This window comes from Mixophyes fleayi, chromosome 2 (assembly GCF_038048845.1).
Source record: "Mixophyes fleayi isolate aMixFle1 chromosome 2, aMixFle1.hap1, whole genome shotgun sequence".
Classification (NCBI taxonomy): domain Eukaryota; kingdom Metazoa; phylum Chordata; class Amphibia; order Anura; family Limnodynastidae; genus Mixophyes; species Mixophyes fleayi.
Window position 1 is genome coordinate 260176954 of NC_134403.1, and position 144179 is coordinate 260321132.

At 41.8% G+C, this 144179-nt stretch overlaps 2 protein-coding genes across 2 annotated transcripts; both read left to right on the forward strand.

The window, feature by feature from the left end:
• The first annotated feature begins 36553 nt into the window (after window positions 1-36553).
• Window positions 36554-92463, forward strand: LOC142138918 (acidic mammalian chitinase-like). The gene is made up of 15 exons (XM_075196032.1): window positions 36554-36960; window positions 70721-70754; window positions 70916-70999; window positions 74641-74827; window positions 80701-80763; window positions 80961-80990; window positions 82016-82217; window positions 82698-82754; window positions 82971-83136; window positions 84553-84677; window positions 85470-85593; window positions 86402-86566; window positions 89718-89834; window positions 90986-91115; window positions 92121-92463. The coding sequence occupies exons 5-15, from the start codon at window positions 80739-80741 to the stop codon at window positions 92384-92386; spliced, it is 1407 nt and encodes a 468-aa protein (XP_075052133.1). The 5' UTR covers window positions 36554-36960; window positions 70721-70754; window positions 70916-70999; window positions 74641-74827; window positions 80701-80738; the 3' UTR covers window positions 92387-92463.
• Window positions 92464-121666: 29203 nt separating this feature from the next.
• On the forward strand, window positions 121667-142841 carry LOC142138919 (acidic mammalian chitinase-like). The gene is made up of 4 exons (XM_075196033.1): window positions 121667-121926; window positions 127975-128091; window positions 131700-131829; window positions 142464-142841. The coding sequence occupies exons 1-4, from the start codon at window positions 121750-121752 to the stop codon at window positions 142748-142750; spliced, it is 711 nt and encodes a 236-aa protein (XP_075052134.1). The 5' UTR covers window positions 121667-121749; the 3' UTR covers window positions 142751-142841.
• The last annotated feature ends 1338 nt before the right edge of the window (window positions 142842-144179 follow it).

Sequence of the window (144179 nt, forward strand, 5' to 3'; positions counted from 1 at the left end):
GATAATGATGGCCACCAGGCAACACGGGAGATGATTTCGATGGTCTTTGCAACACCGGGATGTCCAGAAGTCTTGTTGTCATGACACTCTGAGAGGACCGACTTCCTGAGATGCACAGGCACTAAGAGTTTGTCCGCTGGAGTTTCAGGAGGTGCCTGTGGTTGAAATTGTTGAAGGGTTATACCTAGTTCCTGCGTGAAGGCAATCAAAATAGAAGAAGCGGGAACAGTGGAACAGGGTTCAGATACTGGAGTTTGAGAAGAGATAAAACTGTGAGACAAGGCATCAGCTCTGAGGTTCTTTGAGCCAGGCCGGTAGGTGATGATGAAGCGAAAACGGGAGAAGAAGAGGGACCACCGTGCTTGCCTAGAATTTAACCTTTTAGCTGACTCTATGTAGGACAAGTTTTTGTGGTCGGTGTATACTGTGATTACATGTTTTGCACCTTCAAGCCAGTGGTGCCATTCTTCCAATGTCCACTTGACGGCCAACAATTTCCAATTGCCAATATCGTAATGTCCCTTGGCAGAAGAAAATCTTTGAGATAAGTAGGCACAGGGGTGAAGGTGATGGTCTTCCAAGTCTTTTTGGGATAGCACTGCTCCCACACCTAGATCAGAGGCATCCACTTCAATGATGAATGGAAGGTCTGGATTTGGATGTCTCAGAACAGGTGCTGACACAAAGGCACGTTTCAATGCTTCGAAGGCAGAGATAGCGATTGGAGACCAGATTTTCGTGTCAGCTCCCTTGTGGGTCAAGGCTGTGATAGGAGCAACGAGAGTAGAAAAGGAACTGAGACATTTTCTATAATAATTAGCGAATTCCAGGAACCTTTGCATAGCTTTGATATTCAAGGGTCGCACCCAGTCGAGAATGGACTGTACTTTCTCGGGGTCCATGGCGAACCCTTCCGGGGAAATGACATACCCCAAAAATGTGACTGTGGAAACTTCGAACTCGCATTTTTCTAACTTAGCGTAGCGGTGGTGATGGCAGAGTTTCAAAAGGCCTTGTTGTACATGTTCACGGTGTTGTTTAAGTGAGTTGGAGTAGATCAGGATGTCATCTAAGTAGACGACTCCTAAGGAGCCTAGGAATTCACGAAGGACATCATTAATTAGGTCTTGAAAGATGGCTGTGTCACTCACCGGACTGTGAGTGCTTCTTCCCGTACATTTAGGAACCGTGGCCGTCCTCCATCCTGAGGGTCTGCGCATGCGCAGCCCTTTCAAACCCTTCAGTACCTGTCCCTTTAACTTAATTGGCAGATCAGGCAACACTCCCTATATTAAGCACCTGTGGTCAATACCACGTTGCCTGATCTTGGAGTCTCATTCCCCATGAGCCTCTGAAGGTGTTCCTGTGTTTCCTCGTGTATTCAGCGCTGCTGATTCCTGTGGTTTCCAAACCACTTCTACCCCTGTGGTTTCCAGACCACTTCTACTCCTGTGGTTTCCTAACCACTTCAACCCTCCTGTGTATCATCGTGACTGTTAGCTGATTCCTATCCGCTGCCTCCGTGCACTACAGTCTTCAAGCCACTTCAACTCTGCTATGTATCATCGTGACTGTTAGCTGATTCCTATCCGCTGCCTCCGGGCACTACAGTCTTCAAGCCACTTCAACTCTGCTATGTATCATCGTGACTGTTAGCTGATTCCTATCCGCTGCCTCCGTGCACTACAGTCTTCAATCTACTGCAACTCACCTGTGTGCCATCATGACTGTTAGCTGATTCCTATCCGCTGCCTCCGTGCACTACAGTCTTCAATCCACTTCAACTCGCCTGTGTTTCATCGTGACTGTTTGGCTGATTCCTATCCGCTGCCTCCGTGCGCTTCAGTCTTCAGCTCATCTCATCTCTCCCGTGTTTCCTCGAGACTGCTACAACTGATTCCTATCCGCTACTCTCCGTGCTCAACAGTTCCAGCTCAGCTCTGCTCTCCCGTGTTTCATCGTTGCTGCACCTGCTGGTTGCTATCCGCTATCTCCGTGTATCTGCAGAGTCCTGCTGCTGCTACTTCTCAGTTCTACTCGTCCTACAACAGCTGACCCGCTCTCCGTGCTTCTCCGTGTTCCCGCTGGTCTCTACTCGCCAGTCTGCATCGGATCTGCGCCTCACTGTTTTCATCTCATCTAGATCATCGCTACTCTTCAGGATCCTCCAGGAGTCCAGTTCTACATACTACTGCTTCCTGAGTATTTGTTCCCCTGCTGGTCTACCTACCTGTGCGCTGCACCTCCTTGATTACCGCTTCACCCCTCCAGGGACTTCGCATCCTGCCGGCCTCCAGTCGTTCAGGTATCTCTGCACTCCTGTCTGACAGCCTGCTTCTGAACCACGGTATGCATACTTCTCATTGACTGTGCTGGTGTATTGCATATCTTGCTGGACTGAGTTTGTTCTCCTCTGGAGTTTACCATCCGCTGAGACTATTGCCATCATTGACTGTGTTATCTTGTGCCGGATTACCTCAAGTGACTTTCTATTATTGCAGTGCTGTTCAGTCATTAATATATTGTGCATGTTATTGTGGATCAAGTTTAAGGTGCCCGTGTATCCCCTGTATTGCAGTCTCTCCCCGTGCTCCTCCTCACATATATATTCAGTGGTACAACTTGCTAGAGGCAGACCACTGATCCCTGTTTCCTGTGTCACCTGTTCCAGTATCCTCTCACATAGCAGTGGTACAACATGCTAACGCAGACCACTGACTCCCCGGATACCTCCACTTGGATTCCATTCCTTCACTCAGACAGCGGTACAACTTGCTATCCGCAGACCGCTGACTCTCATCACCTCCTCGTTTCTGTTGGACATTCCTCCTCACTATAGCAGTGGTACAACTTGCTACCGCAGACCACTGACTACCCTCACGTGTCCTTTGTCCATACAGTTCCTCGTGTATTTCTACATCCATATTACCAGTGCTGCTACTCATAGACTTTCCTGAGCATCTCCATCATCTGCTATTTCCTGTTCCGTGATCACCCTGCTACCAGAGTACCATATTACCATCTATACTGCTCTGGTAAGCCCATCACCTGGTGATCCCTGGGTAAAGACTCCTAGTGCCCGTGACAGTAAGATCAGGCCATGACAGACCCAGATACGGGACCTACAGCCAAAGAGATGCTGCAGCATCTGGTCACCCGTGTGGAGCAACAGGATGCTCGCCAACAGCTGTTACTTCAATGCTACCAGTCGTTAGCCTCCCAAGGACTATCTGGACAGCCTGTTACAGCTAATGTTGAAGCTCCTGTGCTTTCCTCCGTTTCCCCAGTGCCATCCCAGGTGTCTACAGCTCCCACGCTTCACCTGCTTACTCCGTCCAAGTACGATGGAGACCCCAAAACTTGTAGGGGTTTTCTCAACCAATGCTCAGTTCATTTTGAGCTCCAACCCCAAAATTTTTCTACCCACCGTTCCAGAGTGGCCTATCTTATCTCATTGTTTTCTGGACAAGCTCTGGCTTGGGCCTCCCCTCTGTGGGAAAGGAACGATCCTGTATTACAAGATAGTGCCAAATTCATTTCTATGTTCCGAAGTGTGTTCGATGAACCAGGTCGTGTGACTTCCGCTGCTTCCAGCATTCTTCGTTTACGTCAAGGTTCTCATACAGTAGGCCAGTACGTCATTCAATTTAGGATCTTAGCCTCTGAACTTCAGTGGAACACTGAAGCATTAATTGCCGCCTCCGATAAAATTAAAGATGCACTGACTACCCAAGAGCTTCCTTCGTCACTAGAAGATTTGATCTCTCTTTGCCATCGTGTAGACATGAGGTTTCGTGAAAGAGAATCTGAGAAAACAACTCCTGTTAAAGCACCTCTTCGCTCAACCCCTCAGTTTCGTCCAGCTTCACCTTCCGTGATTCCCATGGAGATAGGACGTTCCAAATTATCTTTAGAAGAGAGCAAACGAAGAGTAAAGAATAGACTTTGTATCTATTGTGCTGATTCCACACATATGCTCAGTTCTTGCCCTAAGAAATCGGGAAATGCCAGGCCCTAACTAGTTCTGGAGAGGTGAAGTTAGGGTCCCTGGAGTCCTCTCCATCTTCTATGAAATTAAAAGTCTGCGCTTTTGATGTTACGATTTCCTTTGCTACCAAATCCTTTGAGTCACAGGCATTGATTGATTCTGGAGCAGCAGGAAATTTCATTTCTAAATCCCTAGTGAATCAATGGTCCCTACCAGTGATTACTTTGAAAACACCGATTACTGTGACTGCTATAGATGGATCACGTCTCATCAATGGTCTCATCACTCAGAGTACGTCTCCAGTAACACTTCAGATTGGTGTGCTACACCATGAAGAAATTTCGTTTTTAATTCTTCCAGTTACGACAAGTCCGATTGTCTTAGGCCTTCCATGGCTTTAACGTCACTCTCCCCAGATTGACTGGCGCACTCCTCAAGTTACGTCTTGGGGAGCTGAATGTCATCATCGTTGTCTTTCTCAAGTCATTCCTCTTAAAGTACAGCAATCTTCCATCTCATCTTCCTCACCGGGACTCCCTCCTCAGTATGCTTCATTTGCCGATGTTTTTGATAAAGCTCAGTCTGAACGTCTTCCTCCTCATCGTTCTTGGGATTGTCCGATCGATCTTCTACCTGGCAAGACTCCTCCCAGGGGTCGGGTCTATCCACTTTCGTTACCTGAAACTCAAGCCACATCTGAGTACATCCAGGAGAATCTCCAGCGAGGGTTTATTCGACCTTCCACCTCTCCCGCTGGAGCCGGGTTCTTCTTCATAAAAAAGAAGGATGGATCACTACGCCCCTGCATAGATTTTCGTGGACTCAACGCCATTACTATTAAGAATCGGTATCCCATTCCGTTGATCACTGAGTTATTTGATCGCATCAAGGGAGCTCGGATCTTTGCCAAGTTGGATCTTCGTGGTGCCTATAATTTAATTAGAATCCGTCCCGGTGACGAATGGAAGACAGCGTTCAACACCAGAGATGGGCATTATGAATATCTAGTAATGCCTTTCGGGTTGTGCAATGCCCCCGCTGTTTTCCAAGGCTTCGTTAATGAGATCTTTCGGGACTTATTATATGTATGTGTCGTTGTCTACCTGGACGACATATTGATCTTTTCACAGGACCTGCCTTCTCATCACCAACATGTGGCAGAGGTCCTCTCCAGACTCCGGAAAAATTCATTATTCTGCAAACTAGAAAAATGTTCATTCGAATTGCCCCAGATTCCATTCTTGGGGTATATTGTTTCCGGAGTTGGCCTGAAGATGGATCCAGACAAGGTGAATGCTGTATTATATTGGCCCCAGCCAACTACTCTTCGTGCTATCCAGCGTTTTTTAGGTTTCGCCAATTACTATAGACGCTTCATTCAAGACTTCTCGTCCATTGCATCTCCTATTGTGGCCCTGACTCGTAAAGGGGCTAATACTAAGCAATGGTCATCCGAGGCTCTCCAAGCCTTTCAAATTCTTAAAGAGTCCTTCTCCTCTGCTCCCATTCTTCGACAGCCTGATGTGACACTTCCCTTCTTCCTAGAAGTTGATGCCTCTAATGTTGGCTTAGTAGCCATTCTCTCCCAACGCTCGGAGCAACAAAAATTCCATCCTTGTGCCTTTTACTCTCGGGGTCTCCTGCCTGCAGAGAAAAATTATACGATCGGGGACAAGGAGTTGCTGGCTATCAAAGTTGCATTAGAAGAGTGTAGATACTTATTGGAAGGAGCTCGTCATCCGGTGACGATTTTCACACATCATAAGAACCTGTCATATCTACAGTCTGCTCAATGCTTGAATCCTCGTCAAGCAAGATGGTCTCTTTTCTTTTCCCGTTTCGAATTAATTATAACCTTCAAACCAGCTGCCAAGAACAAGAAAGCTGACGCTCTATCTCGAGCTTTTGTGACGTCCTCTGACGTTGAAGAGTTTTCCAACCATTCTATACTAGACCCCAAATGTATCTCACTGGCTGCTTCTTCCACCAAAATGCTACCATTTGGGAAGACCCTCGTGCCTCCTACTCTGAGGAGGAAAATCCTTTCGTGGTTCCATTCTTCTCATTTTTCTGGACACGCTGGTGAACGCAAGACCTTTGAGATTCTCTCTCGAAGTTACTGGTGGCCCTCGATGAGGAGAGACGTCAAAGAGTTTATTGCTTCCTGTGAGTTGTGTTCTCAGTTTAAATCTTCCCGCAGAACTCCAGCAGGGTTGCTGCAACCACTACCCATTCTGTCCAAGCCCTGGACCCATATTAGTATGGACTTTGTTACTGATCTGCCACCTAGTAAAAATTATAATACTATTTGGGTAGTGGTAGACAGATTTTCGAAGATGGCTCATTTTGTCCCTTTGTCTGGTTTGCCTTCCTCGTCTACTCTGGCTGAACATTTCGTTAAAGAAATCTTTCGTATCCATGGATGTCCGTCTGAGATTGTGTCAGATAGAGGAGTACAATTCGTTTCCAGATTCTGGCGGGCCCTTTGTAAAACCTTGGGCATACGATTAGCACTCTCATCTTCTTACCATCCGCAATCAAACGGATAAACTGAACGGGTCAATCAAGATCTCGAGACCTTTATAAGGATGTTCTCATCAGCCAATCAAGACAACTGGGTAGAATTGCTTCCTTGGGCTGAATTCGCCCATAACAACATGTACCATGAGTCATCGTCCAAAACTCCATTCTTTGTGGTTTACGGTCACCATCCGTCTTTTCCGGAATTTCCTGCCCTCCCTCCCACCCAAGTCCCTGCTGTAGAGACTGTTTGTCAGACCTTCAAAAATATCTGGTCTCAGGTCAAAACCTGTTTAAAGAAGACATCTACCAAATATAAGTCTTTCGCAGATAAGAAGAGGCGGGCTATTCCACCACTAAAAATTGGAGATCGTGTCTGGTTATCTACCAAAAATAATCGTTTGAAGGTCCCATCTATGAAATTCGCTCCTCGTTTTATTGGTCCATATAGGATCATTCAAGTAATAAATCCAGTTTGTGTTAAACTTCTACTTCCTAAGAATCTTCTTATTTCCAATGCCTTCCATGTGTATTTGCTCAAACCTCTCATCATCAACCGTTTCTTGACTCCTCCTTCAGCACCTCAGCCAGTTCAAGTTCATCAGGAGGAAGATTTCGAGATTACTCAGGTATTGGACGCAAAAATTTCGCGAGGAGTTCTTCGTTTCCTCGTTCATTGGAAGGGCTTTGGTCCTGAGGAGCGTTCATGGATCAAAGCTGAAGATCTCAACGCCCCAGCTCTTCTTAAGAAGTTTTATTCCCAAAATCCGGACAAGCCCGGTTCCAGGCGTTCTGTGCCCACCTTTAAAAGGGGGGGTACTGTCACTCACCGGACTGTGAGTGCTTCTTCCCGTACATTTAGGAACCGTGGCCGTCCTCCATCCTGAGGGTCTGCGCATGCGCAGCCCTTTCAAACCCTTCAGTACCTGTCCCTTTAACTTAATTGGCAGATCAGGCAACACTCCCTATATTAAGCACCTGTGGTCAATACCACGTTGCCTGATCTTGGAGTCTCATTCCCCATGAGCCTCTGAAGGTGTTCCTGTGTTTCCTCGTGTATTCAGCGCTGCTGATTCCTGTGGTTTCCAAACCACTTCTACCCCTGTGGTTTCCAGACCACTTCTACTCCTGTGGTTTCCTAACCACTTCAACCCTCCTGTGTATCATCGTGACTGTTAGCTGATTCCTATCCGCTGCCTCCGTGCACTACAGTCTTCAAGCCACTTCAACTCTGCTATGTATCATCGTGACTGTTAGCTGATTCCTATCCGCTGCCTCCGGGCACTACAGTCTTCAAGCCACTTCAACTCTGCTATGTATCATCGTGACTGTTAGCTGATTCCTATCCGCTGCCTCCGTGCACTACAGTCTTCAATCTACTGCAAATCACCTGTGTGCCATCATGACTGTTAGCTGATTCCTATCCGCTGCCTCCGTGCACTACAGTCTTCAATCCACTTCAACTCGCCTGTGTTTCATCGTGACTGTTTGGCTGATTCCTATCCGCTGCCTCCGTGCGCTTCAGTCTTCAGCTCATCTCATCTCTCCCGTGTTTCCTCGAGACTGCTACAACTGATTCCTATCCGCTACTCTCCGTGCTCAACAGTTCCAGCTCAGCTCTGCTCTCCCGTGTTTCATCGTTGCTGCACCTGCTGGTTGCTATCCGCTACCTCCGTGTATCTGCAGAGTCCTGCTGCTGCTACTTCTCAGTTCTACTCGTCCTACAACAGCTGACCCGCTCTCCGTGCTTCTCCGTGTTCCCGCTGGTCTCTACTCGCCAGTCTGCATCGGATCTGCGCCTCAATGTTTTCATCTCATCTAGATCATCGCTACTCTTCAGGATCCTCCAGGAGTCCAGTTCTACATACTACTGCTTCCTGAGTATTTGTTCCCCTGCTGGTCTACCTACCTGTGCGCTGCACCTCCTTGATTACCGCTTCACCCCTCCAGGGACTTCGCATCCTGCCGGCCTCCAGCCGTTCAGGTATCTCTGCACTCCTGTCTGACAGCCTGCTTCTGAACCACGGTATGCATACTTCTCATTGACTGTGCTGGTGTATTGCATATCTTGCTGGACTGAGTTTGTTCTCCTCTGGAGTTTACCATCCGCTGAGACTATTGCCATCATTGACTGTGTTATCTTGTGCCGGATTACCTCAAGTGACTTTCTATTATTGCAGTGCTGTTCAGTCATTAATATATTGTGCATGTTATTGTGGATCAAGTTTAAGGTGCCCGTGTATCCCCTGTATTGCAGTCTCTCCCCGTGCTCCTCCTCACATATATATTCAGTGATACAACTTGCTAGAGGCAGACCACTGATCCCTGTTTCCTGTGTCACCTGTTCCAGTATCCTCTCACATAGCAGTGGTACAACTTGCTAACGCAGACCACTGACTCCCCGGATACCTCCACTTGGATTCCATTCCTTCACTCAGACAGCGGTACAACTTGCTATCCGCAGACCGCTGACTCTCATCACCTCCTCGTTTCTGTTGGACATTCCTCCTCACTATAGCAGTGGTACAACTTGCTACCGCAGACCACTGACTACCCTCACGTGTCCTTTGTCCATACAGTTCCTCGTGTATTTCTACATCCATATTACCAGTGCTGCTAGTCATAGACTTTCCTGAGCATCTCCATCATCTGCTATTTCCTGTTCCGTGATCACCCTGCTACCAGAGTACCATATTACCATCTATACTGCTCTGGTAAGCCTATCACCTGGTGATCCCTGGGTAAAGACTCCTAGTGCCCGTGACAGGCTGGAGCATTACTGAGGCCGAAAGGCATGACAAGGTATTCGTAGTGGCCTGTTTGGGTATTGAAGGCTGTTTTCCATTTGTCACCTTTACGGATACGAATCAAGTTGTATGCTCCTCAAAGATCAATCTTAGAGTAGATCCTAGCTCCCTCAAGCTGGTCAAAGATGACCGAAATAAGTGGCAAAGGGTATGTATTTTTTATAGTTATCTTATTCAATCCTTGGTAGTCAATACAGGGCCTCAGGCTGCCATCTTTCTTGGCCACAAAGAAGAAGCCTGCTCCTGCAGGTGACTTGAAAGGCCTAATAAAGCCATTCTGCAGATCCTCCTCTACATATGATTCCATGGCTAGCATTTTCGGAATACACAGGGCGTATAGTCTTGCCTTTGGTAATTTGGAACCTGGGACAAGATCGATAGCACAATCGTACTCCGGGTGAGGAGGGAGAATATCTGCTTCCTTCTTGGAAAAAATGTCATGAAATTCCCGATAAGGAAAGGGTACCTGCTCTGGGCAGGTAGGAGTAACATTGAGCGGCATGGATAAACAAGAGGAGGAGCACAGACAGCTCCACTTGGTTATCTCACCTTTAGTCCAATCGATACTGGGATTATGGAGGGCCAGCCAAGTATAACCCAGGATAAGAGGCACCGAAGGACAATGAATTAAGTACAGAGAGATAGTCTCGGAGTGAAGGGCACCCATCTTCAGCTGTAGAGGAGTTGAGCGATGATGGATCTCACCTCTGTTCAGGCGATTCCCATCTAGCCCATGCATAGCGATAACAGTTTCGAGAGGAACAGCAGGGACCGGGCAAGAGTCAAGTCTGAAAAGTTTCCAGTGGCTCCACTATCCAAAAATGTAGGAACAGAAATTACTTGTCCACCATATATGAGTTGGGCAGGTATTAGTAGGGAATCCTTCGGAGAGATTACCTGTAGGCCTAAGTGTACTCTCTCCATGTTCACTTGGCCTGGTCTTTTCCCGGTTTGACGTGGCAGGTATGGAGCAAATGGCCTTTCTCTCCACAGTATAAGCAGAGGCCCAGATTGCGTCTCCAGGTGCGTTCTTCCGAAGACACCCGATATACTCCCAGTTGCATTGGTTCAACTTGATCGATGGGAGAGGTTTGAGAAGGCACAGGAGATTAGGACGAAGGATTTTCCTTCTCAGCTTTCCTTTCTCTATATCGTCTGTCAATTCGAATAGCTAACTGCATGAGTTCCTCAAGAGATCCAGGATACTGGACAAGTGAGTCCTTAATTTGTTCAGAGGGGCCCAACTGGAACTGACTACGAAGAGCTAGGTCATTCCATTCGCAGTCTGAGGACCAACGCCTGAAGTTGGAGCAATAATCTTCAGCAGAACGTTGTCTTGGCATTAAGGATCGCAGCTGTGCTTCTGCAGAAGCCACTCGATCCAGGTCGTCATAGATCAAGCCAAGAGCTTTAAAGAATGCGTCCACAGATTGCAGCTGAGGATTGTTAGAATTCAGGCTGAATGCCCAAGATTAAGGATCCTCTTGTAGAAGGGAGATAATTATTCCCACTCTTTGCTGAGGTGATCCAGACGAAAGTGGCCTCAATTTGAAATAAAGCTTGCAGCTTTCACGGAAGTTGCGGAAGAGTCTGCGGTCTCCCGAAAAGCGATCTGGTAGGTTCATCTTGGGATCTACCACAGAAGGCTGAGCAGCTTGCGAGGTTCTTGACGCCTGTTCTTGGGCGGCCTGCCGCTGAGACAACTCTTGGACCATTTGGGACAAGGTCTGGATTTGTCCTGCCAACACTTGAGCCGGACTAGGTTCCATAGGACCGAATGGACAGTTCACTCACTCCTAGTGTATATTTGGTCCGGTCAGGGCCGCCGAGAGGGGGGGAGAGCAGGTACTAATTACCCGGGCCCGGGCATGTCAGGGGGCCCGATCCGGGCCCTTGCGCCAATGATTTATTTTTTATTTTTTTTCAAAACTTTTTTTTTTCTTTTTCGGTGGCGGGGGGGAAAAGGGGGTGGCTCGGTTGTTGGTGGGGGGAGCAGGGTAGTTAAAAAAAAACAAAACCATACTCACGTGATTGCGGCGCCGGCGTCCCTCCTCTATGCTGCTCTGTGCTCCATTGCTCCAGACTGACTGAATGCCGGGTGTGACATCATCATGTCATGCCCAGCATTCAGTCAGTCTAGAGCAATGGAGCACAGAGCAGCAGAGAAGACAAGAAGGAAGAGAGAAGTAAAGGTAAGTGAAAGGAGGAAAACGGGGAGGGGGGGGTTTAAAAAATGGGGGGGCAGCATGACACAGAGGGGTTAAAGAAAGGAGGGACAATAGCAGCATGACACAGAGGGGTTGAAAAAAGAGGGACAATAGCAGCATGACACAGAGGGGTTAAAAAAAAAGGACAATAGCAGCATGACACAGAGGGGTTAAAAAAAGAGGGACAATAGCAGCATGACACAGAGGGGTTAAAGAAGGGAGGGACAATAGCAGCATGACACAGAGGGGTTAAACAAAGAGGGACAATAGCAGCATGACACAGAGGGGTTAAAAAAAGAGGGACAAGCAGCATGACACAGAGGAGTTAAATAAAGGAGGGACAATAGCAGCATGACACAGAGGGGTTAAAAAAAGAGGGACAATAGAAGCATGACACAGAGGGGTTAAAAAAAGAGGGACAATAGCAGCATGACACAGAGGAGTTAAAGAAAGAAGGGACAATAGCAGCATGACACAGAGGGGTTAAAAAAAGAGGGACAAGCAGCATGACACAAAGGGGTTAAAGAAAGGAGGTACAATAGCAGCATGGCACAGAGGGGTTAAAATAAGAGGGACAATAGCAGCATGACACAGAGGGGTTAAAAAAAGAGGGACAAGCAGCTTGACATATAGGGGTTAAAGAAAGGAGGGACAATAGCAGCATGACACAGAGGGGTTAAAAAAAGAGGGACAAGCAGCATGACACAAAGGGGTTAAAGAAAGGAGGTACAATAGCAGCATGGCACAGAGGGGTTAAAATAAGAGGGACAATAGCAGCATGACACAGAGGGGTTAAAAAAAGAGGGACAAGCAGCTTGACACAAAGGGGTTAAAGAAAGGAGGTACAATAGCAGCATGGCACAGAGGGGTTAAAATAAGAGGGACAATAGCAGCATGACACAGAGGGGTTAAAAAAAGAGGGACAAGCAGCTTGACATAGAGGGGTTAAAGAAAGGAGGGACAATAGCAGCATGACACAGAGGGGTTAAAAAAAGAGGGACAAGCAGCATGACACAGAGGGGTTAAAGAAAGGAATGACAATAGCAGCATGACATAGAGGGGTTAAAAAAAGAGGGACAAGCAGCATGACAGAGGGGTTAAAAAAAGAGGGACAAGCAGCATGACACAGAGGGGTTTAAGAAAAGAGGGACAATAGCAGTATGGCCCAGAGGGGTTAAAGAAAGGAGGGACAATAGCAGCATGACACAGAGGGGTTAAAAAAAGAGGGACAAGCAGCATGCCACGGGGTTAAAGAAAGGAAGGAGAAACTCAGAGAGGCACAGGGGGTTAAAGAAAAGAGGGACAAGCAGCATTGCACAGGGGTTAAAAATAAGAGGGACAAGCAGCATGGCACTGGGGTTAAAGAAAAGAGGGACAAAAGCAGCATGGCACAGGGGGTTAAAGAAAGGGGCAAAGGCAGCATGGAGGGCGCAGTGTGATCATAAGGGGGCATAGCCTGGTAATGATAAAGGGGCACAGTAATGTGTGTGTGATGGCACGGAGCTTTTGGCAATGTAGTGTGTGTGAGGTAGATGGTGGCTAATTAATGGCTGCAATTTTGTTTGCGGGGTAATGGGAATACTATTTTAATGTTGGGGCTGGAGGAAGGCCTAATTATTAATCATGGATGTTATTGATTTAACGGTGGGGCTGGCTGTAATTTTCTAAATGTAGCCATTTTTTTTCCAAATAGGTCCTCCAACATTCCATGATCCAGACAAGCCGCAACTTAAGAAACCAGCAGCCACATGTGGTAAAAGTGAGAAGAACAGGTAGGACAGAGCAGCATAGTGTGTGAAATGTTGTGATTCTCGTAGGGACAATGTCAATGTTTGGTTAGCCCAGTGGGCGCAGGCCAAGACTGAACTATTTCTGTACACACTGCATTCTTCCTATACTACACAAGGGTGCTAGATGTCCTGAAAGTCAGGAGTGCTTGTACAAATGTCACTCTCCGCGGAATTCAGCACCTAGTGATTTTATTGTGCTAGCCACGCCCAATGGCGCATTGCCACGCCCCCAATTGTGTGAACATACTAATGAAAAATGTTGCGCCGCCGTATAGGGGGGGAGGGGGGCCCATGAATTTATTGTACCGGGGCCCTGAATTCCTCTTGGCAGCCCTGGGTCCGGTTATAATGTTACGGCTCACGCCCCCAGACATCAACTCCTAGAACCGCTTCAGAGGTCTTCACCTATAGGAACTGCTTTTCCCGTAGAGCTAGATGCGCTCACAGGTACTCTGATGCCCCCTTGTACTCTAGTAGTAGGAGCTGATACCTGAGAATGTAGCGCAGGTGTTTACACAGAGGTGGATTGAAGATCCCGGCAAGGGATATTAGTTAGCCGGCAACAGCAGCGTCCAGGTCCAGGCCAAAGGTCACAGGCAGTACAGAAGTATCCAAGACCAGGCAAAGGGTTCAGGGTCACAAGAAAATCAGCAGCGTCCAATACAAGCAGGGGGTCGAGGTCACAGGCAACAATCAGAGTCAGAATCCAGGCAAAGGTCGGCAACAGAAGAGAGGGTAAATCACATAGCAACACAGCAGCACAGCAGGAAGTATGCAACAAGCAGGAACTATAACCGGCAGTGGAGGATTTCTCCTCCCTGCCTTATAACTGTGCACTGGCCAATGAGAAGGAGAGGAGGGCAGGTCAGTAATTTAACCACCTGGCTAGATTTTAACTAGCGAGCGTGCCCGGCTACCCTGACTGCCGGGACACGGCGCTGCACCACAATAGTGTCCCGACTGTTGCCTTGGCAACGGCCCGGGACAGAGCGGAAGTGACGACGGCCGGGACGCGGTGACCAAGGAGGAAGCGAGTTGTGGCGGTTCCCAGAGCCGCCGCGGCCTGTGACAGTCACTTATTACCCAGCCTCCTCACTGTAGTCTAAGAGTTCATTGACAGCACTGTTATCTTAGCTGCTTTAAGCCCATTGGTGGCTTGTTTTGTGGGTCCCAAACAAACCAAGCACTTCAGCCTCAAAAGTGGCACTCCTTGTTGCTGAAGTGCTTGGTTTGTTAAACTGTACATTTCCCTTTTAATATTCAACATAAGTTTGGGTGGGAGGGCTCAATGACAATTCCATCGTATACCACTTTTCTTTTCTGCCACTGCTATGTGGCAATGTTTCATACATGTGCTATAAACTGCTGCATGTTTGTGCCATTGCTCTGTCGCTTAGTAACCAGATAGCTTCCTGCAGTCTTTGGTCTAAACTAGATGAAAATGATATTGTGACCTGTGAGGTAGTCTGGAAATTCATGTTATTCATGTTATTGAGGTTAATAATAATGTAGTAACAAAAAAGAGCCAGGTTATGTGATTTTAGCATTTTGCATCATTTTTTGCAACAAAAAAAAAGACCCAAAACACATGAGGGCAGTTTTGCCAAAGCCAAGACCAAGGGGGAAAGCCTTAGAGATTTTGATAGTGTGATATTAGTTTTAGATGCTTTTAACATGTATAGTATAGTATATTGTAAAATATATTAAATGATGCAAGGGTATTTGCTCTATGTCCCACACCTCTACTTTATCCAATTACCTCTCCCCTCTATCCCTTTACCTTATCCTCGTGTCCTCTGTGTACTTCAACTTTTCTTAATGTCCCTCATGTATCCCTCCACATCTCCCTATTGTCCCAGGCGCTCCTACATCCTAGAGCATGAAGGGCAGAGCATGGGAATGCAATTATAGGGGCCCACCAGAGATGGGGTGTGGATAGCCCTTAGAGAGAAGGTGTGGCTGGTCCATTGAGGACAAGGCTAGCGCCATAGTGTAGCATATAAAAAAAAAATTATTAAATGTAGAAGATTGTGCTTACCTATTGTCTTCAGGTTCAATTATGTGGCTTTGGACACAGTTGCACCTATTTTCATCCACACTGTTTCTGATCAGCAGCCATCAGGATATTATCATAAACTTCTGTAGAAGAAGAGGAAGATGGTAAGACAGAAAAAAAGGATGAGAAATAAAATATACATACCTACAATATGGAGACAGAGACATGTAAACAGAAAAGGGTTGAGAAAGAGATAGATGGGGAGACAGAGGTGCCCATACAAAATTAGAGACAGACACACAAAGATGGGGACAGGGGAAAAGATGAGGAAGTAGAGAGAGATAGACTGGCACACACTGGTAAAGGGGAGACAAATGGGGCACAAGCAGTAGAAGAAAAGACACTGGCACATACAGAGGAAGGACATAAAGACTGGCACACATGGTAAAGATCAGAGAAGCTGGCAAAGATGGGAAGGGATGAGAGGATGGTGCAGAGAGGGGTAGGGCAGAGGGGCTGGCATAGAAAAAGGAGGGGCAGACACAGATGGGGAAGGGCAGAGAAGTTGGTATAGATGGGAAGTGATGAGGTGCTGGCAGAAACAGGTAGGGCAGAGGGGCTGGCACATTTGGGGGAAGGACAGAGAAGCTGGCGCAGATGGGAAGGGCAGAGGGCCTGGTGCAGACAGATAGTGCAGATAGGCTGTCACAGACAGAGGTAGAGCAGAGTGGCTAGTACAGGCAGGGGAAGAGCAGGCAGGATGGCACAGACAGTTGAAGGGAAGAGAGACTGGCACAGACACTTGGAGGGCAGAGGAGCTGGGGCAGACAGGGGGCAGCAGAGGGGCTGGCGCAAACAGGAATAGGGAAAAGAGGCTAGCAGAGATAATGTAAAGGCAGAAAGAATGGCACAGGCAGAAGAGAAGGTAAGAAAGACTGAACATACAGAAATCCATAATACTGCATAGAAAAGACTTAAAGAAAACAAGTGTTTATCAAGACATACTTGCTTTCAGTCCAAGGCTGCCAGCAGCATGTGCAGGGGCAAGGAGGAGAAGTGCTCAGTGCCACAGTCCAATAGAGGAGAGTACAGGTGGAGTTCAGGTCAGTGTCCCCAGCAGTGCTTAAAGTGGGGGGTATATACAAGGGGTTGGGGAGCACTAGGAGAGTCTCCACCACCATCAATGCCAGTAAAAAATAAAATAAAAGATTATTATATAGGCACCGGCACAGCTATTCCAAGATCCGCGTCAGGGTAATTTTCTCGGTGCACTTCATCTGGAGGGGGGTCAGGGGCCAGCCAGTGAGTGCCACATCGTTTTTTGGGAACCAGTGGTCGAGGTGGGAATTTAGAAGTCCTGATATGGAAATTTGAAGTGAATGATGGGAGGCTTGGGAACTGCCTTGAGGCCCAAAAGCTTGGTGGATTTTGATCATGTGATTTTATATATCAGGATATCAGCTTTTAATTCCCTTTCATATGACTGTATTAATAATTAATTAATAATTAATAACTAGGCCACCAAACACTAGAGGCAGCACAAATCGTTTAAATACAAATGTTTCAATCCCTATGTTTCTAACCCTGGAGCAACTGACATATTGATAACTGAGGGACAGTGGGACAGTGTGACAGTGTGCGCGACTTCTTCAAAATGGCTTCACAAATGTGGATACTTGTATAAAGAATAGTTTCTCCATAGTGTTTAGTTTTCTTTTTTTAGAAAGAGACCCACTGTCGATACTGATCACAATGATTAGTATATTCTTGGTGCATGCTCAAGTAGCTGCTGTTTTTTATTGAACCGTTTAATGCCCTATTACACAAAACTTTTTTACCTGTTACACACAAAATGAACAGCGGCTCCCCCTTCCTGCAACCAACACCTCCGGCACCCCCTCACATACTCATAAAGAATAGTATCAAACAACTAAGCACTTTCCCCCTCACACGCGGTCAGCACCCCGGCCGACATCACCTCCCTCCCCTCCCACACAAAACAAACATTGGCAGGACTCCAGATTGGGAGATTGCGGGAAAACTTTGCTCTTGCAGATAGGTAAAGTGCTAATTTAGAAGTGCTGGCTCATACCGGCACAATTAGAATACTGTTATACTGTTATCACATACACTCATAATGATACAACATTTGTATGGAACATACAAAAAAGTAATTAAAATTAAACTGATGAAGATAAAATGAAGAGGGCATTTGCTGGATTCAATTCTTCAATTCTGAAAAAGTGTATTTAATAATAGAATACACATTACGGGCCTGATTCATCAAATAACGGATCTGCCGCTTTATGCGGATAATACAATATTCGTCTCTGCGCATGCCCAAAAAAGGGAGACAAGAAGTGAAATCCATTATAATCCGTTGCGTAAGCTAAGATATTTCTTAAAGTTAAGTGAAACTCCATCGTAACTGCACTTGCAAAACTTTCTGACCACAATAAAAAAGGGTTGGGAATGGGAAGGGAATGGTCGTGGAATGGGCGGAGATCTTAAATAAGTTGCGGAGAGTAGGCGTTATTTGTACTGACTTAATTAAAGTAGGCGTTACCTCCGCATCCATCGGATAGTTAAAAAGAGTTTTATATTAACTCCTTGCTGAAATTTCGCTTGTTTAAAACACTCACAACTAGAGATGCTCACTGACCCCCGTGAAGTGGTTTTGGTTTTGGATATGGATTAGCTTCGTGTTTTGGTTTTGGTTTTGCAAAACCACCTTTGTGTGTTTTGGTTGGGGATCTGTATTTTTTTTTAGAAAAATTGCTAAGAAAAAAAAAAATGCTTTAAGAAACATGAGTCTGCTTGCTTCTGCCTCAGAGACATTACTTTCACAGGTGTTCCTGGCTACTGTGATCTGGACCTCCTCCTAAACCCAGGGGCGGTGCAAGGGTTCTCGGCGCCCTAGGCAAGCCGCCCCCGCCCGCGCCCCCCGAACACACTAAATAAAAAAAAAATTAGATTTCACTTACCTTATCTTCCTCTAGCTGCTCCTCGTGATGCATGCTGAGAGGGGAGAGGAGGGGGGAATAACTTTATTCACACTGTCTGTCAGTGACAGACAGTGTGATACCTCAGAGGCGCCGGACAGACTATCACATGATCACTGACTGACGTCAGTGATCATGCGGACATTAAAAAACAGCGGCGGCCGCCCCGCCGCCGCTGCTGTGCATCTCTCTCGTGCCGCTGAACCGCTGACTAGATTAGAAAATCTAGTCAGCGGCGCCCTGCAGGTCCCGGCGCCCTAGGCAACTGCCTAAGGTTGCCTAATGGGAGCGCCGGGCCTGCCTAAACCTCATTGGTCCTGGAGCACTATATTAACCTCCCATGGTTATGGGCTCATTGCCTGTTCTTCGTGTTACTCTGGTTGCATTTGGATCTGGCTGTATACCTCTCCTTCCGTGTGTCCGTTACCTGCTCGCTGGACTGAACTCCTTACTGCTGTTCACCTGCAAACTCCTCCCCGCTGTTCACCTGCAAGCTGCAAACTCCTCACTGCTGTTCACTTGCGAGCTGCAAACTCCTCACTGCTGTTCACCTGCAAGCTGCAAACTCCTCACTGCTGTTCACCTGCAAGCTGGAACTCCTCTCCGCTATTCATCTGCACGCTGAAAGAGTATCGTGAGTTGTTGCTAAACTTGTGCCTTATCTATTGGTTCACCTTTAGGTCTGGCTGGCTAAGATCGCTGCATCTCGCTGTAAGAGCTACTATCAAGTTACTTGTCACCTGTAGTTCCACGTCTGACACGGGTTATCCTTACTCTGCTGTTACCTGTTTACTGGACTGTTATTGTGAACTACTTGTTGTGCCGGTGGCTAGTACTTGGGCTCAAGTTACGTGTCTCTGTTCATTTGCTTCATACTACAGCGAACTTACCATTACAGTTACAACGAATCCTGCTACCTGTAGTTCCACGCATGGTTCAGATACTACTCACGTCTCTGCTACTTCTAGGCAACATTCTACTGCACGTGTCAGTGTTCATCCAAGTCCTTTGGTGATGTTTAACGCTTGCTGTTCTACGTAATAGGAATCACAGTGTTTCCAGTACCACCTGCTATGTTGAGTTATCTCTACTCTCTGATCAGCTAAGTTCTATTTACTACTCTTTTTGGACTGTAAGTGTACCAGTGATTCACATTCCTCTGCTGTGTGGTTCTCTATTGGATCCTAGTGTTCATGTTTATCATAACTACGTTGAACTGTATATCATCTCATCTCATGCTGTTGCCAAGGGTTACCGACTATGAAGTAGCATATGTGATTAATGTATGCATTACAACGAATTGCCGTGTATTCATCTTTGCCAATATATATATCTGATTCCTTCCATTCCTGTTTTACCAACATTCAATATAATACGTTGCAGCACTACTACTTTCTCCTGTGTTATTATTGATGCTTGTAAGCCGTGAACTTATCTTAAGAATATATTTGTGCTCTGCCTCCACCATCCTCTATAGTAGAGGCAAGGGATCTGCAAAACACCCTCAGAGCTGTGACACAATGGTCTTAAGCCACCTAAGGTAACAGCGCTGTTAATTAACTCTACTGTGGCAGGATGTTGTTGTCATCATCCTCAGCCACATCCTCACCCTCATCAGTCTGTACATCATCCTCACACATTATTAATTCATCACCGCTGGAATCCACCATTACAGAAGTCTCAGTATTTTGATGTAATTGGTGGGAAAGGCCTTCCTCGTGGAACTTCAAGTTCATTTTTATGAACATCATCTTTTCCACATTTTGAGGAAGTCGCCTCCTACGCTGATCGCTGACAAGGTTCTCGGCTGTGCTAAAAACTCTTTTTGAGTACACACTGGAGGTTGGGCAGCTTAGGCAGTGCAAAGCAAGTTGGTGCATTTGTCTCCAAATTCCCTTTTTTTTCCTCCCAGTATGTAAAGAGACTGTCTAATGTGTCTATTTCTATAATCCTACACCATCCTTTGGATGCTGATAGTAGGATCAGGTGGAGTTACGGCAGAGGTGTCACGTTTTTTGGTCAATTCTTTTAGACCAGACCAGGGGGTAAATGTATTAATGTCCAGATTCTTCAACTCCGGCGTGTTCAGCGTCTTCGGCGATTAAATTTAAATTTAAATTAAATTTAATTTAAATTAAATTTAAATTTGCTGATTCCTGTGGTTTCCAGACCACTTCAACTCTCCTGTGTTTCATCGTGACTGTTTAGCTGATTCCTATCCGCTGCCTCCGTGCACTACAGTCTTCAGCTCCCTTCAACTCTCCTGTGTTTCATTGTGACTGTTTAGCTGATTCCTATTAAATTCGATTTAAATTTAAAGGGAAGTTTCCCTTTACAATGCAGCGTCGCTTTAAATTTAATCGCCAAAGACGCTGAACATGCCGGAGTTGAAGAATCCGGACATTAATACATTCACTCCCATATGTCAAAATTTGGGGCAGAGTCATCTACATTATGCCTGGGTCTCTTGGGGAAGCAAAGTTTTTTCCTAGCAGCAGTTGAGTAAGAAACTGAAGGAGGAGACGCCATCCTGGTGTCACTCACCAGACTGTGAGTGCTTCTTCCCGTGTTTTTAGGAACCGTGGCCGTCCACCATCCTGAAGGTCTGCGCATGCGCAGCCCTTTCAAACCTTCAGTACCTGTCCCTTTAGTTAATTGGCTGATCAGGCAACACTCCCTATTTAAAGCACCTGAGTTCCATACCTCGTTGCCTGATCTTGGAGTCTCATTCCCCATGAGCCTCTGAAGGTCTTCCTGTGTTTCCTCGTGTATTCAGCGCTGCTGATTCCTGTGGTTTCCAGACCACTTCAACTCTCCTGTGTTTCATCGTGACTGTTTAGCTGATTCCTATCCGCTGCCTCCATGCACTACAGTCTTCAGCTCACTTCAACTCTCCTGTGTTTCATCGTGACTGTTTAGCTGATTCCTATCCGCTGCCTCCGTGCACTACAGTCTTCAGACCACTTCAACTCTCCTGTGTTTCATCGTGACTGTATTAGCTGATTCCTATCCGCTGCCTCCGTGCACTACAGTCTTCAGCTCACCTCAACTCTCCTGTGTTTCATCGAGACTGCACCAGCTGATTCCTATCTGCTGCTCTCCGTGCTCAACAGTTCCAGCTCAGCTCTACTCTCCCGTGTTTCATCGTGACTGCACCTGCTGATTTCTATCCGCTACCTCCGTGTACCTGCAGAGTCCTGCTGGCTGCTACTCCTCAGTTCTACTCGTGTCCGCAGCAGCTGATCCGCTCTCCGTGCTTCTCAGTGTTCCTGCCGGTGTCTACTCGCCAGTCTGCATCGGATCTACGCCTCGCTGCTTTCATCTCGTCTAGACCATCGCTACTCTTCAGGGTTCTCCAGGAGTCCAGTTCTACATACTACTGCTTCCTGAGTATTTGTTGCTATCCCTGCTGGTCTACCTACCTGTGCACTGCACCTACTTGATTACCGCTTCACCCTCCAGGGACTTCGCATCCTGCCGGCCTCCAGCCGTTCAGGTATCTCTGCACTCCTGTCTGACAGCCTGCTCCTGAACCACGGTATGCATACGTCTCATTGACTGTGCTGGTGTATTGCATATCTTGCTGGACTGAGTTGTTCTCCTCTGGAGCTTACTAACCGCTGAGACTATTGCCATCATTGACTGTGTTATCTTTTGCCCGGATAGTTCCTGTGACTTTGTATTATTGTGCAGTGCTGTTCAGTCATTACTATATTGTGCATGTCATCGTGGATCAAGTTCAGGGTGCCCGTGTATCCTCTGTATTGCAGTCTCTCCCCGTGCTCCTCCTCACATATATATTCAGTGGTACAACTTGCTAGAGGCAGACCACTGATCCCTGTTTCCTGTGTCACCTGTTCCAGTGTCCTCTCACATAGCAGTGGTACAACTTGCTAACGCAGACCACTGACTCCCCGGATACCTCCACCTGGATTCCATTCCTTCACCTAGACAGCGGTACAACTTGCTAAACGCAGACCGCTGACTCTAATCACCATCTCGTTGCTGTTGGACATTCCTCCTCACTATAGCAGTGGTACAACTTGCTACCGCAGACCACTGACTACCCTCACGTTTCCTTTGTCCATTCAGTTCCTCGTGTACTACTACATATATATTACCAGTGATGCTAGTCATAGACTTTCATGAGCATCTCTATCATCTGCTGTCTCCTGTTCCGTGATCACCCCGCTACCAGAGTACCATATTACCATCTATACTGCTCTGGTAAGCCCATCACCTGGTGATCCCTGGGTAAAGACTCCTAGTGCCCGTGACAGTAAGATCAGGCCATGACAGACCCAGATACGGAACCTACAGCCAAAGAGATGCTGCAGCATCTGGTCACCCGTGTGGAGCAACAGGATGCTCGCCAACAGCTGTTACTTCAATGTTACCAGTCCCAAGGAACATCTGGACAGACCGTTACAGCTAATGTTGAAGCTCCTGTGCTTTCCTCCTTTTCCCCAGTGCCATCCCAGGTGTCTACGGCTTCCACGCTTCACCTGCCTAATCCGTCAAAATATGATGGAGACCCTAAAAGTTGTAGGGGTTTTCTCAACCAATGCTCAGTTCATTTTGAGCTCCAACCTCAAAATTTTTCTACCCATCGTTCCAGAGAGGCCTATCTTATTTCATTGTTTTCTGGACAAGTTCTTGGGCTTCCCCTCTGTGGGAGAGAAACGATCCTGTATTACAAGATAGTGCCAAATTCATTTCTATGTTTCGAAGTGTATTCAATGAACCAGGTCGTGTGACCTCCGCTGCTTCCAGCATTCTCCGTTTACGTCAGGGTTCTCGTACAGTAGGCCAGTACGTCATTCAATTTAGGATATTAGCCTCTGAACTTCAGTGGAACACTGAAGCATTAATTGCCGCCTTCTGGCAGGGGCTCTCCGATAAAATTAAAGATGCACTGACTACCCAAGAGCTTCCTACGTCATTAGAAGATTTGATCTCTCTTTGCCATCGTGTAGACATGAGGTTTCGTGAAAGAGAATCTGAGAAAACAACTCCTGTTAAAGCACCTCTTCGCTCAACCCCTCAATTTCGTCCAGCTTCATCTCCTGTGATTCCCATGGAGATAGGACGTTCCAAATTAACTTCAGAGGAGAGGAACCGAAGAGCAAAGAATAGACTTTGTATCTATTGTGCTGATTCCACACATATGCTCAGTTCTTGCCCTAAGAAATCGGGAAATGCCAGGCCCTAACTAGTTCTGGAGAGGTGAAGTTAGGGTCCCTGGAGTCCTCTCCATCTTCTACGAAATTAAAAGTCTGCGCTTTTGATGTTACGATTTCCTTTGCTACCAAATCCTTTGAGTCTCAAGCACTGATTGATTCTGGAGCAGCAGGAAATTTCATTTCTAAATCCCTAGTGAATCAATGGTCCCTACCAGTGATTACTTTGAAAACACCGATTACTGTGACTGCTATATGTGTGATCACGTCTCATCAATGGTCTCATCACCCAGAGTACGTCTCCAGTAACGCTTCAGATTGGTGTGCTACACCATGAAGAGATTTCGTTTTTAATTCTTCCTGTTACGACAAGTCCGATTGTCTTAGGCCTTCCATGGCTTCAATGTCATTCTCCCCAGATTGACTGGTGCACTCCTCAAGTTACATCTTGGGGAGCTGAATGTCATCATCGTTGTCTTTCTCAAGTCATTCCTCTTAAAATACAGCAATCTTCCATCTCATCTTCCTCACCGGGACTTCCTCCTCAGTATGCTTCATTTGCCAATGTTTTTGATAAAGCTCAGTCTGAACGTCTTCCTCCTCATCGTTCATGGGATTGTCCGATCGATCTTCTACCTGGCAAGACTCCTCCTAGGGGTCGGGTGTATCCACTTTCGTTACCTGAGACTCAAGCTACTTCTGATTACATCCAAGAGAATCTCCAGCGAGGGTTTATTCGACCTTCCACCTCTCCCGCTGGAGCCGGATTCTTCTTCGTAAAAAAGAAGGATGGATCACTACGCCCCTGTATAGATTTTCGTGGACTCAATGCCATTACTATTAAGAATCGGTATCCCATTCCATTGATCACTGAGTTATTTGATCGCATCAAGGGAGCTCGGATCTTTACCAAGTTGGATCTTCGTGGTGCCTATAATTTAATTAGAATCCGGTCCGGTGATGAATGGAAGACAGCGTTCAACACCAGAGATGGGCATTATGAGTATCTAGTAATGCCTTTCGGGTTGTGTAATGCCCCCGCTGTTTTCCAGGGCTTCATTAATGAGATCTTTCGGGACTTATATATGTATGTGTCGTTGTCTACCTGGAAGACATATTGATCTTTTCACAGGACCTGCCTTCTCATCACCAACATGTGGCAGAGGTCCTTTCCAGACTCCGCAAAAATTCATTATTCTGCAAACTAGAAAAATGTTCATTCGAGTTGCCCCAGATTCCATTTTTGGGGTATATTGTTTCCGGAGTTGGCCTACAAATGGATCCAGAAAAGGTGAATGCTGTATTACATTGGCCCCAGCCAACTACTCTTCGTGCTATCCAGCGTTTTTTAGGTTTTGCCAATTACTATAGACGCTTCATTCAAGACTTCTCGTCCATTTCATCTCCTATTGTGGCCCTGACTCGTAAAGGGGCCAATACTAAGCAATGGTCATCCGAGGCTCTCCAAGCCTTTCAATTTCTTAAAGAGTCCTTCTCCTCTGCTCCCATTCTTCGACAGCCTGATGTGACACTTCCCTTCTTCCTAGAAGTAGATGCCTCTAATGTTGGCTTAGGAGCCATTCTCTCCCAACGATCGGAGCAACAAAAATTCCATCCTTGTGCCTTTTACTCTCGGGGTCTCCTGCCTGCGGAGAAAAATTACACTATCGGGGACAAGGAGTTGCTGGCTATCAAAGTAGCATTAGAGGAGTGGAGATACTTGTTGGAAGGAGCTCGTCACCCTGATTTTCACGGATCATAAGTACTTGTCATACCTACAGTCTGCCCAATGCTTGAATCCTCGTCAAGCAAGATGGTCTCTTTTCTTTTCTCGTTTCGAACTAATCATAACCTTCAAACCAGCTGCCAAGAACAAGAAAGCTGACGCTCTATCCCGAGCTTTTGTGACGTCCTCTGACATTGAAGAGGTTCCCAACCATTCTATACTAGACCCCAAATGTATCTCGCTGGCTGCTTCTTCCACTAAAGTGCTACCATTTGGGAAGACCCTCGTGCCTCCTACTCTTAGGAGGAAAATCCTTTCGTGGTTCCATTCTTCTCGTTTTTCTGGACATGCTGGTGAACACAAGACCTTTGAGATTCTCTCTCGAAGTTACTGGTGGCCCTCGATGAGGAGAGACGTCAAAGAGTTTGTAGCTGCTTGTGAATTGTGTTCTCAGTTTAAATCCTCCCGCAGAACTCCAGCGAGGTTGCTTCAACCACTACCCATTCCGTCCAAGCCCTGGACCCATATTAGTATGGACTTTGTTACTGATCTTCCGCCTAGTAAAAATTGTAATACTATTTGGGTAGTGGTAGACAGATTTTCGAAGATGGCTCATTTTGTCCCTTTGTCTGGTTTGCCTTCCTCGTCTACTCTGGCTGAACATTTCGTCAAGGAAATCTTTCGTATTCATGGATGTCCGTCTGAGATTGTGTCAGATAGAGGAGTACAATTCGTTTCCAGATTCTGGCGGGCCCTTTGTAAAACCTTGGGCATACGATTAGCACTCTCATCTTCCTACCATCCTCAATCAAACGGACAAACTGAACGGGTCAATCAAGATCTCGAGACCTTTATAAGGATGTTCTCATCAGCCAATCAAGACAACTGGGTAGAATTGCTTCCTTGGGCTGAATTCGCTCATAACAACATGTACCATGAGTCATCTTCCAAAACTCCATTCTTTGTGGTTTACGGTCACCATCCGTCTTTTCCGGAATTTCCTGTCCTCCCTCCCACCCAAGTTCCTGCTGTAGAGACTGTTTGTCAGACCTTCAAAAATATTTGGTCTCAGGTCAAAACCTGTTTAAAGAAGACATCTGCCAAATATAAGTCTTTCGCAGATAAGAAGAGGCGGGCTATTCCACCACTGAAAATTGGAGATCGTGTCTGGTTATCTACCAAAAATATTCGTTTGAAGGTCCCATCTATGAAATTCGCTCCCCGTTTTATTGGTCCATATAGGATCATTCAATTGATAAATCCAGTTTGTTTCAAACTTCTACTTCCTAAGAACCTTCGTATTTCCAACGCCTTCCATGTGTCCTTGCTCAAACCTCTCATCATCAACCATTTCTCGGCTCCTCCTTCAGCACCTCAGCCAGTTCAAGTTCATCAGGAGGAAGATTTCGAGATTACTCCTGTATTGGACGCAAAAATTTTTCGAGGAGTTCTTCGTTTCCTCGTTCATTGAAAGGGCTTTGGTCCTGAGCAGCGTTCATGGATCAAAGCTGAAGATCTCAACGCTCCAGCTCTTCTTAAGAAGTTTTATTCCAAAAATCCGGACAAGCCCGGTTCCAGGTGTTCTGTGCCCACCTTTAAAAGGGGGGGTACTGTCACTCACCAGACTGTGAGTGCTTCTTCCCGTGTTTTTAGGAACCGTGGCCGTCCACCATCCTGAGGGTCTGCGCATGCGCAGCCCTTTCAAACCTTCAGTACCTGTCCCTTTAGTTAATTGGCTGATCAGGCAACACTCCCTATTTAAAGCACCTGAGTTCCATACCTCGTTGCCTGATCTTGGAGTCTCATTCCCCATGAGCCTCTGAAGGTCTTCCTGTGTTTCCTCGTGTATTCAGCGCTGCTGATTCCTGTGGTTTCCAGACCACTTCAACTCTCCTGTGTTTCATCGTGACTGTTTAGCTGATTCCTATCCGCTGCCTCCGTGCACTACAGTCTTCAGCTCACTTCAACTCTCCTGTGTTTCATCGTGACTGTTTAGCTGATTCCTATCCGCTGCCTCCGTGCACTACAGTCTTCAGACCACTTCAACTCTCCTGTGTTTCATCGTGACTGTATTAGCTGATTCCTATCCGCTGCCTCTGTGCACTACAGTCTTCAGCTCACCTCAACTCTCCTGTGTTTCATCGAGACTGCACCAGCTAATTCCTATCTGCTGCTCTCCGTGCTCAACAGTTCCAGCTCAGCTCTACTCTCCCGTGTTTCATCGTGACTGCACCTGCTGATTTCTATCCGCTACCTCCGTGTACCTGCAGAGTCCTGCTGGCTGCTACTCCTCAGTTCTACTCGTGTCCGCAGCAGCTGATCCGCTCTCCGTGCTTCTCAGTGTTCCTGCCGGTGTCTACTCGCCAGTCTGCATCGGATCTACGCCTCGCTGCTTTCATCTTGTCTAGACCATCGCTACTCTTCAGGGTTCTCCAGGAGTCCAGTTCTACATACTACTGCTTCCTGAGTATTTGTTGCTATCCCTGCTGGTCTACCTTACTATCCGCTGAGACTATTGCCATCATTGACTGTGTTATCTTTTGCCCGGATAGTTCCTGTGACTTTGTATTATTGTGCAGTGCTGTTCGGTCATTACTATATTGTGCATGTCATCGTGGATCAAGTTCAGGGTGCCCGTGTATCCTCTGTATTGCAGTCTCTCCCCGTGCTCCTCCTCACATATATATTCAGTGGTACAACTTGCTAGAGGCAGACCACTGATCCCTGTTTCCTGTGTCACCTGTTCCAGTGTCCTCTCACATAGCAGTGGTACAACTTGCTAACGCAGACCACTGACTCCCCGGATACCTCCACCTGGATTCCATTCCTTCACCTAGACAGCGGTACAACTTGCTAAACGCAGACGCTGACTCTCATCACCTCCTCGTTGCTGTTGGACATTCCTCCTCACTATAGCAGTGGTACAACTTGCTACCGCAGACCACTGACTACCCTCACGTTTCCTTTGTCCATTCAGTTCCTCGTGTACTACTACATATATATTACCAGTGCTGCTAGTCATAGACTTTCATGAGCATCTCTATCATCTGCTGTCTCCTGTTCCGTGATCACCCCGCTACCAGAGTACCATATTACCATCTATACTGCTCTGGTAAGCCCATCACCTGGTGATCCCTGGGTAAAGACTCCTAGTGCCCGTGACACCTGGCACGTGACACTTGAGCTGTCATCTTGCACACCAGGAGCTCCTTGCATCTCTTCAGATCGTGTTCAGTTGGAAACAAAGAGAAGACATAGCTCTTAAACTGAGGATCAAGCACAGTCTCCCAAAAGTAGTGATCCGATTTCAAGATTTTGATAACTCTTGGATCCTGGCGAAACGAATAAAGTACTTGATCTACAAGTCCGACATACTTAGCAGAATTGCGTTGTTTAATCTCCTCCTTCAGTTTCTTAAACTGCTATTCCAAAAGTTAAATTAAGGGAATCACTTAACTCAAGCTAGCAGTGTCTGATCTCACTTCACAGGTGACTACTTAGAATGGTTTCAGCACCTTGCACAACATGGAAAGTATTCTCCACTGTGCTTGACTAAAACACACCCCCCCTCCTTTCCCAATGTCATGGCTTGTGGAGTAAGCGTGGATGGCTTTTCGCTGTTCCTCCATCTGCAGAAGCATATACAGGGTGGAATTCCACCTTGTCACCACCTCTTGCTTCAGTTTGTGGCAGGGCAAACTAAATTGTTCTTGCAGCTGCTGCAATCTCCTACACGCTGTTGCCGAATGCCGGAAATGTCCAGATACTCTACGGGCCACAGACAGCATCTCCTGCACGTCCCTGTCATTTTTTCAAAAGCTCTGCACCACCAAGTTTATTGTGTGAGCAACAGGGAATGTGATGGAATTCACCCAGCTGTAATGCTGTCACAATATTGGTGGCATTATCAGAAATGACATATACTGAGGAGAGTCCAAGTGGGATAAGTCATATTGCAATGACATCCCTTAGTTTTTGTAACAGATTGTCAGCTGTATGTCTCTTAGTGAAGCCGGTGATACACAGAATAACCTGCTTCTGACAAATGTGACGTACTTGGGTACATGCTGCTGCTGTTCCTGGTGGTGAAGGCGTATCACCAACCCAGTGGGCTGTCAAAGTCATATAATCTTTAGTTTGCCCACTTCCGCTTGTCTACATATCTGTGGTTAAGTGTACAGTGGGTAAAATGGCATTTTGAAGCTCAATAATAACATTTTACGAACCTTCTGGTAGAGGTGAGGAATAGCTTTTCTACTGAAATGGTGTTGTGATGGAATTTGGTAACGGGGACACAAGACCTCAAGTAACTGTCTAAAACCAGCTCCATTAATAGTGGATATTGGACGCAAATCAAATAATAGCATAGTCGCCATGGCGTCTGTGATCTGCTCTACGATTGGGTGACAGCTTTCATACTTGCTTCCTCTTGCAAAGGATTGTTTAAAAGTCAATTGTTGTAAGCTACTAGCAGTCTTCTTCTTGGTCTGCTTCTGGGATGAAGATTCACCCCCAGCAGCAGCAATAGCAGCAGTGGCACTAATGCTGTGAAGAACGATTTATCAATCTAAAATAATTGTTAATGAAACATAATTGGAACATCCTACACAATGTAATGAAGATGGAATCTACTGGTCAATACCTCAGTATCTCTGAAATATTTTCTAATGATAACTGTATTTCACATGCTTTTAAACTTCATGCCATTATTGCAACACCTGGAATGACATATTGGTTGGCAAACTGTGTCATAATGTCAAGTACAGAATCTATGACCGACACAATGGGCCACCCAGGTTCAGAAACTTTTCTTTTTTTTTTTTTTGAAACAAAGTTTTTTATTTTTTATTTAAACAGGATTTTACATATATAATATCAGCCAAGAGTTGTATGAATGGAGAAGAACATAAATACATGAGGATAACATGTTGACAACATTTGCAGGCATATAACAAATGAAGTGGTGTAAAATCTAGATGTAAATTTGGTGTATTGAATACAGAGAGAAATAGTTTGTAGGTGAGGGTAGACATACAGGGGGTTTGGGGGGAAGAGGAGGGAGGTATCTGATGAGGGAGAGAAAAAATAAATAAATAATAAAAAAAAAAAAAAAAAAAAAAAGATTTGAGGATGAGAGAGTTTGTCTATGGTAGCTAGAGCAAGAGAATGGCGTATTTAGTCAGTCGTCTCCAATCAAAATTAAGCAAATAGATAATAAGTTAAAATTAGTGAATGAATGTCAAACGGTAGATAGGGGCGGTTCTGCTTCATAAAAGGATGTCCAGGGGTTCCACACAGCTTTGAATTGAATAGGGGTGTCGTTGAGGGTGGCGGTTATACTTTCCAATCTGTATGTTGACCAGATAAAATTTATGGTCATAGTAAGTGAGGGAGGGATCGGGCTCTTCCAGTGCGAAGCGATCAGGCAGTTAGCTGCATTAAGAATATGTCTAATTAGTTTTTGGGTTGGGCGGGATATATTAGGAAGGGGTCTAGGGAGCAAAGAAAAGAGCGGTGAGTCAGGAATTTGAATATGAGTAATGGAGAATATTAACTTGTGGACTTGCTGCCAGAATGAGATTATCTTGGGGCATGACCACCAAACGTGCAGCAGGGAGCCTCTACAACCACACCCTCTCCAACATCTGTCCGAAGAGGCTGGGAATATCGTATGAAGACGCGATGGGACCAAGTACCATCTACTATATATTTTGAATGAATTTTCTTTGATTCGAACAGAGATAGAGGTTTTAGCCAGATTGGTTCTGATCTTGGTCCACTCTTTAGGATCTATAGCCTCTCCTGTGTCTTTTTCCCAAGCGACTTCATGTGGTTCTTTAGTTGGAAGGCCGTAGTTATTTAAAAGTTGGTATAATGTGGATATGAGGCCTCTCGTTGAGTTTGGGTGCTTGCAAAATGATTCTAGGGGGGAGCACTGGGCTGCGAGGGCTGGTTTAGGTAGGGAGTTGTAGAAGTGTCTAATTTGTAGGTACTGATAAAATATTGAATTGGGAAAATTGTATCTTTTTTTAAGCTCCGCAAATGTAGGGAAGATGTTCATTGGGGCAATGTCCCATGGAAATAGAAGATGGTGGCGAGTCCAGTAATGGAAGGCTTTATGATTTATCCCTGGAGGGAAATCAGGAGAGTTCCATAATGGGACGAGCAGCGGGTATTGGGAACGAAGTTCATAGATACGTGTCACTCGGTCCCAAATAGATAATGAGAATTTAGCTGTGGGGATATGGTTTAAGAGTTTGGTTCTGTGCTGGGGCTTGGTCCAAAGCAGTGAGGAGGGTGAGTATATGTTGAGTAAATCAGCTTCTATATGTGTCCAGACCCGCCGATTTGGGGGAGAGTGCCAAAGTACGCATTGCACTAAGTGAGTGGCTTGATAATATTTTATTAAATTTGGTAAGCCCAGGCCTCCTATACTTTGGTGTTTGAATGAAAGCTGGAGTCGAATTCTTGGTTTACGACCGGCCCATATGAATTTTGACAGGGATTGCTGTAAGTTTTTAAGAACATGTGTGGGAACATGTATGGGAAGGGTCTGCCATAAATAGAGGAGGCGGGGTAATATATTCATTTTTATAGTGGCTATACGACCAAACCATGAGACCGTAAGTTTAGACCACTGTGTGAGGTCAGTTTTTATTGTATTAATGAGTTTTGGAAAGTTAGCAGCGTAAAGTTGGGAGTAAGATTTAGTTAGGTATACGCCCAGATATTTGAGTTGTTTAGATTGCCACCTAAATTTGAAGTTAGTTTTGAGTGTCTGAGTTTCCCCGGGTGCAATATTTAAACTCAAAATCTCGGATTTGTCAGCGTTAATCTTATAGTTGGAAAGGGAGCTGTATGTGTCAATTTCTTTTATAAGATTCGGGAGCGTAATATGAGGATTAGTCAGTGATAAAATGACATCATCAGCGTATAAAGCTATTTTATGGTCCCTAGTGGAGGTTGGTATACCCGTGATATCGGGGTTGTTTCGTATGCGTGCTGCAAGGGGCTCCATAATGAGGGCAAATATAAGGGGGGAAAGTGGGCATCCCTGTCTGGTGCCATTGTGTATAGAAAAGGGAGTAGAGGTGAAGCCATTGGCTAATACTGAGGCTGTTGGGTTATGGTATAATGCTGAGATACCACGACAGAAGTCTCCCTGAATTCCCATAGAAACTAATGTTTGTTGCATGAAGGGCCAAGCGACTCTATCAAAGGCCTTTTCGGCATCTAAGGCGACCACCAGAGCCGGGAGAGCGTCCGTATTAGCTATGTGAATCAGATTAATCAGTCTTCTGGTGTTGTCCGAAGGTTGTCTACCCGGGATGAAGCCCACCTGGTCTGGGTGAACTATTGAGGGTAGTACTGGGCTCAATCTATTGGCAAGAACCTTAGCAAAGATTTTTAGATCAACATTTAAAAGTGAGATGGGGCGGTAACTGCCTGCTTCTGTAGGATCTCTCCCAGGTTTAGGAATGACTACGATCCCTGCTCCAGTGGTCGCCCCGTCGAACTTGCACCCTGATAGTATAGAGTTAAATAAACCAGATAGCATGGGTGCCAGGGGTTTGATGAATTTCTTATAATAAAGTGATGTGAATCCATCTGGTCCGGGCGCAGATTGCCGTTTCAAAGATTTAATAACATCAATGATTTCTTCAGTCGTGATCTCAGCGTTGAGGGTGGCAAGCTGCGCAGGGGTTATTTTAGGGAGATGGCACGATTGGAGGTATTTTTTTATGCTGGATTTTAGAAGGAGGGGGTCTGCAATGTCTGGGGCGATATTATATAAGGATTCGTAATATTCTCGTAATCTATGAGCTATATGTTTTGGGTTATATATTAATGAGCCTGTAGAAGATTTTATAGAAGAGATTCTATTTTTCGTTCGCTTAGCTTTTAATTTGCGCGCTAGGATAGAATCTGCCTTATCACCCTTCTCATAATATTTCTGTTTTAACCATAGCAGGGTTTTGGCCGCTTTTTTTGAAAGAATTTGATTCAATTGGCCTTTAAGTGCTAACAATTTTAGATAAATACGTCTTTTAGGGTGTTGCTGATGGAGAAGTGTGGTACGGTGAATTTCTAATTCTAAGGATTTTATACGATCAATTTCCTCTTTTTTTTGCTTTGATGACATGCTAATTATAGTACCACGTATTGTGGCCTTATGTGCCTCCCATAGAATAGCTTGAGATATATCTGGAGAAGAATTAAGGGAAACATATTCTGTAATTGCTTGTGTTATTTCTAAGATATGGTCTTGTTTAAGGAGTAGGGTTTCATTGAGTCTCCATTTAGGGCGAGTGTCATTTTGTTGAGGTAAACGAAGTGTCAATTCTACCGCGTCGTGGTCAGACCAGGAAACAGGGAGTACTTGGACCGCATCTATTTTCTGTGTAGTCAGATGGTCAACAAAAAAGTAGTCAATTCTTGTGTACAAGTCATGAGGAGGTGAGTAGTGTGTATATGATCTAGATGAGGGATATGTCAGACGCCACGCGTCGTACAGATTATGTAAATGAAGTTGTGTTTTCAATCTTGTCGAATCTTTGGATTGTGTGGAATGAATTTGTTTGGGTCGAGAACGGTCTAGTGAATTGTCGAGGATGGTATTAAAGTCTCCCCCAACAATGGAAATCGTACTCATAGCTGATGAGAGCTGCTGAAAGAAACTGGAATAAAAGGCTCCCTGCCGCACGTTCGGGGCATAAACTGAGGCTATTGTTATAGTAGTTTGATTGAGCAAGCCTTTCAAGATAAGAAATCTACCATGTGGGTCTGAGATCGTGGATTCTATGGTTAGGGGTACTCTATGATGTATTAAAATGGCAGTACCACGGCGCTTCGCACTGGAAGAGGAGTAGAAAGCATGTGGGTAGAGTTTAGATGCAAGGGAAGGGTGTGGATCTTTAAAATGGGTCTCTTGAAGAAAGACTATATCTGGGTTTTGCCTCTTAATAAATTGGTGAGCTATTGTCCTTTTTGTGGGGGAATTGAGCCCGTTGACATTCAGTGTGAGAAGTCTAAACTTCACGGTGGTCTAAAAGGTGTAGGTCGCTGAGAAGATAATTGGAGACGAGTGACTTGTGGCACCAGATACCGCAGGACAGATGGGTTAAGGGGCGAACATAGAGGGGTGAAAGTAAAAGGGATTAAGGTTCTAAACTCAACTCGAGTTTTGGGAACCGGGGTGGAAAGAGGCGGAGAAGAGAAAGACTCCGTCTCTGTGTTTGGGGGGTGTATGAGGCAAATTTTGAGTAGCTGTAAATGCATAAACATTACAATTCTATTATTTTCGAACATGGAAGGACAATTGCATAAGAGGGTAGTGGTATCGGGGAGGAGGACTATGGTGTGCTAAGCAGTGAGTGTGTGTCTATTGTAGAAGACATACTGTTATAGTGCCACTTTTAGAGATAAAAGAAAATATCATAAGAGAGGCAATAAACTGCAGAGGGAACATACATTTTGTAAATAGTTGAATATATAACATAGAATTGTCGTCAGGGGGGGGGGGGGGACGAGAGCGAGAAGGGGCATCAGATTTCATGAAAACTCCATGACTTATCTCGGTATCAGATTAAGGACCAAAATGTAAACTCTCATAGGAGTTCAGCGAGATTAAGAAGAACATAGTTTAAGAAAACGCTCTTCCCCATCCCCCCATCAAACAGGTCAATTATAACATTAAGTAACAGCAATTAAATCAATAATGTTGTAGGATATAATAAGCAAGTATGCCTAATTAAAAACAGGTAACATGAAATATAACTATGGTATTTGAATTGGTGTAAGCAGTAAAACAGAACTGACAAGACTACAGGCAATGGTCTCCAGAAGGGATCCAGTGATCAATATTTATAAACGTGATGATAAGATGAGTGGTTGAACAATGGATTTAGCAATCCAGGGGAGGGACCAACAATGAAATAGGTATTTAGAACCTGTGAGAGGCTATCGTGTGAATAGTGTAACAGTACATGGAGTCATAGTGAGGCAAAGTACATGAGTGGAACCTGAACCTGGTGGAAGTGTTGTAGACGAGATCTGGAGACCATTATTCGGAAAATTCTACGACCGTTGCCAGACTGGTGTCGGGGCAGGCGATCTCTGTGTGGTTGGTGAAGGTGTTGCCATCGGTTCAGCATCTTGAAGAATACCGAAGCGCTTGAGCAGGTCGATGCCTTGGTCGGGCGTTTTTACTGAGTGGGTGCGACCATCCTTTGAGACTATCAATTGAAAGGGGAAACCCCATTTATATCTAATGGAATGGTTGCGTAGTGCTTTTGTAACGTTGATCAAGTCCCTTCTTTTCTTGAGAGTAGAGGGGGCTAGATCTTGGTACAGTTGAAGGTTTGACTCCACATAGGAGATCGATTGAACATTTCTTACGGAAGACATTATTCTTTCTTTGGTTTTAAAGTAATGAAATCTGATAATTACATCCCGGGGAGGTTGATCTGAAGAAGGTTTAGCCCGGAGGGCCCTGTGGGCTCTATCTAGGTGAAGCATATCTGAAGACAGTTCGGGAATCAGTTGTAAGAAAAGTCCATTGAGGTAGTCAGGGAGGGCGTCCGTGGTAACGGATTCAGGAACATTTTTAATGCGGATGTTGTTCCGTCTATTGCGATTTTCCAGATCCTCAAGGTGATCTTTGTAGGTGTTAAATTCAGCCTTGAGGTCGACGATTTCTTTGTCAGTTGATTGTTGATGTTGCGTAACTGCATCCAGTTGTTGTTCAATCTGATCTGTGCGGGTACCCAGTTCAGCGATTTCTGAACGAATCTCAGCAACTATAGAACGCATTTCAGATTGGATGGTTTTTGTGACAATATTTATTATCTCCTGTGGAGATAGGGGTAAATCTGCAACGGATGTGTCATCGGAGTCTGAATCCGGGTCCGTTTGGTGAGTATTTGTTTTAGGACGACCGTTGGCTTTTTCCAGCGCTTTCATAATGGTATTTTTTGGAGTATTAATTGCTTTTTTTTGTTTGTGAGACATGTTTGAGGATGTAGTAAAGCGTATGACAAATCACCACCAAGGGAAACACCAGTAAATATATACAGAGATAAGAAAGTCAGCCACTGGTGCAGAATGTAAATCAGAATATTTACTGTATTTATAGCAGGGTCACTGCTTAGCAGGTAGTGAATACTCGCTCATGTGAATACTTCCTCCCCCACCATCAGTTTTATTAGTAGGATATCATTTTTTGGATTAAAGATGAGCTCAGAATGAAATTAGTGAGGGTTTGCTGTGTTGTTCCAGAGCAATACCAAAAGCCGTCACTAGATGGCAGACTTTGCTTATTGTTGCTTAATCCAGTGAGTCACGTCAATAGAATGTAGTGGAAACTAAGTGACAGAGATCAGATTACAGTCATACGGAGATTTATGAGCAGAGGCAGAAAGGAGTAATTTAGCTAATCTCCCTTGATCTCGGGTACAGAAGATTGCAGCCGTACAGTGTGTAAAGCCTGAGACAGAGGTGCTGGGACCAGATGAGAATGAGTTAATAGAGGAATGTTTCTCCTTACCAACGGCTGGACTCCTCCCTCTCCTGACTCACTGAAGGAATCCCAGCAGACACTGCCAAGCTCAGCTCACCGGAAAAGAAGGAGATAATGGTGCCTGAGGACTTCAGAACTTTCGGTTTCACTTCTCTAAGTCCCCTCAAGTCACAGAGAGCAGTAGAGGGACTCAAATAGGTGGATTAGACCCTGGTTGATCTAGGAGGTAAGTGAGACACTCACTACAGGAACTTCTGATCGTGGGATACAGCGTGTCTCAAGCGTGGTATTTCTTAGTTTCTCCTGGCGATTGTGAAGATCTGCTGTGCAGGGAGGGTAGGGGATAGATAGCCCGTTTCTTGCTTGCCTGAAAAACCACGGGGGTCCTCAGTAACCACCGGTAGTCTCCTGCTAGAAGCCCACAGTGTTTAACACAGATGCCTGTTATAGTCAGTGGGACACTGAGCAGGTGGGCAATCTCTTCCAGGGAGAGTATAGTGCTTTTCTGTGTGGTAGAATCGATCCTATGTTGTCAATAGATGGTATAAATTGGCTTTTTTAGACAGAGCTCAGGATATGTGCAGCTATCTCGAATGGCTGCCAGGCCACGCCCCCAGAAACTTTTCTTTATGTATATTTTGAACCATATAAAAATGTGATATTCTTGGAAAATTCATATTTAAATATTTACTTGCTTCTCAGGGCCTGATCAACCAAAAGACTGGTCAAACTGCACCATTAGGCGCTGGATCCCGAGGAGGCACCACCTGATTTTCCCACTCTTTTTTCCCTCCCCTTCTATTTTTTTCCCAGTCCCTGCAGTGAAGGCTGCTTGAACTCATCAGGTCCAGCCCTGATCTAAAAGGGGTGACCCAGAAGTCATCTTTACATTACAGGCAGCCTGGCAGCAAATCCAATTGCTGTTAGCTGTTTGTCAGTGTGGGCCTATGTTCTTAGTCTTTATTTCCCCACCCTCTATTTCCTATCAACTCTCCCTGCTTTTTACTCTTAAAATAATTGTTTTTATTGTCTGTTTTATTGTGATTTGTTTTTCTAGCATTATATTGGTCAGTTTATTGAACTCACTTTTCTATTATTATAATATTAAACAGCATACTTGTGATGCCTCTTTTTCATTGCATTAAAACTATTTTCACATGTTAAGACTTATTGCTGTACAAACTGTGTATGACCAACACTAACAATTGGATATAATCCTTTACGATTGGCTGGTGCTAAATCTGGCGTCAGAGTGACTACACACCTTTTGGACTCACAATGATGTGCCGCAAAGCAGGTCTAAGGGTCCCACACACAACAGGATCAAGAGCCACGTTACTTTGAAAGGAGCAGTGACCTGTAGTCAATCAGCAGAAGTACTGTATGACTTAGTCACTGACTGACTGCAAATGCCTTTCTGCCAAAGCCGGAGTCCTTTAACAGACAAACAGCCCACCACCAAGTAACCGAACTATTATTATTATCAGTTATTTATATAGCGCCACTAATTCCGAAGAGCTGTACAGAAAACGCATTCACATCAGTCCCTGCCCCATTGGAGCTTACAGTCAAAAATCCCTAACAAACACATAAGCACACACAGACAGACAGACAGAGATAGAGAGAGAGTTTACAGTCTAAATTCCCTAACATACACAAACACACAGTCAGACAGACAGACACACAGAATAGGGTAAATTTTTATAGCAGTCAATTAACCTATCAGTATGTTTTTGGAGTGTGGGAGGAAACTGGAGCACCCGGAGGAAACCCATGCAAATACAGGGAGAACATACAAACTCCAACTACAACCCCTGACCTCCCATATATCTCAATAAAAATCCACAAAACCCTTATCTGAAACAGGAACACTATCCTTTTTAAATGGGTGACCCTGATTTGTCATAATCAAAGGTTAATTAATAACTAGAGATGGGTGGGCTCGGTACCCTGAGAACCGAACCCGCCCGAACTTGAGGTATCCGAGTCCCGAGCCGAATCGGCTCGGTACTCTCCCGTCGATTCGGAATTCAAAATGAGGCAAAACGTCATAGTGACGTCATCGAATCTCGGAGCTCGGTTCTCGCGATGTTTCAAATGCATAACTATCCGCCTCCACAGTGATCCAGCACCATGTGACAGAGGGAGAGAGAAAGGTTAGGTCGCTGGATTAGAGCAGAAGGAGAACAGGTATTAGAGCAGTTATTAGAGCAGTTATTAGAGCAGGAAGAGAGGAGTATAGAAGAGGCATTTTTCCAAACATTACATACTCTTACGTGTGAAAGCCGAGCTGCAAGAAAACAGTAAGGCATTAGAGGAAAATGTATGCTCAAAATCACAAATGACACCAATCCCTGAGGAGAGTCCATCCACAAGTGGTATGTGTAATCGTGACCATTCTGAAAGTGTAACCATAAAGAAGGGCCCTTTCGGCATTTCTGCTGATGTGTGCCTGAACAGCCCAATTGTAGCTGGTGATACACCAATTGAGGATGACACTTTGAAATTAGAAGAGGATGAGGGGGAGATTTGTGTAGACGACGAGGGCGCTAATGAGGATGTTGATGAGGATGAGGTTGTTTGTGTAAGTCCTGCACCAGTGCCAGCAGTGTGGCACCAGTGAGAGCAGTTTTGGCACGTGAGGTTCTGGCATGAAATTGCACTTTCCAAACAGAAGCAGGGATGACGCAGGCGGCAGACCACAACAGTTTGACATCTGAGCTGGTTTGACAGATTTTACCAAAAAATGTTTGACCTTGCCCATAACTCCAACCAATCCTACTATTAACATGCAAAGGATGGTGGAGGATTATTTTCAAGAGTTAATTGATATGGAAATGTCAGACAGCCCCTTTCCATACTGGGGCATTTCTATTTTACGTGCAGTCTTTGCAGGCTGCTGTTTTGTCAATTTCACTATAAGTGTAGGGTGTAATCTAGACCCAAACAGAAATCTGCTTTGGGCATTTCTATTTATGGTACAGTCTTTGCAGGCTGCTTCTTTCTCTATTTAACTATAAATTTAGGGTTTAAAATACAGACAGACACCCAACTGCCTTTTTTGCTATGAATGTCAATAGCTCTTTGTAGAAAGTTGCCTGTTACACTGGATTGGTGTGTGTAGCTGTAGAATTAAGGAGGGCCTAGCAGGGATTAAACAGTATTTTTCATTATTTGCACTAATAAGGTTTGGGAATAATATAGACCCAAACAGAACATCTGCTTTGGGCATTTCTATTTTATTGTACAGTCTTTGCAGGCTGATTTTTTTTCTATTTCAATTTTAATGTCTGGGAATAATGTAGACCTAAACATAACATCTGCTTTGGGCATTTATATTTTATTGTACAGTCTTTGCAAGCTGCTTCTTTTTCTATTTTAATTTTAATGTCTGGGAATAATCTAGACCCAAACAGAAAAGCTGCTTTGGGCATTTCTATCTTATTGTACAGTCTTTTCAGGCTGCTTCTTTTTCTATTTCAATGCTTGGGGTGTGACATATTCCCCTGTTCCAAAAAATCTATTTTCTGGTGTTTAAATTATTATATACCGGCACTATATATTTCTGAATTTGCACTACAAGTGTTTTGGGTCTCATTAAAATGGAAACAGAAAAGCTGCTTTGGGCATTTCTATTTTATTGTACAGTCTTTGCAGGCTGCTTCTTTTTCTATTTCAATTTTAATGTCTGGTAATAATCTAGACCCAAACAGAACATATGCTTTGGGAATTTTTATTTTATTGTACAGTCTTTGCAGGCTGATTTTCTTTCTATTTAACTATAAGTGTAGGGTGTAATATACAGTTAGACACCCAATCTGCCTTTTTTTCTATGGATTTCAATAGCTTTTTTTAATGCGTTGTCTGGCACCCTGGATTGGTGTGTGTCTAATAAAAGCACACATCCCGGGGAGGTCAGCGCTCATTGACATTTATTAGTGGTATAATTAGCTCACTTATCCAAGAAACAGGTGGAGCACTAAATTATGTTATTTTAGCACCAAAAAAATTTTTTTTTTTAACAAATTGCAAAACAAAACCAAACAAAGCCAAAACCAGAACCAGAACACGCAAAGGGCGGTTTTGCCAAAACTAAAACCAAAACATGAAGGTAATCCAGGTCCAAAACCAAAACCAAAACACGGGAGTCAGTGAGCATCTCTATTAATAACCAACCCACCAAGTGACCAGCTACATTTCCCGTGGACCTATTGTCACGATAGCCAGATAATGGGAATGGTCTAGATTGCTGCTAAAGTTACAGCTTACCCCCAGAGAGGTGGGGAGTCTAATGGAGAAGAGGTGTTCACCAGGGATTCCTGCAAGGGAATATGGCCTTAGCTGCTCTCAACTGCAGGTTGCAGTCCTCTAGAGGGTGCAGAGCAAATAATGCGCAGAACCACCAAATAGCTGTTAGGAAGAACAGCAGTAGTAGTGAAGAGATGCACTGCAGAGAGGTGGAGCACTGAGTTCCACAGAGGTGTATAACTCTGGAACAGGACCAATCATGACGATGCTCTGCAGTGGAGCCACAAGTCTTGACTGTGAGATAAGCTGATCGGATAAGGTGGTGAAGCGATGAACTAGAGAGAGCAATAGCACTGAGATCCACACAGGTGTTATAACGCTAGAACAGGGCCAATGATGAGCGATGCTCTGCGGCGATAATGCTAGGAAGCAATGAGCTGCACAGGTAAATGCTGATAAGCGATGAGCTACACAGGTAATATTGGGAAGCGATGAGCTACACAGGTAATGCTGAGTAGCAATGAGCTGCACAGGTAATTGCTGAGAAGCGATGATCTGCACAGGTAATGCTGAGTAGCAATGAGCTGCACAGGTAATTGCTGAGAATCAGTGAGCAGCATAGCTATTGCTGAGAAGTGGTGAGCTGCACAGGTAATTACTGAGAAGCCGTGAGCAGCACAGGAATTCTGAGTAGCGATAAGCTGCACCATCCACAATGTCAGGAACAACATGAGTCAGAGGGAATGCTTCATATCAGGTAGAGAGACCTGATGATGTGACACCCATTAAAGGGTGGAGGGTCCTTATAAAGTGAACTGGCTGAAGATGAACCAATCACTGCGAAGCAGAGGTTTTGAAGGTTCCCAGGGTAACGCATGCGCAGACCACTAGGCAAGATGGCGTCTGATGATAGAGGAACGCCAGTCTGAACAGCAGATAGCGGTAACCAAGGGAAACCAAAGCCCACAATGAACCACATGGAGAGAAACTGGCGAGCTGCATGATACTTATTAACTTTCTTATCAAGACTCCTCATAATGGGGCAAGAATATTAACCATCCAGGAGAGCCTGGGGATGACTTCTGACCAAAACAGAGTTACCACCGGCCATGTTACCAACAAAGGAATGAAGGATGACCATCCCGACCCCCTTCTACCCAACCATCTCACAGCCACAGGGTTGGAAAAGATGGCTCAGTCCTGAACCAATTGGTGTCTGCATACCCAGTACACATACAAATGGCCAACTACCCATATCCTGATCTTCTTATTGTACATACCTAGAAACCAAAACAAAGCAATTCCACATCAAACCTTGGCTATAGCCATCCACCAATAGCCACCACCAGGGTGGACTAGGAAAACAAATGGGGGGGAGGGGTGAAGGGGCACTTTATGAAGGTAAAAAGCCATAAAACCTCTGAGGCACATAGCTAATCAGGCTTTGATCTGGGGAAAAAATAGGAAAAATCCTTTCATGTCCTTACTAAAAGCAACAAGCAGCAAAGCCCTGGGTTAACAGAGGAGGGTAGAAAATACTGTGCGTGCACCCAATATTTCTAAAGCCTTATGTAAATTTGTAGGCTGCAGACTTCCATCTATCCAGGGATTTAATGACTGTAATGGACGAGCCCATCTCGGTTGCAGCAGTACCTGCCTCAATCCAAAAGGTTGCCGTAGAGAGCCGGGTCTAGATCTTCGTATTTCAAGGAAAGCACGAATAGCGCATAGAACTAAAATTTAGGGGGGCCAATTAGCATGAATCAACCAGAGTTGTATGTGATTCGATGGAAGCCCAACACCAGTTGCCAAAATGTTTTTTCAAAGACCTCTGACCTGTAGTCAGACAGCAAGTAATGCCGCACTAGATCTATCTATGAATCCAATAGTTGCAGTCGACTCCCAGATTAAAAATTTACATAACAGTAATAGTATCTTTTCTGTTAATTTTAACTGTGTGTATAATCACGGTGAGGTGCTACCACCTAGAACAGAATAGCTTCACAAAACTAGAAGAGCAAACAAGTGTTACAATGTTTTGCAGAACCTAAATGCTGTCATGTAATTGTACCATGAGGTAAATTCAGAGGTAGTACTCACCAGTAACCTGAACCTATAGTAACAATAAATATAGCGGTCTAACGAAGTTATTTAAATGTGTAAAGTGAAGTGGGTAAAATTAGACCTTCTCATTGTTATAATATTCATCCAGAATATATGTCATAATAGATCCCAAAATGGAAATCAGTGTAGGGTAAGCTGGGAACGTTCCTATTGTTATAGTATGTGTCTATAAAGTATGTCATAATATATCTTCAAAAATGAAAATCAGTGTAGGGTAAAAAAATTAGATAAGCATTTCCCCAAATTAGAAATCAGTGTAAGTTAAATAACTGAGATAAGCTCCTTAGCAAACACGGGTTAACGATCTGTTTACACTCTACAATCGCAAAATCATTGCTTATAGATTGATTGGTAATTCAGAGTCTGCTAATAATAACACACATAATATTCTCTGAGCCATAGAGTAGTTATTTCTCATACTTAGCAATTCACTGAGTGGTGGTTAGCCATGGGAAACCAGCTATCCATGCCAGTGCGCAGCACCTTAAACTAAATAAAAACTGTGTAATTTGTGAAGATATCCACAGTCTATGATAGATATACTGAAATGTACAATGAAATGAGCTGTCTGACATTGGGACCGGTTCCCCTAGATGCAAGAGTAGATCTAAGCTTGTGCCAACCAATCAACAGCAACTTAAGAATCACACACAGGCTATAGGGGTACCTGCTGTTATGAGCGTCTAGTTGCTATCCAATAACGATTGTCCACTTCCAGTGATGTGGTTCCAAAGCACAATTTGATTTATTAGCCAAAAGTAGCAGAGTAACAAGTGAGAATAAAATAAGTACAGCCATTACTTATCGCAGGTGATCTGGATCCAGTGTACAGTCATTCAGGTCTGAAGGCTGTGGTCAAGTAGACTGAACACTGGTCCCAGAGCCCCCACTTATATACTGTCAGTGATACAGTGAAAACAATCCAGATGATGTGGCTTGCTTCCATAGGTTCAGGCTTCAGGAGGGTCCAGTGTAATGCAGGTCATTGGCCAGTTCAAACGAAAATATTCAAGGGTGGGGGTCAGCTCTCCTGGAGATGCTTTGCAATTTTCCCGCCAAGAACCAGTTTAAACTAGTCTATTTACATTACAAAGACAATATCATTCTAATCATTTATTCCCTACAATCTATAACTACCATACGCAAGGTGAGATCCGTTTGGCGATTGAACCGGACGTCTGCAAATAAATTGGGGATTAGAATGATACCAGACATGATATGTTTCCTGTAACCTGAACCTTAGATTTCACTAACATGTATATAACCTTATAATATCAACCATAAACTCTGCTACATTTATACACAAATATCTATGTGTTGCAACTACATTTAATATGAGTTAATTATAAGTGTAATGTCTGCATGTAAATGCATGTATAAATGTTTGCCACATGTTGCGGTTAGTTACGCTTCTCCACGCCATAGCGTGCTATTCGCATAACTTCAAACAAAGACAATCAAGTTGTTATATATTAATTGAAATTGACTATATCCAATTATCTGACTTCGACATGCCTATTGTATTAACTATTACCTATAGATTCCCTTCATGTAATCAAACAATGATAAATACACATACAACCTTGTCTGGATATAGCCATATAAGATAGTTGTCATTTATGAAACATGTATAAGAAAATAGCATATTAATACGCCATAAATTAGATAATAAAAATAGAAATGCCTGTATATGAGATAATCAATTACAAATCAAACAATTTAGTGTTGATGGCATGGAGGTAAGAGTTTTAGATATATGTATTAAAGGCAAAACACACATTTAGGGCTAGATTTATTAAGCTGCGGGTTTGAAAAAGTGGGGATGTTGCTTATAGCAACCAATCTAAATAAATGAAAGCTAGAATCTGATTGGTTGCTTTTTCAAACCCGCAGCTTATTAAATCTAGCCCTTAGACTGGAGAGGCGCGCCAACCCTCCCCTTTGTTGGAAACGTTGTCCCAATGCCAGTAGGCCCTGCGACTCCATCCAATTACATTAAGGCCAACCAGATTGCCACATCCAGTGCTAAGTTAGGTTGGACACTGAGCTCAACTATAAAATGGTCGCCATACAGACACCATACTAACTCCTCCTCATAAATAAAATGTCATTTCTCAGATGGAGATAACGAAACATGTTCTAGCTTGATAGATGGGCATGTAATAGCCTCAACAGACTAAGCAGGTCCTGGTCAGTGTTTGAAGAGTCAGGACTATATTATCATGAGCTGTTGTGTTGTGTAGAGAAATGTAGTGTCTGCGTCATACTCTCCGGATATACGTCAGCTGTCTCGTGTGCATGGGGTCCCTTTGCTCCCGTATGTCATGCTCAATGGTGTCATTCATTAGCTACTGTTCCATATGATCCGTTCTGAAGATCCAATGCACACCCTGAAAATGTTCTTTACCCCGCAGCATCTGTGGTACTAAAATGGGAAACGTGTTAGAACCTGACAGTGTGTGCTCCTGTAATCTGTGGGAGCCTAATAAATGAGGTTGGGCAACCCATAGCACACAGGGATAATGTGTGCAGGCACCAAAACCAGAGGGGCAGGGGTGGAGGAGCTCCTATTTATGATGAGAGAGGGGTGGAAGGTGAAGGGGGCACTTGGGGAGGCTGAGGAGCAGGGGGTGCAAGGGCATAAACAGGTATATGTGTGGCAGTACTAAGGTCAGAGATGCATGGAAAAGGGAGAGGCTGCAAGGTGGGGGGAGGGCAGGGAAGGAGTGGTGCAGTTTTATGTTTTGTATGATTATTTTTTATTAATCAATATATTTTTATTTGCAGATAACTATATTTTTATTTGTTAATTTTTTGGCTTTTTAAACATCTGTCGCTCGCTAGTATGTATGGAGAGTGAGAGGTGGGGGATTACCCCCAATACCGCCTGTGACAAACCTTCACACAGCCCAGAGAGCTGAGCACCATGCTGCTCACTTGTCAGGATCTGCCTTCAGCTTTTCTGCAGCATTGCATCTGCATGCTGCTTTGCATTGGCAGGTCCTGCCTCTGGGACTATATTGGACTTGTTACATTGAATGTATTATCTGGCAGTACCTCTTTTCCCCTGGAAATCCGCTATTGGGCCTTGCTTCTTCTTACTACTAAGGGTTAACCTGCTGCACTAATTAATGAACCTGGTGGTTCCTTATTTACCTCTGCCTCTTAAACTTACCTGTGCTGGTCATTGTTGTTATGTTGCTGTTCTTTATCTATGTGTTTATGTGTGTTCGACTTATGTCCTCTTTAGTAATTGTTTTCATCTGTCCATACAAAATAAACAATCATGAAAATAAATAAATAAAATACAGCTTGAGGTAATGGGGAGCATGATCACTGTATTGTGTGACGGATATAAGAATGCACTATGGTCTATGGGGCTGGTAGATGTTAATATCTGATTATAGCTCTTTGACACCAATTGTGGTTTTATTTTAATTAATTTGCTTAATATTGTTCTTAAGCAATTGATTATAAAATAAATCATTAAGCTGTGATGAGACCAGTTTCTCAAGAGCTTGTATTTCATCAATTTAAACAAACAATACTATACAAAAATATATGTAATATGGCTATCATTTTAGACAAATACATGGGCAATACTGTGTGCAATACTGTTAGGTGCATGCAGTTCTCCCTTCATGAGCAGAGTAGCATGAAGAGTAACCTCCCAACTGTCCTTACGGGACAACTAAGCGGGACTGTCACCCAAATTCAGTACTGTCCAATAGCTTCAGGACAGTTGGTAGACTGTCCTGGTCTCTCCTGTCTGTATGTGCAGCTTTCACTATCTGTGTGTGCTGGTGTCTTAAGTTCAGTTGCTCCTTGTGTAGATACTGGAATGCTGATGACCTATTTGGAAAAAAGACAGGTATTTAAAATTTAGAAAGCTTCAACCAGCTCCGGCGTTAAATCCCTAGAACCCATGTTTAATAATTATGGATCACTCCCTTCAACCAGCCCCAACTATTAAATTAAATAGAATGAATTGTGTTAACATTTAATAAATAGATATATTTCCCTCTAACTAGCCCTAACATTAAAATAATAGCATACACAAATAATAAATATAACTATTTCCCACAAACATCCCCAACATTAAATAATTTATATTCACATAATAAAAAGTCCTCCTTCTCCCCAAGTTCAGCCCCACATTCAATTAATAGACCCCAAACCACCCTAAAATAAAATAAAGTCCTATGTATGCTAGATGAAAAGTATTTTCTTTGCACACAGAATAATAAACTAATTTGCACCCCTTGCATTATAACTAGAAATGCTCAGGCTCGATTCCTCGAGAACCGAACATACCCGAACTTAGGGGATCCGAGTACCGAGCCGAGTCGGCTTTGTACTTTCATGCTTTTTCGGAATCGAAATCGAGGCAAAATTTCATTGTTACGTCGTCGGAACTCGGATCATGGGAGTTTTGAAATCCATAAATACCGCCCTCCATGGCGATCTAGCGCCATTTGAGAGAGGTACACAGAAGGGGTAGCCCATACTGTAGAGCAGTTGGTCAGGCAAATAGATTAGAATTGAAAGAGGAGGGTGGTAGCATTGTTCAACAAAGTATACAGTGACATTCAGGAGAGCTCCACTGCTCAATTGCTAAATCTCATTGCAGAAAAATACAAATAACAGTGCTTACAGGGTTAATGTATTCTGCAGTCAAATTCTACTGTGTTATATACTGTGTACATATTTGCCACAGTTCCCCTGTAAGGGAACTGTTAAAAACACAACTAGTCTACAGCAGCAGGCTGCAGACAGGTCTAAAGGTTCCATGGGATCCTCTTTTAGCACACACACACACACACACAGGTGTTCCACATGGGTGTGATTGGTTTGCTGTGATTTGTTGCAGTACTTGGGGTGGAGGATAAAGACACCGTCTGTATGTGTGGGTGGGACCACCGATGCCAGTAAGTGGCCAGCCTTGCAGACAGGGAAGTTATGTCTAGCCAAATGTAGATGGTGGGGATTTTGTGCACTATTTCTGGAAATAATTGCTGAACCAGTGTTGGAACTGTTTTACCATCCTGAAAACTGCTAATATACAGTTAAATGGTTCAGCATACCTGTGTCCGATTCCTGTGAATGCTGCACTTCTCACAATACATAACACACAAAGAGGAGAGCTGCAGTGTTAAATCTCATTGCAGAAAAATACAAATAACAGTGCTTCCAGGGTTGATGTAATTTTGCATTCAAATTCTACTGTTATATACATAGCACACAAAGAGAAGAGCTCCAATGCTAATTGCCATTGCTGAAATACAAACCATAGGCCCTGCAGGCTTTTCTCGTGAATTTAATACAAAAAAGGTTCCTCCCTTAATTAGCGCTTCTCTTAAAATGCAGCCACAGTAACACACTTAAAGTGCAGCCTCACTTAATATAACCAAAAAAATGTGTCAACCACAGGTGCAATGACAGTAACAAAATAGAAATAATTAATTCACATAAGGTGTAAAATTCCTTATAAAATATCTATTTCCAATAAAAGGAAATACAGTCTATTATCTTGTCATAGTTGGTAGTCCATGAATGTATTTGTCCTTTTTTTTTTTTTTTTCTCTCTTTCTCTCCAATGACATGTGAAACAACTCCAATGTTGACGAATTGGAAGGAACTATCTTTATAGTAGTAGCCATTGCGGGCCGTGTTGCTGTTAAGAAATGATGATCAGTTGCCTAGCGACAGCATCTGGACTCTTCTCCCTGTCAGGAGGCAATGGGCGGCTCCCTGATCTCAGCTGGATTCTTTAGTATTCTAACATGATGTTCGTATTGAATTCATCTGAAATCAGCTGGTAGTTCATTGGTTCTAGTTGGTTGCCATGCTAATGCTAACCAGCGTCCTTTCATTTGTTTGCTTACTCTCGGACAGTTGCTAGGCTGCCCCAGCTGTCTAATTGACCCCAAAATAGATGCTACACTTATGCAACTGATTACATTTGCACTCTTATTGGTTCATCTTCCTGTAAACTAATGATGATGATAGTTCCTGCTTAATCTAGTGTGCCTTATATCCTGATCTGATTCTGTCTCTTAGTGTTTGACTTGTTTAAGTGGAATTACCGTCTTATCCTGCTCCTGACATAGGTTTGTTGTGTTACTTTTCATTAACCCTTGTTAGTCCGACTCTCAGCTTGTTTGGACTGTTCTGCTACCTTCAAGGTTGCTCACTACCTCCTTCAGTGTTCTGTCAACTTCATTGGTAATAGTGTGATCAACAGCTACTACTACTCAAAGGGGGGGGGCAACTGAGTACTGTGGAACATATCTAGTTCCTTGGCAAAGGGGCTGGTAGTTGAGGTTCACATGACATTTTGCCATTAACAGTGGCCTTTTTCTGACTGCATACAACAAACAGCACTTAGGCGCAGGTAATGCCTCTTTGTGCTCACAGTGCTGGCATCATCATCGCCGCCGGGCACGCCTCAGGTACTATATTAACACTGATCGTTGATTTGCAGATTGTGTGCCTGACACAGGTGTCTACCATTATTACTTGTTCTCGATGCTGTTCTGTGTACCAGAACTTTGGATTGATCCTGACGAAAAGTCCCAGATCTTCCCAATACCTATTTTTTACTACACCAATGCCATGAACCCTATGGGTGCCAAATAGAAAAAACTTATTTCCAGCAGTCTATAATACTCGAACTTGTGAAGATACCAGAGTAACTGTCTCTTTCTTTAATTCCTGGTTGATCAGATCCTTGGCTTCAGACCTGACAACAAATACAGTCTGCTGCCAGGCATTACATTTTTGCACTACTTTGAGTACCATACATTTTACTGAGGGACATTATCCCAATTTGGTGCTGTTTCCCTAACACTGACATCATTGTGGACAGCTACAATTCACAGCTACCAAGCTTCAGTTACATATGTTTTTGAGTCCTTTGTGTATTGGTGCTCTACCACTGTCTTTACTTTTAACCTCTGCAGTTCCACCAGTCAATGGGGTCTATGACCTAGAGCAATAGCTGCACAGTTCATCTGCAGAGTACAATATTCTCACCTTTTCCTATACTTGGATGAATCTAATTTAGGTAAGGATTAGCAACCACAGACAGTTCAATGCATCAGGTCTAGACTACTGAAAAAAAATCCAGGTTTATACCTTTTAAAGTGTGGTAATGGTTTTAAGTACTTGATTGACAAACATGACTTGTTGCCATGTTTTTAATATGTGACCAGCTTACTTGGATTTTATTTAGGTTCCTGGGTACTCAATTAATTACTTGGAATTTACTATGGAATAATTGACATACCAGCATTTATTTATTTTCAGCAAATTTAACAGTGGTCATACCCATGTATGATAACAATGCTGGTATTGTATTGAGCAGTGACAGCCAGTAATTTAAAACTTCTATTATAATAAGGATAAATATAGCCAAGTTATGATAATGTACTTACTAATGAATGTATTTGGTCATTTTTAAGTTTTTCTAATCTTGTTAATTATGTCTGCCAACAACACTCACTTGAGCTTGCGTGGCAGTTTTGCGACAGAGGGTTTATCACTACACAACCAGCTGCTCTGTCTAAAATTATTTAAAGATCCTAAAAATTATAATTCATGCTGTCTATTAATCCAAAACTGACACCACCCAGATTTTGTGATCACACATTGAGGAAGATTGGAGGAAGATTTAGGATGGGTTAATCCCCTTAATTTACCTTCACAATTTATATCTCACTACAATTAAACTTTAAATGAAGCAGAGTTATCCTAGGCCAAATAATACTCTGTATTTCAGTTAGGTAGCATTTATAATAGCTGCCTGTCTGTGAGTCTGGTAAGAACACAAATACAGAACCTTATTAAATGAGGTTTACTGTGAGAAAATGCATTGCTTAATGTAAAACAATTAAGAAAAAAATGACACACAGTACTATAAAATTTCTTCCAAAATAAAAAGGAGAAATAGAAAAAAAGCTTTCAAAATGTCATATCTGTCACTTGATGATACAGAAACATGAACCTATTCCCCAACAGGAATATGATAATTTTTTTATAGCATATATTAAAATGTCAATGAAAGAATATGGAAGTAAACTTTCCTGAATGTGATATAAATGGATTTCATTCCGATTGCTACATAAGGTGGGCTAGATAGCGAGGAACACTTCCGCCTGTTACAGAATATGTATTGATAAACTAATCATGTTATTTATACCTCTAACCTATACTCTGCTCAAATACAAAGACATCATTGAGTTCCTATTAATAATTTTGAGCACTAGTGGCACTGCAAATGGCCCAAAAAAAGGCTAATTGCAATCGTTACAACAGCCAATTCTTCATATCCACACCCCCATTTCTTGAGTGGCCCTATTGAGTTTAAAAATCCCACTCTGACAATGAACGGGTTTGCCATGAAAAAACAAACTACAGTGAAATGCACATTGGCATTTGCCTCTCCTCCTTTAATTTAAATATAAAATTCTATTTATGTGAGCAATTTGGACATCAACAGAAATCTGGTTAGAATACCATCCAGTCTCTATAACCAGCCCAATCCTGAGTATTAGTTTGAACTAGGTAGTGAGCAAATCATCCCCTCACCTAATGATATACAGGGAACCACATAAATCAAAGTGGCTCTAATCCCTGTAAATAAAAGTGAATGGGATTGGGAACGCAATATTTATCTAAATAATTTTATTTAGTATATTCTAATGACTCCTAAAGATTGGAATCATTATATGAGTGATAATTCAAGGAACTCTTGAAAGGGAAGATAGAACTCTATATACCTATCATAAAGCTAATTAAGAGTGAAGCATTATATAGAAGGGAGATAGGAGAATACACACAAGTTTAACTCACAATTCACCTCTATATTTTGCTGTTTTTACAAGACTATTTTAGTTTTATGTAATAAAGGTTAAGTTTTATTAATAGATGAGGTATACATGACATATTATGTTCAACAATTCAATAAGACTGTAGTGCACCAATTATAGTCAGTTTCTTTCTTCTTTTCTTTTTGTGTTTTGTTTCTTACTGACTGGTGGCACCTCAATACCATTTTAGATGAAGAATTAGCAACACTTAGCAAGTAAAAATATAAGGTTAGATTCCATATGATTTGTAGAAACCGTCTTTTTTATACAAAAATCAATAAACAAATACCAGTGCGACAATAACTTCTCAGTAGTTCAATATTAAATATATAATTTTAGGGACAATATGTTATTACCATGCCTCCACTAAGACATTAGTATTTACTTTCGATATATGTTAGGAGGCTATCTTCACTGATTACACATACTTACAGAAATTGATGCCAGTACGATTTATGTACTTTATATCTTTGATGTATCTCCTTTCCTGGATTATTATATAAGACAGCTAGTACCCCATTTGGGATTTCAAAAGGACTTTGCATCTCCTGACCTGTTGATTTTTCAAAAAGGTAAGCATGTAAACTGAAAGTGCCTATTGAAAATTTAAAATATTATATATTTCTGATGTATCTTGTTGATAATGACATTAAGGTAAATATCTCTCAGATCTATTAAGGTAAGGGTGCATTCTGCTTTCACGTCTTCTAAGTTTGAATAAAGTGATACCCTCTTGATTTTCTTTGCACATATGTGTTTGGTGAGTCATCTTAAATCCAAGATGGGAAAAATCCTTCGCTGTTGTTTTCTACTACGAAGATTCGTGAGTAAAACCCTCTTTGCTTTTTTGCTTTTGGTACCTTGCATATGACATTGGTATGTGTTTTTCTGTTGTATCATTTGCATCAGCTGCAGGTGAGGTGTAAGTGGCAAGTGCTAGTGATGACGGTCGCATATGCATGCTAGAACAGGTTTCTGCAATCAGCAGCAACTGTAAAAATGTATTTTATGTACAGTAAACCTCCTAATAAGTATATTTTATGTAGATTATTTAAAAATATTATATTATTAAGAGGTGGCATTAATTGAATACTTTTCTTTCTGTGCATTCTGCTTGAACTTTAAATTGTACATAGAGTATGTTTTGTAGGTATCCTGCAGAGTGTATTAAACAAGAGAAGTTTCTTCAGATCCGCTCCTTCTGGAATACGGATGTGCGAATGACCGGATAAGGTGCATTTTAAAAAAAATAAATGCACAATACATTGGTTTTTTGCGTGTCTTAATGAATCGGGCCCTATGTGTCTGCCATACCTGAACATAACCATAACGCTCTCCTCACTGCTATAGTTGAGGTCATACACTTTGCAGAAAATCAAATTGCATCCATAGACGTTTCACATATAAAATCAGTAGCTATCATTATATGCTGAAATATTTGAATTAGTTTGCTTCTCTTGATCCCATCTTGAATACATTTTTCTAATTCATTGCCGCAAACCAGCTACTGCTGGTCTTAACACTGTCCTGCCACCATATGCACTCTTCTTGCTTTAAGCTCTATTCACCTATCCAGACCAACCCTGAATGTATTTATATCTTCTAAATGTATGGTTGTCTTTTTTGACATTCTGACTACTGACACATTTGTCTTAGGAAAACAAATTTTCTACTCTATTTGAAAAGGCTACATTCTGCTCAATTTAGTGTTATTTAACATTATTTTGTCAAGATGTGTCAATACCTCCATAATTACTCCATTTACTATTTTGTTTAGTGGAAACACTATGGCTTTCCTTCTTGATTCTTGAAAAACTAAATCTTGAGGGTGTTCTCTCCTCTTTCACATGCTCAATATCCATGACCTTATAAATAGACTGTAAGTACCTTACAGATAGATTTTAATAAATAATCTACCGAGTCTGAATTAAAATTACACTCATCAGTCACAGACTCTGCCTCCTGATCAGAAGCTTCTGAAACTTTTGCTTGTAGTACATAATTTTCTCCTCATTCAGAACTTCACTAAATATGGATCTTGTTCTAATTTCTAATTTGTTTTTAATCTTCTTTTGTGACAAATGTGTCAGCTACAACATCTCTCGTCCATTTTAATAGCTCTGCCATATGAGCAGGAGGCTGTTGTTGCTCACTCTCAGTACAATTAGAGCATCATTTAGCAGTGTATCCCTCTACATTGCTTTATCACATATAGGGCCATTTAGAACTTTCTGCTTCTTAGCGGGGTTCAGGGGCAAACACAGGATTGTCAGGGGGGTTTCCCCCCGCCTAACCGTTTCGGCAGTGCTGTCCTATACAGCAGCCGCGGCGCTGTCAAAGAAGCACCGCGGCTGCTGTATAGGGCAGTGCCACTATGGTGGCCAAATAGTTAGCGCAGGGGGGGTTTCTGGAGACTCAGAAACCCCCCCCCCCCCCCTGCGTGTGCCTCTGGGGTTATGAGCAGATGCTGTGGTAGATTTGCCTTTGATGTCTGTAGACTGAAGAGAATAAGTATTTAGTAATATGTACAAGTAATAAAATTAATCTGACTAAATAGTAATAAAATATAATAATAATAAGCCCCAGGATTTACACCGCTTTCCTGAGATCGATTTTTCTTAATTTCTGTGGCTATCAGTACACTTTATGCAAAATAGTAGTCTCTGTAATGATGACCATTTCTTTACCTCAGAGAATTTTTTCCAGGTAAAGAGCGCTTGTTAATCTTCGTGTGACATCACGTGCGTGTGCTCTCACAATCTGCATAATACAATGTAGTACTGTAATGGCCAAAAGAGCGCGCAATATCATTAGTGCTGATCCTTTGCTGAGGTTGGTCTCTACAACTCTCCCTGACTTGTACTCCCTAACAGGGGAAGATTAGAAACTTAAAGTAGCTCTGGAAAAAATGAATGAAGTGGCCTCATGTGGGAGGGACCAAAACAACTATAGGTGGGGCAACTCAAATGTAGGCGGGATTTAGAACTACTAGAATTTGATTGTAGTAACATTTAGGAAAACCTAGATGTGATGACTTAAGACACAATGGGTCATTTCTAAAGCAATGCAGTGAAAAAGCTACCAGTCCTGTGTTAGACAAATACATAAATGTTTTTGTATTGACTGTGACTGGCTAATGCCTCTGTGCTCCAACTTGTTTAGTTGCCTACTAACAAATCCTTCCAAAAATCCCTTCATAGAAACATATCTGACTTTGGTTAATAAGTTTAACTATTATGAAACATGTTGGCTCAATTGTATTTGATCAGTCTCCTAGAGCAGCATATGAGCACGTCACCGCACTGTTGCATCTTCCACTCTCTATAATATCTACTATATAAATGCCTAGTGGCGTGTGTGGGGAAAAAAAACAAGCTGCAGCGCCACCTGCTGGGCAGAGTTATACACTGACCTATATATTTTTTGAAGGAGAAGTGACAGTTGGGAGTGGTTGCCGGGGGTGACAGTGGGGAGTTTTTAACACCTTAAGTAGCTTGATGAAGGATGTGGCGATGAAGATGAAGGATGAGGTGATGGAGAAAAATGATTAGGTGGTGACATGTGGACAAAACCACATTAAAAAAGGGCGCTTGCATCGGACGTAACGCACTTCCCCTGAGGAGGCCAGGGCTAGGCCCAAATGCATGACAAGAACCTTTTTAACACCTTAAGTAGCTTAATTTGACTAGAATGCATGAGTATCATGCACGGGTTAACTTGTATTATATATATGTGTTCCATTTATCACAACTCTCTGTTCCCTATTCTCCAACCAGTTTTTGATCCAAGTACAAATGTTGTTTCCTAGACCCAGTTCCCTTATTTTGTAAACCAACCTCTTGTGTGGCTCTGTATCAAAGACCTTTGCAAAATCTAAGTAGACCACATCTACTGTGCTGGCCAAGTCTTAGTTCCCACTAACTTCCTCGTAGAAACTAATTAGATTAGTTTGACATGATCTATCCCTCAAAAATCCATGCTGATTCCCACTAATAATCTTATTGCGCACCAAGTAATCCTGAAAACTATCCCTTAATATACCTTCCCACTATTGATGTTAGGCTTACAGGTCTATAATTCCCTGGATGTGATCTTGTCCCCTTTTTAAACAACGGAATCACATCTGCTATTCGCCAATCTCTTGGTACTGAGCCTGATGAGATTGAATGAAAATTAATAATAGCGGTCTAGCTATTTCTGAGTTTAGCTCCATAAGAACCCTTGGGTGTATGCCATCTGGACCTGGAGCTTTATTTATTTTAATATTCTTCAGTCACCTTTGGACTTCTTTCTCTGTCAACCAAGTATTAAGTAATGGCACGGTTTCATTTATATTTTTATGTATTATTCCTACCATTTGTTCCTCTCTAATAAATACTGAAGAAAAGAAAGTGTTTAATACCTCTGCTTTTTCCTTAGTATCATTTATCAATTCACCCATCTCACTTCTTAGCGGTCCTATATTATCTTTTTTAATCCTTTTGCCATTTATATACTTAAAAAGCTTTTTGGGGTTTGTCTTATTTTCTTTTGCAACTTGATTTTCATTTTCAAATTTAGCCAGTCCAATTTCCTTTTTGCATGTTTTATTACATTCCTTGTTCCTATGGTAGGACTCCTCAGACCCCTCAGACTTAAACAATTTAAATGTACGCTTCTTCCTTTGCATTTCTTCCCTTACTATTTATTTAGCCATATTGGTTTAGACTTAATTCTTTTACATTTATTTCCCATAGGAATGAATTTATACGTGTTTGTTTCCAACAACATTTTAAGGACATCCCACTTTTCTTCCATATTTTTTCCTTAAAAAACTTAGTCCCAGTCTATACACTTTATAAACTCCTTTAGCATATTAAAAATTGTCTTTCTAAAGTTTAAAGTCCTAGTTGATCCCTTATACTGTTGCTTCTGGAAACTAATTTCAAATGAGACCATATTATGATCACTATTTCCCAAGTGTTCCCTTACTTGAATATTTGATATTACGTCAGTTCTTCTATTAATTGGGACATATAATGGTCTTTTAGCATGCACAGAAACCTATTTCTCCTAACTGTACCACAGGTCTCAGTACTCCAATGAATGTCCGGATAATTAAAATTCCCCATAATCAAAACTTGACCTAGTTGTGTAGCCTTTTCAATTTGCTGTAGAAGTTGGTCTTCCTCACTCATACTAAAATCTGGCGGGTTATATCATATCCCTATCAGCAACTTCCCCAAACTTTTTCCTCTGCTGGATATTTCCACCCACAATGCCTCTATATTATCACCAATCCACAATATGCCGAGCTCGAGGACCCGGGAGACAACACACTGTTTGGCATGCACGGTCCTGGTAACAGATTGCCCTATCCTAATAATTAAATCCCCTATCACCACAATCTGCCTGGGTCCCTGAGTAACTTTGGTCCCTTCTATGCTGGAGAGACCATTCCCCAGGTTGCTAGAGGAAGCAGTGTTACCCAACTCTACCAATTCTGAACTGCCTTCCACAGTATCTTCATCCAATCTGGCAAATCTGCTGGGATTGCATAGCTCAGAACTGGCCTGCTTCTTCCCCCCTCTGCTACTCCTAGTAACTGTTACCCAGCTGCCTGCCTGTGCATCCTCCTCTTTCTCTGCTCCACCCTGCTCAGCTAACGCATCAACGGTGAGCTGTAAACTCTTCTCCAGGTTGGCAATCTCTCTCAATGTTGCAATGGTCTGCTTTAGATCAGTTACCTGGGCTTCTTAAGAGACCAATTGCTCACTGTAGTATAAACCTTGGAACAATTGCTCCAAGTGTGCATACATATGACAAGATATGCATTGAGTGAGATCATCAAGCCTGCTACCACTCATCTTATTATGGCTAACCTAACTTCTTATAGCCTACAGTGAATTCGAGAGTACTAACCTTCGCTAGCCACTTAAAAGATTAAACCCCTTCCTGGATTCAACTCCTTACTGGATCTAACTCCACACTTTAAACAAACAGTACTTGAAATCAAAAAGCAGTGGAAATCACAAGCTCAATGAAATTGCTTACCACCACCTGTTAAATAGAGCTTGCACTAACCAGCTGTATCAAGTAATGCAATTAGACCACACCCACTAGCTCTAACAGAAAAAAAAAGACACTTAATAAACACACAGAAAAACAAATCTCCTTCAATAAACACTCAGAATAATTCCCCAAGGTATATCACTCTCTCAACACAACACAGCAATCCTTACTGGATCTAACTCCACACTTTAAACAAACTGCACTTGAAATCAAACAACAGTGGAAATCACAAGCTCAATGAAATCACTTACCACCACCTGTTGTAATATGTGAAAAACAGCTTAAGCCAATTATGAGCGTTGCCCCCAAAAATGCTGTGCAACTATATTTCAAATATACCACATTTGCCACTGTTATATTGTAAGTGTCTGGTACTTCATGTCAGCATGTTGCATTAATGGTTAGCAATTCAGTCTCCTAGCACTGGGACCAGGAGTTTGAATCCCAAACAGGCCTCATTAGTGTGGAGTTGGGCCTTAATCATTAATGAAAGTAAATGTTCCACCATTAAAATAGGATACAAGGGCCTAAGTATGTGGCATTGGAGGGGGAGTTACATTTATAATCAGGAGGCAGATTTATCATTGGGGTTGGCCATGTGTTTGTTAAACTTTGAAAGGTTTTCTAAAAGTAAAGCAAGTATGTGTATTACAGTATTGTATGCGAATAATAGAGAACTCACATGTTACATCTCCTAAGCTCCTGCAAGAGCTGGGGCTGGCGCCACCGCAGATCACTCCACCTTAGCTGCAACTGAACCACAGAGCACCGGCGTTGAAAATGATGCCACGGATACCTGCGGACCCTTTGGTAGGTCTGCAGTTTCATCTCATTTGAGATGTAGCGTCCCGAGGGCATTCCACACTCTCAACTCTCTTCTTGCAAAGCTAGCGGAACTCATCTTGGACACCAAAATTGACACTCCAATACTCTGCTCTGTGATTGGTTCTCTGAGCACGTGTGGGCAAACTCACGGCACTTGCAGATCAAGTTACACCTGTGAGCAAAATGTCTGTCATTCAACCATAGTATCCTTGCAGCGGGATTGAGTTAACATTTAGTGTTGAGACATGTACGCTGCGCTTAGCAATTAGGATAAGACATGTACACCTAGACTTGCAATTTAATGGGTCTTAGAAGCAGCTGTGCTCTTCCTTCAGTCCTGCTCTTTTTCCATGATTCTAGGCAGACACATTTGTCTGTGGGACACTTGGAAGACATTATTGCAGTGAGTACTCTTTGATATGTTTTAAGAGATATTACATAGCTGTTTACAAGAGGGTAATTCACTGTTTATACATCAAGCACTTTTAGTGTAATTTGTCATTTTACATGAACCATGTATTTTATTTTCTGGTGAAAAATGACACATTTTGAGATACACTCTGCTACTGGGTTTTCCACACTAAACCAAGGAGTAAGTACACTATAGCATTGGTGGCATGAATCATTGTAATGTATTTAAGTAATATCTTTAACGTGGCCCAATAAAAAAAAACGTAAAAAAAACTCTATCAATAGGCCTTATGTTTTGCTTTTGCACTCTCCTTAGATTCTCTGATGTTGTTTCTGAAATATTCTACTTTTTGTTTGGTGCTCCGATCCTGGATTTGGATTTTGGTGAGTAGTCTGTCCCGTAAACTAGGCTGATGAAGTAGCTAGAGGAATGGAATCTATCCACTTTACTTTATTTATTCAGGCCCTCAGAAGGGGACTATTGGCCGTTACTGTTGGTTGAGAAGTGACTAGCACGATTTGCAATTACATACACCTTGTATGGTTAATATTTTGAATCTTTGAACTGTTGAAGTTTGTTCTGATGCTGACTTATATGTATTATCAGGTTATTCACTCATTTCCAATTTGGGGATGTTGCTTTTGCCAATATCTATGTTGTGTTTTTTATAACTGCCTTTTGGTGTCTTACAATGGTGTATTTTTTACATTTTATGTTGCCCTATTAACAAGGTGTGGTTCTGACTTTTGGCCGTCCACTTGTGTACACGCTACGCATCTTCAATTCAAATGCACAACCAAGAGGAAGAGATTACGCAACAAGTTAATATAATAGCTCCTTGTCGGTAGGCGATTAATGATGTGAAAAAATAGTAAAAATAATAGGTTGAAACTATCCTTTAATTTTTTGCTAGTAAAAGAGTGTCAAGTATTATCTTGACACTTGTTTTACCAGTGTAAGCCATGTGGTTTTGAAGGCCACATTTGTCCCTAGATAATGTGCACTGTAGTGTCAGAGTAATTGGCCAAATGTACATGTCACTTTCAGACAATTATCCACCCAGGACAATGAACACACATTTAGCTATGTGTGTGTGTGTGTGTCTGTCTGTTTTTGAGTGTCTAAATTGTAACATTCTAATGTTATGTTCCATGGTTTAGTTCCATCAGAACTTCGCTCCATCAGAACTTCCCCCAACCTGTCTAGCTTCAAACGGGCCTTAAAAACCCACCTCTTCCTTAAAGCCCTCCAGTCCCCTACCTAATTGACCTCCTCCCAGTCTCCCCCTACCCCCCTCCCACTCCTGCCCTCCCTCCTTACCAGCTCTTATCTCCCTCCTTTTCATTCTCCTCTTTCCCCCTCTCCATCTCTGCCTCTGTTCTCCCTATTCCCTCTTCCTACCATTGCGTCTCTGTCCGTCCTACCCTCCCCTTAGATTGTACGCTCCTTCGAGCAGGGCCTCCTCTCCTTCTGTTCTCCACCACCTTAACTCTGCTCTTCAGCTCCTTGTCTCTTCCACGAGGTCCTCCTGCTCTTCTAACCCTCTCTCTACCCCGCTTGGGGCTCTCACCTCTCATCTAGCTGTACATTGAGCTTCGGAGTTACTGTGCTTTTTGTTAACTGTACCGTGCTGTCTCACCCTGTATCGTGTTTCTGTCTGTCGCTGTACGGCGCTACGGATAGCTAGTGGCACCCTATAAATAAAAAAAAATAATAATAATAACACCTTCCACTAAATGTCACTCCTTCACCTACTCCAGCCACACAGCTCACTATTCCAAATTATTCTCCATTATCCATTTCTCTGCCTCCTTCCCCTTCTCAGCCTCCTGCCCATTCACACTCCTCAGCACACCCCTCGGCACACCCCTCTGCTTACCCCCTTGGCCAGCTCTCTGCTTACCTTACTGCCCAGCTCTCTGCTTACCCCCTTGCCCAGCCCTCTGCTTACCCCCCTGCCCAGCACTCTGGCTACCCCCTTGTCCATCCCTCTGGTTACCCCCTTGTCCATCCCTCTGGCTACCCCCTTGTCCATCCCTCTGGCTACCCCCTTGTCCATCCCTCTGGCTACCCCCTTGTCCATCCCTCTGGCTACCCCCTTGTCCATCCCTCTGGCTACCCCCTGGCCAGCCCTCTGCTTATTCCTCTGCCCAGCCCCATGTCCATTCATTACAGTCGGTCACTCCCTGCTGACCCAGAGAGTTCAGATGCTTCCTCCGAGCCCTCAACATCACGGGTCACTCAAAGGCAAAAACTTGTTACAGCCTCCAAGCGGGGAAATAAGAAGAAGAAAAATGAAATTTAATTTTTTGATGTGTTTTATTTTGTTTGTTTACTTTACCATCAATGTCATAAAATTAAAAAAAAAAATTTTAACAAATTTTGGACTATCTTCTGTAGTTTAAAAATGCAGATATGGGAAGAGCTAACATCTTGTTGATTGTGAGTGCAATGACAAAATAATACACTGACTCCACATAACTCAAAATACTAATAGCCAAACCACAACATTACTGTTTACTATAGAAATGGAGAAGTACAGAAGTGGAAGCTACTCAAATCAATTTATAGGCCATAACAGGTGCCATTTCTACTGTAGATAAAAATGCAAAAGTCTTTGTTGCACACATTTGCAAATGTATGTTTAAGCCATCCGCCACGCCAAGGCGCTTTTGCTAGTAGGATGGTCCTACTCTAAACAATGAGAGTCCCATATATTTGGGCCATACATATGTGTTTTTAAATTGAGAGCCAACTTACCAAAGAGGTACCCCAGAAGCCTCCAAACAGCAATTCAGTGCCAGTACCCCCTCTCAGCTACTGACACCAACATGCCTTCTCAGACAAATACAGAAGTGGAAGCTGCTCAAATCAATTTATAGGCCATAACAGGTGCTTGAAAGGGTGGGGTTATCCTGCAAGGAACATACACACAACATTTTTTCCCCAGCACACTGCTATAGCCAGCAACAAACAGATCTACTATACAAATGGCCCAGCAATGTGTTTCCAAAATGGCATTCAAATGTTGTTTGTGTACAAGTTGTTGGTGATTGGAAACAAACACATACACAAGCATCTTTCCACCCCCCCCTGGTATTTTAAACTCATCATAAACCAAGGTACATTGAAAAATAAAAATACTAGTTTTGTTGGCTAACATTGTTTGAGGCACAGGGACAAGTGTGTAACGTCCGTGTACACTTGATTTGTGTAAAGTGTTAAGCATGGATGTTTAATTGTGGCTTTTCTTACAATTAAAGTTAAATTTTGAGCTGTCTGTTCCTTATTCTGTTAAATATGTGTGTACCTCTTAATCTAGAACAAGCAAAGGTTTTATTGTCCTGTTTTGTGTGTTGTTTGAACAGACTTGTCTATGTGTCCTTATTTCACAAATTAAGGGAAGAAATGCTTGATTATATATGCAGTTTAGCCCAAACATGTTGCATTATAGTGCACTTTAAAATGAATATGTGATTTGCAAATGCTTTCAACATCACATGAATTTAATATAAAACACATTCTGTAAACGAATGACCAAAGAGAGTACTCATTAGCCCCACTTGCAAGGTAACATGGTTTTATTAGTGCATTTACTTGTAGTAGTTTAGTGTGTCAGTTATAAAGTAAGCTAATCCTGGGAAGATTTTGAGTAGGGTTAGGGCTGTTCCAAGTATAACTCAACCTATCATATTGATTTTTTGTTTGGTGCCCTGGGTTTTTTAAACATTTTTGCCAATTAAATATAAACGCTAAAACATTACTGTAATCACCCTTACTTTGTGACATGGATGTGCAAAGTTGTCCATTACCAGCTTTGTACTGCTTTCCTTTCCTTTACAACTCATTACATCTAGGTCACAGCATGGCCCTGCAGGCATGGTATATTCCTCACATAGTAGTACTAGTATTACTTAGGTACCCAAAACAATACTTAGTCAAGGGAGATATTTCTAGATGCACATGTTTGGAAACCCCTATGTTTGAGTGGGTTGGGGGGGGGTAAATCTCCCTAGGGAATGTGTGGCAGTGGTCAGTAATAGCTGCTTGATTACTGGCTCTTACACTCCAGTATGCCATAATTCACTGCAGCTCACCCCTCCTCTGCGGGGACGATTTCTCCTTTGGGCTCTGACACTTCACTCTTCTACCATGCCTCTTCTAGCAACCCTCACTCCAGGGTGTCTTCCATGCAAAATGTCCCCCTCTTTATTGGGGTTCTCTTTAGTTACATGGGGTTCTCCCCCTCTCTGGGGTTAGGGACTCCTCCCCTCTGTATATGCAGCCACACTACTGGTTTTATACAGTAGATACCAGGTTCTCCTGGTCACAGTAGTTCCACAGCTACTCACAGTTCAGCCAGAATCACAGTGTAGCTCATCTCCAACACATATGCAGCTCCTACATGCAGCCACTTGCAGCAATCCCCTACTTCTCTCTGGGGTCTCTGCTCTGGGGACTCTCCCCCTAATCAGGCACACTTGCCCTTGCGCAGTCACCATGCTCAGACTCCCAGGCAAAGCCTGGGAGGAAGCTCCCAGGTCCCCAGCTACATCTCTCCTTGTGTGTCTTCTTGGGTGTCTCTCTCTTATTCCCCTTCTCGGACAGCACCATAGCAACCAGTGTTTGTCACTTTCACAAACACCTAGCTTTCCCTCTAGATGACCCCTCCCGTATTCACTGGGGTGCAGGGTTTATTAAAATGCCACTAGGGGGCATTACATACATTAGGAAGCAAGTTTAATAGGAAAAGGACATAAAGTGTGATTGTGTGACTGCTGGTCTCAACTGGAATTGTTGGAAATGTTGCTGAGGTTTGTTTTTTTATTTAATTTTAAAATTGAAGGGTGAGGTGTGTGCTCCAAATCACCCAGTGCAGTCTGTGACTGTGCTGGAGGTTTGGGGCTTTGAACCCAGGCCAAAGCGAAAGGGCCCTGTTTCCTCCCTATCCTTCAGGAGTCTAAAGGCCCCAGAGAGGGTAGAAAGTTTTTCAGGCCCTCCTTTGCCGAGGCTAGGGAGAGCCCCTTTATATCCCCCACCTCCGGAGACAATAGTCTTCAAAACCACCTCCGCCGCCAGGCTCCATTGGGCCCCTTTACCCCACGGTTGGCGAAGTTTCCTCCCCCAGGGCACTGGTTCTTCAGCTCTTCTTGTAGGAAGGGAGCCTCAGATGACTTAGGGAGAGAGGGTCGTCCATAAGGGTCTATACCCAAACCTCTTCAAACGTGCTCCACAGTAATCCTATTTTATTTAAAAAAAATGCTTTGTGATAAGTGCTCTGTGTCCAACAAATAAATACGTCCCTGCATGCACCAGCCTAATGGTCGGTGTGTTTCAGAATTTTTCGACTCAAGCCAAAAGCACAGGACCAAGAAATAAATAGTGATGACTGGATGTTACAAGTGCTTATTGCTCGTGCTCAGTGAGCATACTCTGTTCACAGTGAGGATTTAAACAGATGCTGAAGATGCGTATGACACCAAGCCATTGGACTTGATTGTGGCAACTTTGTGGTTTGCCTTTGTCTGTGGGCAAGAATAGTAGCAAAATGGGGATTGTGACAGGAATCCAAATGTTGCAATGTGATTGTAATATATAGTGGCCTAGAAAGCGTTGCTGCAAACTATTGAAACATTTCAGGACCCTACTTTGCACACATTAACTGAGGTAATGCTAAAATGGTATGATTAAGGTAAGTTAAAATGCCATGTTGAATTTGCAATCTAATAAAGCTTAACAGGTGCCACACTAAAAGAATGCTTATATACTAGCTACACAAATATAACTACTACTAGCTAGTTTAAACACAGAAAATATATTGTTAGTTACGGGTAAGGGCTGTATGCAGGCTCGGACTGGCCTGCAGGGCAGCAGGACTATCCACCGGTAGGCCCCGCCACATTATAGCCACGCCACCTCCGTTGTTAGGGAGGAGCTAAGAAAACAGCTGACTCCCGACTTGCATACAATTCATCTTTTGGACATACGCGAGAACAGGAAGGGACAGATGCGTTTCACGCAAGCACCTTCCTCTCCAACAGTAACAAGCACGGACAACGAGAAACATCCTCTGATTTCAGCACACTAGGTACCCGGCCACCATCTCTATATACATCCAAACTGCAAGTAAACAAAGCTAAATTTGAAAGCATTGCAGCAATAACCATGTGATATATGTGGACAGTGATCTGAATATTTATATTGCACTAGCAGAGACTTAAAGAAATAACAATTCCCATCTTCTGGACTTGTATGCTATGAACATTATTTTATTGAGATATCAGTGACTGTGTTATATCTGGATCAATGCAGCATTTATACCCACTGCCATTTGCCTCCCAGTAGCTAGACTAGTCCAGGTCTATATACCTAGGTTTGTCTGATTTTTTATGTATGTTCAATTGATGCCATACCATATGTATGTATATAGAAATCAATGCCTCATAATATAAATACTGTGGTTTAATTGGAGTATTTTATTTGTCTATATTAATGTATTTTTATGTATTTTAACCAGGATTCAATAAATTGTGATAAAACTAACATTAAATGTTATCCCACTAATTGAACCGAGCCTCTTGCTCACAGCCTAATACAAGATATAGAAAAATCCGAATTGTATTCAAGATAAAAGAATGCAAAATTTATTATTAGCATTACACTTGGAATAATACATAAGTCAATGAGCGCTTAACTTTCAGTATATTATTAGTTCGTAGAGAGGGATAACCTGTGTTAATGCTGCTCTTGCAACAGTAGGGGTAGAGCGCAACTCCCCCCCCCCCCCCCCCCGTTTTTGCCAAACACTCCCGTTAAACACACTACCACACAGGTGCAGAGAGTCGCGTCTGGGCTCTCTGAACCTGCGCGGTAGTGTGTTTTTCACTTTGAGCAGGGCAGATGAGAGTAGGAGTTCCGGATATCCAACCGCCTAGAGGAGCATGAGCAGGTTAGTAACTAAGTGCGCAGTCAGCCTGTCATTTTAAAAGAGAAGGATGAGCACACTACATTCTTTATATACTACACTATGGTGCTAGCTGTCCTTCGTGGGCTGACCACTCTCCCTTTAGTGTCTGGTCTCGCCTCTATGATGGCTGGCCACACCCCCTCTGGTGGGGCCCTAGCGTTGCAGTCTCCCAATGGGCCCTTCATGCCCCAGTCCGATACTGGCTGTATGTGGCAGTAAATTAATCAAGGATGGAAATTATATATATTTTAAGTATCCATGGACCTAAATGGGCCCCAAAGGAAAATGAAGCCAATGGTGTGTATGAGAAGAGGGTGAACAGCAGTATAGTAAGCAGAAGACACTTCATTGGTAGTGATTGCTGACACTATTGCAGGTTACTATTTATTTTTATGAGACATTAACACATAATTCCACCACAATACATACACACTATAAGACACTGGCAGTTGACTTAAAGTTAATTGGGTTTTGACCAAACAATCAGGCCAAACTAAAGATTCACATAGGCAGGGTTGTTGAATTTTAAATAATCTTTAATGTGTCATAAGACAGGAAATGCAGGTTCCCTAAATGCATCACATCTTTTCCTGTGGATGAATAAAATTACTACCAAAATATTAGCTCTGAAATAACTGTAATGTGTGCACTTTCTTTATGTCTTTCTGCAGGTGAAGGTGGCCAGTGTAACATAACATGCAAGGGATCTTGTTAGCCTTAACACAGTTCTCTACAGAATAGTGCATTGTGGCTTAATGCTATATATTGGTTGGGGACTCTGGTTTTTTTAGGATTGGGAGAGCTTAACATCATGTCTTAAACCTGGGTATTTGATTATGTTGTCGAGCCACACACACAAATCAGCTTGTAACTGCATAAGCTGGAATACCCATAAATTCTATGCTGCACCCACACTTTAAAATACAAGTACAGGTAATTTTACAATACACTATAGTTACTTACAATCTTCACCTGGGTGCAACTTCATGGTAGCGCATGTGGGTCCAACAATCTGTGGTTGAAAAGGTCACACATTACTTCATTTACCAATGTTACATGTTTAGGGTAATAACCAAAGAGTTTTAAGATTTATTTGCTAAACCTTTGTAAACACTGTAGTCCCACTGTTTTTGGATCAATGTTAGGGACTAATAATTGAAAGCTCCTTGCCATTGCCTGACAAACCCATTGTGCCATTTAATTAATGTTATTTTTAAAACTGCATATGGGTCATGTTAGAAGATGTGAAAGCCAAGTCTGAGTTTCTAATCTTTAGGATGTTGATGTTTGGACATTAGGCATTACTGAGTTGCTCTCAATTTTTTCAAACATTATTGAAACATTTTGTTTCAAAACAAATGCTTGACATATATAATGTCACTCACCGGACCGTGAGTGCCTCTTCCCGGACATTTAGGAACCGTGGCCGTCCTCCATCCTGAGGGTCTGCACATGCGCAGCCCTTTCCTATACTTCAGTGTATGTCCCTTTAACTCAATTGGCAGATCAGGCAACACTCCCTATATTAAGCACCTGTGGTCAACACCACGTTGCCTGATCTTGGAGTCTCATTCCCCATGAGTCTCTGAAGGTGTTCCTATGTTTCCTCGTGTATTCAGCGCTGCTGATTCCTGTGGTTTCCAAACCACTTCTACCTCTGTGGTTTCTAAACCACTTCTACTATTGTGGTTTCCATACCACTTCTACCATCAACTGTATTATCGTGACTGTTGGCTGATTCCTATCCGCTGCCTCCGTGCACTACAGTCTTCTATACCACTTCAACGCTATCATATTCCATTGTGACTGTTTGCTGATTCCTATCCGCTGCCTCCGTGCACTACAGTCTTCTATACCACTTCAACGCTATCATATTCCATTGTTTGCTGATTCCTACCCGCTGCCTCCGTGCACTACAGCCTTCTCTCCACATCCACTCACCTGTTCATCATCAAGTCTGTGAGCTGATTCCTATCCGCTGCCTCCGTGCACTACAGGCTCCAGCTTGTAACTCGTCTGTGTTCATCATCGTGACTGTTAGCTGATTCCTATCCGCTGCCTCCGTGCACTACAGCCTCCAGCTTGCAACTCGCCTGTGTTCACCATCGTGACTGTTAGCTGATTCCTATCCGCTGCCTCCGTGCACTACAGTCTCCAGCTTGCAACTCGCCTGTGTTCACCATCGTGACTGTTAGCTGATTCCTATCCGCTGCTCCTGTGCACCTCAGCCTCATCTCATCTCTCCCGTGTTTCCCCGAGACTGCTGCTATTATTACCATCTGCTTCTCTTCGTGATCAACAGCTCCTGGTCTACTCTGCTCTCCCGTGTTCCATCGCTATTGGTACCTGTTGGTTGCTACTGGTTACCTCCGTGTGTCCGCAGAGCCCTGCTGCTGCTGTCAGCGCTATCGTCCACCCGCTGCTGATCCGCTCTCCACGCCTTCCTGTGTCCTGCTGGTCTCTACCCTCCTGTCAGCATTGGATTCGTATCTCATCAGCTACTCCTCTGCTAGATCATCTCCATTCTCCTGGGTCCTCCATGAGTCCAGTTCCACGTTCTACTGATTCCTGTGGATTCGTGTCCCTGTTGGTCTACTTACCTGTGCGCTGCACCTACTAGACTCTTCCTCCAGGGACTTCTCATCCTGCCGGCCTCCGGCCGCTCAGGTATCGCTGCACTCCTATCTGACTGCCTACTTCTGAACCACGGTATGCATACTTCTCATTGACTGTGCTGGTGTATTGCATACCTTGCTGGACTGTGTTGGTTCTCCTCTGGAGTCTGCTATCCGCTGAGTCTATTGCCATCATTGACTGTGTTATCTTGTGCTGGATTACTTCAAGAGACTTTCTATATTTGCAGACCTGTTCAGTCATTTATATATATTGTGCATATTATTGTGGATCGTGTTTAAGGTGTCCGTGTACATCCTGTGTTGCAGCCTCTCCCCGTACACCTCCTCACATATATATTCAGTGGTACAACTTGCTGAAGGCAGACCACTGATCCCTGTTTCCTGTATCACCTGTTCCAGTATCCTCTCACATAGCAGTGGTACAACTTGCTATCGCAGACCACTGACTACCCGGATACCTCCACTTGGATTCCATTCCTTCGCTCAGACAGCGGTACAACTTGCTCTCCGCAGACCGCTGACTCTCATCACCTCCTCGTTGCTGTTGGACATTCCTCCTCACTATAGCAGTGGTACAACTTGCTATCGCAGACCACTGACTACCTTCACGTGTCCTTGTCCATACAGTTCCTCGTGTATTAATACCTCCATATTACCAGTGCTGCTAGTCATAGACTTTCCTGAGCATCTCATCATCTACCATTGCCTGTTCCGTGATCACCCTGCTACCAGAGTACTCTATTACCATCTACATTGCTCTGGTAAGCCTACCACCTGGTGATCCCTGGGTAAAGACTCCTAGTGCCCGTGACATATAATGACCACAAGATTAGGAGAGATGCAAACGCATTTCCAAGTATAATTAAAGGTTGCTATACAAGTTGACAAGCATTTGTAAAGGATGTGGTTTTTGGGAAACAATTACACAACCATTTATTCGTGGCCAATGTAGATTCACATATCAGCTTCAACTTTTTTACACTAGATAGCACTGTTGTATTTGACATTTGAGCTTTACAGGAAAAAGTAATGATAACTTAAATTTACCTTAAAAGTAGTTATCAATGACATACTGCCTGAAACTGACACCCTTCATGAGAATCCCGCTGTCTATCTGCAGGCTCCCCCACCTCGTCCATCTCAACAACCTCGTCCTCCACCGCAGGAGCCTCACTCTGGATGGCAATATTGTGAAACACCACACACATGATATCACATACTTTACCCGGCCCATACATTAGTGCACCACCAGACCGGTCAAGGCATCTGAAACGGGCCTTTAAAAGGCCAAAGGACCGCTCAATGACCGATCTGGTGGCTGTATGAGCCGAGTTATGTGCAACCTCACGCTCTGTGTGTGGGCTCAACATCGAAATGAGGAGCCAAGGGGGTAAGGGATAAGCATTGTCTCCTATGTAGGTTGAGAAGAAAGACAGAAGAACCACACATTAATAAACTCTTAGACAAATAAATGACCACCCTTCAAATGCAAAAAAACGAAAATGTTATAAGTACATTCTGGCAAAGGCAAAATGTACGCTAAGCGTGGATTTGGAACTTGAATTTTTTATTTTTTTTAAAAAAAAGGAAACTAAACGCATTTGCCGATTACACATACCACTCGTGGATGGACTCTCCTCAGGGTTGGTGTTATTTCTGAATCTGGACAAAGTAGATAAATAATACTTAAATTCAATGGTATTCAGATTCTTCTTTGGCGAAGTCACTCCTCATGTGAATAATCATATAACATAGAACAAATAAAAAATCATAGCGTGATACTGTATACATGAATTGTGAAAAAATATATATAATGAATAAGAATAAACATATAAATATTCATATATTTCCAGGACACGGATGCACCTTCTTTTGGGAAACCAGCTGGTGAGTTGTTTGCAATTTTTACTATAACTGTTTGGCAAGTACACATGCATTTTTTATCATTTTTTAAATGTATTTGAAAAGCACATTATCAAAGTACACTGTATACATATTTAAATGATTGTCACTGCTAATACAGTGTCTGCTTTTTCTAACATATCCAGAATCGCCTGTAAGAGACTTCAATCCGAGTCCAAGGTCTACTCCTTCACCTTTTGACAGGGATTCTGCACCTGAAGAACAAGCAGGTAAGTGTAGCCTGTTTGGGGGAGAAAAAATGTTGTTCATATTTTTTGTAATCAAAATGTTGGTGTAAATGTTATATTGGTTGCTTTATAGCTCAAACAGCATGCTGTTTGAGCAATCTCGCCGCTCACAAGAAGCTCTTTTAGTTTTGTCGTTTGAATGGCGCTTTTTCGGCAGTTTGACAAACCTCTCCATAGTAAATCCAGCTGTTCGTATGTTCAAAATTGTTCAAATCGTGATGGCAGTTTGTAAAGTAGTGGTTTATGAAAAATTCATTTCTGGCCATTTGGACGGCGTTTTTGCCTTTAGTAAATCCGGCGATGGCTAAACCGCCGGCAAACTAGCCGAAAATCAGCGGTTTTAGCAACACGCCTGTTAGTAAATCTAGCCCCTTGTCTTTGGTTGTATATAACACCCTACACTTTTTGGTGCAAATTCAGAAAATAAGCCTGGATGGACTTGTATATTTATATTTCAGCAATTACAAATTCAGCAATGGAGTTCTTGTCTTTGGGTGTTTAGAACACCCTACACTTATTGCTGCAAATTCAGAAAATAAGCCTGCAAGGACTTGTATTTGTATTTCAGCAATGACAAATTCAGCCATGGAGCTCTGCATTTTGTCACTCTATCCTACCCCTTCTGTACACCTTTCTCAAATGGCGCTAGATCGCGATGAAGGGCAGTATTTAATGATTCCAAAACTCTCAAAATCTGAGATCCGACAACGTCACAATGACGTTTTGCCTTGTTTTGGAATACGAATGTGTGCGAAAGTACCGAGCCGCCTCGACTCGGTACTCGGATCCCTGAAGTTCGGGTGGGTTCGGTTTTCAAGAAACCAAGCCCACCCATATCTACTATATAGTGTATGTAAATTTCAATCTGGATGTTACCAAAGTGGTTCGGCATTCAACCTGCCAACATTAGGATACTGAGTTCAAATCCAGAGTTGTGACTGTATCTGTGCAGACTTTATATATCCCCATGTTTCACTGAGTTTACTTGAATGTGTCACTTAGAGAAGAGTACGCTAGTATATGTTTTGGGGCACCATGTATGTATATTTATGATTGCGAATTATTAGGAATTGATTTCGCAAACACAATGTGTGCGCATTTTTAAATTGTTTAGCCTTAAACCTTCATGTTGCCAGTTAGTGCCATTGTGTTGTGTTGTATGAATTTTAGGTCAATTGGATGAGTCCTTTCTGAGAAAATAGTTTTTTACACACACACACACACACACACACACACACACACACACACACACACACACACTAACACACGCCGCTACACATGTGTGTTCATGAGATAAAATTACCTCACGAAAATGAGTTTGAGCCCTCAATTCGTAAATTTAGCCTTTACTACCCCTCCCACGGGGGGAAGGGGGGATGATGGAAGTTAACTGACTTTACTATTCTAATTTTTTTGTCAAATAATGTCAGTATACCAAATTTTAGGTCAATTGGATGAGTCCTTTCTGAGAAAATAGTTTTTTCCACACATACACACACTAACACACGCCGCTAGGCTTTTACTTTTATATATTAGACAAGTTAACCCGTGCATGATACTCATGCATTCTAGTCAAATCAAGCTACTTAAGGTGTTAAAAAGGTTCTTGTCATGCATTTGGGCCTAGCCCAGGCCTCCTCAGGGGAAGTGCGTTACTTCCGATGCAAGCGCCCTTTTTTAATGTGGTTTTGTCCACATGTCACCACCTAATCATTTTTCTCCATCACCTCATCCTTCATCTTCATCGCCACATCCTTCATCAAGCTACTTAAGGTGTTAAAAACTCCCCACTGTCACCCCCGGCAACCACTCCCAACTGTCACTTCTCCTTCAAAAAATATATAGGTCAGTGTATAACTCTGCCCAGCAGGTGGCGCTGCAGCTTGGTTTTTTTTTTCCCACACACGCCACTAGGCATTTATATAGTAGATATTATAGAGAGTGGAAGATGCAACAGTGCGGTGACGTGCTCATATGCTGCTCTAGGAGACTGATCAAATACAATTGAGCCAACATGTTTCATAATAGTTAAACTTATTAACCAAAGTCAGATATGTTTCTATGAAGGGATTTTTGGAAGGATTTGTTAGTAGGCAACTAAACAAGTTGGAGCACAGAGGCATTAGCCAGTCACAGTCAATACAAAAACATTTATGTATTTGTCTAACACAGGACTGGTAGCTTTTTCACTGCATTGCTTTAGAAATGACCCATTGTGTCTTAAGTCATCACATCTAGGTTTTCCTAAATGTTACTACAATCAAATTCTAGTAGTTCTAAATCCCGCCTACATTTGAGTTGCCCCACCTATAGTTGCCTCCTCAGGGGAAGAGCGTTACTGTCAAATAATGTCAGTATACCAAATTTCAGGTCATTCGGATGAGCCCTTTCTGAGAAAATAGTTTTTTCCACAGACACACACACACACACTAACACACGCCGCTACACATGCAGGGGCGGATCTAGAAAATGTTTGTTCCCCGGGGCGATGTTAGGGTGGGGCGAATTAGGCCCCGCCCCCTTTCCATCTTCTGAGGCTGCCGGGGGCTGCACAGTATGTGCAGGTCCGCTCGGCAGTGACAGGCAGGGACAGTGTGCTGCCCGGCTGCTCTGATTGTGTTTAAAACACAATACTGTGCAGCCGTCGGCAGCAAACCCCTGCTAGGGGGGGGGGCGATTGCTCCGATCGCACCCCACTGGATCCGCCACTGTACACATGTGTGTTCATGAGGTAAAATTACCTCACGAAAATGAGTTTGAACCCCTCAACTTGTCAATAATGTCAGTATACCAAATTTTAGCCCTTTTTGAGGTTTTTTTTCCACACACTAAGAATTTAGTAGGTCAGTTAACCCGTGCATGATACTCATGCATTCTAGTCAAATCAAGCTACTTAAGGTGTTAAAAACTCCCCACTGTCACCCCCGGCAACCACCAACCACTCCCAACTGTCACTTCTCCTTCAAGAAATATATAGGTCAGTGTATAACTCTGCCCAGCAGGTGGCGCTGCAGCTTGGGTTTTTTTTTTCCCACACATGCCACTAGGCATTTATATAGTAGATATATAAAATGGTCTTTTTGGTTGTAACTAGAAAAAGTTGACACTGTATAGTCGGGATGCATCTGACATCCACCGCTGCGGCCCAGATAATTTGACAGCTGGGTGCTCGTGCACATTCAGTGCCACTGATTACAGCCTGAGGCTGATTGTCCCCCCTGTGGCTTCTTCTGCTCTTTGGCTCACTTATGTTTATAAGGCAAGGATTTCTTAGCCTCCCTGCTGGTTATAAAGTGGATTCCTGTCTGTTGCTGACCTGCTCCTCAGTTAATGTCTGTATTCCTGTGGATACTCTGATTCGCTGCTGTTTGATATATCATTGTGACCCTTGGCCTGTTTACTGGATTCTGTTTGTTTGCCTGTTGCCCTGACCTCAGCCTGATTTCTGCATTCTGTCTGTTCGCTTGTGACCCTCACCGCTGCCTGACTTCTGGATACTTCTTTGTACTGCCTTGGTACTGGTCTCTGCTTGCCTATCTGTTGCACCTGATCTCTGTCTGGTCACTGGACTCCATTTGTCTGTCTGCCTCCCAGGATAACTTGGTATTCCACCCTGTCTCCAGGTATCCTTCTACCACCTGCACTGGACTGTACAAAGATAAACTCCTACTACTCAGAGTTAAAGACCTGTGGATATCTGAGTACCTGTGAGCAAGACTCGCTCTATGGGAAATTCGGCTGCTATAGGAAAAGAACTCTAATACCTGTTCTAAGAGTTTATGTTTGGAGCGCTGGCCTAAAACAAGACAGGTTAGTGTAGAAGGTAACCTTAATACTTTTTTACTTAAGTTTTATAAGCAATAATCTTGGCAGCCTTGAGCAGAGGGGCATTTAGCTTGACATTTGCACTGATTGGTTAACTATTAATGACATGTATCTCTACTCAAAGAATGTGCTTCCTCAATCACAATGTGTTAAAACATGAGGCCTTGTCTGAGGTTTTGGAGACACTGATTCTCTTATCAATGTTTCTAAATAATCATTAGTACAAGACAGTACGGCATTGTGCAAAATGGTACATTTCCATTAAGCATGAAAGTCATAAACATATCTTGCAAAACCTAGTTTCAGTAAAGCTACTTTCACTAAAGCTTCTCGCCGCTCCTCTTCTGTCTCCCCCCTCTACCTAGCCCTTCATTGGCTCCAATTCCCCTTCAGAATCCTCTTTAAGCTCCTCACACTCACATACAAGGCCCTCGCCAACTCCACTGCACCCTACATCTCCACCCTCCTCTCTATTCATGCTCCATCCCGCCCTCTCCATTCTGCCTCTGACCTTCGCCTCTCTTCCCCCCTTATAACCTCCTCCGACGCGCGTATCCAAGACTTCGACCGCGCTGCCCCCCTCCACTGGAACAAGCTCCCTCTCTCCATCAGAACTTCCCCTAATCGGTCCAGTTTGAAACAGGCTTTAAAAACCCACCTTTTTCTTAAAGCCTTTCAGTCTCCCACTTAACTTCCTACCTTATCTTATGCCTCTCCCCCTTCTTCCCCCTTCCTTGCCTCCGTCCCCCTACTCTCCCTCTCTCCCCTGCGTCTCTCTGTCTGTCTACCCCTCCCCTTAGATTGTACGCTCCTCTGAGCAGGGCCATCCCTCCTCCTGTTTCCACAATCTTAACTCTGCTCTCCAGCTACTTAGCCCTCCTCCTCGAGGACCCTCCACCCCCCGTCCCCTCTCACTCCCCCCTCCCCCCTCTGGGGGTCTCCCTGTCTTCCGCGCCCTCTTTCTTGGGCTCCGTCATTTGCGGATCCTCCCTCCCCCTTCACCTGCCCTCTCTAGCTGTGCATTGAGCTTACTGAGTTACTGTGCTTACTGTTTACTGTACTCTGCTGTCTCACCTTGTATTGCAATTCATTTTTCCCTGTACAGCGCTACGGACACCTTGTGGTGCCATATAAATAAAAATTAATAATAATAATAATAATAAAAGCTATAGCATATAGTTACAATGCGGTTATGTTTGCTATGGCTGTGGCTACTGGCCGTGCCTCCACTCACCCAGAAAATAAGTCTATGCAAACCAAAACATATTGTAACCTTCTTACCATTGGGGGTTGAAAAAAATCATTCTGGAATACCAGAAACGGTCCCTCTGCAGCTAGAAGGTGTGCTGGTTCTGTGGGAACAGTGCATCCAGGATTTGCCTATAAACAGGTTAAACAGCTAGTTCAGAATTTTGTAGCTAGTGTAGAGACTCCTGGAGCATACCAATAAGCCTTAACCAACTGAGCCAAAGCAGTCTTTGGAAAGTGTGCTAAACCATGACTAAACTGTGGCAAAGCAGGGTACAAAGTTTTTGGTGCAACAGGCTTACCATCATTACTGCAACATAAATCTCTGTGGTCTGGTTCACATCCTCCCTGCTGCCAGCTGGAGACCTCCTATGGGGAACAAACCTGTTGGGGGCAGCACGGTGGCGTAGTGGTTAGCACATCTGCCTTACAGCACTGGGGTCATGAGTTCAATTTCCGACCATGGCCTTATCTGTGAGGAGTTTGTATGTTCTCCCCGTGTTTGCGTGGGTTTTCTCCGGGTGCTCCGGTTTCCTCCCACACTCCAAAAACATACTGGTATGTTAATTGGCTGCTAACAAATTGACCCTAGTCTGTGTGTCTGTCTGTCTGTGTCTGTGTGTGTGTGTGTGTGTGTGTGTGTGTGTGTGTGTGTTAGGGAATTTAGACTGTAAGCCCCACTGGGGCAGGGACTGATGTGAGTGAGTTCTCTGTACAGCGCTGCGAAAATTAGTGGCGCTATATAAATAAATGATGATGATGATAGAGATTAATATTTGCTCATTAGTAATGACAATAACTGCCATTATTTCACATTTTTGTTCTTTTAACCCTATTTCTGCTGCTGACTTGGCTGCTTTGCCAGCTCTGTCATTACCTTTGGACACCACGGGGTAAATGTATGAACCTTCGGATTCTTCAACTCCGGCGAGGTTCAGCATCTTAAATTTAAAGCGGCGCTGCCTTGTAAAGGGAAACTTCCCTTTACAAGGAAGCGCCGCTTTAAATTTAAGCGCAGAAGACGCTGAACTCGCCGGAGTTAATGAATCCGGAGGTTCATACATTTACCCCCACATCAGTGTTTGTGGTGTGTGCCTGGCATTTCATGATGCCTATTGCTTTGGTAGCATTAATGCATTCAACAGTTCTTGTACCACCTTGGCATGTGAAATAGGCAGGGCCATCTTTTCCATTGGGCACGATGGGCAGCTGCCCGGGGGCCCCACGGGCAAAGGGGCCCCATAGGCACTGCTCTTAATGAGAATAAATAGTCCTGCAAAAGAAAAAAACCTGCAAAAAAAACCTACAAGGGTCACTGAGCAAGTACATCTATCTATCTCTATCTCTATATATCTATATCTGTATCTCTATATATCTATATCTAGGGGCCCCGGTGCACTGCTTTGCCTGGGGGCCCATAATGTTGTTAAGATGGCCCTGGAAATAGGTGTGCCATTTGATGTGTATATATTTTAAGTATTGTTTTTAGCAAGTTGGCAGGTTCTAGTGAGTGCTATAATTTTGGCCACCTGTGATGAGTGTGGTGATGGTAATGTCTTAGCTTCCATTACCTTATTGTCAGTGACTACTGCATTTCCTGACTGTAAAACACCTTGATCAGATTTGTTGCAATTTCCATCAACATACAGAATAAAATCAGAATTATCCAACAGCGTATCAACAACATCTGACCTTTAGAGAAAAAATTTGTTCAACAATTTGTAAACAATCATGATGTATGCTCCCCACCTCCCCCCTCTGAGAGTGAAATCTCTCATTATCCTCAGGTAGTGGCAGGAGTGTGGTAAGATTAAGAACTGTACATCTTTGGGGCAACCTGTCCTCTTGGGATTGAGGCTAAAGGGTGGACCCCTGTGATATCAGTATACAAAGTTACAGGTACGGCAGTATTGGGGACCCTGGATGTATGTGCCCCCTGCTGTAGATAATGCAGACAGCTGTGAACTGCTTGTCTCTGCCTGTTGCTCTATCCCATCTCCAAATTCTTGCTCAGCACTTGGCTGTATGGGAGGGGCAGAAGCTGCACAGTGCATCTGTGTAGATGCTGCTAAGATAGTGTACAGTGTATCTTCATCAATTTGTCTAACTGTTTCACCCATATACATTCATTGGACATAAGGAGGTGGAGGTTTTTTTAGTTCTACAACCCACAGATTATATGACTTCCATTCATCAACTCTTCTTCTTAACACTTTTTTTTAAATGATCCAAAATTTCAGCATCAAAGTTACCTGTTATAAGGAATATTAATTGTCAGAAGTCTGCTTATGCCAGCACTTAAGGTACTTGACAGCAATTAAACCATTGTTTCATGTACTTGTAACTAGCCTCTGACAACTCCCTGGGATATCAAGAAGCAAAGATTATCATTTCCCCATTTAAATGACAGATTCACATCACAATAAACCTCCAGAATGCTGCACAACGCTAGTCACAAGATTTAACTCTGTCTGGGTCCTGTACCCCTTAGAATTAAAGGCAGGAAAAATGACTCTGGACTTAGCAAGACTTCATCACCGCGTCCGGTGAAAGGGTTACAACACAAAACCAGGAAACACAAATAAACATCAGAAGTTTGCACAATGACAAAAATCAATAACCAGTAAGCTCAATAGTGACAAGGACAAAGAAAACTTTCTATTTGTTATCAAATCAATATAACATCAAAGAAGAGAAAGAGGAAAAAACTCAGGATCATGTAACTCACCAAACAGCACGGAACATTCATTAGAAACCACCTCCAAAAGACTAGAAGAACACAGAGAGACAGTTTCCAATGACAGCACATGAGCAGAAAAAAGTTCTTAACTCGTGGCGACCATTAGTATTGTCATTCGTAGTATGTCTCCCCCTGAAGGCTTTCGAACTCTCGAAGTGATCTTGATGACCTGGCAAAAAACATCAACTGTCATAGCTGTTTTTAAAGAAGGAGTCTGATGATTTGAGAATAAAAAAATTAAGTTTATTCAAGCTTTAATGAATCAATGGCCCTCTAGACTGGTTAGTGTAGAAGGTAACCATAATAGATTTCTACTTAAGTTTTATAAGTAATAATCTTGGCACCCTTGCACAGAGGGGCGTTAAGCTTGACATTTACCTTGATTGGTTAACTATTAATTACATGAAACTCTACTCAAAGACTGTGTCTCCTCAACCACAATGTGTTAAAACATGAGGCCTTGTATGAGGTTTTGGAGATATGGATTCTCTTATCAATGTTTATAATCACTCGCAATAGACAGTACAGCCTTGTGCAAAAGGGTACATTTCCATGAAGCAAGAAAGTCATAAACATTTCTTGCAAAACTTAGTTTCATGCTTAACAGTTCCAAAGCTATAGCATATAGTTACAATAAGGGCTGCTAGACCCTATTCTGTAATCCAGAGTCTATTTTGTAAACCACACTGAAAATTGAAACAATTCTACATCAGTGGTCCAGAAGGATTCCTGTCCCATGGAGTGGATTATAATACCTGGTTATGGCAGTCACCGAGACAGAGTTGCAGGTGGCCAGTTATTTGGTCACAACATATGTGACATTTATTATTTGGTTATCAGGCAGGGAATTTTTGGCTTTTGGTTGCCTGGTGTGTATATCCCGTATGGTTAAATGTTGGAAATATAAATAAGGACTGTGGCAGTATACTCGCCACTGCTTGGTGTGTCATTTATTATAGGTTAACATTATATTAATAATTTTTTGGACAGATTCCCTGCCTAAGGTCATAATAACTGGAAAGTTTATATAACATCAGATGATTATTTTTATTTTATAAGCGGCCTTCTGGCTTCCGTGTCTTATGCTAAATCCAGAAAAGACCAAATATGCACTAATTTAATGTAAAATATAACACAGTTATTTATATATATCCCATAACAATTCCCTATTTTCATTATGCAACAATGTCTTTATATTATATAAAAATTCTATGCGCACTGCAAAAGTTAGGATGGTCTTCTTTCTCATTTCTATCTATTTAATTTTATGGCAATTATAATTTACAATATTCAAGAAGGGGTGCTCGATTATGGCCGACAGTGAGAGACCTGTTGTGTTTTATCCTGGTGTAGGTCCAGTACCCACATTATAATTCATGTAGCGCACACAGGTCATGTCACGCTAATATGATTTCCGTGTGCTCCATGAATTCTATTTTTAAGTATCGTTTATAAACTGTTGAGATCCTCCATACTCAGAAACTCCTGCAGTGATTCTTTATACGTTCCTCATGAACAAAACATAATTAAAATTATCTTAAATATTAATCAGCTGCTAGACATTTTCAATGTTTTAGTTGTAGTTTAGTTTTATTGGTCCTTTAAATGCTCTTAATTTTGTATATTGTGTAGCATTTAAGTTTTGGTGTGCTCCTACATCCTCCTGCCATGGCCTTTATAATATTAGCCACCACAGTACCTGAATCTTGGCTGAATCGTGTTCCCAGTCTCCCAACTGCTTCTGTTTTTCTGCCAAAATGGCTCTGTTTCCATATTTTAAAATCTTCAAAATCTGTGAGTAAAGGTTTATCTGCTTCTCTCACCTGTGAAGCTCCCACACTGATACCAGCCATTTCTTCTCTATACAAAGGTAACATCGACCTGCTATCAGTGCTGAGACAAACGGTCATGGGAAAGATGCTGCTTTGGGCTGGTAAGAGACACAAGTTATATGGTTATGTGTTGGTGTTTCCATATTTTCAAAACTTTTCAAAAATTTTTGTTACTACATGGACTATGCTTGGTTATACTTTATGTACAGGATATACAGTAAAGTGTCTTACTATTTTATGTGTTTTATATGTTTTATTACTCTTTTTTACATCTTTTTGTGATTTCTCTCTTGCACAGGTCTTTTCCTGCTGGTTAATGTACAACTAGGTAAGGACGTAACTTAATTAATATGTGCTATATGTCTGCCAAGGAAATGACAAACAAATTTCGAAAGAAATTTATGCTAAAAAAAAAGAAACAAAATATAGGAAAATGTAAGGAGCTATAATGGGATGGAATCAAGAATGTGGAGAAGAAGACAGTAGAATTATAGATGTAATAGCAGATGTTGTAGTTGTTGCTTGTATAAGGTGATGCTGAAATGTACACATCCTTTGTCTTACTTATTGTTATGCAGTCCATCATAAAACATTTTTAAAATGAGTGAAGTGACCTGAAGTAGACGGGGTTAGCTGGCAAATTTTAGCTCATGGAGCGAGACTCTCCTCAGCAGCCTATAAGGAACATTTTAAAGGAACAAAAACTTAGCCCAGTGATTCAGACCAAGGTAGCCCACAATGGGAAAGGACCTGGGGGAAGATGCCAGCCCAGACAACCCCTGAAAGTAAACATACATTTAAATTGAATAGATAAAAATGATCAAAGGCAAGGTTGCTTTATGCCTAAAAAGAATTTGGATTAGAAGGCAACATATATTTTGGCAGTAAAAGAAATAAGTAAAAAAGCATCTATTAAGCAAGGTATGTAGGGAATATATAACATTTTGGGGCATCGTAGTTATGCTAGTGATATAAACTATCTGATCTGTAATTACCAGCTGCCCAGAACTAGGAACTAGTCCTGGTTGTTGATCACCTTGAGCCAGCAGCTAGTAGAGTCTACCAACTGCTTAGTGTCATAAATAGCATTATACCTGTAATCATTAAATGCCTGGAGCCAGCAACTAGCAAAGTGGCTGCATACATGAGCATGTATTTCCATGAACAGATAAGATTGCATTTTCGCTAATTAAAGTATCAAGATTACCCCACAGCTTTTACAATAATTTTGTTTAGGAAGGGTCACCTTCTGATTCATTGTATGTTATTTGTATCATGAAGCCGTCCATATTAGGAGCTGCATAATATGCTGATGTTGTATAAATAAACATAATAATATTGTACTTTCTTCAGGTTCTACCTACAAGCTGGTTTGTTATTTCACAAACTGGTCCCAGTACCGGCCCATGCCTGCAACATTTATGCCAGAAGATATTGACCCGCAGCTCTGCACACATCTCACATATGCCTTCGCCACCATGAATGAGCACAAGATTGCACCTTACGAGTGGAACGATGATGTCCTCTATAAGCAGTTTAACAACCTTAAGCTAAAGTTAGTATAACAAACTTGTCCACAGCATTTATAGAGTCAGACCTACAAATTGTTAGTATTACTGAATCAATATTGACTGTGTGTTTCGTCCACACAGATAAGACACACAGATAAGACAGATATTTAATTGAATAAGTCCTTATATCCTACATTCCTATGTACCATCAACGCAGCATATAGATAATATTATCTGTTGCATTTGTTTGAGTACTGCATTGCATTTCACTTGTTAAGTTCTACTTATGTGTTATAGCTGCACTAGTCATCTCTTGGTGAATGATTCCTATTTCTATATTATGCAGCCTTATCTATCTACAGTATGTCACTTGTGCCGCAAGTCTATTGTGGCTATGTACAAGTCTATGACTGTATTATTTGCCATGTTATTTTCACTTAATGTAATTTCACCTAATGTATTTATCCCATTTGTGTCACAAATACAGGTTTTTTTTAATAGTCCTGTCTTGTTCTTTGCTTTAGGAATCCAAAGTTGGTGACATTATTGGCAATCGGTGGCTGGAACTTTGGAACACAGAAGTAAGCATCACTACACACATCTATTCATCTATCTATCTATCTATCTATCTATCTATCTATCTAATTATGTACCTATATATATATATCTATGTACATAGATATATATATATATATATATATATATATATATATATATATATATATATATATATATATACATAAATGTAAATAAGTAAACTGTTATTTCACTGAGTCCCTCTATTTCATTATCTTTAGGTTCACAGATATGGTTGCCACTGCTGCTAACCGTAACATTTTCATTACATCTGTGATTGCACATCTCCGTCAATATAACTTTGATGGCATTGACCTCGACTTTGAGTACCCAGGAGCTCGAGGTAGCCCCCCTGAGGACAAGCAGAGATTTACTATACTAATAGAGGTGGGCTGCTAAATTCTACTACTACAACTCTACAGGATCTGCTGGCTCATAAGAATCATCATTTTCCTCAGGGATAGCGTATGGGAGCATCTCATATACAGTACCATGTACAGTAACACAGGTCTATCTTATCTAATGCCAGTTACTGCAGTATGTACATGAGAGGGAGGACATGGGCTCAGTAGGCTTAGTAGTGTGGTCTAATATAAAAGCTGTCTCACTGTACTTTTGGGGAGAATGTAGAAAAACTAACTACTTTCTGTTTTTGACCTAGTTATTGAGATACCTCTGTTTGTTTGGAGGTGACGGTTTAAGATACCTACATACTTTTTATATATCCCATTAATTTGGTTGTTTCGGCATGCTAGTCTTATTTTGTCACATTTCACTCCAAGTTCCTGCAACTTGGGATTGTACCTGACCCTCTTAGTTGTAAATTAAGATAGATTAAATTATATCATGCTATTTTTATTCATTTCTACCATGTCTTCTCAGTGGTCTACATAAAATCTAGATAAACCTTCTCATTTATTTTTCAAGTGATTTAAGTAATCAAAATGAAACTATGTCTTTTATATCAGTTACTCGGAAAAATAGGTTTCTGTCTAAAGGTAGAGTTTGAATAGTGGCATATTTGGTTCCCTTATGAATAGTAGCTGCTAGCAACATCCTTTCCATCTCCAAAGCACACCATTAAAGTCATTAGACACTATACAATTGGCAAAATCCTTTATTAAGTTTTTATTTCTGCTGCCCTAAGCAGTAATAGGTAATGGGCCCAGAATTGCTAACTAGCTGAATTTATTTAATTTGCCCTACAAAAATCAGGAATGTTTAAAAGGGTAAAAAGTATTTTAAAGGGTATTTATCAACTTACTACAAGACATTTAGGGAACATGTTTAATGTAGAACACTGGGAGCCTCTCACCATTCGCCACTGATTCTCTATGCTCAATGTCCCACTGTGCCCATCACTGTGAAGTTGTCTAATAGAAAGACACCATGCAAATGTGTCTTGTAGAGGAATATATTAAAACATAGTAACTGTATGTTATTGACAAAATCTGGGTAGATATTAATTTCTAGTTATGTAAAAAAATAGATGGTTGCTCAGTGTGGCTTTCTGTGATTTAAAATATTAAAAATTTGCAACTGTGCACTGAAAAAACAGTTCTCAATTATTTAACGAGTTTATCATTTTTATGTTTCAAATGTTGTTTGTGTATAATACACTGAAGCTGTAGCCCGGGAGGGAGTCATGTGTGTCCATTACCACTTATGTTAATGCAATATTATGAGCCAAACAGGTATAGTTATTTTGTCAGTACCCTGTCTGTAGTCATATGAGTCCTGCGTAGGCTAATATAAGCCTAGTTCATTATGTAGCTTATTAGTTTAGTTTTGTCTCTCTCTCAGGAAATGCTTGATGCATTTATTAAAGAAGCAGAAGTCACGGGTCGTCCACGGCTCCTGATCACAGCAGCAGTGTCTGCAGGAAAAGGAAACATTGATTCTGGATATGAGATAGCGAAGATCGGAAAGTGAGTTAGGGAGAGGAAATCATTGGAGAGAACATTAAGCATAATATAGAGTTACTTACAATCAACAAGTATTACAAATCTGTGTTTGGAAATGTATATTTTCAGCGACTGTCCTGTCAAGTGACAATTCTGTAGTTTTCATTGTATTAGAAATGTGAGTAAAAAAAGATGTTTGCTAATAAGATGCACTATCAGCTCCAATTACATACATTTATAGGGATCATCTTGAAATTAAAATATAAATTTTATGAATTTAATTAAAATAAGCAAAATATAAAGCCAATTGTGTGCATACACAGTGGTGAAAATAAAACTGCTATCTGCACTAACAATCTTCTATATTAGTTTAAGGACTAACGCTTAAAAACAGAGGTGGGGAGAGATATATTTGTTGCCCTAATAACCTTGGTTCAGCAACACTACATGTTAAGTTATCTATAGTCTATACTCTCCACTATAGCAAATACACTTGAAGTATTAATCCCTTAAGCTGTACCAAAACAAAGTGACACCACAAACATGCCAAAAATATGGGTAGTGTATTGCTATATGCCTAGATATTGACTCTAAACTAAATGTGGGTTAATTGGAGCAATATGTTACCGTGATGTAATAGCTACCTAGTAGATTAAGATAATAGGTGCAGACAGCGAGACGCCGACGCACATTTCGCTTAGATCTGCTTAGTCAGTGGCAAACAATTCCGTTTTTATTGTATTACAAGGTCATAAGACAAGTCTATCTATTCTTGTTTTAAAATGTAAAGCTCCGTTTCACCATGTTTCTCCATAGACTCCTGGATTTTATCAGTGTGATGACTTATGATTTCCATGGCGAATGGGACACTGTAACTGGACATAACAGCCCCCTGTGCCGAGGTTCCACAGACGTGGGAGATTTTATATACTTTAACATTGTAAGCAAACCAGATCATTTTCCTTATGCCTATACTGTTATAACATCAAATCATAATGATACAACATTTGCTTGGAATTCAAGGAAGTAGAAAAATTGCTTTATTAATAAAATACACAATACAAGTGTTAAGTGATGATATACAGAGACTCTTCTACAGCTTTTTTATCTACGTCATCAAGGCAAGCCCCCTTGAATTACCTATAAGCATATGAAGCTCATTCTTCTATATTTAGATGTCTGTTTTTATTTTAATGGCATTGTGGATTGTTTACTAATATTGATGAAAAGTCCAAGTCTGGATAAAAACTGAAAATAACCAATCCAGTATTTGCTTTCATTGTCTAACTTGCAGTAGACAGTTAAAAGTTCATTGTAATGGTTTAAGTATATATCTTTGAGCTAGCAACTAACCCTATCAGCAGCAACAGCAGCTTCCGCAGCACTTTACAGAGAACTTACTCACATCAGTCCCTGCCCCATTGGAGCTTACAGTCTAAATTCCTTAACATACACAGACTGAGAGAGACTAAGGTCAATTTAATAGCAACCAATTAACCTAGTAGTATGTTTTTTTGGAGTATGGGAGGAAACCCATGCAAAAACGGGTAGAACATACAAACTCCACACAGATAAGGCCATGGTCAGGAATCAATCTCATGACCCCAGTGCTGTGAGGCAGAAATGATAACCACTAAGACCCCGTGCTGCCACTATCCCTAATGATCCATTGCATAGATTACTGAACACGGTAACGCTGAGCTTTTCCTATACTCTTTCCATCATTGATATGTCCTCTTCACCCCCAGGTGTTTGCTATGAATTACTGGAAAGATAATGGAACACCTGCAGAGAAACTCCTCATTGGATTCCCAACATACGGCCGATCATTCATGATCTCTGATTCTAGCAAATGCGAAGTGGGGGTACCTGTGTCTGGAGCAGATCCAACTGGCCCCGGGGCCTACTATGAGGTGATGTTTAATAAGAAATACTATACACAATAGCATGTTGATTGTCAATGAATAGATAATCTGTTGAAAATAGATGCTTGGTACTCCACCCATAGAACCAATTAAACACCATATTATATATCCAGTGTAGAAATGTTTAAATCTGTTTATTACAATATTATAATATTTATTATAATTGAACCAATAATCCCAAACTGTAGATCATCAAACTAACCCATATTGAGTGATTCTCTGTCAGAGGAGGTAAGGTGATGGAATTATGTACAATAAAACAGCTTTTCATTGCAATTTAAATTGTGTAAATGCATTTCAGCTTGCAGTATATACACTTTTGTCTCATATTTCTGTTATTTTACTGTCCAGTTCTAGATAGAACAAGGTTTCTACATTAATTACTTGAGGGTGCTGCTCATCACTAAGTTGGTCAGAATCTACCCATAGCAGAGGGGTTGGGGTCTTCCTTACAAAATCCTCTTGATCTTGTCATGTCCATGTTCTGACCTGTTGTAGCTGGGGCATATGTTACAGTAGCCCAATGGTCTGAAACTTGTGAAATGACAGTTCGTGCAAGAAGTGTAGTAGCTCAGATGGATGCTATCCAAGGTTGACTTTTTAGGGACTCTTAAGCGTGAGGACACACATCTTTCAGAGGGACAGCATGTGATAATCTGCTGATGCAGAGCCGCACTCACCTATTTTTCAGACTGTTAGTTCCTTGGTGGATGGCCATCTTTAAGTAGCCCATATGAACAACTGGTGGCCATTTTGAGTCTTTATAGTAACAAAATTCCCCAGAATGCACAAGATTTCCCAAAATGCACAAGAAAATCTTCTAAAGATACTTTCAGTGGGTGCATCATGTCCTCTCCTCTCTGTCTGCCGATATGACTTCAACTCTGTCCGCCCATGAAGCCAAACAGGCCCCCGATTGAGATGTGTGAAAAATATATCATACATGCAACTGCCTAGCTTCCTTTCTGCAGGCCCTGCTCTCCATATCTTTCGTTCTGCTCTCGCTTCTCTGGGTTAGACAGAACCTTGTAGGTGAAGCTTATCTCTTTGAACTTATGTCCAGCATTTGGGTTCTTATGTGGGTGATATTCCTTGGCTAGTTTGCGGTACGCCTTTTTCAGCTCATTCTCTTTGGCGCCGTGGGCATCCCGAGCAGGTCGTACAGCTAGGTGTCGACAATGTCGGCAATGACAGGGCTCAGAAAAGTCTGTTGTGGGAATTGAGGGAGAGCGAGCCATGCTGCAAAGACAGAGAGAAGTCGGAAACCTAGGAACTGACAGTCTTAATGATAGGTGATTGAGGCTCTGCATCAGTGTGGTACCGTGCTGATGCAGAGCCTCACTCACCTTTCATTCAGACTGTCAGCTCCTTGGTGGATGGCTATGTGTAAGTAGCCCACATATAGAACCTTGTGCGATCTGGGGAATCTTGTGCATTCTTGGGAATTTGTTACTACAAACACTCATCCACAACGGCCGCCAGTTCTACATATGGGCTACTTAAAGATGACTGTCCACCACGGAACTGGTAGTCTGAATTGTTCCGCAGAATGCACAAGGTGAATGAGGCTCTGCACCAGCAGGGTTTCACATTTATAATAATCTGCATATGCAACAGCCTGTAAACATTTTGGAAAGGCTTCTGGTACAATGTTTTTACATGAACTCTCCCTAAGATTTACCATTCCCACCATCAGTGACTCAGTGTCACTATATGCAGATTGTCTGCAACGTGATCACCTGTACAGCTCTGAATAAAATGACAGTGACTTCTAAATAAAGTATAATTATAATGATAACACACAGCTTTGTATCCTTATACCAAATACACTATAAAAATGCATTTTATAAAGGTGTAGACTGTCTCCTGAGACTTCATTCCTTGGTTAAAAAATTGAACAAATCCCATCACCCACCTTCCTTTTCTGTGATCCCATCCCTTACTGCTGTGGATGTGAAATCCTACGATAACATTAAAAAATGGGGTTAAAACCTTGAGCGCCTTTAAAAACTTGTACAAATCTGTATATGGCCCATCTAAAAAATGTCTTGAAACCAAATGTTGACTATACATATATATCTTTGAATCTTCTTTTAACATAATTATTATTTTTATTATTATTATTATCATCATAATACATTGCTGTATTAGATTTTATAATAGATTTATCATTCTCATCATTATTAGTAGCCACAAAGTTTGCATTGTTGGACAGTCAGATTCAAATAATGCAAGTTGCACAGAAACAATAAAAAGGGCAGACAAGGTTGATGAAGGAGGTACAGACATGAGGCTAAGGCTAACAAGGGCCCTGCTCATGAGAGCATACAGTTACAAGGGTAAGGGCAATGCTCAGACAATAGAGCTAGTGGGACATGGGATTGGAGCAGGTAGTGCCTGCAGAGGTAGTAGTGTCCAGTGTAAATAAAATAGCTATAGTGAAAAGTTGGGATTGAGACCGCACTTAAAGGATTGAAAGCTGGGGAAAGTGTGAGGTGTGGAATTCTATAAGTGGTGGCAGCACTGGAGAAGTCTTGGAGGCGGGTGTTAGAGATAGTTACCATAGAGGAGGAGAGGAGTAGAGGCGTAGGTCAGAGGTAGATTGGAGAGGGAGAGAAGGAATGTACTAATTAGATTTGTGTGTCATCTGCATAGATGAGGTAGAGGAGAACAAAAGTGTGTACTAATTCACATAGAGAAGAAGCATAAAGAAAGAAAAGCAGAGGACTGAGAACAGAGCCTTAGCTTTGTCATTGTGTGATTATTCTGGATTATTAAATTATAGTGAGTTGTTAGAATAACTAGCTCATTAAAACTTGACTAAGATTGGCTTCATTTTAGAGTTAGTTGTTTAATATACTCTTTTCAGTATGCTTTTGAGTAGTATATTGTTACATTTAGTAACTGTGACACTTAGTGTAACTACACTGCTGAATTAGAAAGTATAATTTCTTCATGGTTCCTGTATGCAACACATACACTTTAGAGATTTGCATAATTATAATGCAAATGAGATATTTTAATATCTAAGTGTGAACCTTTTGTTATCCAAAAGCATGACTTAACATATTTGTATTGTCATTGCTAACAGTGCAATCATCTCCTATTTTTTAACTACCCTATGCTATATTCTCCATAGATCTGTACTTGGCTTAAAGGAGCCACAGTGAAATGGAGTACAGACCAGAGGGTGCCATACGCTTGCAAGAATAAAGAATGGGTTGGATATGACAACAAAGAGAGTTATTGCTGCAAAGTAAGGTGGTGTTCATTTGAGGGTTTGTATATTTACAAGGGAAATGATATCCATCCCTAGTTAAACAGTGATTTTACATTTTCAGAGTGGTTTCAAACAGAAGCAAGTGAAAGCTATGATTTTTAGATTCAATGTTTTCAAAGCTGAAGCACTTTCGGGTGATGGAGAAGACAGAATCACTTTGAAATGTGTCAGTACGAAAGCAATTTACAGCTTTGGTTCTAGATTAAAGCAGCAATAAATTGTGACCGTTCCATACCTCCCACTTGTCCTGATATTGGCGGGACAATCCCATTCACACGCTGCAAATGCGGAAGGGCTTAACAGTAAATGGGTGAAGTTTTACTCTAATGTGTCCATTTGTGGGTGGAGTTTGGGTGGAACTGGGACAGGGCTAATTTTGTCCCACCTTCAGGATTCTAAATGTTGGGAGAAATGTAAGGCCACATTTAAGGTGCAAACAGGCTGCTTCACACAGGCTGCTTAGTGATACATTGTGACTATGATTCTGTACCTTCTATTTAGTCTGACACTGTCCACAAATGACTTTATTCTTATAAATGAACCCCATATTGTTATGATTATATTTTGGGTGTATTTATAGGATATTACATCACCTTGTCATATACAGTAAAATGTAAACAGTTTTACAGGTAATGGGGTTTTAGTACTTTAATATTTGTCTGTAGCCAAAGTTATACAAAGGTGTAAAGTCGACATAGATAACCTTTTCAAAATCAGCCAATACCTGGCCCAAAAACTCAATACTTTAACCTTGAAAATATATATGATTTTACAGGAGAAAATGATTGAGTATGGAGTGCGGTAGCCATGGAAAAGGAAAGGAATGGGTCTATCTTTTTTGTATAGATCCCCGTTTGCCTACATAGTTGTAGGGTTGCCAATATTCCATTTTCACTGTATTACATTATTAAAATATGACATACAACACTGCAAAATGCACACAATAGAGTCCTCCCAGAATTTATACTGTTTTTTTGGGAAATTAATGTCATTCACAATCTACCAAACACCTTCACTAATTTATTATTCATAAAGGGTTTCTCACAACTCAGGGCTCTTTCTCATTGCTTGAATAAAATGGCAGAAACATAACTTCATTACGGAATATTATCTCCCTTATACCCTAGGTGAGGTTTCTGAAGGAAAGTGGTTTTGGCGGTGCTATGGTTTGGGCCATTGATTTAGATGACTTCCTGGGGACGTTCTGCAGTGAAGGGAAATATCCGTTGATTGGACATCTGAAGTCCTTGCTGGAAGGTATGAGACTGTTTTAAAGAGAATAAATACTTATAAATATTGTTCATATTGTAGATGAGTTTTCTATAGATACCCAGAAAGCACATGGACATAAGCTGTTTTGCATGATAACTCTTATTCCATATACATGCATTTAATAGGAGGATGAAGTGTCATTGTAGACAGTAACAGAACAACTCATTGGCACACATGATATTACCAGCAATAATTTTTGAATGCCACATACATATCTCCTGACTCCTAAAGTAAATTAAAAGGATCGCCTGTGACAGATTACAGTAGTAGATATCGGTTTTACACTGTGTGCACCATGGGTACGTCAGTTTTCATACACAGAACAGCTATTAACAGGTACAGGCTGCAAAAATACAGCACTGCAGAGGCAAACAGTTATGAATACGTTGCAAAAACTCTTTAAAATCTCCCTAAGTCTCATTTGATTGATGCATTTTAGGACATACTGCATGCTCCCACATTAAATGAGCAAATGTTCAAACATTGGTCAGGACAACCAGATTCCTGCTGTTCATTGTAAATGCACCCACTGATACATTACCTGCACCCAGCAGTCAGCATGTTGCATACAGTGAGAGAAAACACATGTAACCAGCACAGCTGCATCATTCCCATGGGGAATTTGGTCAATGTTGGTTATCATGCTTTCCAGATATGTCTATTTCTTTTGTAATTATTTTTAACAGTTCAGTGTAATCTAGTACCAGTACTGTGATTTATTGCTGTTAATTATTGATTAGTTTGTAGCCATGTTACTAGCTACACACATTTCTTATCAATAATTTTTGGCTTCTGGCTAGTTTCTTTTTGACTTTTTTTTCCTATAACGTTTGAAACATGGTTTAGTTATGTCTGTCATAAGTACACTGGTTTCATAATAAATACATCTGTTGTATTTAAAATGCATTAATTGCTGCTTATTTATTAATTGTAATTCATTTTAATGCAAATAAGTATATTTATGGGAAATGGTTTATTTTTGCTATGTAGGTTCAACCATTAACTGCCCTGACATATGTGGATCAACCACTTGTCCAACTACATATGGAGACACTACATCTGAGCCTTCTGTCACCTCACATCCTAACCCCCCATCCACTGACGAAGACCCCAACTTCTGTAAAGCTGATGGTTTTTATGTGAACCCATTAAACTATAATAAATTCTACCAGTGTGTATCTGGACAGACCTACCCCATGAAGTGCGCTGATGGTTTCGTGTTTGACACAGGATGCAACTGCTGCAACTGGCCATGAATATCCATCGCTTCCCTCTTATCTGAGAGCACCCCTCCCTCATTCTAAGACCCCCTAATAAATCTGCATCTCTATTGTATCCTGCTTTATGTGCATTTTTTAACACACAATAAACACAAACAAATCCAATCTATTATCTCAATAACCTTATTATAATATATGATGTATCAACTGAGTAAAGAGACGTATTCTGCTTCAGTTAAAGAACGCACCATTCAAGGCCAGTGCTACCACTAGACTAATCTACCTTCCTAAAATACTGAATTGGTGACATACTGTCATTCATTCAATGTATTTATTTTCCCAATGGTGTCCCGACTCTAAGCGCCGGTCGCTGACATGACAGCTTCCTACCTGAGACATTGCTGGGTGCTGTCACTCCTTGTCAGGGCTGGGAATGTGATGCTGGGCTATGATGTCACTTGTCAGAGGAGCAGAATATACCTCCACCCTCCTCCACACAAGATAAGGAATGGGGGGCGAGACAGTGCCTGATGGGGTGGAGACTGGCAACTATCACAAGCCCACATTAATAGTCAAATGCATTAGTATAGTTATGGATCAGAAAAACAGACAGCTGAATGTTCTGGGTGTTGCACATACTGCACAATATTCTCTCTTCATAACACTTCCTTTAAAAATTGTTACTATATAGAATTATTTTTTTTACATTGGCATCATTAGTATCGTATAAAGCACCAAAGAATATACCAGAAAGTAAATAATGCTCATAGTTTTATATTAGGTGACAGTGGCATAAGAATTATTACTATATAAAAAAACACTATTATTATTGAGAGGGATAATACAAAGTTAGAAATATAGTGTTCAAGGCTGGTTTTACACTAAAAGGAATGCGGAGACAGTCTGAGTCTGAATTGTCATGTCAACCCCCAACCTCCACCCATATTGTACATATGATCAGAACCTAAAATTCATTATAATAAATACAGTGGATACAGTTATGTTACTAAAGTATCACCACAGCATAAAACTGTTTTTATAAACTTTGAAATGAGGATTGTTTTCCCTTCCCTCTCAGCTCCTCAGCCACTAATGCATTTTACTAAAGCAATCTGTTAAAAGTTATAGGATAGTATATGCTGCTTGCACACTTATTATTAACAAGCAGACTGAAAATCTTGCCCCTAAATTATGTACATGATGTAGAAACAGCATCCAGCTTATAAATATTATAAAAGGTATGGTAGGATGAATGATAGTAAGAGTTTCTCATATCGTGGGCCCTCTGTCAAAGTTTGATCCTGGGTCTACCTCTAGTGACCTAGTCACTGATATAAATTAGAGAGAGCATCCTATTGACCGATATGCAATACAGAGAGCATTATAGCATTGTTCTCTTACCTCTCTGTCTGTATGTATTGCCCAGTATTGTCTTATTAATGTTTGTTCCCAATTGTAAAGCGCTACGGAATTTGCTAAATAAATAAATGATGATGATGATGATTGTGGGGGGTGAATCTGAAAAGCCGAAAGTTAAAATGTCAACAGTCACAATGTCTACACCATAAGGTTGACAGTCATAATGTCAATACAGTTAAAAGGTTGACAGATTGTCTGTATGTTCATAATTTTGATACAGTTAAAATGTTAACATATAAAATGTAGACAGGGTTATAAAATCCATATATCAAAGAAGGGAAATAAGAAAATAGGAGAGTAGGCTCCGCACCAGGTTGTGACATTTCTCACTATTAATGTTATATTACTATAATGTGAGGGGGTGCTCATTCAACATTTAATAATCACATGAAAAGAGAAAGACAAGAATTGAATCTTGAAGCACTCCGGTCTCAAGGGGTTGCCACAAATGGTTAAAACAAAACTTTAGATAATGTTAAAATATCAATTTCAACCAGAAATTAAAGAAAAGTGATTAAATCACCAGAAAAATGATGAAGATAAAAATATATGACGGCTTAGTCATGGGAATTATCATGACTAAGCCGTCATAAGCGAAACGTACGTTGGGACAGATGTCACATCACGTGACGTCAGACCCGGAAGTGGTAGGGACTGTATGCTGCGTTTAGCTGCTATTTAGTGTTTTTCTATCTGCCCAAACTGGAATTTTAGAGCAGCTGTGTCTGACTAATGGGGTTTTTTACCTATGTTGACAGAATAACCACCTGTAATTGAATAAGTCAATCAGAAGTTTATCAAATATCTATAGTAACGATCGATCGGAGCACAGAATAAGAGACCACACAAGTGTCTGGTTTCCAAACTGAAACTGCTTTTTTTCAGAAATAAATCATATAATTATACATAACAGTTTTTAGGGGTATAGAAGCATAACAACCAATTAGAAGTTTTAGGGGTATAGAAGCATAACAACCAATTAGAATAAAGTAAATTATGAAAACAACAAGCTAATGATACATTATGCGTATTCTGCAATATGTAAGTTTTAAACAAATCTTTCTAATATTTTTTTCTTCTCAGGCATTTTCTAACCAGTCTTAATGTTTCTTTTCATAAAACATTCAGCTGTGCGTCCTTGGCTTGTCCATATTCTCTGAGAACATCTTTTGCAACATTTTTCAAAGCTTCAATCTTTTTCTTTTCTCATTCTAAGTACAATATCTACTAATATCTTTTAAAGCTATAACATAATGATTACTTATATGGATATATCATTTTTATTTTGCAAACTCTCACACTACTACGATTTTAGAGAGGAGTGGATGTAGATACTAGGCTACTTAGGTGTGCTTGTTTCATCACAATTTGGCAGATAATCTGCAAGATACTGCCTTTCTAATGAATGGGGGAATGATAAGCAATGGCATACTACTAACAGAGCTGTTTACTCTAAACCACCATTGGATTATATAGCTAACTAATACATAGTATGAAGATCTAAATAACTGATTGTGAATATCTATATGACATTAATGGGGAATATTAAGAAATGAAAGACCCATTTTTATACCAGCCAGTGAAACAATGTTGTTGTAAATAATTTGTAAAACCAATCAGTGAAACAATGTTGCTATAAATAGTCCGTCATGTAATTGACATAACTGTGTGGACCTGGAGACAAATAATAATAATACTAGGCATAATACCTAATATACAGCATTTGCTTTTGACCATGTGAGAGTATAAAACAATGAATAGTTATTAAAGGTACAAATATATGTGTGAAGTACTACGCCCTTGAAGAAAAACAAGTGTTTCCCATGGAACAGACAATAACAGGATGCAAGACTGAAACTAAATGGCCTAGAAGACATTTACGTAGTACTGGACAAAGGATATTGCCTTATATGTATTTATTGTTGCAAAGAAATATTTGCTGAGCTAAAGAAATTTCCTTATATGTACTTACTGTTGCAAAGAAAGATTTGTCTTTATATGTATTTGCTGTTGACCAGTTAATGCTCAAGCTTAAGTATAAATAAAGGAACAGTCTCATTCTGAAACTACAACAACATGTTTGTGTTTCACTTCCTCCTCTCCAGTCGACAGATTTATGCTAATAGGAAATCAGGATATCAGAGATCGATAATAGGGGCACCAAGCCTCGGTACACCGACATTTACTGGGGTCTTCATCTGGGATACCCAAAATACCAGCCCAGTACTGACCAGATACCTCCTCAGTCTTCGGGAATCAATACGGTGAGTAGTTTAAGTTTTGTGGGGTTCAGTAGGGGATGTATAACGGGTATTTGAACAATTACTGAACAGCCTGTTTTCCTGATTTATTAATGAATTGTTTTGTGAAAAATAGATAAGAGTGGATGTATGTGTTTGTATCAATACAGGATGTATATAAAAGGATGCAAATACATAACTTATTATATGACCTCGATAATCAAAAGCATTCCTCTATATTCGCTTCTGAGGTCTGACCTGTGTAGATAATTGTGCCTGGGTTAGAGAGGTCATTATAAGAAATCCTTCGCTCCTGTTAAGACTGAGTGATATTGTACTGATCAGAGATGTATAAGGGGACAACATAACCTTGAAAAGACTGACCTGATCAAAGACTGTACCTTGGACCCGCTACTGAGGCTTGACCTTGTCCTGTGTAGCGTGAGATCACTGGGCCAGCTGTCAGTCTACAAGAGTCCTCAGCTCTCTTAGAAGTTGAAAGATCTAACAACTGAGTAACATGGTAAAAGTTCAGAAAGGTTGCTCACTGATTCTGGAAAGTGTCTTTCGCAGTGCCTTGGCGGTACCCCTATTGAGGGGCGCCTGAGGTCGGAGGATAGGTCTGTCTACTGTCTATTGTCTATTGTCTATTGTCTTAAGAAAGATTAGATGACATCTTCAGAAGAAATAGCTGAGTATAATGGTGGAAATATTGTAATAGTAATAATAGTAGTAACTGTACTAGTTTTAATATATTGTTTAATAAAAACATCAAAGGGAGTGGAGGGAATCAGAGACATGCAGTGGGCAGTATAAATTTCAGAAAACATTCTTAGTTGTCCAGACTTTAAATGTGTTGTTATAATTCAAAAGACATTAACGATACAAACTAGTAAATTGATAGCGGTGATAGGAACTGACACTGATCGTTCAGCAACATACAGTATGGTAAACATAAGGAGGGAATTATTAATCCAACGATATATACAGCAATAGTTGTAAGTCACGGTTGTCCAGATCTGAAAATCCAAATAGGATTGGGATGGTGGAAAATATATAATTTTTTAGCAGAAAACATTAGAAAGATAGGGCCACTTACAGGTCCATCAATACATAAAACATTCCATACAAAAAGGATTTAATTGTAAAGGTGTATACAATTAGAATAACAGTCACTTTTCAGGCCCACACTAGGGACCAGTATTCCCATAACTGCAGTAATGGGGGCCCTGGGCAGTAATGGTATGATGGTACAGACATCATACACTCCTGTGGATCTAGTTAAGGAAAGAGAAGGTAATGTGGCTGTAGAGGAATCCATATCATTTTCAGGAAGGCAGGAATGCCAGATATAGAGTCATTGCATCCTAGAAGATGGGAGACTTTTCAGAAAGACATAGTATATGGATTACTAGGAATAAGAAAGAACGCCAAGTATCAGCATGGGTAAGGCATGTAGACAAATAGAACAAGAACAAATGGTAAAGGAGGGGATGTTAGAAGACATCAAGGGTCATACAACTGTAAACCCGCCTCCTACTCAGCCACCCCCAAGTGCACCATCAGACCCACATAAACACCCATTAGAAGGGACATCAGGACAATTGCCCCCCAATAATTAATTTATAACACCAGTAAGATACAGTCTGAGAACATCTGTGTCCCAGTGGCAGGGAGTACCTGCCCAAATTGTGATAATCAGGTATCAGATGAAGGTGAACCATGTGACTCCCTCTTAGGAAACTCAAATAGTAAACCTCCCTTGTGGTCACCCTCATCACACTGGACTAGGAGTAAGGTTAATATCTGCAATTGTGGTCAGGTTGACTCCAATGGTACCAAATGTAATTGTGGGAAGATTACAATGTATCCAGTGGAAGTAGGGCCACCCCCATATCCTCATAGTACTGTCCCCAGTTACCCAAATACTATACAGACAGTGCACAAACCAAATCCAGAATTTGGTCAATTATATCACCCCGATGCACCTAGATTAAGAGTAACTTGAAGACAGGAACAATATAGACCTTGGGCACTGGCAGAATTAACTGATATAGTAAGGAAAGCCCCAGATTACAGGAATAATCAAATGGTCTTACATAGATATATAGAAAGACTGGTGACAATTTGGGTCGATACTTGGGGAGACTTAGAAGAAATTTGTAAAATGATAGTTGGAATGAGTAGTGTAAATGACAAACTTGAAATACCCATTGGGGATGGAATAGTGGCAGCCCAAATAAGAACAAAACAGAGATCAGAAGAGTCTGGTAACCTATTCCTAATCAGGTTGAGATGCTGGTGTGATGTGTAACAGCAGAAAATGCCAGCTGTATCATAAGGTAGACAGAGGAGGGACCAATCAGTGAAAGATTATCATGATAAAGTCCATCAGGCACATCTGGATAGGTGATTGCAGGAAGATACCCTTACCCATCAGTGGCTACTGCGTACTGCTTTCCTACAGGGACTCAAAGAGTCCCTAAGGAGTGAATTAATGGGCAAAAGGCCGGAGGCCAGTACAATGACAGTAGCTACCCTGTTAGAAGTATTAAGGGCTATAGAGGATCAGAGAGAAGAGAAAAAGAGGAAGAGCCAAGAAAAGTCCTCTCAGGTTACTGTCCATGACTCCCCGATCAAAGGTCTTTAATCAGAAAAAGAGAGTCACCGGGGAAGAGGCAAAACGAAAGGGATTATGTTTCTTTTGTAACCAACCTGGTCATATGAAAAGGGATTGTCAGAAATATAAAGTCTGACAGCAGAAAAATACCCACCAAAACCCATAGGTCTCAGCATTTATTGCCTCCACACCCAACCCCCACCCATAGGAAATAGGCTACCCAGTGTCAGGCCCCCAGCAACCCACTATTAATACCCCAGGGCACACAGGAAAATTTGGTTGGAATTACCCCAAGGGGAAATTATTGATTGAATAGTGGACACTGAAGCAAGCCGCACTGTATTGAGGGCCTTAGAGATACCAAAAAAATACATCAGGAAAGTAAAAATCACTGGCACAAGTTTATCAGGGGATGGAGTTCAGCTTAAACAAAAGCGATCCAGTATTTGTTAAATTGCAGGATAAGGCTTTGACGGTACCTGTACAATTTCTAACTTCAACAACCTGTCCAGTCAATCTATTAGGGGCTGATAACCTGTCAGCAATCCAAGCCAAAATAACTTACAAGGAGGGGAGGGTCCAGATTACTTTCCTTTCAGAAAATCAGAGTCGTCAGCTGCACACTGCTATATATTTGATTCAAAGTATTCCCCCAGAAAAACCTCAATACCCCTGTGGCTTAGTGAAAAAGTGCCACAAGAAGTCTGGTCAAGGAGAAAGATAGATGTGGGATTACTGGGAGTACAGCCTGTACATTTAAAAATGAATACTGAGCCATCTAAGGAGGACGCTGGACACAGAAGCTCCGTCCAACAAAACTTAGCCAAGAACTTTTCGGCTTCCTGTCCCCCTTAATAAAGGTTACTTACCTTAACTGAGCGCCAGAACCTATGCGCTACAGATTGAGTCCATTCTCGAGACTGGGGTCTCTCTACTCCCCGTGAAAAACAGCATTCTCCCATTTGCGCGGGACTGCGCTGACGGCTGCTAGACACCAGACGCAGAGTTCTCCTAATCCTACCGCCGACGTGACAGATCTATTTGCCCTGACCCGGTGAATCTAAAGGGGGCTAGTGTGTGATTCCATGTCTGGAGTGCAGGATATCGCGGGGTGGAGCGCTTGCAGGGTTGCAGCCCCGGCGGAGAACTGATTGGCGGGAGCGCCATTTTAAGAGCCGGACATCTCCTGACGGCGCCGGAGCCCTGTAGGGGAAGAGGTCTGCGGCTTCAATGTGGTGCCCTATAGTCCTGTGATATTGTTGTGGTCCCACAAATAAGAGGATCCAGACTTTGGGGACTGATCCCAGAAGGACCGTTCCGGAGGTGCAGAGCGCTGTGAGGGCAGAGGGTGAGTGTATGGAGAGCGACAGTTCTACCTCAGTCTAAGCTGAATAACTCATTATATACCCCCTGATAAAGGATTGACACTTATACCATCATAACACAGCAGTCTGCTGATTACACTACTTCTCTGTATTCTCTAATGTTTAATAGCTTCTCCTCAACAAGTAAAAAGTTATTCAGTGGCATTAGAACTCCAAATCCTCTATATAACTCTGTGCAGGAAGAAATTAGCTCTCTTTCTCCATCTAGTGGCTTTTTTTCATATCACACTCCTCAGTATTGAACATACATATTAGAAAATACCTGAAAATAGTGACTGTCATCCAGTCCAACTGTGCTATCCTCTCAAGAGGACGGAGGATGTAAAACATACACTATGCAGTAACAATGGTCCCGTCTCCATAGACATGGCTGAATAACACGTCCGCCCTGGGGGAAGGGGACTCGGGGTGCCGCAGAACCAGGATTCCTATGTACAGCAACTTCTAAATGCAAATTGTGAATTAATGATTACACAAGAGGATTAAATGGGGAAGGATAAGAAAATGCCTCTAAAGAAAACTCACAAGAAATCGAAAGAACCCACGACGCAAGTAGCTTTTCATCAACTCTTTTCTAGCAAAGCTTCTCTAGTTAATACCCCAGACTCATCTCAACTAACCGATTCCAATATGCCGGGGACTTCACAAGTGTTGCCCTCTAGATCGGTCTCTAGCATACACGACAAAAGTGACCCGGAGGAAATCTTAGCGCATTTAAAAACTCTACCCACTAAATTGGATTTTCAGGCACTTGAAACTAAAATCCAGGAGACCCTTCAGTCTCAGTTGGCCTCATTTAAAGCTGACCTCACTCAGGTGGCAGATAGGGTGGTATTGCTGGAGGAAAGCAAGGAGGCGATGGACTCCCGTATTGACAAACTCCAAGACCTTGTCATGCACCAGGCAAAAGATGCTACCAAGTTTCGTAAGAGACTAGATGACATTGACAACAGAGGGAGAAGAAATAATCTTAGAATCAGAGGAATACCAGAAGATGTACCCCCTCAGGGCATCATAGATGCCCTGACTAAGATTTTCAATGAACTCTTAGAAGCAGACCCAAATGAGCAAATTATATTTGATAGGGCCCATAGAGCCTTGCGGCCAAGAGGGGCACAGTCTGATAAGCCTCGTGACATCATTTGTAGACTTCACTACTATACAGTGAAAGAAGCAATATTAAGAAAAGCTTGAGGTCTTTCAAGTCTAGAATTCAATGGTCACGAGATCCAGATATTTCTAGACCTGTCGTGGTCCACCCTACAACAAAGAAGGCTTCTGAAACCCCTCACTGATGAACTCAAGAAATCCTCCATAAGATTCCGTTGGGGATTCCCCTTGAGTATCCAAGTGAACCTAGAGGGTAAAGTCTTCGCTCTTCACAACCATTCAGAAATAGATTCATTCTGTGAAAGTCTTAACCTTCCCAAAATGTTCATTCCGGATTGGCAGAATCCAACATCTCTGCTGCCATCACTTCCTTCAGCAAGTCAAAAAGCCTGGCATAAGGTCTCAAGAAATAGAAGGCGATCTTGCCCATCGGATATCCCTGAGGATCAGGATGAGACTTGAAATGCTGGACTATGGTGTTGACGCCACTTTCTACAATTCATATTCGTTCCATCATCTTTGGAACTATATATGTGTTGACCTAGATCCAAGTTGATGTGGTCATAGTTCTAAGTTTTTAATAGAGAAGACGGTTCCCCACCTTTCTTTTTACATTTTCACATGTTCACATATGCATTTTTTTATGCACTCAATACTTCTTAGTTTCTAAATACAGTTGCTTTATACCTATTATATAAGCAGGGTTTATTTTCTATCCCTCTGCTCTTGTATACACACTAATGCCTGGTTGGTGTTGCCCCGACACCCCCTCTTACCCCACTTAACTCCGTCCTGCAAAACTTGTCTAGAGGGCTGGATTTCCTTCTCCTCTGGTATATGTGACGGTTGTTTCCAAACTCAATCATTACAGATTATACGTACCTAATTGTAATTGTGATGATTCCTTTGCTTCTTTTTTTTTGTCTTCTTTGTCTCTGTCTTTATCCATCCTCTCCCTCCTTTCCCTCTCCCTCTCTCCTCCCTCCTCAACCCATTGAAGCTCTATTTCAGATATACTCTGAGGAAAAATGGTCGTCACCCGGTGAAATCATCTACCAGAGTCCTGAAAAGCCTGAATCAACGTTCTTCTCTCTGAAAAGATTCGACAATGGATAAGTTAAAAATTATTTCCATGAATGCTAGAGGTTTAAATGTTCCGCAAAAAAGATCCAGCCTACTACACACACTTCATATAGACAGGGTGGATGTAGTTTTTATACAAGAAACCATTTTAAGAAAGGTTTAGCTCCTAAATTTTGTAATCTCCATTATCCAACAGGTGTCCATCCTTCCGACAGGGACTACACCTTTTTCTCACATCCTCACTCCTCATACTCCCGGATTGATTATCTTTTTGTTAGTCACAAGTTTCTTGACTTGGTTGAAAACTCTTGGATAGGGCAAATGACAGACTCCGACCACGCTCCGGTCTATATGATTATCAATATGACTGTTCCCCCTCCCAGACAATGGATGTGGAAGTTTAACGAATTACTTCTACAAGTTAACTATTGTAAGGCCCAATTAGAGTCTTCTCTTGATGAATTTATCTCTATTAATGATAATGGGGAGACTTCGAAATTGGTAGTGTGGGAGGCTCACAAATGTTTTATTCGGGGTAAATGTATACAGCTGGGTACTTTTCTCAAAAAACAGAAAGCAGAGGTTAGAGATGCCCTCCTTATAGACATTAAAAAATTAGAGACGGATCATAAACAGTCTCCCCCGAGATTATAGTGGAGCTACAAAAGAAACGATCTACTCTAAATAAATTGTTAAATGATAGAATGAAATTGGCCTGGAGAAAATGCAGAAATAAATACTTCCAATGGGGTGATAAACCGGGACGTCTTTTGGCAAGAGCTTTACGAGCCCAAAGATCCCTTACTTACATTCATTCGATCCAAGATACTAAGGGAGCCCTGAAACACACAGACAATAATATAGCGGAAGCCTTTCGGGAATATTATTCTCATTTATATAACATCAGGTCCTCCCCTGAAGGTAATGATGAGGACTCTAGGCTACAGAAGATAAATAAATATTTGAGAGATATAGTTTCCCCAGGATTTCACAAGAAACTAGGGATATACTCGATTTTCCCTTCACTCTTGAGGAATTGTCAGAGGCCATTAAATCTTCCCCATAAGGGTAAAGTCCTGGCCCAGATGGCTTTTCAATCTCTTACTATAAAGCTTTTATGGAAAAACTTGGCCCCATTCTTCTAAATGCTTTTAACGATGTATCTAGTGTAAATGGTTTTTCGCCCCAGTCTTTAGAAGTCCACATTACGGTCATCCCTAAGGAATGGAAAGATCCCGCTTTATGCCCCAGTTATCCGCTGATTTCTTTACTAAATATTGATGTCAAACTATTTGCCAAATTAATCTCTAACCGGTTAAAAGTGCTTCTACCTAATTTGATCTCTAACGATCAGGTGGGATTTATCCCTGGAAGAGAGGCAAGAGACAATACAACCAAAATAATTGATCTCATACATGAAGTTTCTGTCTCCTCAGTCCCCATGGTCCTCCTGTCAACAGATGCCGAAAAAGCATTTGACAGGATGGATTGGTGTTTTATGAGGGGGATTTTAGGACATATGGGAATAGGTCCCTCCTGCCTAAGTAGAATTCTAGCTTTATATAGCTGTCCCTCAGCTAAAGTCAGAATAAACAGCATTTTATCTGACTCCTTTTATATCTCTAATGGAACTCGTCAGGGCTGCCCATTATCACCTTTAATATTTGTATTATGCATGGAGGCTTTGGCGAGGGCTATTAGGTGTAACCCTGATATTTCGGGTCTGCAGATAGGAAAAAAGGAATATCTTTTAGCTCTATTTGCTGATGATTTACTGGCAATAGTCACCAACCCAGTTATCTCTCTCCCTAATTTAATGTCTGAATTTTTAAGGTTTGGCCATCTCTCTTACTTTAAAATTAATTATTCCAAATCTAACGCGCTCAACATTTCCGCTCCAGAACATACGATCACAGGTCTTAAGGGGACGTTCCCATTTAAATGGCAAGCATCACACATATGCTACCTAGGAGTCTCCATTGCAAAAAATAATGAACATCTCTTCCGTCTGAATTACTCCATTACTGTCTAAAGTTAAAAAAGAATTAGGATCATGGTCTCTTCCGAAGTTTTCTTGGTTTGGCAGAATGAGTATCGTAAAAATGAATATACTACCCAAGGTATTATATATTATGCAAGCACTACCGATTCAGATCCCAAAGGTATTTATTGATAATCTCCAAAAACTCATTAGTGGATTTGTCTGGGGAGGGAGAAAACCCAGATTTAAACACTCTATTTTATATAGACGGAAACACCAAGGAGGAGTTCAGTTGCCCATGTTTCAAAGTTATCTCCAGGCAGTATATTTAAATAGAATCCTAGAGTGGACCAGAGGAGGTAAGGATAAGCAATGGGTAGAGTTGGAGGGTTATCTCAGTGGAAATCATCTAAGTACTCTTCCATGGTTGTCTAAGGTCCCTAAGATAAATCATCCTACGATCGGACCCACTCTGAAGGTGTGTAATAAACTTCGCACCTGGAGTAGTGTGGCGTCCTTCCTCTCTCCTTTGACCCCTATTGGGTGCAATCCAGATTTTCCTCCTGGCTTGTCCAGAAGTTCATTTGAGAAGTGGTCTAGAGCTGGGATTGTCAGCCTCGGTCAGCTGGTGGTTAATGGGAAACTCTGTTCCTTTCGGGATCTCCAATCTACTTACTCGCTACCCTCAAACGAGTACTGGAGATATTTTCAGGTGATGCACTATGTTAAGTCAGTGGGAGGTTGCAAATCTCTGGCTAGGAAACCCTCTCCCTTGGAGGCTCTGTGTCTATCTAAAAATACTCCCTCCCATACCATTTCAGGTATTTACAAAATCCTAATGAATGATATATTTCAAGCGGCTCCATCTTATACAGGTCCATGGGAGCGTGACCTAGCACCATATATATCACAAACCTCTTGGCCCAAGATTTACCAAAACATACATAGTTGCTCTGTGAGCACCTTGGTTGTGGAAACCCATTATAAACTTCTGACAAGATGGTATAGATGTCCCTCCACACTGCATAAATATCCCCCTCAGATGTCCTCCTTATGCTGGAGATGTAATGGAGCTTTTGGCTCTTTGGTGCATATATGGTGGGAATGTCCTCAAATCACTCCCTTTTGGGAGGAAGTTATTAGGCTCTTTAAGATTATTGTTGGTCATGAGGTTCCAGAAGATCCGGGTTTTTGGCTCTTATCTCTTTCTAACATTCCCTCATCTAAATACAAGAAATCACTTTTAAAACACTTAAACAATGCAGCTAGAGCAGTTATCCCAATGCACTGGAGATCTCGATCCCCCCCTTCAGTCAAGGATTGGTTCAACAGAGTGGAATTTTACATGTCAATGGATGATATTACTCTTTCTGTAAAAGATAAATACTCAGATTTCACAGCCATCTGGTTTAGGTGGATGGAGTTTAAGGAAACAGAAGAATTTAAGACCCTTCTTTGCACTCCAACCTCGATTGATTGAGGGCTACACATTTAAAAATTTACCCTTTTAATTCTTATATAAGGTAATTTAAATTGGTATACCCTCCACCTATTCAGGTTTATGATTTGACAGTCACCTACTTTCACCCCGTGAATATTTGAAAATAATATGAAGAGTTTCTCATACTCTTCCCCTCCTTCGTGCCCCTTACCTTCTTTCCTCTTGTTTTTTCCCTATTCCTATCCTTTGTCAGCCCCCCCTTCTATTTCTTCTTTTCACCTGTGTCAAATTCTGTTCATTTTGATTCATTAAAAAAAAAAATAGAAAGAGGAAACAGTTGTTTGCTTGCTTTATTGTAATTGTAGACAAATTGACTTCTATCACCTAGACTTTGCATATTTCTCTCTGATAACATATTATGTCATTGTACCAAATGTAAAAATATGCATATTTACCATGCTTCACTGATAGCATGCATTGTTGTACTTTCTCTTTCTAATAAATAAAGAATTTATAAAAAAAAAATGAATACTGCTTGAGAAAGTCTGCATGAGGCAGACAAAACCTCGTCGCAATTTGAGTGTTGCCTGTTGTTTCTACCAATTGATACATACTGGTTATGAGGATTCCAACAGCGGTGATATTTTGATGTGGAGTCACCATTCATGTATTGTTTCCAAGAGGAACTTAATGTGTTACTTTTTACCTGTCCGGATTGAGAAGCTAGTGCACACCACAGAAGAATTTCTGCCTACATTCCATGAAGAGCCGCTGATGCGGTAAAGAGGCTTGTACATTTATAATTACATCCGAGGCGGGTGTGTGTCTTCAGACGGCTCATATTTTATTCTGTCGGCTACATCTACGGTTGAGTTTCTGGGGGTGTGTGGACTTCATAACTCCATCCATGCCCGCTTTCCCTGCTGATGTCAGAAGATTGAGAATCGGTGACTGATTATTCATATATCCTCATTTTATTATGACCAGATGTATTGGACGGTAAAAAATATCACTAATCCATAGACTATTTTTTAATGCAAATATCCAGGATTTGATTTTTTGGGTTGGTGATTCATGCAACACTGTCTCCATCGATTTAGCTTAGGGCTTGTTGCCTTTAATACAACATTAAATTAGTTGGTTGTTTTAAATATGGTCATGTAGGTGTGTTATTTAATAAATTGTATGTTTATTATATTCAAGCATCATCTGCACATTCTTCTTTTGTGTCTCAACAACAAGAGGCAGCTATAACCAAACAGATAGTGGCATACCAACAGGCTAAAGTTCTCAGGAAATGCAGGTCTCCCCGGAACACGCCCTTTTTCCCAGTGAAAAAGAAGTTAGAACCTGGAAAATCACAGGAATATAGAATGGTTCACGAAATTAACAAAAGGATGGTGATTGATGCACCTGTTGTACCCAACCCACATACCAACCTCAATCAGATCCCTGCAGAAGCACAGAAGCAGAGTGTTTTACTGTTATAGATTAGGCAAATGCATTCTTCTCTGTCCCTCTAACAGAGAACAGCCAGCTTTGCTTAGCATTTACACATCAGGGAAAACAATACTATTGTACTTTATTTCCACAGGGGGGTGCCACCTCACCCTCTACATTTTCAGAAGAAATGAACCTCATATTACAGGGATGGAGACCATAATATTCATCCACACAACTGCTCCAATATTTAGATGACTTACTACTGTGTTGCCAAATGATTGAGGGGTGTCAGGAAGAGACTATATCATTAATTAACTTTTTAAGGGCAGCAACATTGCAAGGTATCTCCCACAAAAATACAAGCAGCACAGAGTAAGGTAATATTTTTAGAACATTGCATCTTACAAGGTACCAGACACTTCACACAGGAGAGGATTACTGCAATCCAGCAGGTAAATCCACCACAGAATACCAATGAATTAAGGGAATTCCTAGGTTTAGTAGGGTACTGCAGGGAATGGATTGCCAGAGCATCCCTCTTAATGCAACCCCTCTATGATGCACTTAGTGAGGTAAAAGGGTCCAGGATATATCTATATGAATCACAACTAACAGTGTTTGAAACATTAAAACAAGCCATTGTGCATGCACCAGGGTTAGAATTACCACAATATGATAAGCCATTTACCTTGTTCTGCAAGGAGTCCTTTCACAGGTACACGCACATGAACAGAGACAGTTGACTTACTATTCATTACAGCTAAACAGTATCAAAAGAGGTGCCCTGTCCAGATATAAGGGCGGTGGCAGCTGCAGCCTTGCTAAAAGATAAAGTTGCAGACATAGTACTAGACCACCCCTTAACTATACAGGTCCCACATGTAGTTACAGAAATGCTAAACCAAGCAAGAACAAAGCATCTGTCCACAATACCTCACAGTACGAGGTGTCATTATTAAGTCCCGCACATGTAACAATTAAAAGGTGCATAGTGTTGAATCCTGCTACACTGTTCCCAGTTGAAGCAGATTCAACAGATGGTAGAGAGGTGGGAGGGGACTTACCCACCCTTGATGAATCAGAAAGGGAGGACTGTATCAGTACCAGACAAAATACACACAAATATTTTCCCTTTTCTGAGTCACATGACTGTGCTGAACTAATGAAACTAGAAATGAAGGAGTTAGAAAATGTGACAGATGTCCCTATACCTAAGGCAGATTGGATTTATTTGTTGACGGTTCCAAGTATTATTATCACCACACACAGGGTATGCTGCAACCACCCTGGAAGAGACTTTGATGCAACAACCACTCCCACCCTCCGGCTCAGTACAGGTGGCGGAGTTGCATGCACTCACTGAGGTACGCTTATGGTGTGGCCCATGACTTTGGGCCAATATGGAAGAGCAGGGTCTTTGTGGGGTCAGTAGGAAAACCCATCAAGCATGCAGAACATATAAGGGCTCTGTTTAGAGCTCTGCAACTACCCAGAAAGGTAGCCATATTGAAAGTCCAGGAGCACACTAAAGAAAAGACTAGGGAGGCTAGGGGAAATGCTAAGGCAGATGCTGCTGCTGCTAAACAGGCAGCCCTTATGCTCAGGGTGCAGGTCTGTCAAGTGACGCAGGGTGAAAACCCTGCATCACATGACAAGAGCCTGTAACCCTTGAAATACTGAATAAGTTCCAGGAACTGTCTCCTCAATAGACAAAAAAGCCTGGGAAAAGGAAGGTGCTTCATGTCAGGGAGGGCTCTGGAGAACAGATAATAAGTATTGTCTACCCAGAAGCCTATACGATATGATGACTCAATTGGCACATGGGCTGGTCCACAATTCTAAAGAAGCTATGACCAATATTGTCTTAGGACATTGGATAGCACCAGAATTCAATGCAGCTGCTATGGCATATGCAGCAGACTGTATGATATGCGGAAAACACAATCCAGATCAGGGAGTGAAAACACCACAGAAGAATACACTAAAGCCATTGTACCCATTTCAGAGATTGCAGGTTGACTATATACAGCTACCTAGGCGCTGTCTTTGAAAGGGAAACTTCCCTTTACAAGGCAGCGCCGCTTTAAATGTAAGCTGTCATCTCGCTGATTTCCGTCGACTTGTACAACCCGGACTATGATACAATACAACCCGGACTATGATAATACAGCTTAAAAAGATAATGACTAATGTGCACTCTCAAGCCTACCTAAAAAGGCACGTGAGGAAAACTTTGAAACCCAGATTTGACGGTCCATACCAAGTTATCTTGAACACTCCAACTTCTGTTAAATTAGAATAGGCACCTGGGTTCACGTGTCTCACTGCAAAAAACTAATAAAAAATTGAAGCACCATGAATCCTTTTTTGAGATAATGCGCATAGCACTAGTACCAGTACAGATAATGTATATGCAGATGTATACGCCAGGAAATAAAGTCCAGAAGGTAGACTTAATCAACTGTGCAGGTATGATATGGAATAAATCAAGTAATCAAGAAGAATGTGTGAAGGTAAACGTAGGGACAGTAAGAAGAAAGATTCCATATCCCTGGTGTAGGTTAAACTTTACATTTACTGGTGGCCATGGGTTTGTAGAAATGGCAGGGAGGAATTATGTTTGGGCACCAGGGGAAAATGATACTATGATCATGACTAATAGTACTCCCATCATATGCTGCACTGAACCATTTATCAAATTAAAAGGGTATAAACAAGCATGGATAGAAGCCCACAAGTGTGTAAATGGCTCCAATAATAATAGAGTACCAATAGGAAGGGCGTGGAAGGGAATAGGGAATTTGATGATGATGTGCACCAACAGAACTGAGATACCAGGAGAGTATGTATTCATGGAGAAACTATACATATTTGACCCCAAGCCAAGAGTCATTAATGATACTCTAATCAAGGTGCAGAAATATATGTACTAGGAAATATGCAACCAAGCACACTTTCAATATCACATTCCTTCTTGATCCCAAATGCCAAAAAAGGAAGAAAAAGGAGTGGTTTGATACATTATTGGGGGCAACAGGTACTGGAATGGGGGTACTTAACAGTATAGACATAGAAGCATTGAGTAATATGATGAATGCAGCAGCAGAAGATATAAACAAGGTAATCACCATGCAGGCACAGTGGATGCCAACAGTTTTCACGCCTTTGCAGAAACTAATATTATGGAACAAAGAATATATACAGATATTTAATGTGACGTTTTTCAATTCCTTAGGAATAGATGTAAATGTAAGGACCCGCGAGGAGAAGTGCCTCACAGGGCGACTAATTCCTAGTACCTAGGAACTTACCACAATTCGTGTGGATGACTGGACCCTGCCTCTGTCCCAGAGCAGGAAGCTCTCCATACACTCGCTGGTATCGCCCTAGGAAGAGAAACGGAGAATTAACCCGGGCCTATCAGGAAAGGGCTGTCCGAGATCACGGCAATGAGCGAAGACACTCTTAGTCAAGCTCGCTTGCCGCCACGTCATTTTCCTCTTGCCAAGGCGCTGGGGACTCCGAGCACTTGAGGCTAGGAACAGTCCTGCCTCAAGCACCCCACTCACCTCTCGGTGAGGGCCTAACCGAAAGGGGGAATTGAGCGTTATACTCACCGTGACACTCCCGCTTCCTGTCCTGTTCTTCTGCTCCTCCCTGACATCTGCAGATGACAAGGAACACACAGCCTCCCTCAGTGAGACTAAGGTGTACACCCACAACACTAAACGTATTACAACAAGCAACCCGACCCTAACAACTTTCTAATGGCCAGCAATGCAACTAGATTAAACAGCTATAACACTAACTGGGTGTGTTGTACTAACGGGAACTACTCACTATGGGGAACAGCAGTCGGTGTTCACGGACTATTCCGGAGGGCGGTTCCTAACCCCTTCACCCAGGTTGTACCAAGAAGACTGTCTTCTTGCTATGCGGTCACCCACGGAATCCTAAGGACCGGCTGCACAAGGATCGAAAGAGGCTCACTGGAACAGCACACCAACCTGAGAGTCGATAGCCGCATGGAGCAGGCAATCGTCACCACGTTGAACCGCCCGACTGCCTCCACCCAGATTGGAACACGTGTCCCACCCCTGGAACCGCCAGAGAACCTGCACAGAACCAAGGACTGGGACACTCAACCAGAGCCACGGGCCACCCCCGGAACTCAATTGAGCTGTGCCGCACTGCCGCTGACTCACTCAATCACCCCCTCTGGAAACTAGCATAACCCCAGGGACCTATGGGACGGGAAGACTACGTGTGTTCTTCCCTGACTATGTGTACAAGCTGGAAACTACACTTATCCCCACAGTACAGGTTAGTACAGGACAACAACAGGAAACAAGAGCCTACCTTTAATGGGGGCCTGACGTCTTACACCTGGGAAGAAATATGCAGCACACCAAAATACGATATAAAAAGCAATACTCGCTGCACAGACAGAATAAAACAATAATACAGTATATGGCAAGCTAATACACAAGTACACAGCTGCTAGCCAACCAGTCGGTTGCTACAGCACCAACAGGAGCCATCTGCTGTACTGTTACCTTACTCCTCTTAGTGTACTCACCTCGCACACAGGACTGCTCCTTCTCTGCGATACGACGCTACGTCATGGCGCGGCGAGCCCGGATTGGCCCTCCGCCGCGCAGGGGATTCAAATGGCCGGGAGGTGAGCCCCGATTGGCTCACCACCCCGGCTGAATGGAGGAGAAGACTGCCGCCGCCCTGAGGATGACGACAGCCCCCCTCAGGTAAGTTTCCCACATAAATATCTCCCTTATGTTTAACTGGACTGAATACTCAATTAAGACACTGTATCAGAAAATACAAAAGAGTAAAGCTCAAACTCAACTAATGACTAACAATGAACTGGTATAAAGAAATATGTTTAATGTAGCTATGCAGTTATGGATTCAAACCAATGGAATGGGAGTGTAGGGTACAGAAAACTGGTGCACAAGAAGTTTTTAGACATACAGTATACTAAAGACTGAGATAATTACCTCATATTACCTGTCCCACTTTATGCCCAGGTCGGTAGAACACAATTATGGATCCCACAGATAAAAGGGTAGTATACAGAGGATAAAAGCAACACACATAACTTAGAATTGTGTTCAAATACAGGCAATGGAATAGTGTGATCTCAAAACACTCAAGTTTATGAACCTTGTAAGGTAGAACATCCGACTAGTGTCTGTAATTGGGAGCTCCATAACAGGAGAAATGATATGTTTATAGAAGTAGCACCACAAATAGTGTGCTTAGTAACCCATGATAAACAAACTACAGAAATGTATAACTTGACTAAAACATTCTCAGGAAGCATCCAAAATGTTACTCATCTAATATGGGGTAATGAGACATATATTCTACAAGGATTGGAAAGACAATATATTTCATCAGTTTATCCCAATTAAACTACCCTCCTATAACTTGACTATTAATCTTTAGGGGATAATCAGTGCTATAAACAACACCCAGCGCCTGGCAGAGCATTTGGCACAGGTAAACTATTCAGGTAATCATGCACAAATGCTCATCAATTAAAAGAAAACCTGCAGCACCATTGGTGGGATGTGTTCACAGGTAATTCCCCCACTGCAAAAGGTATTTTTAAGGTAATGCTCCATCCAATACTGGTAATAATAGTGGTTTTGATCCTGTTGATTGTGTGGAATTGTTATTTGTCCTGTAAATTTAGAAAAATCGTTAATCAGGCCATGACTCCAGTACCAACATATTTTAATCAAACTCAAAAAGTATGTGCCTCATGTAAATGGAATAATCCCTATCAAGCATAAATGACATGTGTATATTGCAGTGAAATACTGATAGGGAAAGAATAAATGATGCAAGAATACCTTCTCTGGTGGATGATTTATTCTCTATCCACATGTAGACTTTAGGTCAAAATCTGGTTAAAAGTAGCTGGAGAAATAAAAAGGTAACCCTGTATCATGACAAGAAAGGAAGGGTCAGGAAACACATGTATATTTGTTTAGTGTAATAATATGTACTGTGTGTCTGTCAAGGAAATTTCATACAACTTATAGGTACAAAGAATACATATGCTAAAAGAAAGAAACAAAATATATTGTAAAATGTTAGCAGGTGTTATGGGATCAAATCAGGAATGTGGAGGAGAAGGCAGTTGAATTATAATGCAGGTGTAATAGCAGATGTATGCTTGGACATGTCACAAATCCCTGAGGAGAGTCGATCCACGAGTGCTATGTTTGATACTGTATTCATAAAGAGGCCTCCTTTCACCATTTCTACAAATGTGTAGATGAGCCACCCAAGTGTAGCTGGAAATATAGAAATTGAGGATGTCACTTTGGATTTGCAACAGGATGAGGAGGATATTTGTGTAGCTGACGACGGCGCTATCGAGGATGTTGATGATGATGATGATGATGTTGTTATTGTAAGTTCTGTACCTGTACAAGCCGTTCTTACCAGTGATAAGAAGAATAAGAAGAAGGCTATTGTCATGCCTGGGCATAAGACCAAAAAATTCACCTCTTATGTGTAGAATTATTTTTAATCAAATCCTGACAACAGTTGTCTAGCCATTTGTAGTGTTTGTAAAGCCACAGTCAGTAGAGGTAGGGACATTAACCATCTAGGAACCTCATTCATGTTACGCTATTTTAAGCGAGTTCATGGCAAGCTTTTGGGAAAATCAGAAACTTATGCTAAAAAATAACAACAACTAATCCAGAATCAGCTATCTCCCTTCTCTTAGCTAGAACCCAGCATCTGCAATCTACACCAACAACACCTTTCTCATAAATATCCTCACTAGTGATCGAAGTTAGTTCTGCATCCAAGTTGCTAAGGCTAGATGACTCCTCCCCTATCCAGGATTCCTCTGAAGAATCCAGCTTTAGACCCACTGCTGCCTCTCCTGCTGTTTAGGGTGGATGTTCATCCCAGAAGCAGACCAAGAAGAAGACTACTAGGAGTTTAAAACAATTGACTGTTAAACAGTTTTTTGCAAGAGGAGGCAAGTATGATAGTTGTCCCCCAGTTGCACAGCGCATCACAGGCGCCATGGCGACTATGCTATCATTAGATCTACGTCCACTATCCATATTAATGCAGCAGGTTTTAGACAGTTAATTAAGGACCTATGTTCCCGTTACCAAATTCTACCTCGACAATCAATTCCTCACCAGTACCAGAAGGTTAAAAAAAAAAATGATTGGGCTATAAAATGCCATTCTACCCACTGTACACTTAACCACAGATATTTGGACAATCGGAACTGGTAAAACTAAAGATTATATGACTGTGACAGCCCACTGGGTTGGTGAACCACCTTCCGCAGTAGGGACAGTAGCAGCATCTAACAAATAGTGCCATATCTTTCAGAGGCAGGCTACTCTGTGCATCACCAGCTTCACAAAGAGGCATACAACCTGTTAGAAAAACTAAGGGATGTCATTGCAACATGGCTTATCCCGCTTGGATTCTCCTTAGAATATGTGATTTTTTATAACGCCACTAATATTGTGAGAGCATTATAGCTGGGTGAATTCCATCACATTCCCTGGTTTGCTCACACAATCAACTTGGTGGTACAGAGCTTTTTAAAAAATGACAGTGACATGCAGGAGATGCTGTCTGTGGGCTGAAAAATTTTGGGAGGTTTTCAACATTCTACAACATCATGTAGGAGATTGCAGCAGCTGCAGGAAGAAGAGAAATTGCCCTGCCACTAACTGAACTAAGAGGTGGTAACAAGATGGAATTCCATCATTTATATGTTTCAGAGGATGGAGAAACAGCGAAAAGCCATCCACGCTTACTCCACAAGCCATGACATTGGGAAAGGAGGGTGAATGTACTTTAGTCCAGCGCAGTGGAGGCTAATTTCCATGTTGTGCAAGGTGCTGAAACCATTTAATGTAGTCACCTGTGAATGTCAGTTCAGACACTGCTAGCTTGAGCCAAGTGATTCCCCTACTTAGACTTTTAGAAAAGCAGATCGAGAAATTAAAGGAGGAGATGAAACATAGCAATTCCACTAAGTATGTCGGACTTGTATATCAAGTACTTTATTTGCTTCACCAGGATCCAAGAGTTATCAACATCTTGAAATCAGATCACTACATTTTGGCGACTGTGCTTGGTGCTCGGTTTAAGAGCTATGTCTTCTTTTTCTTTCCAACTGACCCAGCTCTCAAGAGATGCAATGAGCTCCTGGTGAGCAAGTTGATAGTTCAAGTGATAAATGACACCACAGTGTCTCCTCCTTCAGTTTCTCAGTCAACTGCTGCTAGGATAAAACGTAGCTTTCCAAGACACCCAGTGGTGATGCAGATGAGCCAGCACAATATTTTCACATCTGGTCAGGTCTAAAATAATTACATAAAAATCATGACACATCTGTCGTAAAATGAACTACAAATTTCACGAGGAAGGCCTTTGCCAGCAATTACATCAAAGTACAGAGACTTCTGTAATTGTGGATTTCAGCAAGGATGAATTAATATTGTGTGAGGATGATGTGCACTCTGGTGAGGGTGAGGATGAGGGTGAGGATGATGACAGGATGACAGTGTAGAGTGCAGGTGCTGAGATCTAGCTGAGAAAAGGGAGATAGTTGATGCTGGACTTCCTGTTGTTATTATGGGTAGAATGGCATGTTGGCAATTTTATGTTTTTCTTCAGTAAACTTTCTATTTAGTAGAGAGGTGTTTTTTTCTTTACCACTGTAAAAGCTTGTTTTTTGGATTTCGGTTTCCTTGCCTTAAACCCATTATGCCCTTGAGCATAGGCTTTAGTACATGACGCAGAAGGACTAGTATCATTATGACTGGTGCCAGCAGCTGGTTGATGATCCTGATCTTCTGTCGACTAATCATGACCCATATATCGATGGCACAGAGCAACAGCACTAGAGAGTGGAGTGTGCCAAGAACATTGCTCCTCTGTTTCTGTGTGAGCACTGGCACTGAGCAATGGCACTGGAGACTGGAGAGTGATAAGAATGCTGCTACCCTTCCTGTTTCTGTTTGAGCAATGGCACAAAGCAAAGGCACTGGAGACTGGAGAGTGACAAGAACACTGCTACCCTGTTTCTGTGTGAGCAATGATACTGGAGACTGGAGAGTGACATGAACACTGCCACCCCTTTTGTTTCTGTATGAGCAATGGCACAGAGCATTGGCACAGGAGAATGGAGAGTGACAAGAACGCTGCTATCCCTCTTGTTTCTGTGTGAGCAATGCCATTGGTGACTGGAGAGTGACAAGAACACTGCCACCCCTCCTGTTTCTGTGTGAGCAATGACACTGTGCAATGACATTGGAGACTGGAGAGGGACAAAACCGCTGCTTCCCTCCAGTTTCTGTGTAAACAATGGCAGTGGAGACTAAAGAGTGACAACAACGCCGCTACCCCTCCTGTGTCTGTGTGAGCAATGGCACTGCATCTCTGGTGAAGAGAGGTACTTATAAAATCCAAAACCTGCGTGATCCGACAATGATATTTTGTCTCAATGTCAGATCCGAGAAAGGGGGAAAGTACTGAGCTTGCTCAGCTCAGTACCCGGAGTTGCGCTCTTCGGGGATGATTGTTTTTTTTTTTAGAAAACCGAGCCTGCACATGCCTCTTCTTAAGTATTGTTTATAGACTGTTGAGATCCTCCAGACTCAGAAACCTCTGCAGTGATTCTGTATACTATCCTCATGAAGTATCTTAAATATTAATCAGCTATTAGACATTTTCAATGTTTTAGTTTAGTGTTATTTGTCCTTTATATTCTCTCAATTTTGTATATTATGTAGCATGTAGAGTTACGTTTTGGAGTGCTCATACATCCTCCTGCAATGGCCTTTGCAATGTCAGCCACAACTTTCAGCCACCACATTTCCTGAATCTTGGCCAGTGTTCCCAGTTTCCCAGCTGCTTCTGTTTTTCTGCCAAAATGGCTGTGTTTCCATATTTTATGATCTTTAAAATCTATGAGTAAAGGTTTATCTACTGCTCTCACCTGTGGAGCTCTCACACTGATACCAGCCATTTCTTCTCTATAAAAAGGTAACATCGATCATCTGTCAATGCTGAGACAGACAGAGTCATGAGGAAGATGCTGCTTTGGGCGGGTAAGAGACACAAATAATATTATATGGCTCTTTGTTGGTGTTTCCATATAGTGTTTTTGTTACTATATGGACTATGCTTGGTTATACTTTATGTTCAGGATATACAATAAAATGGCGTACTATTTTATGTGTTTTTATTACTCTTTTTACATATTTTTATGTTTTCTCTCTCGCACAGGTCTTTTCCTGCTGCTTAATGTACAGCTGGGTAAGGACATGTTGTAATTAATATGTACTGTGTATCTGTCAAGGAAATTACATACAACTTTCTATGCTAAAAGAAGGAAACAAAAGGAGGTGTTATGGGATCGAATCAGGAATGTGGAGGAGAAGGCAGTTGAATTATAATGCAGGTGTAATAGCAGATGTTGTAGTTGTTGCTTGTAGGAGATGATGCTGAAATTCACACATCATTACTTATTGCTATGCAGTCCATCATAAAACATTTTCAAAATGAGTGAAGTGGCCTGAAGTAGATGGGGCTAGCTGGGAAATTTTAGCCCATAGGGCAAGATTCTCCTCAGCAGCCTATAAGGAACATTTCAAAGGAAAAAAACTGCAGGTAGCCCAGTCAGGCGAGGACTGGCAAATTTTAGCCTGGGGGGAAAGACTCGACTCAGCTGCCTATTTTAAAGGGAAGAAAATGCAGGTGGCCCAGTTTCCCAGCCCAAGGTAGTCCACTATGGGAATAGCCCAGGGGGGGCAAATGCCTCCTTCCCGTCAGTCCAGCCAACACCTGGAAGTAAACATGCTTTTATACAGAATAAATGAGCAAAGGCAAGGGTGCTTAATACCTATAATGAATTTGGATTAGAAAGCAACATATTTTTTGACAGAAAAATAAATAAGTAAAAAAGCAGTTATTGAGCAAGGTATGTAGGGAATATATTATATTTTGGGGCATTGTAATTATTCTATTAACTATCTTATCTATAATTATCAGCTGCACAGAACTAGGAACTAGCACTGTGACTGTACTTGTTGACCACCTTGAGCCAGCAGCTAGTAGAGTGCCTGTATCCATCAACTGCCTAGTGTCATGAATAGCATTATACCTGTATTCATTAAATGGCTGGAGCAAGCAACTAGCAAAGTGGCTGCATACATGAACATGTATCTCCATGAACAAATATGATTGCTATTCCGCTACCTAATGTATCAAAATTACCCCACACTTTTTACAGCGTAATTTAATTTAGGAAGAGTCACCTTTACCTTCTGTTTCATTCTATGTAATTTGTTTGTGTCATGTTAGGCACTCCATAATACGCTGATGTCGCATAAATAAACATAATAATATTCTGCTTTCTTCAGGTTCTACCTACAAGCTGGTTTGTTACTTCACAAACTGGTCCCAGTACTTTCAGGAGCCTGCAACATATATGCCAGGGAATATTGACCCGCAGCTCTGCACACATCTCACGTATGCCTTCGCCACCATGAAAGAGCACAAGATTGCACCTTACGAATGGAACGATGATGACCTCTATAAGCAGTTTAATGACCTTAAGCTAAAGTTAGTATAACAAACGTGTCCAAAGCATTTATATGGTCAGACTCACAACTTGTTAGTTTTACTGAATCAACATTGATTGTTTGTGTGATCCTCGCACACAGATAAAACAGATATTTAATTGAATACGCCCTTATATCCTACATTACTATGTACCGTCAATGCAGCATATAGATAATATTATCTATGTGCTGCATTTGTTTGAGTCCTACATTGCATTTCACTTGATTTGCTGGTTCTATTTATGGTTATAGCTGCACTAGTCATCTCATGGTGAATGATTCTCATTTCTATATTATGCGGCTTTATCTATCTCCATTATGTCACCTATGCTGCAAGACATAGCTATTGTGGCTATGTACAAGGCTATGACTGCATTATTTGCTATGTTTGTTTCCCCTAATGTAAATTCAACTAATGTATTTATCCCATTTGGGTCACAAATACAGTTTTTTTTACTAGTTCTGTCTTGTTCTTTGTTTTAGGAATCCAAAGTTGGTGACATTATTGGCAATTGGTGGTTGGAACTTTGGGACACAAAAGTAAGCATCATTATATATATGCATAAATGTAAATAAGTAAACTGTTATCTCACTGAGTCCCTCTATTTTATTATCTTTAGGTTCACAGCTATGGTTGCCACTGCTACTAACCGTAACATTTTCATTACATCTGTGATTGCATATCTCCGTAAATATAACTTTGATGGTATTGATCTCGACTTTGAGTATCCAGGATCTAATGGAAGCCCCTATGAGGACAAGGAAAGATTTACTATACTATTAGAGGTGGGCTGATAAATTATACTACCACATCTCTACAAGATATGCTGGCTCAAAAGAAATCATTATTTTCCTCAAGGATAGCGTATTGGTGCATCTCATATACAGTATGGGGAGAAGGTAGAAAAACGAATTACAACGGTTCCTTTCTGTATTTGAGACACATCTGTTTGTTTCGGGATAACTGTTTAAAATACATACGTACCTTTTATATATCCCATTGATTTGGTTGTTTCAACATGCTAGTCTTATTTTGCCACATTTACAACTCCCTCAATTTGGGATTGTGCCTGAACCTCTTAGGTTATTCAAGTTTGCCAATAGGTTATTGCATCAGATAACTGATATCATGGTATTTTGATTTCATTGTACCATGTGCCTTATGTCTTCTCAGTGGTCTACATATAAACCTTCTCCTTTTTTTTTTAACTGATTTAAGTAATCAAAATGAAACAATGTTTTCGGTATGAGTTGTTCTGAAAAGTAGGTTTATATCTAAAGGTAGAGTCTGAATAGTGGCATATTTGGTTCCCTTATAAATAGTATGTGCTTGCAACATTCTTTCCCTCTCCATAACACACCATTAAAGTCATTAGATACTATACAATTTGTCAAAATCCTTTATTAATTTCTAGTTTTATGTTGTCCTAAGCAGTAATAGGAAATGGGTCCAGAATTGCTAAGTAAATAAATATCAGGAACGTTTAAAAGGATAAAAAGTATTTTAAAGGGTATTTAGAAACTTACTACAAGATATTTATGGAAAGTGTTTCATGTAGAACAATGGGAGCCTCTCACCATTCTCCACTGATTCTCTATGATCAGTGTCCCACTGTGCCCATTACTGTAAAGTTGTGTAATAGAAGGCACCATGCATATGTGTCTTGTAGAGGAATATATATTAAACATATTATCAGCATGTTATTGAAAAATTATGGATAAATATTCAATTCTAGTTACATAAAAAATAGATGGTTGCTTGTTGTGGCTTTTTGTGATTTAAAATGTTGAAAATTTGCAACTGTGCACTGAAAAAAATAGCTCTCAACTTATCAAATGCTGTTTGGGTATTATATACTGACGCTGCAGCCCTGTGAACGAGTCATGTGTGCCCATTACCACTTTTATTAATGTAAGATTATGAACAAAGTATGAACAGTTATTTTGTCAGCATTCTGTCTGCAGCCATATGAGTCCTGCATAGACTTATATAATCCTAGTCCATTATGTAACTTGGTCCTTTAATCTTGTCTCTCTCAGGAAATGCTTGATGCATTTAATAAAGAAGCAACAGTCACGGGTCTTCCTCGGCTTCTGATCACAGCCGCAGTGTCTGCAGGAAAAGGAACCATTGATGATGGATATGAGATAGAGAAGATCGGAAAGTGCGTTATAAAGAGGGAATGTTTGTGGAGATCATTAAGCGTAATATAGAGTTACTTCAAATCAACAAATCTGTGTTTCAAAATTTACATTTTCAGTGACTGTCCTGTCATGTGTCATTTCTGTGGTTTTCATTCTGTTACAAGATCAAAGACAAGTCTATCTATTCTTGCTTTAAAATGTACAGTTCCATTTCTCCATGCTTCTCCATAGACTCTTGGATTTTATCAGTGTGATGACATATGATTTTCATGGCGACTGGGACCCTGTGTCTGGACACAACAGCCCCCTCTGCCGAGGTTCCAAAGATGAGGGAGATTTTAAATACTTTAACATTGTAAGCACACCAGACCATTTTCCTTACGATTATACGGTTATCACATCAAATCATAATGATACAACATTTGTTTGAAATTTAATAAAGTAGAAAAAGTGGATTTATTAATAGAATACCCAATACAAATGTACAATGATGATATACAGATACTCTGCTACAGCTTTTTTACCTACTTCATCAAGGCAAGCCCCCTTGGATTACCAAACTCACATGAAGCTCATTCTTCTATATTTAGATGTCTGTTCTTATCTGTCTGGCACTGTGGATTGTTTACTTATATTGATGAAATGTCCGCATAAAGTCTGCATTTAAAACCATAGTAACCAATCATATATTTGCTTTCATTGTCGATCTTGTACTAGACAGATAAAAGCTCATTGTTAGGGTTTAAGTGCATATTTACATATTTGAGCTATGTTAGTAATCATTCCCTCTCTCCTTAATGATCATAGGTCACTGAATACGGTAACGATGAGCTTTTCCTATACTCTTTCCATCATTCATATGTCCTCTTCACCCCCAGGTGTTTGCTATGAATTACTGGAAAAAAAAGGGAGCACCTGCAGAGAAACTCCTTATGGGATTCCCAACATATGGCCGATCATTAAGGAATCTTAATCCTAACAAATGCGATGTGGGGATACCTGTGTCTGGAGCAGGATCAGCTGGGCCGTACACAGAGGAGGCTGGCTCATGGGCCTATTTTGAGGTGTTATTTAGTAAGAAATACTATACACAGTAACATGATGATTGTCAATGTATAAAGAATCTGTAGAAAATAGATGCTTGGTACTTCACCCATTGACCTGCTTAATTAACCCTCTTATTTAGCCAATGAAAAATGTTTAAATCTGTTTATTGTAATATTATAATATTTATTATAATTGAGCCGATAACCCACAACCATAGATCATCAAACTCACCCACATTGAGTGATTATCTGTCTACGTCAGAGAAGGTAAAGAGATGGAGTGATGTACTGTTAAACAGCTTTTCATTTTCATTAAAATTGTGTAAATGCATTTCTGCTTGAAGTATATAGACTTTAGATTCATACTGCTGCTAATCTACTGGCCACCTGTAGATAGAACAAGGTTTCTACATGAATTACTTGTGGATGCTGCTCATCACTAAGTTAGTTTATACTAACCTGCATATGTGACAGCCTCTAAACATTTTAGAGAGGCTTCTGGCACAAGATTTTTATATGAACTCTCCCTAAGATTAACCATTCCCACCACTCATGACTCAGTGTCACTGTATTCAGATTGTCTGCCGTTATCACTTTAAGCTACAGTTCTGAATTAAATGACAGTAAGTTATAAATAAAGAATAATCATAATGATGACACCCAGTTTGTATCTTTCCACCAAATACACCATAAAATTGCATACTATAAAGGTGTACGCTGTCTCCTGAGACTTCATTCCATGGTAAAAAAAAAATTGAACAAACCCACCTTCCTTTTCTGTCCCTTATTGCTGATTTCACCTGTCGAGGTGAAATCCTGTGATAAGATTGAAAAAATGGGGTTAAAACCTTGAGTGCCTTTAAAAACTACTACATTCTCTTAAGTCTGTATTATGCCCATCTAAAAAATGTCTTGTAAACAAACTTTGACCGTGTATTATGAAATTATACTAAATGTCTTTGAATTTTCTTTTAAGATAATTATTATTTTTATTATTTTTATAATACATTGCTTTATTAGATTTTGTAATAGATTTATCATTATCATCATTAGGAGTAGACACAAAGTTTGCATTGCTGGACAGTCAGGTTCAAATAATACAAATTGCACATAAACAATAAAAAGTACAGAGAAGGCTAATGAAGGAGGTACAGGGCTAACAAGGGCCCTGTTCATGTTAACATACAGATACAAGGTTAAGAGCAATTCTGAGAAAGTAGAAGGTTGTGGGATATGGGACAGGCGCAGGTAGTGCGTGCAGAGGTAGTATTATCTGGTGTAGGTGGGATAGCTATAGTGAAGAGGCATGTTTAAGACCACACTTAAAGGACTGAAAGTTGGGGAAAGTGTGGTCAGATGAGGTGTGGACTTCTATAACTGGAGGGCAGGAGAAGTGTCAGGCGCAGTCCCTGTGTTCTTCCGTCCACACAGGTAGGGCTGCCTTCTTCCTGCCCGAGTGGCGCATCTGATTGCCCAGCAACCAGATGCATCAATTCCGGAAGCCTGGGGGCCTCATATGCGCATGTGCATCCCGTTGCTAGGCAACGGGACACTATTCAAAGACTCGGCTGCCGCCGCTTACATCACCACCTCCAATAATTAGTGTCTCCAGCTCTCTATAAAAGCATGACTCTGGCAGCATTAGGCAGGTAGCTCTATGTTCCTGACAAGAAGTCTTGGAGGCAAGTGTTAGAGGTGGTTACTGGAGAGGAGGAGAGGTGTAGGTCAGATGTAGATTTAAGAGGGAGACAAGGAGTGTATTTTATAGATTTGTGTGTCATCTGCATAGTTGAGGTAAGGGAGTACAAAATAATCTATTAGTTCACAGAGAGAAGAGGTGTAAAGATTGAAAAGCAGAGCCATGAATGTTGGGGAAAGTGTGGTCAGATGAGGTGTGGAGTTCTATAAGTGGAAGAAGGCACAGGAGAAGTAGCATTGTCGTTGTGTGACTATTCGGCATTCTTATATTATAGTGAGTTGTTAGAATAACTAACTCATTAAAACTTGACTAAGATTGGTTTAGTTTTAGAGATCATTGTGTTAACTTATTCTTTTCAGTATGTTTTTTAGTAGTACAGTCATGACCAATAGTTTTGAGAATGACAGAAATATTAATTTTCACCAAGTCTGTTGCCTCAGTTTTTTTTTATAGCAATTTGCATATAATCCAGAAGAGTGATCAGATGAATTGCAATTAATTTCAAAGTCCCTCTTTGCCATGACAATTTTTTTTATCCCAAAAACAATATTTCCACTGAATTTCAGCCCTGCCACAAAAGGACCACCTGACATCAGATCAGTGATTCTCTCGTTAACACAGGTGAGAGTGTTGACAAGGACAAGGCTGGAGATTACTCTGTCATGCTGATTGAGTTATAATAAAAGATTGAAAGCTTTAAAAAGAGGGTGGTGCTTGAAATCGTTGTTCTTCCACTGTTAATCATGGTTATCTGCAAGAAAACACATGCAGTCATGATTGCTTTGCACGAAAAGGGCTTTACAGGCAAGGATATTGCTGCTAGTAAGATTAATCCTAAATCAACCTTTTATCGGATCATCAAGACCTTCAAGAAGAGAGGTTCAATAGTTGTGAAGAAGGCTTCAGTGCGCCCAAGAACATCCAGCAAGCTCCAGGACCGTCTCTTAAAGTTGATTCAGCTGTGGGATGGGGACCCACCAGTGCAGAGCTTGCTCAGGAATGGCAGCAGGCAGGTGTGAGTGCATCTGCACACATAGTGAAGCAAAGACTTTTGGAGGATGGCCTGGTGTCAAGAAGGCCAGCAAAGAAGTCACTTCTCTCCAGGAAAAACATCAGGGACAGACTGATATTCTGCAGAAGGTACATGAATTGGACTGCTTAGGACTGGGTTAAAGTAATTTTCTCTGATGAATTCCCTTTCAGATTGCTTGTGGTATCTGGAAAAACGCTTCACCGGAGATGGAAAGGTGAGTACTACCATCAATCCTGTGTCATGCCAACAGTAAAGCATCCTGAGACCATTCATGTGTGCGGTTGCTTCTCATCCAAGGGAGTGGGCTTACTCTCAATTTTGCCTAAGAACTAGAGATGGGCGGGCTCGGTTCCCCGAGATCCGAACCCACCCAAACTTTGCCTATCCGAGTACCGAGCCGAGCAGGCTAGGTACTCTCCCGCCCGTTCGGAATCGAAATCGAGGCAAAACGTCATTGTGACATCATCTGATCTCGGGGCTCGGTTCTCGCGATATTTGAAATACATAAATACCCACCTCCACAGCAATCCATCGCCATTTGACAGAGGGAGAGAGCAGGGTTAGGTCTCAGGCTGTATTAGAGCAGGGACAGAGCAATAATTGTACACCTTATTCTTTCTATTATTATTTCAATTCTATTCTATTCAATTCTATTATTATTACCAATTCCATTAGCAATTGTTAGAGCAGCAAGAGAGGAGGATAGAGGAGGCATTCTTTTCAATATTTTGCACTACAAGTGCTTTGGGGTGTCCCATATTCCCCAGTGTGAAACAATAATTTTTCTGGCTGTCAAAAGTCATATTTAGCAGCAGTATCTATCTATACAATATTTTGCACTAGCTTTGGGGTGTCTCATATTCCCCAGTGTGAAACAATAATTTTTCTGGCTGCCAAAAGTCATATTTAGCAGCAGTATCTATCTATACAATATTTTGCACTACAAGTGCTTTGGGGTGTCCCATATTCCCCAGTGTGAAACAATAATTTTTCTGGCTGCAAAAAGTCAAATTTAGCAGCAGTATCAATCTATACAATATTTTGCACTACAAGTGCTTTGGGGTGTCCCATATTCCCCAGTGTGAAACAATAATTTCTCTGGCTGTAAAAAGTCATATCTAGCAGCAGTATCTATTGAATATTTTACACTACAAGTGCTTTGGGATCATTAAAATGGATTCAAAGCAGTCCACATATGAGCAGGATCAGCAAGCAGGTGCTGGCACCAGTCCTGATGGTAGTGTTCCCAGTACGTCATCTGGTAAAGCCTATGTAAAAGTACATAGTTTTTTTAAATCAGGGAAAAAAACACACACCAAAAAAAAAATTACAGTGTTGAAGCAAAAAAGAAGTGTAACTGAGGAAAAAATAACTGCCGATAAAAAAAATTGCCAACATGCCATTCTACACACGCAGTGGCAAAGAAAGAATGAGGCCTTCGCTTTTCTCTATTAGTGGCAGATCAAAAAATGTTACTGAGGCTTCTTCTTGTACGGTCACTCGTGACCAAGCAAGACCAAGTAATTTGGAGTCTAAAAGTGGTGCACAACTACTGTTACGCGTGAAAGCCGAGCTGCAAGAAAACAGTAAGGCATTAGAGGATAATGTATGCTCTGAATCAGAAATGACACCAATCCCTGTGGATAGTCCATCCACCAGTGGTATGTCTAATCGTGAGCATTCTGATAATGTACCCATAAAGAAGGGCCCTTTCAGCAGTTCTGCTGATGTGTGCCTGAACAGCCCGAGTATAGCCGGTGATACACAAATTGAGGATGCCACTTTGGAATTAGAAGAGGATGAGGGGGAGATTTGTGTAGGCGACAAGGGCGCTAATGATGATGTTGATGAGGATGATGCAGACAGATACCAAATTGCCTTTCTCAATTTCTATTTATATTCTACAGTCTATAACGGCTGAAAAGTTTTCTATTTTACTCCTAGTGGAGAGGGGGTGTGATGCAGACAGATACCAAACTGCCTTTGTCCATTTCTATTTTTATTGTTCAGTTTATGCAGGCTGCTTTTTTTTTATTTAACTACAAGTGGAGGGGGGGCTATACAGACAGACACCAAACTGCCTTTGTCCATTTCTATTTTTATTGTGCAGTTTATACCAGCTTTTTTTTTCTATTTTACTACAAGTGTAGGGGGGGCTGATGCAGACAGAAACCAAACTGCCTTTGTCCATTTCTTTATATATTTAACTAGAAGTGTAGGGTGCAATATACACCCAAAGATGATGGCTGCATTGCCAATAGGCTAAAATGGAGAGGAAGACCATCAGGTTTCTGTGCAGAATTAAGGATGGCCTACCAGGGATTAAACTGTATATTTCATAATTTATTAGCTTTAGAATTACCTTACTTATCCAAGAAACAGGTGGAGCACTAAATTAGGTTAATTTAGGCCAAAAAAAATAGATTTTTAAACAAAATTGCAAAACAAAACCAAACAAAACCAAAACCAAAACCAAAACACGCAAGGGCGGTTTTCCCAAAACCCGAAGGTAATCCAGATCCAAAACCAAAACCAAAACACGGGGGTCAGTGAGCATCTCTACTAAGAACACAGCCATGAATAAAGAATGGTACCAAAACATCCTCCAAGAACAACTTTTCCCAATCATCCAAGAAAAGTTGGTGACGAACAACGCATTTTCCAGTGGCTTGGGGATCAAAACATCGAAATGTTGGGGCCATGGCCAGGAAACTCCCCAGACCTTAATCCCATTAGGAACTTGTGGTCAATACTCAATTAGAGGGTGGACAAACAAAAGCCCACAAATTCTGACAAACTCCTAGCATTTATTAGGCAAGAATGGGTGGCCATGAGTCAGTATGTGGCCCAAAAGTTGATTGACAGCATACCAGAGTGGATTGCAGAGGTCTTCAGAAAGAAGCGTCAACACTGCAATATTGATTATTTACATAAACTTAATGTTATTGTCAATAAAAGCCTTTGACACTTATGAAATGCTTGTAATTTTAATCAGTATACCATGGTAACATCTGACAAAAAGCTCTAAAATCACTGAAGTAGCAAACTTTGTGAAAACCAATACTTGTGTCATTCTCAAAATTGTTGGCCATGACTGTATATTGTTACACCTAGTAACAGTGCAAATCAGTGTATCTACACTGTTGTATTAAAAAGTATGCAACACATATACTTTAGAGATTTGCATGATTATAATGCAAATGAGATATTTTTATATGTAAGTGTGAAAGTGTTGTCATCTAAATGCATGGCGTAAAATATTTGTATTGTCTTTGCCAATAGTGCAATCATCTCCTAATTTTTAACACTGTATTCTATGCTGTATTCTCCATAGATCTGTACTTGGCTTAAAGGAACCACAGTGAAATGGATTACAGACCAGAGGGTGCCAATTGCTTGCAAAGATAATGAATGGGTGGCATTTGACAACAAAGAAAGTTATGACTGCAAAGTAAGGTGGTGTTCAGATGAGGGTTTGTATAGTTACAAGTGAAAATGATATACATCCCTAGTTAATTGGTAATCTTACACCTTAAGGGTGGTGGCACATGGTAGTAAGTGAAAGCTATGATTTTTGGGTTCAATGTTTTCAAAGCTGAAGCACCTTTAGGTGATGTAGTAGATAGAATCCCTTGGCTATAGTGATTCAGTACGGGAGCAATTCTTAACTTTGGATCTAAGTGAAAGCAGTAATAAATTGTGATAGTTCCATACCTCCCAACTGTCCAGATTTTGGCGGGACATTCCCAAACACATGGCGCAAACGAGGCCGGGGTTAGCAGAAAATGGGTGAAGTTTTACCCTAATGTGTCCATTGGTGGGCGAAGTTTGGGCAGATCTGGGACAGGGCTTATTTTGTCGCGCTTTCGGGATTCTAAATGTTGGGCAGTATGTAATGCCATATTTATGGTGCAAACAGGCTGCTTCACACAGGCTACTTAGTAATATTTTGTGACTATGATTCTGTACCTTCTGTTTAGTCTGACACTGTCCACAATTGACTTTGATTTTGTAAATGAACCCTATACCTGTTATGGTTATCTTTTAGTTGCATTTGTAGGGTATTACATTACCTTGTCATATACAGTAAAATGTAAACAGCTCTAGTAAAGGTGTTTTGGTCCTTTAAAAGTTGACTGTAGCCAAAGTTCTACAAAAGTGTAAAGTTGATATATAAAACAACACCATTTCAAAATCAGCCAATAACTAATCCAAAAACTCAATACTTTAACCTTGAAAATATATGTTTTTACAGGTTTTTGAGTATAGTGTGAGGTAGCCATGGAAAAGAAAAGAAAGGGGTCCAGTTCATCTGTACGGTTCCCCGTTTGCCTACATAGCTGTAGGGTTGCCAATATTCCATCTCTAGTGTATTACTTAATTAAAATATGACACCCCTACAAACTGCACACAATCAGGCCCGGCACTACCATTAGGCAGCTGCCAAGTGCGCCAGGACCTGGGGGGGGCGCCACTGAGGTGGCCATCAGGCACCGAAAAGAAGACTCTCTTTTTATGCTGGCGTTGGTCGCAGTTGTTTATTAATGTAAAGTCTAAAGCTGCTGGCCACTGCACAGCAGTTTTGGTTAGCTGCCCTGACAATGTCAGGCTTATGTTCATTTAGGAGGTACAGCAGCGCCCCTCTGAGCCGATAAGCCCCGCTCCTCCTAGTCAATAAGCCCCGCCCCGGATGAGGCAAGGATGAACTCTATGGTGGCCTGCAGAATGAGACAAGCCTGCATGCTCTCCCCTGCTGACATCCACATGGAAGCAGGTAAGTGTGGGGGAGGAAAAAGGGGGGCTTTTAGTGTTTTGGGGTGGTGGCCTGGGATATTAATTTAATAGTAGGGTGACATTTCACATGTTGGAAAATAAGTTTTCTATTCCTGCAATTTTTAATGCTTTAGTGGGTGTTTCTGCTATTTGATTTAAAATTATTCAAAATGTATGCATTTCCACAGTACATTGCTTTTTATTGGGGGAATATGATAAATTAGGCATTATGTTTTTTCCAGATTGCAAAGGATTAATCATTTAATGTTGGGTGGGAACTATTAATTTGTGAGGGGGGGCTATTTATTTGATAGATGGGGGGTATTTAGTATAATAGTGTTATCATGGTGGTGGCTATCAAATGTGGGGTGATGAAACTATATATTTATAGTGCTGGGATGATTTGGGCGCTATTAATAGAAATGGGGGGAACAGAGTTTGTGGAGACTATTTATTAAATATGAAAACTATTAAATGTCAGGACTGTTTGGGATGAAAATAGGTCAATTTATTAAATATGAAAACTATTATTGTAATGTTGGGGCTCATAGAAGGGAAATACGTTTATTATTAAATGTGAATACTACTAATTTAATGTCAGGGCTAATTGGGGGAGATACGTCTATTTATTAAATGTGAATGATATTAATTTAAGGTCAGGGCTGTTTGTAGGGAGGGAGACCTAATTATTAAACTTGAATGCTGTTGATTTGGGGGAGGGAGACTCAGAGGGTTCACTCATTGCATAACTTTCCATATTTCCATATTTCAAGTACCTATCCTTTTTCCAAACAGGGCAACAACATCCCACAACCCAGACAAGCAGCAACTGAGTTTAAGCCAAGGGCAGCCACAGGTAGGGAAAGCTTCAAGAACAGGTACGTGAGAGCAGTACAATCTGCCAACTGTCCTGAATCCATGGGACAGTCCCAATTTTGGGTGCCTGTCACACTCAGTCAGGACTTTGTCCCCACTGGAAGGACAGTTGGGAGGTATGTCCTACTTCTCACCGCTCTGCTAGTGAAGGGTGAACTGTGTGCACCTAACAGTAGTGCATGCAGCATTGACGTGTATTTGATAGGGATAGGAAAGGGTTGTAGAGAAGCCTAGAAACCCCGCTCTACAAATCCTGCATTTGTCCCTGAACAATAAATGCAGAATTCAAAAGTCATGTGAGTTTTATTTACTAAAAGGCAGTTCTGAAGAACTGCTGATCCCTAGTGCTTTGAGGTCATTTTCTTTAAACAGCAATTTTATTAAAGACAAAACCAGATGGGTTTTGTCTTTAAGAAATTTGGTGTTTTATAAAATGATGTCAAAGCACTGATAATCAGCGGTTCTTCGGTAAATTAGTAAATAAACCCCAAGTGTGTGTGAGGGGCTGAGAAGCTGGTATTGGGGGATGCAGAGGCGATAGGCTGACATTTTGCCTAGAGTGCTGTGAAACCTTGCACACAACATAGTTCTCCCAGAATTTATACTGCTTTTTGGAAAATGAATGTTATCCATAATCTACTAAACGCGTTTACTAATTTATTATTCAGAAAGGTTTGCTCATAATTCAGGGCTCTTTCTCACTGCTTGAAAAAATGGTGGAAACAATATGGGCATGAGTCATTAAGGAGAGCAAGGCAAAAAAAGGAGTAAATTTGATCCTGGACAAACCATGTTACAGTGTAAGGGGTGCAAATTAATTTATTATTTTGCACATAAAGAAAATACTGGCCTTTTTAGTCATGTAGCACACAAATACTTGAAAACTTTATTTTTACACTGAAAGTTAAAGTTGATCTAGGACATGTCCTATCCCAACTCTGTCCCCACATTTTAAATTTATCTCCCCCTTCCAATGCAACAAGGTTTTTGCCAAGGTGCAAAGTTACTCTTTTTTTTGCATTGCTCTCCTTAATGACTCAAAGGGCCTGAGTCATTAAGGAAAGTAAGTCAAAGAAAGGAGTAAATGTTCTCTGGGACAAACCATGTTAGAATGCAATGGGTGAAAATTAGTTTATTGTTTTGCAGATAAGTTAAATACTGGCTGTTTTTTCATCTAGCATACAAATACTTGCTAGTTTTATTCTTACACTGACATTAAAAGTTGATCTAGGACATGTCCTACCCCAACTATAAATCTGTCCCCACAATTAAAAATTTACCTCACCCTCCAATGCACAATGCAACATGGTTATGCCCAAAGTTACTACTTTTTTATGCTTTGCTCACCTTAATGACTCAGGCTCAGACCCTTTAACTTTATTATGTAATATTATCTCCCTTATACTCTAGGTGAGGTTTTTGAAGGAAAGTGGTTTTGGTGGTGCTATGGTTTGGACCATTGATTTAGATGACTTCCTGGGAACGTTCTGCAATGAAGGGAAATATCCGTTGATCAGCCATCTGAAGTCTTTGCTGGAAGGTATGAGACTGTTTTAAAGATAATAAATATTTATAAATATGGGTCATATTGTACATGACTTTTATATAAATACCCCAAAAAACATGCACTAGAGATGTTCACTGACCCCCGTGTTCTGGTTTTGGTTTTGATTTTGGATCTGGATTAACTTCGTGTTTTGGATTTGGTTTTGGTTTTGGCAAAAACCACCCTTGCGTGTTTTGATTTTGGTTTTGGATCCCGATTTTTTCCCCCCTAAAATCCCTATTTTGCTTGCTAAAATCACATATTTTTTTCCCCCCTACATTACTATTAACCTCAATAACACTAATTTCAAGTCATTTGCAGACAATTTTGACCACCTTACAGGTCACAATATTATTTTCATACACTTTCAAACAAAGACTGCAGCAACCTAGCTGGATGCTAAGCGACAGAGCAATGACACAAACACACGGCAGTTCATAGCACATCTAGGAAACATTGCCATACAGCAGTGGCAAAAAACAAAAGTGGTACAAGCTGGAATTGTCCTTCGATCATGAAATCAGTTATGGTTCTATTAAAGTAATTCTATCGTCTTCAAATAAGCATTGCATAGGCGATTGTATTGTGTTTCCAACGCACAAAGTGATTTATTTTAGCAGATGTAAAATGTTAACAGTTCAATACATTATTATATTATGATACAGTACAGTACAGCCAATACCAAAAGATACATATATACCGCTGCTCTATGCATGCGCTTCGCTGCGCCTCCACAGGTCCCAGTGCACAGTATATCTGTTTAGAATACTGTGGTCAGAGTAGACTGAGGCTAGTGGGGGTGCAGCTATGATTATATATACAGTCAGTATTACACAGTGAACAATAGAGATGACGTGGCTTACTTCTATAGGTCCAGACTTCGGGTGGTTCCAGGGTAAACAGGTCATAGGCTAGTTCAAGCTAAAGAATCCAAAGGTGGGGGTCATCTCTCCAGGGGATCTGCTCCTTATTTCCCGCCTGACTCTCCAGTTACAATTAGTCTATTAGCATTTTATGGTCAGTATTATATTAAAGGTTTATGTCCTAACATCAATAACTAGAGTATGCAGTGTGCGATCTCTTCGCCGAATGCATCGGACAGCTGCTGATGTAAAGGGGATTAATATGATATCAGACATGACACATTTCCTTTAACCTGAACCTAAAATAACACTGAGGCGTACATATATTCATAGCATATAAACTAATATTTAACTAAATACTACCTGCTCATAAATTACTGTGTAACAGAACCAATATGAATATGAATTGTATAAATAACTAAATGTTGTAATGCGAGTGTGTGCGTGCGTATTTTACCATGCGATCGCTGTATGCCACGTGTAGCGTGGCATACTGGGTGCAATCGGCCAATAAAACAATATTAACTAATATACTTTTGTTCATCCAATTATACGACTTCAACAGTTCATTTGAGCGCTCCATCCATTCCTTGGATAACTGTGGAAATTCTACAGCTGATACATGGCGCTGTGTCCCCTTTCCCTCCAGGATGCGTGCTTTTATTATACCCAGACCAATCCAGGGTGCCAGACAATGCACTAAAAAGAGCCATTGTAATTTACAGCAAAAAGCAATTTCATCACTGAGCTTCAAATCAGCCCCAATTCCCAAAAATGTATAATATAGTTAGGTACCTTTGACATAAAGTGCAGATTACAAACACTTTGTACAATACTGATGACACAGCAGCAAAGTGGAACTTAATACATATACACGTCTATTTAGACATCCATGCTTACATTACTTCTGCAAGCAACGATGTTGTTTGTTAATAAAACAGTTGCCTTTATACCGTTCAATTTTTTTTTAAATAATCCTTCACCATTCTTTGGATGTTGATAGTTGATAGTAGGATCAGGTTTAGTTACAGCACAGGTGTCACTAATTCTGGTTAATACTTTTACAGTAGACAAGACCAGGGGGTAAATGTATCAAGGTGCGATTTTGCAAAATTTTCTCGGGAGAGTTGAAACTCGCAGATGAATGAAGCTGAGATTTCATGCAAAATCGCCGAAGTTGTGCTTCTGTCAATATCGCTATTTGCAAAATCGATAGAGTTCAAACTCCCGACTGTTTGCAACTGCAGCTATACAAGTCTCAAATGTATGAAGCTGCGATTAAGCAAACTCAGGAGAGTTTGCTTTCAAACGCGCCTAGTTAGAGCTCCTACCTAGCTCTTACTAGGTAGGAGCTGTTTGCGGCGGCTCCCTTCTTTATTATTTTTCTTCAATCAAGCCAGAAGAATTGTGGATCATACAAATACGGGGCCCCCCTGGCCGAAGAACTGAAGACTTCAAGCAACAATGGGCCCCCCCTGGGCAGAAGAACTGAACAGATTTCAAGCATGGACTTTTGAAAATACAAATTTCTTTTGGACAGGGGCAAGCATGGACATTTGGAAGTACAAATTTCTTTGGGACAGGGGCAAGCATGGACATTTGGAAGTACAAATTTCTTTGGGACAGGGGCACGTATGGACTTTGGATACAAATGTATTTTTGACTTTGTTTACAGCCATTTTGGGATTACAAATTGCTTGACAACAGATGAAACTTCATTGGTGAGTATTTTGGGGAATTTATTATTTTTAATAAAAATCTGTGGTGTAAATAAGGGTGTTTACTGTCATTATTGGGGGTTTATTATTTTTAATAAATGCGAGTGGTTCTAATGAAGGTGTGGTGATTTTCTAAACATTTTGTTTTGTGGAACTACAGGTCCCAGCCAGCCGTGGGTGTCAGGGCATTTTGGCACTTGTAGTTCAAGTGCAAACATGCCCTGGCTGCCATGGGTATGCAGGTGCTTGTAGTTATTTAGGGCAACCTGGCTGGCTGGGACTTGTAGTTTCACAAAACAAAATGGCGTCTGTTTGTTATTTTAACAATTAAATCACCATTATTACCATACACCCACCACCCAGGGGTGTAGGAAGAGCCCTAGTGCTATTAGCACTGGGCTGGGTGTCCCTAGGGGGGAAGGGCGCTCATTTTCCGGCTGGTTTGCCTAGTGCTGGTTACATGAAAATCCGGGGGACTCCACACATAATTTTTCCCTGATTTTCACGGAACCAGCTGTAGGCTGGCAGCACTAGGGTTAAGGCTGAATAGAGGGGGGACACCACGCTTTTTTTTAATTTTAACTGGTATCTATTCTTTACATTTTACATTTTTTACAGCTGCTGGAGCTCCCGGCTGTATGACAGGACAGTGTAACAGTGATGTGTTTATAGAACTCGCTGCTACAGCACAGGAGAGTTAGCTAACACGGGAGTGTTTTACATCGTAGCAAATCACCAGAGATGACCAGCGATTTTGAAGATCAGGGTCAAAATTGCAGCTTGATGCATTTGAGAAAATTTTGACTAAAATTGCAGGTGATAACCCGCGATTTGCAGCGATTTTAGCACGCTGAAAAAATCAGACCTTGATACATTTACCCCCAGATGTCAAAATGTTGTAAGATTTTTGCAAAGCACACAACAGTATTTAGCACATGTAGGCACACAGCGGTAGCTGAAAGGAAAAATGGTGCAAGATGGAATTGTCCTTGGGCCCTCCCACCCACCCTTATGTTGGATCTTAAAAAGGACATGCACACTTTAACAAACCAAGCACTTCAGCAACAATGAGTGCCACTTTTGAGGCTGATGTGCTTGGTTTGTTAGGGCCCCCACAAAACAAGCCAACACTGCTCTTCTCCTTTTACATTGTCCACATTGCTTTCATTGGTTTCACGGCTTTCTCTCCGCTTCTAATTTGATCTGTTCCACTTCGGACTCCCTATTGCTGCCCTCCTCTTTGTACTTCTCCCCCTCACCTCCCCGCTTCCTCCGGCCGTTCTCTTATTTTCCTGTCTCTCATCATGCCGCCTCGCTCCTTTCCTATACCCATCCTCTCCCCCAGCCCCCCGCCAAGGGCCCATATCTCTCTATCCTATCTCTCACCCCCCCCTCGCTCCATCAACCCTGACAATCTCATCCATATCTCCTCTTCTTCATCCCTCCCTTTTTCGTGTGCCCTCTGGAACTCCAGGTCTGTCCGTAAAAAACTGTCCTCCATTCACGACCACTTCATCTCTAACTCTCTTAATCTTCTTGCCATAACTGAAACCTGGCTTACTTCTTCTGATACTGCCTCCCCTGCCGCTCTCTCCTATGGGGGCCTCTCTTTCACCCACTCCACCGTCGCCCCGGCCTCTTCTATCTGCCGTCGTCGCCTTACTCCCCAACCCTGGCACTCCAAACTCACCCGCTCCCTCCAAAAGTGCTCTCGCACAGCTGAACGCCTCTGGAGGAAATCTCATTCCCTGGCTTACTTCCTTCACTTCAAATTCATCCTCTCCTCTTTCTGCTCTGCCCTGTCCCTCGCTAAACAATCCTTCTTCAAGTCGCTCATCTCTTGTCAGTCCTCCAACCCCCGCCGCCTCTTTGCCACATTCAATTCCCTCCTCTCCCCCCCCCCTCCCACTGTCCCGCCTTCCCTCTCGGCGTATGACTTCGCCTCCTTATTTTTCAAAATTGAAGCCATCAGATGCAACATCTCCTCCTCCCACCCCTCTCCCCCCACTCCCACCGCTTTACCTCCCGCCATCAACCAGCTGTGGTCCTCCTTCATCCCCACATCAGGTGAAGAAGTTCGCTCCCTTATTCTTTCCTCTCCACCCTCTACCTGTCCTCTTAATCCCATCCAATCCCACCTCCTTCGCTCTCTCTCTCTCCTACTGCCTGCTCCTACCTCGCACACCTATTCAACCTATCACTCTCCTCTGGCGTTGTCCCATCCTCATTCAAACATGCTCTTATCTCCCCTATCCTTAAGAAACCCAATCTCGACCCCACCTCTCTTGCTAACTGCCGCCCTATCTCTCTTCTCCCATATGCCTCCAAATTACTTGAGCGGATTGTCTGCAGCCGCCTCACCAGACACCTCTCTGACAACTCCCTCCTTGACCCTCTCCAATCCGGCTACCGCCCTCTCCACTCCACTAAAACAGCCCTGGCTAAAGTTACCGATGATCTCTTATCAGCCAAATCCAAGGGTCACTACTCAATACTCATCCTCCTTGACCTCTCCGCGGCCTTCGACACCGTGGACCACCCCCTCCTACTGCAAACTCTTCTCTCACTCGGCCTCTCTGGCTCTGTCCATGCCTGGTTCACCTCATACCTTGCTAATCGCTCCTTCTCCGTATCCACGTCTGGTTCTTCCTCCACCCCCTCCCCTCTCCCTGTTGGAGTCCCTCAGGGCTCTGTTCTTGGCCCTTTACTCTTTTCGCTCTATATTTCCTCCCTTGGGCCTCTCATCTCCTCTTTTGGTCTTCAGTATCACCTATATGCTGAAGATATTCAACTCTACATCTCTTCTCCTGATCTTTCCTCCTCCCTCCTCTCTCGTGTAACTGACTGCCTCTCAGCCATCTCATCCTGGATGTCCTCCCGCTTTCTTAAAATTAACATCTTCAAAACCGAACTCATTGTCTTTCCCCCACCCAGGCTCCCTTCCCACCATGACCTCTTTATCGTTGTTAACAACTCCACTATCTCCTCTGTCACCCAATTCCGCTGCCTAGGTGTCACTCTTGACTCCTCTCTCTCTTTTTCCCCCCACATTCAATCCCTTGCCCAAGCCTGTCGCTTCCAACTCCGTAACATTGCCCGCATCCGTCCCTTCCTCTCTCAAGATGCCACCAAAACTATCATCCATGCTCTCATCATCTCCCGTCTCGACTACTGCAACCTCCTCCTTACTGGCCTCCCCTGCTCCCGCCTTGCCCCCCTCCGCTCTATACTCAATGCGGCTATGAGACTCATATTCCTCTCACGCCGCTCCTCCTCTGCCTCCACTCTCTGTCTTTCCTTACACTGGCTCCCCTTCCTCTACAGAATCCTTTTCAAACTCCTCACCACCTTTTACAAGGCTCTCTCTCAGTCTACTGCCCCTTACATCTCTAACCTCCTCTCCATTCACACTCCCGCCCACTCCCTGCGCTCAGCCAATGATCGCCGCCTCTCCTCCACTCTGATCACCTCTTCCCACTCTAGAATCCAAGACTTCTCCCGTGCTGCCCCCCTTCACTGGAACGACCTCCCTCGCTCCATTCGTCTCTCACCCAATCTGTGCTCCTTCAAGCGGGCTCTTAAAACTCACCTGTTCCTTAAGGCCTACCAACCATCCACTAAACCTCTCACCTCTTCTGGTTCTCCCCTGCCCCCTTTCTTTCTCCCCGTTGCTTCACTGGCTCCCTTATGTACCTGATTCTGTTTACCCTCCCTTAGGATGTAAGCTCGTTTGAGCAGGGCCCATCTTCCCTCCTGTCTCCATACCTGTTCTTCCGCTCCGTCTCTACTGTATCTGCCTGCCTGGAGTTTCTGAAGTACTGATACTTTGTGTTTATTGTTCTGTACTGTCTTACCCTGTATAGTCTACTGTTTGTACCATGTACGGCGCTGCGGAAACCTTGTGGCGCCTTACAAATAAACAATAATAATAATAACAATGGCCTTAAGGCACCTAAGGTAACAGTGCTGTTAAGGAACTCTACCGTGGAAAGATGTTGTTGACATCATCCTCAGCCTCATCCTTACCCTCATCAGTTTGTACATCATCCTCACACATTATTAATTCATCACCGCTGGAATCCACCATTACAGAAGTCTCAGTATTTTGATGTAATTGGTGGGAAAGGCCTTCTTTGTGGAAATTGAAGTTCATTTTTATGAAGAAGGAGATGCCATCCTCTCCCGTAACACGTGAGCTGTCATCTTGCTGACCAGGAGCTCCTTGCATCTCTTCAGATCTGGGTCAGTTAAAAACAAAGAGAAGACATTGCTCTTACATCTAGGATCAAGCACAGTCGCCAAAATGTAGTGATCCGATTTCAAGATTTTGATAACTCTTGGATCCTGGCAAAGCAAATAAAGTACATGATCTACAAGCCCGACATACTTAGCGTAATTGCTTTGCTTAATCTCCTCCTTCAGTTTCTCAAGCAGCTTTTCCAGAAGTCTAATTAAGGGAATCACTTGACTCAAGGTAGCAGTGTCTGAACTCATTTCATAGGTGACCACTTTGAATGGTTTCAGCACCTTGCACAACACAAGTATTCTCTACTGCTCTTGAGTAAAATACATCCCCCTTCCTTTCCCAATGTCATGGCTTGTCAAGTGTGGGTGGCTTTTCGCTGTTCTTCTATCCGCAGAAGCATATATAGGGTGGAATTCCACCTTTTCACCACCTCTTGTTTCAGTTTGTGGCACTGCAAATTAAATTGCTCTTGTAGCTGCTACAATCTCCTACATGCTGTTGCAGAATGCCCAAAATGTCCAGATATTTTACGGGCCACAGACAGCATCTCTTGCACATCCCTGTCATTTTTTAAAAAGCTCTGCACCAAGTTTATTGTGTGAGCAAAACAGGGAATGTGATGGAATTCACCCAGCTGTAATGTTCTCACAATATTGGAAGCGTTATCAGACATGAGATATTCTGAGGAGAGTCCAAGCCATGTTGCAATGACATTCCTTAGTTTTTGTAGCAGATTGTCAGCTGTATGCCTCTTAGTGAGGCCGATGATACACAGAGTAGTCTGCCCCTGAAAAATGTGACATACTTGGGTACAAGCTGCTGCTGTTTCTGCTGGTGTAGACGAATCACCAACCCAGTTAGCTGTCACAGTCATATAATCTTTAGTTTGCCCAGTTCTGCTTGTCTACATATCTGTGGTTAAGTGTTACAGTGGGTAGAATGGCATTTTGTTGCCCAATAATTACATTTTTACGAACCTTCTGGTAGAGGTGAGGAATAGCTTTTCTAGTAAAATGGTGTAGTGGAATTTGGTAACGGGGACAGAAGACCTCAAGTAACTGTCTAAAACCAGCTGCATTAATAGTGGATATTGGACGCAGATCTAATACTAGCATTGTCGCCATGGCGCCTTTGATCCGCTTTTTCACTGGATCACAGCTTTCATACTTGCTTCCTCTTGCAAAGGATTGTTTAACAGTCAATTGTTGTAAACTACTAGTAGTCTTCTGCTTGGTCTGCTTCTAGGATGAAGATTCACCCCCAGCAGCAGCAGTAGGACTAAGGCTCAAGAAGTCTTCTGAGGAATCCAGGATAGTGGAGGAGTCATCTAGCCTTAGCAACTTGGATGCAGGACTAACTCCGGTGGCTACTGAGGATATTGATGAGGATGGTGTTGTGGGTGTAGATTGCAGATGCCGGGATAGAAGGGACCTAGCTGATGATGAACTGCTTGCTGTTATTTTTTAGCATAAGTTTCCAATTTTCCCAACAGCTTGCCATGAACTCGGTTCAAATGGCGCATCATGGATGAGGTTCCTAGATGGTTAAAGTCCATACCTCTACTGACTGTGGCTTTACAAACGCTACAAATGGCTAGACAACTGTTGTCAGTATTTGTTTAAAAATAATTCCACACATAAGAGGTGAATTTTTTTTGCTCTTATACCCAGGCATGACAATGGCCTTCTTCTTATCACGTGCAAAAACTGCTTCCACTGTTGCTGGATTTACACAAACAACATCATCTTCATCCACATCCTCATTAGCGCCATTTTCAGCAACACAAATATCCCCCTCATCCTGTTGCAATTCCAAAGTGGAATCACTTTGGCTACACTTGGGCTGCTATCACCGGTTACACTTGGGCTGTTCATGCACACATCTGCAGAAATGCTGAAAGGGGGCCTTCTTTATGGGTTCACTATCAAAAAGGTCAGGATTACACATAGCACTCATGGATAGACTCTCATCAGGGATTTGTGTCGTTTCCGAATCTGAGCATACAGTTTCCTCTAATGTCTTACTGCTTTCGTCCAGCTCGGCTTCTACACGTAAAAGTATTTGGACACCACTTTTGAAGTCTGAATGACCTTACAAGAAGATGCCTCAGTGACAGTTGCAGAACTAGCACTCATAGAGAAAGGCGAAGGCCTCAATCTTTCCTTGCCACTGTGTGTGTAGAATGGCATGTTGGCAATTTTTTTTTTTTCTGCTGGTAACATTGCTTGGATTACAGGTCTTTTTTTCTTGACTAAAGTAAAAGGTGTTTTTTTACATTTTTGTTTCCCTGACTTATAAACACTATGTACTTTAACATAGGCTTTAGTAGATGACATCAAGGGATTACTATCATCATGACTGGTGCCAGCAACTTCTTGGTGCTCCTGGTCTTCTGTGTATTGCTGTGAATCCATTTTGATTAAACAGTACAGTGTGACTGCAGATTAATAACAACACTGCCACCCCTATTATTTGTATTTCAGCAAGACAATTAGCAATGAAGCTCTCCTATTTGTGTTTTACCCATATAACACAGTACAATGTGACTGCAGATTTAGAAGACCAAGCCAGTCAGCCCTATTATTTCTATTTCAGCAATGACAATTAGCAGTGGAGCAATGGAGCTCTCCTCTTTGTGTGTTACCTATATGTCACAGTACAGTGTGACTACAGATTTAGAAGACCAAGCCTGCCAGCCCTAATATTTCTTTTTCAGCAATGACAATTAGCAATGGAGCAGTTTATTTTCTACCTATGACATTGCCCAACTGCAGTAGAGACTGCCAAGAACTTTGCTACCCCTTCTGTGTCCCTCTGTGAAACGGCGCTGGTTCGCCGTGGAGGGCGGTAATTATAGAATCCAAAACTTGCGAGATCCGACAATGTAGCCATGACATTTTGCCTCGTTTTCAATTCCGAGGGTACGCTCGGCTCAGTACTCGGATTTGTTAAGTTCAGGTGTGTTCGGGAACTTAGCTTGAGCTGCTCTAATATGGACATAATCTGCTTTGCATAATAACTCTTACTTCCTCCTCCTAATAAATGCACATATATGGAGTATCACTGTAGAGAGCAACATAACAACTCATTGACACACATGACATTACCAGCAATAATTTTTGAATGACACATACATATCTCCTGACTCCGTAAACCAATGGAAAGGATCGCCTCTGACTGATTACAATAGTAGCTTTGGCTCTTGCACTGTGTGCACTATTGGTACATCAATTTTCATATGCAGATCTGTTACCAACAGGTACAAGCTACAAAATGACAGCACTGCAGAGGCACACACAGTGATTAATACGTTTCCCTTTCAAATCTCCTTTTTTTCTCATTTGATTGATGGATTTTAGAACATAGTGCATGCAGTCACATTAAGGGCGTCATTTACAGTCGGACACAATTTACACTGAAATCGTAAGTGTAAATTGCATCCCATAATTTACACAGTATTTAGAGTGGCACAGACCGTTAGATCCTTGCTACTTAGAATACTGTGCAAATTGCACAAACACGCATCTTTATCTGCCTTATGGGCCGGCGTGCAAGTGTATCATGCACAGAGCCCTGTAAAGCAGATAATTAAATAAAAAATTTTTTTAAAAACAAATACAATTTGTGGCTTCTGGTTAGTTTATTTTCAACTTTTTTTCCTATAAAGTTTGAAACATTATTTAGTTATGTTTGTCATAATTACATCGGTTTCATAATAAATACATCCGTTGTATGCATTCATTTCTGCTTACTTATTAACTTAATAAGTTAATTTATGAGAAATGTATTCTTGCTATGTAGGTTCAACCATTAACTGCCCTAAGATATGTGATGATGATGATGATGGACCAACCATTCCTACAACAACACCTGGAGGGAATCCACCTGTTAGCCCTGATACTCCTGTCACTCCTCCCCCATCCACTGATGAAGACCCCGACTTCTGTGAAAGTAGAGCTGACAACTATTATGTGAACCCATTAAACCCCAATAAATTCTATCGTTGTGTATCAGGACGGACCTATGCCATGAAGTGCGGAGATGATTTAGTGTTTGACACAGGCTGCACCTGCTGCAACAGGCCATGAATATCCTTCACTTCCCTGTTATCTGAGAGCACCCCTCCTCCATTCTAAGACCCCCTAATAAAGCTGCAACTCTATATGAATCAACATCCTTTCTATATGTTAGTCTGCTTAATGTGCATTTTTTGTACTCACAATAAACATAAGCAAATTCAATCTATTATCTCAATAACCTTATTATAATATATGATGTATCAACTGAGCAAAGAGACATGTTCTGCGTCAGTTGAAGAACGTGATATTTAGAGCCAATGCTACCAGTAGGCTAACCTACACTCTTAAGATACTGAATTGGTGACATAATTACAATCACAATCACAATGGTGTCCCAGCATTGAGCGCTGGTCGCTGACATGTCAGAGAGCAGCTTCTTACCTGGGAAACTGCCGAGTGCTGCAACTCTGTGTCAGGACTGGGAATTGTAAAAGGAATTGTTTATATATATATATATATATATATATATGTATATATTTAATCTATTTAACATATTAGTATTAATATATATCTGTATAGATATAGCTTATATGTCTCTTCTATATGTCTGCAAATATATTATTTCAGGCTTGCAGTTGGTTGGCTCATAAAACTAAAATTCCCAAATTACTTCTAGTCCAATGATATATTATATAAATACTTGGCTTCTTGACATATGTGCATATGTCTGGTTCATGTGATTTTAAAAGGGAAAAAAATAGAGATGGTCACTGACCCCCGTGTTTTGGTTTTGGATTCGGTTTTGGATCTGGATTACCTTCGTGTTTTGGTTTTGCTTTTGCAAAACTGCCCTTGCGTGTTTTGGTTTTGGTTTTGTTTTGCAATTTTGTTTAAAAATCAATGTTTTTGTGCATAAAATAACCTAATTACACTTCTTTTTTGCTTCAACACAGTAAAAAAAAAAATTGTTTTGTTTCTTGGACTGATTTCGAAACACTGTGTAGTTTGACATCGCCTTTCCCAGATGACGTACTGGGAACACTAACATCAGGACTGGTGACAGAACCTGGTTGCTCATTCTGCTCATATGTGGACTGCTTTTAATCCATTCTCAGCCCAAAGCACTTCTAGTGCTAAAAATTATTTGGTAGATACTGCTGACAGATAGTAATTTTGACAGCCAGAAATATTTATGCACAATTAGGGGGGACACCCCAAAAGCACTGGAAAGTGCTACAAAATTAGTTGGTAGATACTTCTGACAGATAGTAATTTTGACAGCCAGAAATATTTATGCACAATTAGGGGGGACACCCCAAAAGCACTGGGGAGTGCTAAAAATTAGTTGGTATATACTGCTGACAGATAGTAATTTTGACAGCCAGAAATATTTATGCACAATTAGGGGGGACACCCCAAAAGCACTGGAGAGTGCCAAATAATGAAAAGAAAAAAAACCTCTATCCTCCTCTCTTCTCTAGCGTTTTTTGTTACAACA

What these genes read in the sequence shown, in the direction of transcription:
- LOC142138918 (XM_075196032.1), top strand. Translation starts at nt 80,739, where the DNA reads ATGGGAAAGATGCTGCTTTGGGCTG. An exon ending in GATTTACTATACTAATAGAG is followed by an intron (nt 83,137 to 84,552) that starts GTGGGCTGCTAA and finishes TCTCTCTCTCAG; the next exon opens with GAAATGCTTGATGCATTTAT. An exon ending in ATTTTATATACTTTAACATT is followed by an intron (nt 85,594 to 86,401) that starts GTAAGCAAACCA and finishes CTTCACCCCCAG; the next exon opens with GTGTTTGCTATGAATTACTG.
- LOC142138919 (XM_075196033.1), top strand. Translation starts at nt 121,750, where the DNA reads ATGAATTACTGGAAAAAAAAGGGAGCACCTGCAGAGAAACTCCTTATG. An exon ending in AAGAAAGTTATGACTGCAAA is followed by an intron (nt 128,092 to 131,699) that starts GTAAGGTGGTGT and finishes CTTATACTCTAG; the next exon opens with GTGAGGTTTTTGAAGGAAAG. An exon ending in TCTGAAGTCTTTGCTGGAAG is followed by an intron (nt 131,830 to 142,463) that starts GTATGAGACTGT and finishes CTTGCTATGTAG; the next exon opens with GTTCAACCATTAACTGCCCT.